The following is a 128,212-nucleotide window of genomic DNA, read 5'->3' on the forward strand; positions in this document are numbered from 1 at the left end:
CATATATATATATATAATTATATGTTTAAAATTTAAAATAAAATTTAGTAATTTAATTGAGATGGCATTACCTAACTAGGTAAAATTTACTTACCCATGAACAATAAATATTACTTCAATTATTTATATCTTACTTTATCTGTATAAAAAGTGTTTTATGTTTATATTCATATATGGATGAATCCATCCCATTCACATTCTGAGATATAATTTGTTACAATCCTAGTGTTAACTCAATGGAATTGATACAATGCTTATTGGTTCACACATTAGAGCAAATCCTTACAAGGTGTTAAGTCACGAGTATTGATAGAAACAATGCTTAAGTTAACACCTTTGAGAGTTTACACATTGGCTCACACATTTGGGAGATTTCATGGTTCAGTATGAGATATCCAAATTCACACCTCCCATAATCCCACTCTCAGAGGAGGAGTCAACCTTTGAGAGAGCATAAAAACAGCTGAGCTCAGTCAGGAGAGTTCAATTGAAAAGATTGAGAGGGGAGCATCAGTTGGAGATTGAGAAGCCACGAGTTGGAGTTGAGCTAGAGGCAGAAGCTGGAAGAGCTAAAAAACAAGCTGCAAGAGCTCTTGGAACCAAGGAGGGAGATAGGCTTCTGAAAACTAACCGGGCTATTTTTTGGAAGAGACAATAAATGACTGTAGTTAAATTCCTGGCTGAGTTTGAGGTGATTATGACTTGGAACTGAAACTAAGGCTGCCTCCAGAAAACCTCTCCAAGAAACCTGCTCCAAGAGAACCATCATATATCATATATATCATACAAAAGAAGAGAACACCACTTGTATATTTTCCTCTTTCCTATTAGTCCTTTCTTTCTTACCCTACTCATATCTCTTCTCATTCATCTGCTTTACTTCTATCTATCCTTTGCCTTCCTATTCCTTAACCTACCCACTATCTTATCCTATTCCCCAACCCTATCCCTACGGTTTCTTATTTCTGAATTTAAAACACTTTTATGCCTGTGTGTGTGTGTGTGTGTGTGTGTGTAGGCTGTTCCCTCTTTTAAGTCATTCCAGATGAGCATAAGTTTTCAGCACTAAACCATTCTCTCCCCACTCATTCCTTGTATATTTATTCCTCCTTTTTTGCCTCATTTGTATGAGATAATTGTTCTGTTTCATCTCACCCTTCAGAGTTTTATGTTTTTTTAGAATCACTCCATCATACACAGCTCAGCTCAAGCCTTTCTTTCAAACTACCCAAATAAAAATGAAAGTTATAAAATAACTGATAATATTTTCATATATAAGTAAATAATTTGACCTTTTGGGTCCCTATACTGCTCTTTAATGTTTATATTTCTCCTAGATAGTATATGTTGAATTTTCCCTTAAGTTCTGTTTTTTGTCACAAATATATGAAAATCTTTCAGTTAATTAAATCTCCTTTTTTTTTCAATTCAGGATTATATTTAACTTTGCTGGGTAAATTATTTTTGGTCATAACCCCAAATCTTTTGTTCTACAAAATACATTCTTAATAAAGACATTAAAAAAAGGGTCAGTCTCTGGGTTCTGTTTTCTGTGTCTATTAAGTTCATAGATCTTACCTATCTATAAGAAAAAAAATAATGCTTTCTAGATAGCCAAACTGTAGCCATGTGGCTCTCAGAGACCAGATAAAGTTCTGAGCAATTCATCTGAAAAATTAAAATAAAATTGTGATTACAAACACCACACAGACAAACACACACTATTCTTCCTCTTTTCAAATCTGTCAAAAAGATCAGTTCTGGGACATATTGTGAAACTGATGAAACCTTTTTCTCTCATCCCTTCACATTTTCATTTATTTCATCTTTTCCCCTAATGGCCTCTAGCATTATCCCAATTCCCTCTATAATATTCCACTATATCCTACTAAATTTATCTTCACAGATAGCATTCCAAGTAATTATAACTTCTTTATTCCCTGTTGTTGACAAGATTAAATACACACAAGATCTTTTAGGGCCAGGCAGATCCCACAGAGAGATTGGAGGCAGCAATACTGCCATTGTGGTAAGCTTTCTTTAATGTGAAATATTGAAATCACAGAGTCCTGAGTAATTAATCTCTTGAAGGCAAAAGAAAAAGGGACAACAGAGGATGTGATAGATAATATGACAGAAACAATAAGCATGGACTTGGAGATAGTGAAGGACAGAAGGGCCAGCTGTGCTATAGGTGATGAAGAATTAGATGTGACTTAGCAACCAAACAACAATATCAAAAAAGGCAGACCCAAGAACAACAAAAACAAAAAAAGCAGACCTAGAGGCAAAACATCTTAGTGTTGGATTGAATCTGTGTCAATAGGGACCTTACAGATGATTTTCTTACCTTGAGGTTTTTAGTCTTTTGTGTATATGCGTGTGTGTATGTGTGTGTGTGTGTGTGTGTGTGTGTGTGATGGAACCTTTTGACAATTTAGTGAAATCTTTCTAGAATAATGCTTTTAAATAATTAGAGGAAATATTTTCAGGTAGAAGTTAGTAAAATAAAGAAAAATTTTCAAACATTCAAGTTCACTTACCTCTTGAAATCTATTTACAAATCTCAGGTTAAGAACCTGGGTCAAGTCTTTTGATCCACTAATGAAAGTCAAACCAATTCAATTCAATTCAGTCTACTGTTTGTAGTCACTCCTTGTAAAGTGGATATGCAAAGAAGAAAAATGAGAGTCCTTAGTCTTAAACAGTGCAGCAGCATGGTCACTAGGATTATGGGATTCTTCATTTTTTTTTCTACTTGGTTTTGGCATTTAATAATCTACTAATCCTCTGAGACAGGTTACCAGGATCCATTATCAATCCCAATTTAATAATCCCTGATCCAACTCCCTTCCTCTACACTTGAGGAAACCAAAGACTACATAAATTGTTTTGTCCAAAGTATTTACATCTGGATTATACAGATTCCACTCCCCCTCCCCCTCAAAAAAGCAGTGATAGAGGGGTCAGAAGTAACAGTCACTTCGAAACAAAAAGGAATGAATACTTGGATTGGAGGTAGTCAGGGAGGGGCATAAAGACGTTCTCTTGAGGCAGCACACATAGTAGGACCAAGCTAAGAAAATATATTGTCAGCAAGACTAATTAACCCAAAATCGGGCTAACCTACACTGATATCCCGAAGGTCATTAAATAAATAATTTAGATTTTTATGTTCTGCAATTCAACAATTCTGTGTCTTTTAAATATACATATTCCCTAATGATCGAGGAGAAATCTATCCTTTTCCACACAAGTAAAGTCAGATCAAAATAACTGGAAAAATATTAAGTGCTTTTGGATAAGTCAAACAAATATAATAAAGATGACAATACTACCTAAACGAATCTATTTATTTAGTGCTATACCAGACTCCCAAGAAACTATTTTACTGACCTAGAAAAAATAACAAAATTCATCTGGAAGAACAAAAGGTCAAGAATTTCAAGGTAACAAATAAAAAAAAAAAAATCAAATGAAGGTGACCTAGCTGTACCAGATCTAAAACTATATTATAAAGTAGTACTCACCAAAACCATTTGGTACTAGCTAAGAAATAAATTAGTTGATCAGTGGAATAGGTTAGGTTCACAGGACAAAATAGTCCTATAAAAATAGGACTATACAAAATAGACTATAGCAATCTACTTTTTGACAAGCCCAAAGACCCCAGCTTTTGGGATAAGAATTCACTATTTCACAAAAATTGCTGGGAAAATTGGAAACTAGTATGGCAGAAACTAGGCATTGACCCACACTTAACCCCATATACCAAGTAAGGTCAAAATAGGTTCATGATATAGACATAAAGAATGAAATTAAAATAAATTAGAACATAGGATAGTTTACCTTTCAGACCTGTGGAGGCGGAAGGAATTTGTGACCAAAGAAGAACTAGAGATCATTATTCTCTAAATTTTGATTATATTAAGTTAAAAAGGTTTTGTACAAACAAAACTAATGCAGACAAGATTAGAAGGGAAGCAATAAACTGGGAAAACATTTTTACAGTCAAAGGTTCTGATAAAGGCCTCATTTCCAAATTATATAGAAAATTGACTCAAATTTATAAGAAATCAAGCCATTCTCCAGTTGATAAATGGTCAAAGGGTATGAACAGACAATTTTCAGATGAAGAAATTGAAACTATTTCTAGTCATGTGAAAAGGTACTCTAAGTCACTATTGATCACAGAAATGCAAATTAAGACAACTCTGAGATACCACTACAGACCTGTCAGATCGGCTAAGATGACAGGAAAAGATACTGATGAATGTTGGAGGGGATGTGGGAAAACTGGGACACTGATACATTGTTGGTGGAACTGTGAAGGAATCCAACCATTCAGGAACTATGCTCAAAAAGTTACCAAACTGTGCATATCCTTTGACTCAGCAGTGTTTCTACTGGGCTTATATCCCAAAGACATCTTAAAGGAGAGAAAGGGACCCACATGTGCAAAAATGTTTGTGGCAGCTCTTTTTGTAGTGGCTAGAAACTGGAAACTGAATAGATGTCCTTCAATTAGAGAACAGTTGAATAAATTATATATGAATGTTATGGATATAATTGTTCTATAATAAATGATTAGCAGGATGATTCCAGAGAGGCCTGGCAAGACTTACAGGAACTGATGCTGAGTGAAATGAGCAGAACCAGGAGATCATTGTAGGCGGCAACAACGAGATTATACGATGATCAATTCTGATGAATGTGTTTCTTTCCAACAATGAGATGATTCAGACCAGTTCCAATGATTTTGTGATGAAAAGAGCCATCTACATGTAGAGAGAACACTGTGGGAACTGAGAGGGGATCACAACACAGAATTTTCACTTTTGTTTCTTTGAATTTTGTTTTCTCATTTTTTTTCTTTTTGATCTAATTTTTCTTGTGCAGCAAGATAATTGTGTAAATACGTATACATATATTGGATTTAACATATTTAACATGTTTTGTATTGGATTTCCTGCCATGTAAAGGAGTAAGGGGAAGGAGGGGAAAATTTGGAACACGAGGTTTTGCAAGGGTCAATGTTAAAAAATAATCCATGCTTTTGAAAATAAAAAGCTTTAATAAAAAGAAATTTTAATTTTAAAAAAAGAACTGGCATGTAGTCCAGAAAATTCCTAAATGCTATCCAAACTGCATTAGAATATAATTGGAAATATTTGACAAAATAAAAGTATGATACAATACAAAAATAAATAGAGGGTAGGAAGCAAAGGAGGTAAATATATATAATTAATGATCATATCTATGAATGTGGATAGCATGAACTGTTTCATAAAATGGAAGAAGATAGAACAAAATATATAGAATCAAATATGTTGTTTTTTTAAGAAGCACAACTGAAACAGAAAAATTTAAGAAGTTGAAAATAAAAAAGCTAGACCAAAATCTATTATGTTTTATCTTAAGTGAAGTAAAAAGGCAGTAATCGCTCATGCCCCCTGACAAAGCAACAACAAAAGCAAGCTGCTGAGCCAACATAACAATGCCATATAAATTGACTAAAATTACATACCAAACTGCCAAAAAAATTACTTTGTAGAAATTCATGTCAAAAATCAAAAGGTCAATAATTTTGAGGAAAATGAAAAAAACAGTGGAAATGAAGTAGGTCTAATAGCACAAGGTCTCATGATTTTTTTTAAATATTAAAATTTAAATGTTTTGTGAGATGGGTAGGGAAATTACAAAGAAATCTGTTGGCATTAATCCTAGCCCTAGAATTGTTGCCTATAAAAATGCTCCCCTCAAACTGGACCCATATGGATCCAAGTGAAGAAAAGAAGGTGGGCAGGAGATGTGGTTGGGAGGCCCATGCTAAGAGATTACATTTCTTCTCAACCCTTTAACACAGCAGCACATCTCAACTGGTTAATCTGCCAGATGGAAGTACATAAATGAGTCAGAATGAAACTGAAATGTTATACTTTATTTTTAACTTTTAAACAAATACACAGATACATAAAAATATGAAAGAATACAAATTGGAGCAGAATATTTACATTAACCAAGCTTATAAAAATTCCTCACTAAGCTACACTTGGATTAAAAGGACTAGCAACCCTAATCACCTAGAACTTCATCTACAACATGCCCTTATATAGTACATGTGGGTCTAATTTAGTCTTGCTACTCAGGCATCCTTTGGCCAACACTCAAGTACGTCAACTTCTGGCACACATTATCATGGCTTTTCTAGTCCTTTACAATGAGATGCTCAGAATATTGTTGGTTACTAATCATGCTTTCATTCTTCACTCTTTTCCATTGAGACCTACTGGGTTCCTTGTGATTCCCCCCCAGGGTAAACACTGAGCATTAGTATCAAAAACTATTTTGTCACCTTTCTGGGTCTGTAGCAAGCTAATTTTGGGAAAGGACAGAAAAAGTAATCTGCCTAACATTACACCCTTCACTATATGGCTTCATTTAATATCATCTAATAAATCAATTAGTACCAAAGGTTCTGTTGTCTTTCTTTAAATTAAATACAATTAAAATAAATTTTAAATAAAATTTTAAAAATTTAAATAATTTGAATAACATTTTAAATAAAATTAAAATTCCTTCTGAAACATTTTTTCTTTTTTATTTTAGAGGCAAGCTTTTACTCTTTGATAATATGCCCCAAAAGTTCAGCAATTTTAACGTGAGAAGTACAAATATTATTTCAGTTCATCAACTTGCTGGGTGCTTATCTGCTTACAATAGGAGTAAGTTGACAAAGCAGCAATCAGTCCATCCCTAGTATAAACTATATGACCCTCCCTTAAGGTTCTCCAGATGTTTCTCCAGGGAAATCTGTAAAATTGAAAAATTTCTTGATGATCCATGAGAAAGGGCAGCAAGCAGTTCACTGAGATCAGCTTCCTCAGCATAGCACACATCAGGAAAATGTCTTTTTTCATTAGTGATCTCATTCCCAGGACAGATAATTACCAATGAGGAAGGTCATCTGCTTTGTTTTGCAATGCAATTATTCCATATTGATTTTATTAGTCATGTTAGATAGTATTTCTGAGGTATTATTCCCTGTTTGGGATCCAAGGCTTATAAAGATGATAATGGTCGGTAAGTGCGTCAAAATAAGATGTCTCCAAATTTCTTCAGTATCTTCTTGGCTTGTTTCCCTTTCCTCTACTGGGTTTTCTTCATTTTCAGGTCTAATTTCACTTGTAATGTTTTCTGTACTCTCCTTTAAGACGTTTTTCAGGAGTTCTGAGATAAGTAATATAATTGGAAGATACTTTCATTTCTTTAGGAATATTCTCTAAGCTGCCTTTTGTCACTTCTGGATAACTGCCTGGTACAGTTAGAAGAGAAGTTGAAGAAAATCTGAATATCTCATTATTATTGTCGAGATTTTCTGATTCCCCATATTCCTTTAATATTTTTAATGACATGAGTGTAAAGAGTTTTCTTAACTTTATGGTCCTTTCTCTTGTAACTTCAGGACTAATATTGATATCACTTCGTAAGGTTTCATAAGCCAATCTACTACTTCAAAAAGCAATCAAACAATTACCATGCCTTTTAAAATGTTGCCAGTGTTTTCTTAGAGGCATTCTCGCTTGAAAACAGGTAGTCATTTCATTCCACAGCCTGATGGCCAGGAAGGGGCCGGAGATCCCCAGCTAGCTCTCCATGTTCCCGGCTGAGCTCAGCTAACGCTGATGGCGTCCTGCCAAGCCGGAGCTCGTATCCCGAGCAACGGAGCCCCATCCCCAAAGCATCACGTCAGTATCCTAGCAACGGAGTTCCCCTCCAAGGCTGCGTCCCGGTATCCAGAGCAACCGAGCCCCAGCGGCTTCAACTACCTGCGCTCGAGCCCCAGCACCAACCAGTCGTCGGACGTTGTGAGAGCGTTAGAGTGGAGATTCTTTGAGGATATTATGAATCACCAGAATTTAAGAAAGGTCAGCGCTTCACGAGAGACTTTCTCAACTTCCCGCATGTATGTCCTAGGGATAGGACTTGACTGTTCATGCCAAATTTTGATTGTTCTCATTAGGCCGACTTACTCCTGCGCAGGAAGCTTCCTCAACGGGGCATCTCACAACCACTGCACGTCCTTCTCCTTCCTTCTCTTCTAATACTCCTCTGACAGCATATTCCACTTCCTGCTCTTCCATCCAGGGTCTGAGGAAGAGGAGACCCTTCTCCCTGCTGTGTCCTAAATCCCATTCCATCCCTTCCCGTCTGATCAAGTATTGTCTCCCGCTATAATTTCCCTCTCCTTCTAATCTTAAAAAAGTTTAAAATGTAGGGCTTCCGTGGTGTTTTCAAATATATCCACTTTGTCTCCTTCCTGAAAGCACTCACACAAATAACTTACTAGCTGTCATACATCTCTGCTTCTCTTATCAGCTAAATTCTCTTTAAAAAAAAAAAAAAATCATCTGCAATAGGGACCTCCAGCTTCCTCTTTTATTCTAAAACTTCTGCAATATGGTTTTCTCCTTTTTTATTCAACAAATTGTAGATTAGCTATTCTCTGATCCAATTGTATGTGGTGAATAGGAAAACAGACAGAAAAGAGCATAAAAAAACAGGGTTCAGGACAGTATTTTTGTAGGAAAAGCAGCCATGAAGTGGCATCGGGAATTAATCTGAGATAATCAAGGAAAAACCAAAATGTTGTACCTTTTTCTCTCCCCTCCCCCTCCCCCCAATATGGAATCTTTGTTAGGGTTACATTAAAGAGAAGACTTTGAGAGGTTGTGATAACTGACTTCAAGAAAGTTATAGGGAAGGATTTAGGCTGGATGTAAGAAAATTTCCTGACCTCCAAATCAATTTAAATATAGAATAGGCTGCCTTGGGTAATAGATAACTGTTAGTACATAGCACCCTGACAGTGGAATCAGGAAATCTCTTTTTCCTCAGTTCAAATCTGGTCTCAGAAGCTTAGTAGCTGTGTGATCCTAAGCAAGTAACTTAAAAATGTTTGCCTCAGGCTCCTCATCTGTAAAATGGAGAAGGAAATGGCAAACTGCTATAAGTAATGTTTAACAAAACTTCAAACAAAGCCTTGAAGAGTCAGACATGACTGAATAACACCTCAGGAAATGAGAGCCCATCTCTTAACTGAAGCCTTTAAAGCTAAAGCAGATGACCAGTTTTTCAGGGCTGCTGTAAAAGTGTAATACCGTCCACATTATAGTGGTATTATCCGATGTTCCTTCCAACTCAGAATCTGTGAAAATGTAATTCTATAAAATTAGCCTATTGGTCTCCAGGACAGAGAATATTACATTACCAAAAAATGATTTATGTCAACCGTTTGTATACATCACCTCAAATCTGTTATGTTTCAGTACTACTATAGGTTTTATTGCATGAAGGAGAAATGTGTTTATTCAGCCTAGACTGTGTTCAGCCTAGTTGAAATGCAAAACCTTGACAAATACTATGGACTGAATAAACAAAATTAGTTTTCATTCTTTGTAAATTTTTGTTGGCTTACATTTTATATGTAATAGGATGTTTGGTACTTGATAGTGATTTTTTTAGCAATGAAATGGATAAACAACAGTCTTGGAGTGAATGGACAGATAGCAGGAAATGATAAATGGCAGTTTGGGTCTTTCATTGATGGTTCAGCTAAACCAGAACTCAAGCTCCATGATGTCTGTGATCTACCTACTCTTTAAAATTTTTCTATTGCTCTAAGGGGGATCACCAAGAGGGAAGGTAGGGGAGGGAATAAACATTTATATACTAGTTGCTATGTGCCAAGCACTATAATAGGCTCTTTATAAATATCTCCCTTGATCAACTACCCTACTAATTAGATGCTATTATCATACCCATTTTATGTTTGAAGAAACCAAGGCAAATTGAAGTCAATAGACTTTCCCACACTCAAACAACTAGTGAGGTCATATTTTAAACTTGTTTTTCTCATTACAGGCCCAATGTTCTATTCAACTGCCTCTTAACAAAATTTTTTTATAGTAGATGCTTAATAAACATTTGTTGAATGCCATAGTACTTGTCTGAAATAATTCATGATTTTTAAACATATCTGTGATTTATAAAACATATATATGTTCACCAAAGTATTATAAAGTGAGTATCTGGAGGTCTCTTGGAACCTGAATTCTGGGTGATAGATCATGAATATAATTGGGTTACCATAGAAACTTCAAATGGCATTAAACGTATCAAATAAGTTAAAAGGTTAAGTGGAGATAGAAAAATAACCCTCATAGAAAAAAAATTCTCAGGAAAATGATCAGAATGACAAGATGAGATACTGAAAATAACGACAGAGTATAATAAATGAATAATATAGAATAAAAGAAAATGATTAGAAATTTCCAGAATATATTTGCAACAAGAAAAACCTGTGGAAGAGGATTCATATATACAGAATGGTTTAGAATCACAAAGATACAGAAGGAAATTCTGACCCTGATTAGGTTGGAAATAAAAGTATTGAAATAAAATAGAAAGCTACAACATTAAATTTTCTCAAAGAGAAAAATCAGTAGTGGAAGAAAAAAAACGAAATAAAGAAAATCATAAAACTGGGGAGGAAAAGACATACACAAATCAAAGCAACAGCATTAAAGGACAAATTTGAGACAGTCTGAAAAATGATCTAAAATGGAAAGTAATGTGGAGTTTGAATGCCTAGAAATTGTAACAAAATTGCTTAGAAGTACTGGAAACAGAGGGTAGAAAACACATTGTTAGAACTGTACCCTAAAAGTATTCATCCTGAAGAATTTAATATAGAATTTAACACTAAGAAAAGTGAAATATAAAATATATTCATTCCTTCTGAGAAATACAGAGCAAGGCAAGTCTTGATCATTCAAGGTCCTTAAAAACTTACCAAGCAACTGAAATATAATGATGTAAACTGAACTTAAATTTAAAATAAAAAGCTGATTCAATGATAAAAGAGCAACAAAGAGATGCGGAGAGGAGGTGGGGGAGCAGGCAGAAAGAACTAAGAATGCATTGAAGAAACAAATAAGACAGTTAGGAAACCGAGTTTAAATACTGTTAGATATTCCATAAGTATGGGACCTTGGCAAATCATTTAATCTCTTTTCAATGCCAGTTTTCTCATCTACAAAATGCAGATACCTTCTTCACAGAGTTGTTGAAAGTCTTGTGTATATATATATATATACATAGCCATAGAGAAATATTTTCTAGTATCACTGTGAATGAGCATTGCCACGGTATATGGAATAAAAGAGCAACCTGGGAAGAGTTCTATGAACTGATGGCAGAATTAAGAGAATAGGTTACATAACAATATTCATGAAAGATAACTAAGACTTTAGAAGACCAAAATAAAACAGCCATAACTCCCCCAAAGGTAAAGATGAAATATTCCACTAATGTCCTGAAAGAGAAGAGATGCATTTAAAATGCAAAGATATCAAAGCCTTCCCTAATCCCTCTTAATTCCCGTGTTTTCCTTTTAATTTATATTTTAATTTCATTTAATTTAAATAGCTTATTTTGTATATATTATCTTGCATGTTGTCTCCCCTTAAGTAAATTCCTCAAAGGAATGGATTAAATTTTAACTCTGTACACTCAGCACTTAGTCCAGTGTTTGACACTTTGATAAATATTGACCAATTGATAAAATTTTTAGACATGGCAAATTTAGGCTTATTTTGCTAAATTATTCATTTATATATTGAAAACATTATTTCAGATTTGTTTTATTTTCAATTACTTAAGGAGGTATTATTGGAAGGGATAAAAGTAATCTATAAAGAGGAAAAAGGAATATGAATATTGCTAGGATACACATTTTTTATGACAGGCTGTGATTTGTCCAAAGGCACAAAGCCAATGTCAAGTTTTTGAGGCCTGATCCTGAGCCTCCTAGCTGCCCCTATTCATTATTAATATATTCAATTACATGGAATATTATTGTTCTATAAAAAATAATGAGCAGGCTGATATCAGAAAACCTTGAAAAGACTTAACACAAGTTGATGCTGAATGAAATGAGCAGTACCAGGAGAATACTAGATAACAGGAATGGAAAGATTTTTCCATTTGAATCATCTAGGACATACTCAGGCTCTCCTCAGCAATACAGTGATCCAAGACAATTACAATAGACTAGGGATGGAAAATGCCATCTGCATCCAGAGATGACTTAATTGAAACTGAATGCAGATCTAAGCATATTTTCACCTCTTTTTTGTTGTTTGATGTTTTTCTTTTTTCTTTCTCATGTTTTTTCTCATTAACTTTTTCTTTCATCATATGACTGATGTGAAAATATATTTAAAATGATTGTACATGAATAATTGCTTGCCATCTTGGGGAGGGAGAAAAAAACTTGAAACTCAAAATCTTAGAAAAATGAATGTTGAAAACTATCTTTCAGTGCAATTGGAAAAATAAAATAGTATTAAGTTATATATACTTATACAAATAAAAATTAATTACATGCAGTGATGGTGCTCTGGTATTAAACAGTGAAGAAACACTACATCCTTGTACTAAAAAAAAAAAAAAAACTAATGGAGAAGGATTATTGATATTATTGTTTTTAGAAGGGAACAGAGTATTTACTGGAAATTGTGTTAAATATGCAGGTTTTCAAGTAAACCCCATTTTGATCTTTAAATAATTGTATTGATAATATACCCTATGTTGTTTAATAATTTTCTTAAAGATCATTGGCTCTGAAGTCAAAAGACCTAGGTTCAAAATTCTACTTCTGATGATGATCTCTATATGACTTTGAGCAAGTCATGAAACTTCTTGAAGGCCTAAGTTGTCTCATCTGTAAAATTGAGAGGGTTGGACTAGATTCTCTCTGAGATACTTTCCAGCTCTTGTTCTATCTTTATCCTATGATTCAAAAAAAAAGGAATAAAGAATTCATAATTCTAAAGAATTAAAAAACCTTTAAAGGTGAGATAAATAGAAACTTTTTAAAATTAAACCTCTAAAGAAAACAAAATGAATTTATAACACAAAACCAAATTATAAAAATGGATCAGTAGAATTCACAAAGGTTAATAAATTAATCATAAAGGTTAATAAAAATTATCTCAAAAATCACAATAACAAATGTCATGGGAATATAAAACAAGTTATATATATATATATATATATATATATATATATATATATATATATATATATATATACTGTGCAAAAAAGTTTTAAAGTACTGGATTTAAAAAAAAAAAAAAGCAAAAATCGACCTTTGCTCTTAAAAAGTTTGGGTTCTAATGGGGGAGATAACATATATCAAATAATTCATATGGGAAAAACACAGAAGGGAAGATTTCACTACAAGGTGTCATAAGGAAAAGCCTCCTCCAAATGTTGGAACTCCTAGCTGAATTTTAAAGGTGCTCAGGGATTCCAAGAGAAAAGAGGTAAAGAGAATCAGGCACTGGGTCCATTAGTGCAAAGACAAGGAAAAGAAAGATAACAGCATTGTAAATGAGGAGCAACTAGTAGTTATAACTGGATTGTAGTACATATAGAAAGGAGAAAAGGGTGTAAAACAACCAAAAAGATTGGAAGGGGGCCACATTGTCAGAAAAATATTTATTTGAACACAGAAATGAGAGCTACTGAAAAAGCTTAAGGACATATATGTGTGTGTATGTGTGTATGTATAGATATAGATATGATACATATATATATATATATATATATATATATTCCCATAATCTTTTGTTCCTATACATACACTGAACCCAAAAAATATCAGTATAGATTTGATTTAATTTTGAGAATCTTACCAAGAATTTCATACAATTTTTCTACCTACAATTAACTTCAAAGTGGTCATTTTGGCAAATAATTAAAAACAATGGAATGTGAGTTAAATATCTTGTGCATTTTTCTAATGTGGAATTTTATTGTAGATTAAAACTAAGTCACTTATTTGTGTCTCTTAAAGAGGACTTGTCACCCATCATTTCATTTTATTGCAATTACCTTCCATCTTCTACTCACAGGGCTGGGAAACATCTGGCCCACACAGGCCAGTGAAATCATTTGCTAAGGCAACCACAGGCAATGATGAACTGCAAGCAAGGTACAACAACTTCCCACTGTCTTGAGTTTTATGTCTGGAGTTCTATTCAAATGACCCTTGGCAGAAAATAGATTCTCCATCCCTGCTTTATAACAAGAATATACACAAAGATTGATAAAATTCAGTTCTTGCACAGTATTTCCACATGTTGGTCTTTGAATAAGGATTTCATATCTAGAGTACCAAAAACTAAGCTAATGTTAATAGATAATAAAAACTGGATATATAAACTAAATATAAAGTCATGGCATTAAACATCTAGAAAACAAGACTTTCTTTCACGAGCTGTGAATTGGTCATGAATTTTTAACAGGTCACAAGACAGAGAATACTATAAAAGACATTAATATCTTAGATTTACAAAATAAACTTTGATATAAAAATAAAATGAAGCTATAATCCAAAAATGTGCATAGATTAATAGTGTCTTGGAATAAAACATCTGTAGTAAAATTATGACATCTAAAATTCATAGGAAAATGACACATCTTAAAGAGTAAGAACATACCCCAATAGATGTCATGAAAATAGAGGTTTATAAAATGAAAAATTATAAAATAAAAAAATCATCTTTAAAAGTAAAGTTGCTACCATTTTACAAGACTAGGCCACTTCCCAAGGAGGCATTTACTCTGCTCCTTTTAACTTGTCTACTTGCTAGACATGTGCCCATCACTGATTTTTTTTCATAACTGAGGGGTTGTATTTAAGATATTATTTAGTTGCTAAAGAATAATTGGAGTTTGAGGAGTGGGGTACCCTGGTCCAACCTGTTCTTTAAGGAAGATCACTTTGACAGTTAAATGGAGAATGTAAAAGAGTAAGAAAGTGACTTGTATATTAGAAAGACAACCAGCTAGCAATTGAAATAGTTCAGGCACAAGGACCTACACTATGGTGGGAGAAGTATCAGGGGAGAGAAAAGACAATAGAGAAGAGATATGATGAAATTAAAATTGATAGGCATTAGAAAAAGCTGTGATATGAAGAATCAAGGATAACACTTAGGTTGTGAGTAAAATCCCATGGATTTTGGGAAGATATATCCTTAATAGTAGTAAATTAAGAAGGGAGAGATGATGGGGGAAAGAAAGAGTTCAGTTTTAGACATGTTAAGAGTTTAAATGTCTACTAAGGATAGCCAATGCCAATGTCGAACATCTAATAGAGATGAGTCTAGAAATCAGCAGAGAGGATCAGGCTAAATAAAAGATATCTGAGAATCATAATAAGCACAGAGATAGTAATAGTATCAGTGGGGCCTGATGAGATCACTAAGTGAAATTATATGGAAGAGGGCTGAGGACAGAATCCTTTAGGGTACTCAAAGATAATGGGAATAACATGAATGAGCATTCAGCAAAGAGCCCAAGAAGGTTCAGACAGAGAGGTCTAGACATTCTTTCCAAAAGTACACAGTACTTGGCCAGTAACAATGAATAAAAAGAGCATCCCACCATAAAACTCTTCTTTCACAGTGAAAGGGGGATATTCAAGACAAAAAAATTAGTAATTACTCCAAAACCTCTGTAAAGAAAGCTTCAAATTAAAGCACAGCTTAGGCACAAATTAAATGACAAATTCAACTATAAGGAGGAAGGATTAAGGCAAATTTGAACACAACACTGTCCAGCTAAGAGGAAAGGGAGGAAAGGAAGGAAAAGGAAAGGAAGGGTGGGGGAGAGGAAGGAAGTATAGGAAAGGAGGAAGGGAGGAAGGAAAGGAAGGGAACTGGGAGGAAAGGGAAGGAAAAGGAGAAAAAGGGAAGGAAGAAATAAAGATAGGTCATAAACTTGTTGAAGAAACATATCACAACAAATAATAAAGCACTGGTATTCAGGTCATTCTTTCTCACCACCTTATTTATAAAAAATGGGTAGGAAACAAAAGAAAAGGAAAAGTATAAGAAATACCATGTAGGTAAATAAACAATGATCATAATAACTTTGAATTTGGATATAATAGAACTTAACCCATAAAATAATGGAAGAAAATAGCAAAATAAAAGAGTATAATCTGTGTTTTCATGTTGAATTTAACATATATTTTAACATGTATGCACACATTTTGGATTGCTTGCCATCTAGGAGGAGATAGTGGGGGGAGGGAGGAGGGAAAGATCTTAAACACAAGGTTATGCAAAGGTCAATGTTGAAAAATTATCCGTGCATATGTTTTGAAAATAAAAAGCTTTAAAGTGTTTTTTAAGAAACACAATTGAAAAAGAAAAATTAAGTTGAAAATAAGGGCTGAATCAAAATCTCACTATGCTTTATCTGAAGAGAAGTTTAAAAAAAAAAGACAATTGTCTCAATCATGCCCTCTGATAAAGCAACAGCAAAAATACTTAATATAGAGAGATAAAACAGGAAAACTACATGCTGCTGAGCCAATATAACAAAATGGCAATACTATACAAATGAATTGAGTGCTTTGTAGATTCAACGATTAAAATTATCCCATCTACAATAAAAGAGACTGAGACAGAGCTCCAAGCCAATGGCATTTTATTAAAGGATTCATAGTCTCCTCTAATGAAGTGGACCTTAGATCTCATGATCTGGGATGCCTCCTCATCTAAGTACCATTTTTGTAGAACTAAATAAATGTCCAGTAATTCATGAATATTAAATGAATATTAAAGAATAGTCCCATTGACTGACATATGATACATAAACTAAAATAAGCAAAATAGTATGTCAGCAGAGTAACAAGTTGGGTGAAGAAAGGAATATCTCTACATAAGATGGACAAAGGCTTCTCAAGTTAGGCAGGAGAAAATGGTACAAGCTATCAGTCTATAACCTATGTGGTCATAAGATAGTCACCTGCTCCTATTAGAAAAGAGTTTGGTCTAGAAGTGCAAAAATTGTGGGGGCATTTTCCATGTAGTTGCCACTTCTGCTGAAATGGGTTTGGGTCCACTATGACAAGGAGGCTCTTTATTTAGTTAACTTCCTCTAATTAAGCAAGTGAACTTAGAATCTACAGCTCACAGCTCTGGGGCCTTATATACAGAACCTTGATATGATTCTATCAAATTGATTAGTACTGCTTGGAATAGAGTAGGGGTCCAAATAATTATTTCTCACATAGAACTAAAATAATAGTAATAATAATAATAATAAAATTCATCAAGAGAAAAAAAAGTCAACGCTTTCAAGGAAAATAATGGGGAAAATAGTGGAAAGGAAGTGGGTCTAGTAGTACAAGTTTGCACAATATTTTTAAAATTTTTAAATTTAAATGTTCTGTAAGGGAGATAGGGAAAGTACTACAGGGATTTTACAAAGAAATCTGTTGGCCCTAATCTTGGCCTGCTCTAGGTTTGTACCTATGAAAAGATGGCTCTCCTCAAACTGGGCCCAAATGGAGAAAAGAATAGGTGGAATCAGTGGAATTGGAGGTCTTTGACCTCCTTGGTTGGGAGGCCCATGCCAAGGGATTACATTTCTTCTCAACCCTTACCCACAGCAGCACATCTTAACTGGTTGAACAACCAGATGGAAATATACAATAAATGTGTCAGAAGATAAATGAAATGTTTATTTTTAGCTATTAAACAAATACACACCTGTGGAAAAAAAAATTAGATATGAGTACAAGATGGAGCAGAATGTCGCCAAATTTACAAAAATTCCTCACCAGGTTATGCTAGAACTAAATGTTCTAACTAGCAACCCATAGCATCTAGAACTTCATTTTACAATGTCCACACAGCACATGTGGGTCCGAGTTAAGTCTTGCTACTCAAGCATTCTTTGGCTAACACTCAAGTACAATAACTTATGGCTTTTTCTAGGCCGTTGCAATGAGATGCTCAGAATACTTTTGGTTACTAATAGTGTTTTCATTCTTCAATTTTTCTCCTGTGAGACCTACTGAGTTCCTGGTGATCCCCCAGAGTAAAACACTGAGCACTAATATCAAAAACTATTTTGGCACCTTTCTATGTCTATAGCAAGCTAATTTTGGGAAAGGACAGGAAAAGCAGACTGCCTAATATTATATTCTTCACTATATATATAATTTCACTTAAAATCATCTGATAATATCTAAGGCTCTGGAACTTTTTCTTAAAATTAAAAAAATTAAAAGCAATTATAAATAAAAATTTGCAATTTAAATTCAATTTAAATTAAACATAATTTAAAATAAAATTAAAATTACTTCTGAAACTACTTGATTTTTTTTTCTTTTATTTTCTTTAAGTGGTAAGCTTTCTTCTTTGGTAATGTGCTCCAAAAGCTCAGCAATTACAACTTGAGGAGTAGAAACTTTTTGTTTATCAAATTCCTGGATGCTTCTCTGCTTACAATAGGAGTAAGTTGATAAAGCAGCAATCAGTCCATCCCTAGGATTTGTAATATGGTCCTTCCTCAGGCAGTCCAGGTACTTTTCCACATGAGATAGCACCTGAAGAATTTCTTGATGATCCATCAGAAAGAAAGAGAATTATGTAGCAAACAGTTCATTGAGATCAGCTTCCTCAGCACAGCACAGCACACATTGGGAAAATGTCTTTTTCATTAGTGATTTTGTTCCCAGAACAAATAGTTACCAGTGAAGGAGGATAGGTGCTTTTTTTTTTTTTTACAATACACCTACTCTGTTTACTTGTATTGGTCATATATCTAGTATATACTGAGATATTCCTTGGGTTGGATCCAAGACCTTTCTAAAGATGGCATACCTAAGTGCCTCAAAATAAGATGTCTCCAAATTTCTTCAGTATCTTCTTGGCTTTTTCCTTTACTCTACTGGGTTTTCTTTATTTTCAGCTCTAATTTCACTTGTAATGTTGCCTGTATTCTCCTGATAAAATATGGCTTTAGGAGTCCTGAGAGAAATAAGTGCCATAATTTGAAGATACTTTCTTCTCTTTAGAAATATTCTCTAAGCTGCTTTTTGTCACTTCTGGATGACTGCATGGTATAGTTGTAAGGGGAGAAGTTGTAGGAAATCTGAATAGCTCATTGTTCTCATCAAGATTTTCTGATCCCCATCTTCTTTAATATCTTCAATGATGAGTCTTGAGGAATTTTCTTAACAACTTTATACAATCTTTTCTCACAACTTCAGGACCAATATTGCTATTACTTCTTAATGCTTCATAAAGCCAATCTACTGCTCAAGTATAGTAAACAATGTTAAGTATTTTAAATTGCTTCCAGTTTTTTCTTAGAGGCATTTCTGCTTGAAAACAGGTGGTCACTTCATTCCATAGCCCGGTGGCCAGGAAGGGGCCGAGATCACCTCTTGGATCTCCATGCTCCCCACTGAACTAGTGTTGCTGGCATCCTCCCAATGGTTCCCCCCCCCCTTCCTACCACCCCTCACTCTTTCCCAACACCCAAGTGCCTGTATCCTGAGCAACTTAACCTCGACCTCCTGCACTCAAGGACTGTACCAACCCTTGTTAGGAAAGCTTTGGAATGGAGACTTTCTGGGGATGTTATTTGTCTACATATTGATCACCAGAAATTAAGATAGATGAATAACTCTCAGGAGGCTTTCTAAAACTTCCTTAATATATGGGCCTAGCAATAGCAATTAATTGTTGGCCATGTCAAGTTTTGAGTGTTCTCATCAGACTTAAGCCAATTCAGGCTTCTTTGTCAGAGTCCCACACCACTACTACATGTCCCTCTCTTCCCTTGTCCTCACCCAATACTCCTCTGACCGCATATTCTACTATCTGCTTCTCCATTCCACACTCTTGATTAGGAAGAGACTCTTCTTCCTGCTATGTGTCCTAGGATCCCATCCCAACCCTTCAGGTCTTCTCAAGCATTGACCCCATTATCATTTCCCTCTCCTTCTAAACTTAAATTTTTAGTAGAGGGGCTTCCCTGATGGTTTCAAATATATCCACTTTTTCCCATTCCTAAAAGCACTCTCAATATTATATTTACTAGCTGTCTTCACATATCTCTGCTCCTCTTAGCAGCTCTTTGAAAAAAGTTAATCTACAATAGTCATCTCCAACTTCTTCCTCTTACTCTCCTAAAACTTTTGCAATCTGATTTTCTCCCTCATTATTCAACATAGATTAGCTCTGTTCTGATCCAACTATATGTGGTGCACTATAATGAATTAGGGTGAGGAAAAACAGAGAAAGAATAAATCAAAGAATATAAAAGACTGAGCTCAGGGAGGTATTTTTGTAGAGAAAGCATCCTACATAAGTATATATATATATATATATATATATATATATATATATATATAATTTTTTTTTTACCATGAAGTGGTGGTATCAAAAGGAGAATTTGAGATAATCAAGGAATAATAAAAGTGTTGTTGTGCCTCATTTTTTCTCTTTTTTTGATAGAATTTCATTAAAGAAAAGACTTTGGAGAGGTCATGATAGCTGACTTCAGGGATAAGGAAGGATTAGCTAGATCCTGCTTAGACCCAGAAGGAAATGGATGGGAATCAAATACTTACTTAGGTTGAATTTTATAAGAAAAAGCTTCCTGACCATGAAAGCTGTTTATATATAAATATAGAGTGAGCTATCTTAGGTAAATGGACAGCTAAATAGTGCAGTGGACAGAGCACTGGCAATGAAAATCAGGAAGATTTTTTTCCTGAATTTAGATCTGGCCTCAGACATTTAACTTGCTATGTGAGCCTGGGCTCATCAGAAACATGGTTTTGTTGCTTAAGTTTTCTCATCTGTAAAATGAGCTGGAGAAAAAATGGCAAACCACACTCCATTATTATCTTCACCAAGGAAACTCCAAATGAGGTCTTGAAGAATCAGACATGACTAAACAACCAATAAGATAACAAAAGGAAATTCTAACAAATAATATTGGAAATAAAACTGTTGAAACAAAAAAGATGCTAGAAAATCTTATCATAATGTTGAATTTTCTCAAAGTATAGAGAAGAGAAATGCAGTAATAGAAGAAAAAAACAAGCAACAGGAATATAGAAAATTACAAAATCAGGGGTGGAAGACAGACAGATCAGTAAGGCAATATGAAAATTGTTATTCTAGCTTCTGTGATAAGAATTCACTATTTAACAGAAATTACTGGAAACACTGGAAAATAGTATGGCAGAAACTACATATGAGACCAACATTCTCATACCTTATATACCAAGATAAAATCAAAATAGGTAGGCACATGATTTAGACAGTGATACTTACTGTAAGCAAATTGGGAGAACAAGGAATGGCTTACTTTATCAGATCTTTGGAGAAGGGAGTAATTTATGGCCAAACAAGAAATAGAGAGCATTATGAAGTACAAAGTGGATAATTTTGATTACATTAAATTAAAAGATTTACACAAACAAAAACAATGCAGCCAACATTAAAAGGGAAGCAGAAAGCTGGGAAAGCATTTTAAAGTCATTGTTTCTAATAAAGGCATTACTTCCAAAACATGGAGAACTGAGTCAAATTTATAAAAATATAATTCATTCCCCAATTGATAAAATGGCCAAAGGACGTAAACAGATGAAGAATAAATTAGTCTAATCCATAGTCATATGAAAAATGTCCTAAATCACTTACTGATTAGAGAAATACAAATTAAAACAGAATTAAGTACTACCTCACACCTTTCAGATTGGCTAAGATGACAAGAAAAGATGATAAATGTTGGAGCAGATAGGGGAAACTGATATTTATGCATTGTTGTTGGAATTGTAAAATAATCTAGCCATCTGGGGAGCAATTTAAAACTGTGCTCAAATGCTGCACATCCTTTGATCTAGCAGTGCCACAACTGGGTCTATATCCCAAAAAGATCATAAAAAAGATATCCCAAAAAGATCATAAAAGAGTGAAAAGAACCCATAAATGTGCAAAGGTGTTTGTAGCAGCTTTTTTGGGGAACAAAAAATTGAAAAATGAGTGGCTAACCATCAATTTGGAAATGGCTGAATAAGTTATGACATATGAATGTAAGGGAATACTATTCTATAAGAAATGATGAACAGGCTGATTTCAGAAAAGCCTGGAAAGACTCAGATGAACTGATGCTTAGTGAAGCAAGCAAAACCAGAAAAACATTGTACAGAATAAACAGGAAGATGGTGTGATGATGATGAGCTATGATAGACTGTTTTTCTCAGCGATTCCAAAATCTTAGGATGAAAAATAAATGTCATCTATATCCAGCAAGAGAACTAGAAACCGAATGTAGATCAAAGAAATATAAAAAATTAAGTGTTCTAAAATGCAAAGCCACTTGATGAAAATTGTACCTAAATGTAAGAGAAAAAGATGACACAATGATGAAAGAGCAACAGAGAAAGAGCAGGAAAAAAAGAACTAATGGATGCATTTGAGGGTTCACTTTCAAGGAGACAGAGTATTATGGTGAGGTAGTTCAGTGTGTCAAGAAGACATACGTTTAACTACTTAGATACCAAATAAGTCACTTAGTCACTTAATCTCTTTTCATTGCCAGTTTTTTTACTACAAAATACAGACAGTAACAGTAACTATTTTATTGGGTTGTTTGAAACTACATATATATATATATATATATATTATATATATCATATAACTCTATAATACTTGCTATTATCACTGTGAAAGAGCATTGCCATGGTATATGGAATATAAAAAGCAACCTGAGAAAACTTCCATGAACTTAAGAAGAGCTAAATAAGCACAACCAAGAGAATAGTTATTAAGCAATATTCATGAAAAATAACTGTGAAAGGATTAGAATGCTGATCAAAAAAAAAAAAATAACCATAACCCCATAATAATGAAGATGAAACACTCCTCTAACCTGATAAAAAAAAAGATGTACTTAAAATGCAGTCATATCAAAGCTTTCCCTAATTTCTTTTAATTCCAGTGTTTTCCTTCAATTATTTTGTTTATCCATATATATTTGCTTTGTATTTATTTGCTTGTCTCCCCTAATATATTATTGTAAAATCCTCAAGGGCATGGAATAGCTTATGATCATTTTATTATTTTTGTATTCCTAGCACTTAGCAGAATCTCTGGCATATAGTACCTTTTGATAAAAATTGACATATTTTTAGACATGGGAAATTAAGGATTAATTTTGCTAAATTGTTCAATTGTTTATTGAAGATATTTTAATTTCACATTTGTTTTGTTTTCATTTGCTGAAGTAAGGAATATTGAGTGGGATAACATAAATTTAAAAAAAAAGAATATTTATACTGTTATACACCTAGATTTATATATTATGAGGCAATGTTATGTGAATTGTCAAGTCACACAGCTAGTAACTGTCAAGTGTCTTAAGGCTGGATTTGAATTCAGGTTCTCCTGACTCCGCAGTCAGTGCTCTGTTGACTGGGCCCACCTATTCATTTTTAATATAATTAATTGCCTGCATAAAATTGTTCTATAAGAAATATGAGCAAGCTGATTTCAGAAAAGTTTGGAAAGACTTACATGAATGATGCTGAGTGAAGTGAGGAGAATGAGGAGAACACCAGATACAGTAACATAGTGATGATCCATTATGAGAGCCTTAACTCTTTTCAGCAAAACAGTGATACAAAAAAATTTCAATGGACTTGGGAAAGAAAATATCATCCTCATCCAGAGATAGGATTATGGAGACGGAAAGAGGGTGGACCTACCTAACCAACCATATTTTCCACTTTTTTTGTTTTTTCTTATGGTTTTTCTCTTTTGCTCCTTATTTTTCTTTTCACAACATGACTAATATGGAAATAAATGTTTGAAATGATTGTACATGTATAATCTATATCAGATTGCTTGCTGTCTGGGGAAAGGAGGAGGGAGGTAAGGAAGAGAGGGAGGGAGGGAGGAAAAAATTTGGAACTCAAAATCTTTAAAAAAAAATGTTGAAAATTATCTTTACATGTAATTGGAAAAATAAAATATGCATGTGTACAAATATACATACATATATATGAGTGTATTATATATTACATTTATATAGTATGTATGTATTATGAAATTCAAGCATTTTACACTGCCAATGAAAAATGAAGAAATATTGCATCAACTTACTGCTAAAAAAAACTTTTTTTTTAGTACATGTCTTAATGAAGTAGTTGTTATTTATAATATTGCTTTTAGAAGTGAGTAGAGAGGATTTATTGGAAATGATTGTTGTAAGTGCACAAGTTTTCAAGAGAATACCCTTATAACCTTTAAATCATTGTATTGATCAAATACTATGTTGCTTAATAATTTTTTAAAGAATGAAAACTTGGGTTCAAATTCCACTTTGATGATTATATGACTTTGGGCAAGTCATGAAACTTCTTGGATTAGTTTGCTCATCAGCAAAATTGAGAGGGTTAGATTAAATTCTCCAACCTTTGCTCCATTATCTTCTAATTCTATGATTTGAAAGAGAATATAAGCAAATGAACAATTCCAAACAAGAATGAAAATGTTTTATCTTAACATTAAAGGTAAAATAATCAATGGAATTTTAAAAATTAAGCCTATAAAGTAAACAATAAATAAAACAGCTAATTTGATCATCAAAACACACACACATACACACATTTAAAAATTGATAAGTAGAATTCACCGATGTGATGACCACACTAGCACCCACAGGATACCTTAGAATCAGCCGGAGTCAGGATAAGCAGAAGTCCTTAGTCTTTATTCTTGGTCTTGAGGAGTAAAAGTGAAGGGGATGGAAGCAGAATCTCTGCAACCACCTCCTTCCTCATCTACCTCCAAAGTGACCTTGGCTCATCTTACTCCACCCCACCCCCTAGTCCCTCCTACAATTCTCTGTATACACCAACTACAATTCTCTGTATACACCAATTATTGAGCCAGCACAGGATAGTGGGAAGGGCCATCCCCCAAGCATATGCCCATAGAAAGTATTGTCCAATTGGTAATTAGCCCTAAGTGCTTGAGTTTCAGCCCTCTACCCAAAGAGAGAGAAAAACTCCCATAAACCATGATTACAAACTTCATGGCAATAAACACAAGTTTAAGCTGACCAATCACTAACATTTATTAAACACCATCTATCAGATAGTGTGCTAAGGGATTTTTTAAAAACAAAAATTGACCTTTGTCCTCAAAGTTTGGGTTCAAATGAGGGAGATTACATATATCAAATATAAAAGAACAACATAGCATAGAAGGGAAGGCTTCATTCACTACATGGGATCATGAGGAAAAACCTTCTCCAGAAGTTAAACTCCTCTGAATTTTAAAGATGCCCAATGATTGTAAGAGTAAGAAGTCAATAAAATCTTAGGTGCTGGGCCCACTAATGCAAAGACATGGAAAAGGAAGATGAAGCATTATGCAGGAGGAACAGCTAATAGACCATTATGATTGGATTGTAGTATATAGAAAAGAGAAAAACGTATAAAACGACTAAAAAGATTGGAAGGAGACCATATTATCAGAAAAAAAAATGTTTATTTGAACACAAATAAGAGGGAGCTACTGAAGTAGCTTAAGACATATATGTGTATATATGTATATTTACATATATATAGATATATCTGTATCCCATTGTCTTTGGTTTATATATATATATATATATATATATATATATATATATAATATGCTGAACTCAAAAAATATCAAAGTATAGATTGATTTATTTTGAGTCTTACCAAGAATTTCATACAATTTTTCTACCTACAATTAACTTCAAAGTGGTCATTTTGGCAAATACTTATTAAATATCTTGTGCATTTTTCTCATGTGGAATTTTATTATAGATTAAAACCAAGTCACTTATTTGTGTGTTTTAAAGAGGATTTGTGATCCATCATTCCATTTTATTGCAATTTCCTTTCATCTTCCACTCACAGGGCTGAGGAACATTTGGCTCGCAGGCTAGTGAAATCTTTTGCTAAGGCAACCACAGGCAATGATGAGCTGTAAGCTAGGTACAGCAACCTTCCCACTGCTTGAGTTCTATAAGTTAATTTTGTATGGCCCATGACTGATGTTATATATTCAAATGATCCTCGACAGAAAATAGTTTTCCTGCCCTGCTGCATAGTAAGAATATACACAAAAGGTTGATAAAATTTAGTTCTTGCACAGTATTTCTACATGTTGGTCTTTGAATAAGTATCTCAATATTTAGGGTACCAAAAATTAAGCTAATGTTTATAGATAACAAAAATTGAATACATAGTCATACTATTAAACACCTAACGGAAGGCTTTCTTTCACAGTTATGAATTGGTCATGAAAATTTTTAACAGGTCACAAGGCAGAGCATAGTATAAACATTACTTATTTTAATTAAAAAAAAAAAACGCTAAGGAGGAATGTAGATTGAGGCCGACTTAAACAGAACTCACTAAGGGTTGGGAAGGGAGGAAGGACAGGGTGGGGAGGGATAGAGAAAAGTACAGACGTGAACCTGTTAGTGTGATTGGGAGAAGGAAAAAAGAAAAGTTTGAAAGGATCAGAAACAGATTACACCAAATAGAAGAGAACAGTGGTGTTGAGCTCATTCTTTCTCACCACCGGTATTTTTTTATATAAAGATTGCATAGGAAACCAATTTTATGCTTTATTTTTAGCTCCTAAGCAAATACAAGCCTATAAAAAATATGGAAAAAGATAATAGGAGTGCAAAATATAGAGGAATATATATATTGCCAGATTCATAAAAATTCCTACCAAGCTTCGCTTGGACTGATGAATAGCTACTGAACAATACTAATTACCTAGAACTTCATCTCACAAAATGTCCACAAAGCACATTTGGGTGTGAGTTGTCTTATTGCTCAGGTATTTAGTAAAAGTACCTCAACTTCTGGCACACACTGTCATAATGGCTTTTCTAGTCTTTTGCAATGAGATGCTCAGAATATTTTTGGTTACTAATTTTGCTTTTTATTCATTTCTTCATTAAGACCTACTGGATTCCTTGTGATCCCCTAGAGTAAATGCTGAGCACTAATGCCACTAACTACTGGCACTTTACTATGTGTATAGCAAGCAATTTGAGAAGGTACAGAAAAGCAAACTTAACATTAATTAATCTTCACTATAAGGCTTCATTTAATATCTAACAAATCAGTACTTAAGGTTGTGGAACTTAGGCTTTCTTAAAATTTAAACATAATATCCATTTTAAATAGAATTTTAAAATTCTAAATAATTAAAATTCAAATAATTTTAACATTAAAATTCCTTCTGAAACTGCTTTGAGAGGATTGGACTAGATTCCCTCTGTGAGCCACTTTCCAGTTCTTGACTCTTATTTTCTGATTCTATGATTCTAAAAAGAATAAGCAATCAACAATTTCAAACAAGAATGAAAAATAACTAAGATTAAAATGGTGAGAAAAACAATGGAAACTTTTTAAAAAAATATTAACAAGAATAGATCATAGGAATTCATTAAGGAAATCAAAAGGAGCCAATGAAATAGTTTTAGACATATATATGTCTGCATGTATCTGCATATATACAAAAATGTATATATATAAAAACTTCTGTTCCTATATATTCACTAAAATTTTAAAAAATGACCCAGGTATAAATTGATTTAATTTTTTTAAGAGTCTTAACCAGGAATTTCATACAATTTATCTGCAATTAATTTCAAAGTGGTAATTTTTGCAAATTGTTATAAAAATTGAAAATTGTATTAATCAAATATCCTATGCATTTTAGTTGTTTTTGATTATAGATCAAAACCAACTATAAATGATTAAAATCATCTTAAAAGTGCTCAAACTTGCTAAGAGTGTGAGAAATATAAACTAAAATAACTGAGGTTTCACACTTTGAATTCCAAAATCAAAAGATAGAATTATAGGGAAAAAGATGGGTTAGTATAATTTTCACTATTTTGGAAAACAATTGGGAAGTATGATGTACTATTTTACAAGACTAGGCCATTTCCCAGGGAGACTGTTTCTGCTTGTCTGTCTCCTTGCTAGACATAGGCCCTTCATTGGTGTTTTGGTTTTCATAATTGCTGAGTTGAATATGAGATGCTGCTCTTCAGTTGCTAGGGTGATATTGGAGTTTGTGGAAGAATAGGAGTACCCTGTGCTTTATAGGAAGATCACTTTGATAGTTAAGTGTATAATATAATAGAGCAGCAAAGAAACTTGAATTAGAAAAACCAACCAACTAGCTATTGCAATAGTCCAGACACAAGGTGATATGGACCTGCTCTACAGAGTATCAGAAAAGAGCAAATTCGAGAGATGTAATTAATGAAAGTAAAATTGACTGGCCTTAGGAAAAGCTCTAATATGAAGAGTGAAGGATGACATTTAGGTTGTGAGCTTGGGTAACTGGGAGAATGGAAGTACTCTTTAAATATATTTATTTTTTTTAAATAACTTTTTATTGCCAGAACCTATGCCAGGGTAATTTTTTACATTATCCCTTGCACTCACTTCTGATCCGATTTTTCCCCTCCCTCCTTCTACCCCTCCCCCAAATGGCAAGCACTCCTATACATGTTAAATATGTCACAGTATATTCTAGATACAATATATGTGTGCAGAACCGAACAGTTCTCTTGTTGCTCAGGGAGAATTGGATTCAGAAGGTAAAAATAACCCGGGAGGAAAAACAAAAATGCAAGCAGTTTACATTCATTTCCTATGGAGATACTCTCAACAGTAATAAAGAAATTAAGAAGGGAGGGCTGATGGGGGAAAGAAAAGAGTTCATTTTTATGAACATGTGGAGTTTAAATGTCTGCTAAGAATACCAATTTGGGGCATTTAATAAGCAGAACTGTGAGTGTAGAAGGATCAGGCTAGATAAAGATACCTGAGAATCATAAGCATAGAGATGATAATACTATCAATCCGAGCTGATAAGATATTAAGTGAAATTATATAGAACAGGATTAAGGACAGAGCCACCCTCCAGGATTACCAAGGAAAATGGGTGTGACATAAATGAATATCCTGCAAAGGTTGTCAGGTCTAAACATTCTTTCCAGAAGTGCACAGTGCCTGGCCAGTAACTTAAGTTGAAACAATGAGTAAACAAAAAAGTTTCCTACCCATAAGCTCTTGTGTGATATGAAAGAAATACTCAAGACACAAAACCAGAAGCAAATGACTCCAAAACAACTATAATAAAGAAATCTTCAAAGAAAAATAGCTTTGAGCATAAATTCAATAATCCCCAACTGTAAGTAGGAAGGAAGATAAAGGCAGACAAACAGAACAAATCTTCTAAGAAAGGTTAAAAAGGAACAATGGAAACAAAAAAGAAAAGGAAGGAGAGGGACGGACATATAAACCTGTTAGTAGATTTGGGAGCAGAGAAAAAAGGAGAGGCAGAGGGGCAGACATTAAATATAAGAGTGCTGGTGTTGAGCTCCTTTCTTCTCACTAACCTCTCTTTTATATAAAGAGTGCGCAGGAAACAGAAGAAAAAGTATAATAGGATTCAAGTTAATATACAATTATCATAGCTATAAATTTGGATAAACTCTTCCATAATATGGAAAAAGATAGAATAAAATAGGGCAGAATCAAATATGTTGTTTAAGAAACACAACTGAGATAGAAAAAAATTAAGACTTGAAAATAGCTGGATCAAAATCTATTATGCTTTATCTGAAGTGAAGTAAAAAAGGCAGGATATCAATCAGGCCCTCTGACAAAGCAACAGCAAAAATGGGTTTAATATAGAGAGGCAAAAAACATGTGGCTAAGCCATTATAACAAAATGATATACTATGTAAATTGACATCCAGTGCCATACCAATCAAACTGCCAAAAAAAAAAAAAAAAAGTAAAAATGATAATTAAAACAATGAAATTTATGTAGAGGAGCAAAAGATGAATAATTTCAAGAGAAATAATGGGGGAAATAGTGGAAAGGAAGTGGGTCTAGTATCACAAGGCCTAAAAATCTCAAGAAAAATTTAAAATTTAAATAAACATTCATCAACACAGTTCTATAAGGGAAGCAGGGCAAATAAATACTACTAGAATTTTACAAAGAAATTCTGTTGGCACTACCTCTGGCCTTAGGGTTTGTGCCTATGAAAGATGTTCCCCTCAAACTGAGCCCAAAATGGGTCCAAGCAGAGAAAAAACTGAGGGGAATTAGATAGAGCCTTGAAGGCCTCTTTGGTTGAGGTCAAGCTTAACATTTATTTCTTCTATATCTTTAACGTAGAACTTTTATCTCAACTGGTTAAACAATCCAAATATAGGAATTGTATCAGAAAACAAGTGAAATGTTATACTTTATTTTTATCATTTAACAAATACACATAAATACATGAAAAATATGGGAAAATATATAGGGATACAAAATGTAGTAAAATATATGTGTTACCTGAGGTACCACTTCATACCTCTCAGCTTGGCTAAAATGACAGAAAAATATGATGTTGGAGGAGATGTGGGAAAACTGGGACACTAATTAATGCATTGTTGGTGGAGTTGTGAAATGACCCAACCATTCTGGAGAGCAATTTGGAATTATGTCCTAAGTGGCATAGAAGTGCCACTACTGGATTTATATCCTAAGAAATCATAAAGGAAGGAAAAGAATCCTCATGTGCAAAAATGTTTGTTGCAGCTCTTTTTGTGATGGCAAAGAATTGAAAAATGAGTAAATGTCCATCAATAGGGATATGGTTAAATAAATTGTTTTGTGAAAGTAATGGATATTGCTCTATTAAAAAAAAAAATGAACAGGCTGATTTTAGAAAGGCCTGGAGAAATTTATAGGAACTGATGCTGAGCCAAAAAAAGCAGAATCAGGAATGCACTGTATACAAACAGTAATAATAGCAAGATTGTGCAATGATCAGCTATGAAAGACTTGCTTCTCAGCTATTCAATGACCCAAGGCAATCTCAAACTTTGGATAGAAAACACCATCTGCAGCCAAAGAAAGAATATGGAGACTGAATATATAAACAATATGTGCATGCTATGTTCATTTTTTTCTTTTAATTTTCTTTTCTCTTGGGGTTTCTTTCCCAACATGATTCATAAAGAAATGTGTGTAATTTTAAAAAATGAATGTACATGTAAAAGAATATATGCTACCAAGTTTATAAAAATTCTGCACTAAGCTATTCTGCATTAAGCTATCACTAGAACTAAAAAAGGCTAGCAATCCTAGTCATCTAGGATATCATTTCCTATATCCACACAGCACACATGAATCTAAATTAGTTCTTGCTGAACTCAAGTACATTAGCTTCTGGCCCCTATTTTCATGGCTTCTCTATCTAGTCTTCTGCAAGGAGATGTTCAGAATACTTTTGGTTACTAATTTTGCTTTTCATTCTTCATTTCTTCTCTGTTGAGACCTACTCCTTGTGATTCCCCAGAGTTAAACACTGAGTACTAGTATCACTAATTATTTTGGCACTTTTCTATGTCTATATATAGCAAGCTAACTTTGGGAAAGGGCAGGAAAAGCAGACTGTTTTAACATTATATCCTTCACTCTAAGGCTTCATTTTTATAATATGATAATTCATAATTAAGGTTATGGAACTTTGGCTTTCTTAAAATTTAATACAATTAAAATCTAAAACTTTTAAAAATTTAAAATTTATTTTTAAATAATTTTAAGTAGAAGTTTGAGTAGAAGTTTGAATAAAATTAAAATTTCTTCTGAAACTGCTTTAATTTTTTCTTTTTTACTTTTAGAGGTAAACTTTTCTCTTTGATAATATTCTCCAAAAGTTCAACAATTGCAAGCTGAGAGGTAGAAATGTCCTGATCATCAAATTTCTGGGTGCTTATCTTCTTGACAAAGCAGCAATCAATCCATTCCCAGGATTATATGTAATAATATTCCTTCTTCAGGTTATCCAGGTGCTGCTCCATAGAGGCCTGCAAGTGGGACAGCATTTGAAAAATTTCTTGATAATCCATCAGAAAGGAAACTAATTCCTCAGTCCTGCACAGCACATCAGGAAAACATCTTTTTCATTAGTGATCTTGTTCCCACAGCAGGTAATACCTAATGAGGAAGATCATCTGCTTTGTTTTGCAGTAATACAACTACTCCATGTTTACTTGTATTGGTCACAGGCCTAGTATATACTGAGATATTCCTTATGTTGGATCCAAGAATTCTTCTAAAGATGGCATACCTAAAATGGTTTGTGTATCAAAATAAGATGTCTCCAAATTTCTTCAGTATCTTCTTGGTTTGTTTCCCTTTTCTCCACTGGGTCTTCTTTATTTTCAGCTCTTAATTTCACTTGATTCTCCTGAAAGACGTCTTTTTCAGGAGTCCTGAGAAATGAGTGCCATAATTTGAAGATACTTTCTTCTCTTTAGAAATATTTTCTAAACTGCTTTTTGTTCTTCCAAACGACTGTATGAGACAGTGGTAAGGGGAGAAGTTGTAGGGAATCTGAATAGCTCATTGTATTCATCCAGATTTTCTGATCCCCATCTTCTTTTAATATCTTTAATGACATGAGTTTGAGGAATTTTCTTAACCTTACAGTCTTTTCTCTTGCAACTTCAGGACCAACACTATTATTTCTTAATGCTTCATGAAGCCAATGTTACTGTTTCACGGACAGTTAAACAATTACCACGTATTTTATAGTGTTGCCAGCATTTTTTCTTAGAGGTGTTTCTGCTTGAAAACAGGTAGTCACTTCATTCCACAACCTGGTTGTCAGTAAGGGGCCGGAGACCTATCTCCTCCTGTTTCTCCATGCTCCGGACCGAGCTCCGCTGGAGCGGCGGGTGTCCTCTCAGAGATGCGCCGGTATCCGGAGCAACGGAAACCACCTCGCTCTCCACCACCAGCATTCTAGCCCCTGCACTAACCCGCCACCGGGGCTCTGGAGAGCGTTGGGACGCAGATTCCTTGGTGGGGGTGATTTGTCCCCAGGAATATTTGGCTGGTGATAAACCAGAAGCTAAAAAAGATCAACCCTTGTCAGGAGGCTTTCTGCAACTTCCTGAATACAGATATGCCCTGGGAATAGGACTTGACTGCTCATACTAAGTTTTAATTGTTGTTCTAGTCTGGCTGACATATGCCTGCTCAGGCTGCCTCAGCAGAAAGTCCGTGTCCCTCTCCTCCTCCCTTCTCCTCCTCTAAATACTCCTCTGACAGTTACCTGCTCCTCCATCCCAGGATCTGAGGCGGGAGGAGAGCCGCCTTCTCCCTGCTGCATAGCCTAGATCGGGATCATCCCATCCCTTCAAGTCTTCTCAGGCATTGTCCCCCCACTATCATTTATCCCTTTCCCGCTAAGCTTAAATCACTGTAGTGTAGGGGCTTCCCTGGTGTTTTTAAAGGTATCCAAGTTTTCCCTTGGTGAAAGCGCTGTCACTAAAATACTTGTCTTCACACATGTCTCCTTTGAAAAAAGTTAGCTACAAAAGGCGCCTCCAATTAATTTCCTCTTACTCTTCTAAAACTTTCGGAGTCTGGTTTTCTCCTTCATTATTCAAAACCATTGAAATTATAGGTTAGCTATTCCCTGATCCAACTGTATATGCAGTGCACTATAATGATGAATAATAGGGTGAGGAAAAATAGGGGAAGAATAAATCAACAAACATAAAAGATTACTGGGCTCAAGAAAGTAGCTTTGTAGAGAAAGCATCCTTTATAATATATATATATACATTTTATATATACATATAATTTTTTTTTTTTTACCATGAAGTGGTATTATCAAAGGGAGAATCTGAAACAATAATCAAAAGTGTTATGCCTCATTTTTCCCCCCACATGTTAAATCTCTTTGATAGGAACACATTAAAGAAGAGAAGAGTTTGACAAGTCATGATGTTGAGGTATCAGGTATGTCATGGTGTTGCCTCTGAAAGAATTCAGGCTCAAAATTCAGTTTACAACCCAAGCACAAAAGCATTTTAATGAGATTTTGCAATAGGTGAACAGGCCCTGAAGAATTCAGCAGCCCAGCAAAGATAGACAAGAATTTTTATAGATAAGAGTAGATGGTGCTGATTACATCACAAGACATGTAGATTTTGAGGTTATAGGAGGAGTTTGCTAACATGGGGAGGTCCTAAAGTCTTGGTGGAACTCTGCATGTGCTTGCCCAGAAAACATACAGAAAAGCCCACTTAGAGGGGTATAATTGATACATGTCTGCAGGCATCATGTAGAGGGAAAGATTTGGATTATCATTGGAGGTGTTGCCACTGTGGTTTGTCAGCCTAATGAGTTCATCATGCCAGACAATGCAATTCCTGGGGATGTGCTCATGTTAACCAAACCACTAGGGACGCAGGTCACTGTCAATGCCCACCAGTGGCTGGATAACCCAGAGAAATGGAGCAAAATAAAGCTGGTGGTGGTCTGCAGGCCAATGTCCTATTCTGTATCCATACAGTGCTACTTTCTTATTGGCTGATTTCTATGAGATGTCTTGTAACTGCCATGTGGGAAACTGGTGATGTGGTTATAGAATATGATAGTCTCGCTTATTGTTCTAGTGACACCCCTGATTGATTATTTCTGTGGGGCTCAGGACTGGGAGCAGATATAGGCTGGGCTGGGGTGGGAACAACAGTTAGAATCCCATCATTCCTCTCTCAAAATTCATTTAGGAGAGGGATGGGCGTGGCTTCTCTGGTGGGAAAAAGAAGCCAAGAATGTCCGAGTAAGAAAAATGCCCACACAGACATTTGAATCTGGTCCTTGGTGCTTGGGTATAGAACAAAGGGAAGAGAAAGGGGAAAAAAACAATTATGGTAGACTCAGCCCTTAGCTGGAATCTTAGGACAGCTGTCTTTCATCTGGTTGTTAGCTGCTGCTGGGTCTGTTCATTCAGGAGCAGGGGCTTGCTTCAAATGATCCAAGTTTAAACAATACAAGAAATGTTTTTTCCTCACAGTTCCTATAATTGCATAGTTAAAGTCAGGTACATATTAAGTGGTTTATAGAGGGCTCACAGTGAACTAATTCTCAGAACAAGGAGATCTATGAGTTCTCTAGGTCCTTAGACATCTTTGACAATATTTGCTTTTTTCACAGGACAACTCTAAATGAAGCACTGTCTCTGGTTCAGAATCTAGAAGTTCTGACCAAATCTAATACAATCATTTTAAGTTTGGTTCCACAATTTTGAAACTTCAGAGAATTTGTTTAAATATAATTTGCTCTCTCTTTCTTTACTTAAAATCTGTACATGAAATAGTGTTTGATAGCATTTACTTGTAAATCTTTCTGGTTGTAATGCACTTTTATAGGAAGCTCATTTATATATAGCATGTTCTTCCCAAGTCTCTAAATCACCAGATAGATGCCTAGAAATGGAGAAGTAATTTAACTTTCTCTATCATTATCAACACAATTTGTGTGTGAAAATCCAATTAATCCTTAATAATTGAAAACAATTAGAACTTATTCCAAAATATACTTAAAGCCTGAGTTTCCATGAGTTCTAAATTTGGAACCCCAATAATATACATCTGTTTATAGTTCTTAGAGAAAACTTCAATCCTGTTGCTGTTTTCAAAATTTACTCTTCCACTTAAGTAGAAAACTTACATCTTTGTCTTGTCTAATCATACTTGTATTCTGTTGTATCACAGGTGTTCCAGTATCTGTTATTTAATAAATTTAACATTGTATTTACAAAACTTGTTAATTATTTGAAACTTGCTATGAAAGGAAAAAAAGGGACATAGTTATATATCATTAGAAAAGAAAAACTCTCTTAGCTGTTTGATTTCAGGCATGAATCATATTTTGATAGCCAGTCATGTAGTCTGATTGTTAGAGACAAGGTTTAAGAATAACCAACTGGAAATTTTCCTTTTTCATTAAGGAAATAATTACAATGGGGAAATGGAATCAGGAGGATCCTACACAGCCCATGCCCTACATTGTCCCCACAACCTTTTTTTAGGCATATTCACTCACCTTCACAGTCCTTGGACTGTCACACATGCCATTTTCTATTACTGGTTTTATGGCAATTTAGATAACTGTCCTGGTAAAAACAAAAGCTCAAACAACAATAAACTTAACAGTCCCTGGAATTTTAACTAAAAGAGCAAAAATTCACTAATCAAAATTTAAAGCTTGGATATCTTCCTGATGTTTGCCTAACATTTTCATTAGTCCTTTTATTTATAAATTAAAACTACCTATATTCTAGGGCTTCAAACTTGCAGTAAATACCTGATGCTTGACTCATATGTTAAAGCTACATCTTTAAGCCACCTTAAACACTTTCATAATGGTCACAAATCTTTTAAAAGCCTAATTTGTGTGTGACAACATTCAGATTATAAATTTTTGTCTCAATAACATTTCTGCTCAAATTTTACAATATAAATTTAGAAATTCAAAACAGTTTAGTTTTTTGTTACACAAAAAAATTTCAGATGACATCAAATTGCTTTTTAAAATGATCACATGGTAAAATCATTGATCTTATTGCCTTTACCATTTAAAAACCACTTAAAATTATCAAATATGGAACAAATTCAATTAAGAGAAAGTAAATAGTGTAACACTTAGCATATACCAATTACTGGGTTGAACACTTTACAATCATATTTAGATCTTACAACAACCATTATTTTTCTCTTTACAAATCAGTAAATTGAAGCTCGACATAAATTACACAGCTAATATTTTTGCAACTGGAACATGGAAGGGTAGGCCTACCAAGGACAATGGCTGGATGGCTCACCTATCTTGTAGGGCCATACTAAGGGGATATCAAAACTCTTCCCAAGCAGCTGCTGGGCAAAACCTGCAGGGCAAGGGACAGGTCTGCTTTGAAGACACTGAGTGGGCTTAGGGGAATGCAGTATTGAGCATAGGGGATAAGGTGGCTGGTGCCAGGATCTCCCCTTGTTGGTAGTTCCAGGTAGCAGGAGTTGGGGAATATTGACTGTGGGGTCTTAACCTCCCCCCAATTCTCCAACAGCTTATAGGTGCTGTGATTGTGGAACTGCAGGGGCAGAGTGTGTGGGGCCCTTTTGCAACTGCTGTTCCCTTTCTACCAGGTAGGGCAGAATTCAAGTAACAGGACAGTTATTCAGCATTCTCTTTAATCTGAGCTGAGATTTAGGGAGTTTAACAGAGGGACATAGGCTGCAACACTTTCTAGCAATCCCCATAACTTTTATACACCCATGTCTCAAGGGAAGGGAATGGGGTATGCTGAGTGACTGGGGTTGTGAAGAGAGGATCGTCCCTTAATATTTTCTGGGGCACTTTTTTTTTTCTTTTGTTCAGCCTCTAACGTTAATTTATTTAAAGGGGATTATAGTTACTTTTCCTAATCGTGCAAAAAAGGGATTTGAGGTCAAAAATGGAAGTCAAGAAAGGGTTAATAAAAGTTTGCTATCTATTTTCTTCACACTCTTCATTTCTGGGTTCTCTGCCAATTTTCCTTCACTGCCCTAGAATTATAAGCCAACAATCTTGTCAATTACTTTTAAAAAACCTTTTTTAAAAACTATAATCGATTTAATCCTTATTTTTCTTCAAAATTCTACAAAAACAGTTGCTAAGATATTCTAGAAGGGGGTGAGTGGAATTACCTCAAAGTTTCATGAGTTTTTTCTTGCAGTCTCAAAGTGAGCAACTGTCAAACTACTTTAATCATTAATCTCAAACCCCCTCCAGAATCTACTAAGTTGTTGTTAGCAGTTCGACAACTTTAATTTACTAACTTTTATTTCTGAGGCCCCAATTTGACCAGTGTTGAGACCACAGTAGAAAAAAAAAAAGTGTCAATTTTCCCCTTTTCTTAAAAAGTTAACCTTTCCCAGTGTACTCTTTTAACTATAGCCCTTAGAAGTTTTTCTGGGTGGCTGCATTCTAAACCTTTCAAGGTAACTTTCTATTAAATTTTCTTAAAATTTTCAAGGCAATATGTTTTACAAAATACAGCATTTCAAAAAACTTTGTACTGAGTATATTTTCTCTTTCTCATTCAACCACCTTGCTGCATGTAGTCAGGGAAGTAGGGAGGAGAGGTAAGGAGGAAGCTTCTTTTAAGCTATATACTAAGACTAAAAAAAAATCCTCGCCACTCACCTCATCACACAGCATCCCACAGAGAGGGAGACAAAAAGTGAAGGGGCTCACTTCAAAATTCCCAAAACAAAGCTGCTTCCATTGAAAGGGAATTTGCCAGGCACAGGGGGCTATATAGGCCTTGAGTCCCAAATTGTCTCACCAAGCTTTCACAGGTGCACTTTCCTAGGTGCTTATGGGACACAGCTAAAATGGAAGGGGGGAGAAGGATCATCTTGGGTTGGAGAAGATCTGTAAAGCACGGGCTTTACCCCATGTTGGAAGCCGAAAATGTTGAGGTGTCAGCTATGTTTCGTGGAGTCGATCCTGAAAAAATTCAGTCTGAGACAATCTCTGACACAAGCAAAGGGATTTTCATGAGATTAACACACTTAGTAGATAGGCCAAGTTCTCTGAAGGAGTCAGCAGCTCAGCAAAGCAAAAGAAAGATTTTTATATAAATGATTACATCACAAGATATATCAAATTTGAAGTTACAGGAGAAGTTTGCTAACATTGGAAGATCCTAAATAGTCTTTAGTGGAATTATGAATGTGGTTCCCTAGAATAAGTAAAACCCACAGGGCTGGGGAAAGAGGGGGAGGAAGAATGGAGAGGGAGGAAGAGAGAGATGGAAATGATCAAAAAGGGAATTGTGCAGGCACCAGGTGGAGGAAAGATTTATTGAGGATTGAAGTCCAGTGTCCTGTCCTGCATCCTGTTGGTGCTACTTTCTTAGTGACTAATTTCCATAAGAAACTTTCATATATGATAACCTAGTGATGTGGTTACAGAATATGCTGTAGTTATTGTTCCAGTGAGACCCATGGGGGCCAGGGCTAAGGAGGAGGGAAAAGGAGGGATAGAAGCAACATTATCCCACAACTGAAAGCTGACTTTAAGGATCTGAAAGGAAGTTATAGGGAAGAATTAGATATATCCTGCTTTGGACCCAGAAGGAAATGGATAGAAATTATACAGATACTGAATTAGGCTGGGCATAAGAAAAAAACTTTCTAACCATGAAAAACTGTTTAAATTTGGTGGGCTATCTTAAGTAATGGACAGGTAGGTGGTACAATGGATAGAGAGCACTGGCAGTGGAATCATGACTCCTTTTCCTGAGTGTAACTCTGGTTTTAGATACTTATTAGCTGTGTGATCCTAGACAAATCACTTAAACCTGTTTGCCTCAGTTTCCTCATCTGCAAAATGAACTGGAAAAGGAAATAGTAAGTAAGCCATTCCCTGATTTCTACCAACAAAACACCAAATGGGCTTTTGAAGTCAGACATAGCTAAACAACCACTACCTTAAAGAAATAGAGGCCTTCTCCTAAATGTACTTTTTCAAACTGAAGCTGATGACCAATTTTCTGGATTGATGTAAAGAGGTAGTCCCATTCACATCCTAGTTGTATTAGTTGAGTCTGATTCTGTAATTCTATAAAATTAACCTTTTGGTTTCCATTAGAGAGAATATTTAATCATCAGAAATGTTTATGGTGACTGTTTGGATACATTAGCCCCAAATTTGTTATGTTTCAATACTGTTCTAGGTTATTAGATCAAAGATTTTTCATTGAAGATAGCAAAAATGGAATTTTCTAGAGTTCATCAATTGGGAAAGTGAAAGATAACAGCTTGCTATCAGCAGTGTATATTAATTAGTAGACTGTATCTAGTAGTTCTCCACACTAGGATTTTTACCTGAATAAACAAAAGATTTGTTTTTCATTCTTATTCTTTGTAAATCTGTGTTGGCTTATATTTTATATTCAATAGATTCATTTGACAATTAAAGGGATAAATAACAGTCTTGGGTTGAAAGGACAAGGAAAAGGAAATGATAAACAACAAAGGGATAAATAACAGTCTTGGGTTGAAAGGACAAGTAACAGGAAATGATAAACAACAGTTTTGATTCAGCTAAACCAGAATTCAAGTTCCAGGATGTCTGTGACCTTATATCCTTTAAAAATGTTCTTTTGCTCTGAGGGAGAACAAGAGTAAGGATAATAAGGTAGGGAAGGGAATAACATTTATATAATAGGCTTGCTATGTGCCAAGCACTATAACTTACTTACTCTTTTGCAAATATAATCTCATTTGATCCTCACAACTACCCTACAAGGTAAGTTTCATTATTGTCCCTATTTTTATAGTTGGGAAAACTAAGGCAAATGGAGGTCAAGAGACTTGCCCAAGACTCAAATCACTAATGTCATATTTCAACTAGTTTTGTTTTTCTTTTTCCCACTCCAGGCCCGGTGTTCTTACCATTGCATCCCTAGCTGTCTCTAACAAAAATGTTTTCACCTCCTCCCCCTCAAAAAAGTGATTCTGACTGGGTCATTGTTTTTTCATATCACTATTGATTAGAGAAATGCAAATTAAGATAACTCTTGAGGTATCACCTCACATCTATTAGATTGACTAAAATGATAGGAAAAAAATAATAAATGTTGGAGCAGATGCGGGAAAACTGGGACACTTAATGCATTATTATTGTTGTGAAATAATCTAGCCATTCTGGAGAGCAATTTGGAAGTATGTCCAAAAGGCTATAAAATTTTGCATACCCTTTGATTCAACAATGTCTATCCAGAGTCTATTTCCTAAAGAGATTAAAGAGAGAGGAAAGAACCCACATGTACAAAAATGGTTTGTAGCAGCTCTTTTGGTGGCAGCAAGGAATTAGAAAGTAAGTGGATTTCCATCATTTGGGGAATGGCTGAACAAGTTATGGTATATGAAGGGAATACTATTCTATCAGAAATGAACAAGCTGATTTCAGAAAAGCCTGGAATGATGACTTACATGAACTGATGTTTAGTGAAGCAAGCAAAACTAGGAAAGCATTGTACATAGCCACAGCAATATTGTGTGATGATCAACTATAATAGACTCAGCTCTGGCCAGAAATGCTGTGATTCAAGGCAATTCCAATAGATTTTGGATGGACAATGCTATCTGCATTCAGAAAGAGAACTATGGAGACTAAATGTATGTTATATGAAGTATATAGTATTTTCATCTTTTTCCCCCTTTTTCATGGTTTTTCCCTTTTGTTCCTATTTTTCTTTCCCAATGTGATTCATAAAAATATGTTAAAATTGAATGTACATGTGTGTATAACATATATTGTTAGTGTGGGAAGAAGGGAGAATTAAAGGGGGGTAGTTGAAAACTAACTTCACTTGTAATTGGAAAATATACTATTAAAAATTTTTAAAATACAAAAAAGATTAATTATAGAATATGAAGATGTCTAAAAATTGTAACAATTGTTCAGGGGGTAGAAAGCAAAGTATTAGAATGGGCACAACAGAGGATAGCCATTAATTTTAAGATATTGCCTGATGGTTACAAATAATATACCAAAAACTTAAAACTTCAAGGTGCACAAAATTAATTCAGTGATGATTATTATTCTCTACTCTAAAATTATGCATCCTGAAAAACTTAAGATGGTATATCATGCAGAATGTTGGAGAAGATGTGGGAAAACAGAGACACTGATACATTGTTGGTGGAATTGTGAATATACCAGCCATTCTGGAGAGCAATTTGTAACTATGCTCAAAAAGTTATCAAACTGTGCATACCCTTTGACCCAGCAATGTTACTACTGGGTTTATATCCCAAAGAGATTTTAAAAAAGGGAAAGGGACCTGTATGTGCATGAATGTTTGTGGCAGCCCTCTTTGTAGTGGCCAGAAACTGGAAACTGAAAACTGAATGGATGCCCATCAATTGGAAAAAGGCTGAATAAATTGTTGTATATGAATGTTATGGAATATTATTGTTCTGTAAGAAATGACCAACAAGATGATTTCAGAAAGGCCTGGAGAGACATGAACTGATGCTGAGTGAAATGAACAGGACCAGAAGATCATTACTTCAACAACAATACTATATGATGATCAATTCTGATGGACATGGCCATCTTCAGCAAAGAGATGAACCAAATCAGTTCCAACAGAGCAGTAATGAACTGAACCAGCTATACCCAGCAAAAGAACTCTGGGAGATGACTATGAACCACTACATAGAATTCCCAATCCCTCTATTTTTGCCTCCCTGCATTTTTGATTTCCTTCACAGGCTAATTGTACAATAAAGTCCGACTCTTTTTATACAGCAAAATTACTGTTTGGACATGTATACATATTGTATTTAATTTATACTTTAACATATTTAACATGTATTGGTCATCCTGCCATCTAGGGGAGGGGATGGGGGGAAGGAGGGGAAAAGTACAAAAGGTCTTGCAATTGTCAATGCTGAAAAATTACCTATGCATATATTTGTAAATAAAAAGCTATAATAAAAAGTATATCAACAGGAAAGATGAAATAAAATGCTGTTTCTGGCTGACAAAATCAGAGCAGGGCAAGGGTCCTGGTCAAGAACCTTCAAAATTTACCAAGCAACCAAAACTTAATGATGTAAATTGAACTTAAATATAAGAGAAAAAGATGACACAATGAGTGAGCAACAGACAGACACAAAGCTAGAGAGACAAATACGGAGAAGAGAGAAGCAGGAAAACAGAACTAATGAATTCATTGATGGTTCACTATAAAGGAAACATGGGTATGTTGAGACAACTCAGTGTATCAAAAAGATGCCAGTTTAACTGCTGTCTTAGATACCCTAATTAGAGTATATAGGCCATATAGATTGCAAGGAACTTGAGGACATTGCTAAGTGCTAGGGATAAACAAGAGTAAACATAGTGCTTGGCATATAGTAGGCTTTTGATAATTGATCCGTTTTCAGACATGCCGAGTTCAGTATTTTTCTTAAATTAGGCATTTAATATTTCAGATTTCTGTTTTTGTTTGCTTAAGGAGGGAATATTGGGAGGGATAAGAGTAATTTTTAAAGAGGAAAAAAAGATTTATGCTGTGATTCAACACTTTTACTTTTTCTGAGGCAAACGGGTTAACTTGAGCAAAGTTACACAGTAAGTGTCAAGTGTCTTGAGGTCTGGATTTGAACTAGGTTCTTCTGACTCCAGGAACAGTACTCTTTATCTACAATGTGCTAGGTATCCCTAATATAATTACCTGGAGTAATTTTATAAGAAATAATAGGTTGATTGCAGAAAAGCCTGGAAATACTTACCATGAACTGAGGCTGAAGTAAGCAGAACTAGAATATTGCATACTAAGATTATGTGATGATCAATTATAAGACTTGGCTCTTCTCAGCAATACAATGATCTAAGGCCAGCTTCAATAAACTTGGGATGGAAAATGCCCTCTGCAACCACAGAGAGGACTGTGGAGACTGGAGGTGGAGGCATATTTTCACCTCTTTTGTTGGTTGATTTTGCTCTTTTTTTTTTTTGCTTTCACAACATGATTGATATGGAAATGTTTAAAAGGATTATACATATATAACCCATATCTAATTGCTGTCTTGGGGAAAGGGGAGACAAGGAAGCAAGGGAAGGAGAAAAAAAATGTAGAAATCAAAATCTTTTAACAAAGTGTTGAAAAGTGTGTGTGTGATTAGAAAAATATTAAGTAATGTTTATGTGTGTGTATGTATAATATAATATAAATAACATATACATACATAGAATAGCATGTGGGTGGGTGTATATACACACCGACCCACATGCTATTCTATTTTGCAAAACAATTAGGAATTATGCCAGGTATAACAGGGATAATTGGAGCTCCTCCTTGCTACCATTTTACAAGACTAGACCATTTCCCAGGGAGATAATCATTTACTCTGCTCTTTTCTAGACAGACCAGCCCTTTACTGGGGCTTTGATTTTCATTACTAAGGGGCTATATTTAAGATGTTTTAGTTGCTGGGGAGGCATTGGGTACTCAGATCCAATCTGTGTTTTAGGAAGATTACTTTTTTTCTTTTTTGCTGAGGCAATTGGGAGTTAAGTGACTTAATCAGGGTCACACAGCCAGGCTGTGTTAAGTGTCTGAGGTCAAATTTGAACTCAGGTCCTCCTGACTTCAGGGCTCTTATCCACTGCACCACCTAGCTGCCCCAGGAAGATTACTTCTGACAGTTAAGTGGAGGATGTAATAGACTGGGAAAAGAGATGTATTAGAAAGACCCACCAGCTGGCAATTGCAATAGTCCAAGCTTGAGGAGATGAGAGTCTGTACAAGAGTGGAAGTAGTGTCATGTAGAGGGCTGGAACTTGGAAAAGGGGTACTTGAATCTAGGTCAGCAGAGTACTTACAATTAAGCACATACTTAGTGTAATGTGCCGTGGTGATGTAATCATACTGAAGTATTTAAGGGCTGGAAGGACTCGGAATGAACCTCTCAGACACAGACACAGACTTCAGACTCCAGATTCCAGATACCATCTTTGACCAGACATATGGCAGCTCTCCTGCCTCCTTCACTCTTCCACTAAGACCAAGGCTGATCCCGAGGTCCTCCAGAGAGCTAGCCCAGACATTAGTGTCAGAGGAAAGAAAACAGGTATATGTACAAGAGATGTGATGAACGTAAAATTGACAGGCACGGGGAAAAGCTGTGATATGAAGAGTCAAAAATGACACTTGGGTCGTGAGCATGGGGGACTGAGTGGATAAGGGTACCCTTAATAGTATAAACAAATCAAGAAGGGAGGGCTGATGGAGGAAATGTGTTTTGGACAAGTGCAGTTTATATGCCGTCTAAGTATATTCAGTTTGGGACGTCTAATAGGCAGAGAGTGAGTCTAGAAGTCAGCAGAGAGGATCAGGCCAGATAAAGATATTTGAGAATCATAAGCACAGAGATGGCAATAGTATCAATGGAGGCTGATGAGATCACTAAGTTAAATTGTATAGAAAAGGGAAAAGGACAGAGCCTTTTAGGGGAATAACATGAATAAAGGTCCAGCAAAGAGCCCAAGGGATTCAGTCCAATAGGCCTAGACATTCTTTCCAGAAGTGCACAGTGCCTGGCCAGTAACTAGGCTGAAGCAATGAATAAATAAAAGAGAATCTCACCATAAAGATCTTTTTAAACAGTGAAAGGGACACTCAAGACACAAAACCTAAAGCAAATGACTCCAAAACCTCTATATAGAAACCTTCAAAGAAAAACATAGTTTCAGCACAAAATCCATGATAAATTCAACTGTAAGAAGGAAGATAAAGGCAAACTTGAACAGAAAACACTAAGAAAGGAATTAAAAATGAAAGGAAGAAGGGAGGAAGGGAGGTAAGAATGGAGGAGAAAAGGGAGGGAAAGAGGGAGGGGGGAGGAAAGGAGGGAGAGAAGAAAAGAGGAAGGCAAAAAAGGACAGGACAAGGAAGGAAACTCATTCTTTCTCACCAACCTCTTCTTTGTAAAGAATGGGTAGGAAACAAAGAGAAGGAAAAGTATAAGAAAATACCATTAAGGTAAATATACACTTAATGATCCTAATTATAAATGTGGATAGGATGAACTCACCTACAAAATGGAAGATAGAGAATAAAATAGTAGAATCAATATGTTTTTTAAGAAACACAATAAAAAAAAATTTAAGGCAGTTGAAAATAAAAGTCCTGGACTGAAATTTATTATGCTTTATCTGAGGAAAAATAAAAAAGGCAGGGTTATCAATCTAACAAAGCAACAGCAAACAATAGGCTTAATATAAAAAAATAATTAAGAAAATTACATGTTACTGAGTCAATATAACAAAATGACAATACTAAATTGAGTTATTCAGTGCTATACCAATCAAACTACCAAAGAATTAATTTGTAGAAATAAAATAATAGTAATGATTATAATGAAAGTCAGATACAAGAACAAAAGGTCAAAAATTTCACAGAAAATAATGGGGAAAACAGTGGAAAGGAATTTGTTCTACAAGGTCTCGATCTAAAAATTTTTTAATATACACGTTTTTCACTATGGTTCTCTAAGGGAGATCATACAAGTATCATTCTGGCTCTACGTTAGTGCCTATGAGAAAGATGATTCCCTCAAATTTGTAAAGGGCTGAAACTCTGAATAGGTGCACTTGAATCAGACAACTGAGCACTTAAGTCTAAGTACTTATTAGACAATAACTCTATTAGCATGTTTGGAATTGCTCTTCTCACAGTTAATGCTAGCTCAATGCTTGGGTTAGGAGAATTGTAGGAGGGATTAGGGGGTGGAGGGAGATAAGCCAGAGTCACTTTGGAAGAGGATGAGAAGAAGGGAGGTTGGTGGAGATCTTATGGCAGTTTTGTCGATTCCTTTCACTTCTCCCCCTAAAGAGCAAGGATTTTTGCTTATCCTGACTCAGGCTGATTCTGAGGCCTCCAGGGTGCTAACCCAGACTTCACACAAACTGAACCCAAAATGGGTCCAAGTGGAGAAAAGAAAACTAGGTGGAATCAGGGCCTTGGCCTCCTTAGTTGGGAGGCCCAGGCCAAGGGCTTACATTTGTTCCGTACCCCTAACACAGCAGCTTATCTCAATTTATCCAGTTGTTCAATTAATGTGTCAAAAAGCAAGTGACACGTTGTACTTTATTTTTAGCTTTTAAACCAATACAAATCCATTTTTTTTTTAAATAGAGAAAAAGACATAGGAGTACAAAATGGGGCATAATATACGTTACCAAATTTACAAAAATTTTCACCAAACAATGCTTGGATTAATGGCTAACTAGCAACTCTAATCATCTAGAACTTCATTTTACAGCATGTCTATACAGCACATATGGGTCTGAGTTACATCTTGCTGCTGATGAATGCCCAGAGTAAACACTGAGCACTTGTATCACTAACCTTTTTATATCTGTAGCAACCTAATTTTGGGAAAGAACAGGAAAAGCAGATTGCTTAACATTATTATAGAATTAACATTATTGCTTAACATTTACAATATGGCTTCATTTAATACCATCTGATAATCAGTACCTAAGGCTATGTAACTTTGTCATTCTTAAAATTAAATTACAATTAAAATTAATTTTAAATAAAATTTTAAAATTCTAAGTTAAATCATATTAAATAATTTTAAATAAAATTAAAACTCTTTCTTGAAACTGCTTTTTTTCTTTTTTTTTCTTTTAGTAGTAAGCTTTTCTCTTTGATAATATACTCCAAAAGTTCAGCCTGAGAGAGAGAAATTTTCTGTTCATTAAAGTCCTAGGTGCTTCTCTGCTTACAATAGGATTAAGTTGACAGAGCAGCAGTCACTCCATTTCCAGGATATGTGGTGTGGCTCTCCTTCAAGTAGTCTAGTTGCTTCTCATTGAAACTGGAGACAGTTTTTTTTAACTGGGACAGCATTTGAAGAATTTTTTATGATATTCCATAAGAAAACTAATCCTGTAGCATATAGTTAATCCAGATCAACTTCCTCAACACAGCACAGAATGCATCCGGAAATCATCTTTTTCATTAGTGATCTTGTTCCCACAGCAGATAATATCCAGTGAGGAGGGTCATCTGTTTTGTTTTGCAATCTGCTCCATGTTTACTTGTATTGATCATGTTATATAGTATATACTGAGATATTCCTTGTGTTGGATTCAAGACTTTTTCTGAAGATGGCATATCTAAAATGGTTTGTATTTACAAACCTTTATAAAAACATTTGCCTTCAAATAAAATGTTTCCAAATCTTTAATATCTTCTTTGAGTATCCCTTTCCTCTATGGGATTGTTCTTTATTTTCAGCTCTAATTGCATTTCTAATGTTTTCTGTATTCTCCTGATAGACATGTTTTTCAGGGGATCTGAGAGATAATTGCTGTAACTTGAAGATACTTTCTCCTCTTTAGAAATATTCTCTAAACTGCTTTTTGTCACTTCTGGATGACTGCATAATACAATTGTAAGGAGAGAAGTTGTACGAAATCTGAATTACTCATCCATATTTTCCAATCCCCATCTTTAATATCTTCAATGACATGAGACTTGAGAAATTTCCTTAATTTTTCTTATAACTTCAGGACCACTATTGCTGTTATTTCTAAAGGCTTCATAAAGCCAACATAGGGCATCATGGACAGAAAACAATTATATCAATTTCTAAGTGCTTCCAGTGTTTTCTTAGACGCGTTCCTGTTTGAAAATATGCAGTCACTTTTAATTGCACAGTCTGGTGGCCAGGAAGCACTGGAATTGATAGGCACTCCGGAAGATTCACAAGTCAGGATTCAGTGGGGGAGATTTACAAGTCAGAAGCCCACAAGCCCACTCTCGGAGGAGGAGTCAAGATTCATTCCATATTCCACCTTTGTGCTGGCTGGAGGCTTTGGATCCGGAAAGAGCTAGAGGCTGAAGCTGGAAGAGACAAAGGACTAGAAGCAAGAGCTCTCAGAACCAAGGAGAGAGATAGGCCTCTAAGAAAGCTAACCAGGCTATTTTGAAGGAGACAATAAAAGATCTGGACTTTTAGCTCCTGGCTGCATTTGGTGTGATTATGATACTGAAATTGAAACTAAGGCTGCCTCCAGAAGCACCCCCAATAAACTTGCTCTCAGAGATCATTATATTTTAGAGAGAAGAACATTACACTCTCCCTCTAATCTTAAATCTCTGTGATGTAGGGGTTTCCATGGTGTTTTCAAACACATCCAACTTTCCTCTTCCTTAAAGCATTCTCACTAAAATGTTAGCTGTCTTCACACATCTCTGCTCCTCTTCTCAGCTAAACTCTTTGAAAAAAGTCATCTATAATAGAACACCCCCAACTTCCTCTCCTCCTACTCCTCTAAAATTTCTGCAATTTGGCTTTCTCCCTCATTATTTAACTGAAATTGTAGGTTAGTTATTCTCTGATCCAACTGTATGTGGTGGACAAGGTGAGGAAAAAGAAGGAAAGAACAAGTTAAAGAGCAAAAAATACTGATTGGACTCGGGGAAGTATTTTCCTGAAGAAAGCAGCCTCTTTCTCTCTCCCTTCCCTCTCTTTCTCTCTTTATTGCCAAATAGTAGTATCAAGGAAGAATCTAGGTAATTAAGAAATCAAAGTATTGTGTCTAAATTTTTTTCCCTCATAGGAAACTCTTGGAATAAAGAAGAGGATGTGGAGGACATGCTGGACACTAATCCTGGGCCCTAGACTAGGTCATGAGAATTACTAGCATAAACACTAACATAAGTATGTTTAGATTTGCTGGGTCTACAGATCCAAAGCAATCAAGTTACTGTTTTGACTGTTTTTGTTTTGTTTTTTGTTTTTTGTTTTTTTTTCACTGTGGGTAGGCTACTGTCTTTAAAAAAAATTCTGTTTTTAGCAGTCTTAATATTCCTAACATGGCTTAGAGCCAAAATTATGGTACATAAGCTTTTTCCCCCTTACCCTAATTGCCAATTAGTTACCCATGCTATCTGGCCTACCCACTTTGGCAAAATAAATCTTAGACTAAAAGAGAATCCAGTGCCAGTGTTCTTACTCAGACCCTGAACCAAACTACTCTCCCACTGCAAAAAGACTTTGAAAGGACACTACAGCTCACTTCAAGGATTTGAAAGGAAATTAGAGGGAAGAAGGATTAAATATATCCTGCTTGGACCCAGAAAGAAATGGTGAAAATACAGATACTGACTTAGACTAAGTATAAGAAAAAGCTTCCCCACCATGAAAGCAGTTTAAACATAGAGAAAGCTACCTTAGGTCATGGGCAGTTAAGTGGTACAATGGATAGAGCATTTGCAGTGAAATCAGGAAGACTCCTTTTCCTGATTTCAAATCTGGTCTCAGACATTAAATAAGCTGTGTGAGCTAGGCTGTTCACTTAATCCTGTTTGCTTCAGTTTTCTCATTTGTAAAAATGAGCTGGAGAGAGAAATGACAAACTACACCAGTATCTTTACCAAGAAAATGCCAAATGGGGTGTTGAAGGGTCAGACATGACTGAATAATCACCACCTCAATAAATAGAGGCCTTCTTCTAACTGGAGTCTTTCAAGCTGAAGCTGATGACCAGTTTTTTGAATTGTTGTAAAATTCACATCCTAGTTGTATTAGTTGAAGTTCCTTCCAACTCAACAGTCTGTGATTCTTTAATTATATGAAATCAGCCTTTTGGTCTCCAGTAAAGAGAATATTTCATCATCAAAAATGTTTATATTGACTGTTTGGATCCATTAACCCTAAATCTTTTGTTTCAATACTTCTCTAGGTTATTAGATCAAAGGTTTTTAACTGAATAGCAAAAATGCAATTTCTTAGAATTCTCTAATTGGAGAAGGGATAGATAACAAGCTTTGCCTATATGAACAATTTATATTAAAATGAAGGGAAAATGTACATTTTCAATTTAGACTGTGTCTAGTAGAAGCACAAAAATGGGATTTTACTGAATAAAAGATTGGTTTTCATTCTTATTCTTTGTAAATCTGTGTTGGCTTATATTTTATATGCAATAGGATGTTTGATACTTGAAAGTGATTTCTGTAATAATTGTATAAATTGCAGCCTTGAATTGAATAGACAAATAATAAATAATATTTGGGAAATAATAAATAGCAGTTTTGGTTTTCCACACTGATGGTTCAGCTAAAACACAACTCATGCTCCATGATATTGTGACCTTATCTTTTTAAAAAAATTTCTATCTCAAATGCCAGCTTTATTCAGAAAGAGAACTTTGGAGACTAAATGTGTATCAGAGTTTTTATTTTAATTTTATTTGCTTTTTCTTGTGGGATTTTTTTTCCCTTTTGGTCTAATTTTTCTTGCATAATATGACAAATATGGAAATATCTTTAAAAGGACTGCATATGCTTGACTTAAAAAAAAAATTCTAACCCTCTAAAGGAGAATTGTAAGAGGCAAGGTAAAGGCAGAAATAAACATTTATATAGTGTTTGCTATGTGCTCAACACTATTATAATTTGCTCTTTTGCAAATATAATCTCATTTGATCCTCTCAACTACCCTACAAGATAGATGCTTATTATTGTCCCTATTTTATGGTTGAGGAGGCAAACATAGGTTAAGAGATTTGTTCAGACTCACAGAACTACTAATGTCATATTTCAACTTGTTTTTTCTCCCTCTGGACCCAATGTTCTTTCCATTGTAATACCAGCTGCCTTTAACAAAAATGTTTTCTCCTGTTCTCTCCCCTCCCCTCCCCTGCAAAAAGTGCCTCTAAGTGATTAGGTTTTGCTTTTTGCACATTGTAGACACTTAATAAGGATTTATTGAATAACTGAATATAGTGCTTATCTGAAAGAAATAATGATTTTTAAGAATATCTGCATTTTACAAATTTTATATGTCCACCAAAATACTTTAAGTGAGTCTCTTGAAGTCTCTGACCCTGAATTCTGGGTGATGGATCATGAATAATCTTGGTTCCCAAATAAACTTTAAATGGCAATAAATAAATAAGATGAAAAGAGAAGGGGGAAAGAGAGAAATCTTCCTAGAAAAACAATCTCTCAGGAAAACTATCACAATAGCAAAATAAGTAAGCAAAACTGAAGACAAAGTACAATGAATAAATATTGTGGGATAAAAGAAAATTGATTAGAAATTTTCAGAAGAGAAGAACATAACAAAAAGTACCTCTGGAAGAGAATTCATACACCACAAGATCTTCCAGAATGGTTTAAAATCATAATCTTAATAAAAGATATAAAAGGAAATTGACACTGATAATATTGGAAATAAAACTGTTGAAACAAAAAAGATGGTAGAATGTCTCAACATAATTGAATTTTCTAGGAAAAAGAAGGGGAAGTACAGCAATAGGAAAAAAAAAAAAACAGGATATCTGTTGTGACAAGCAACTAGAAAGTGAGTGGATACCCATCAGTAGAAGAATGGCTGAATAAGATATGATTTATGAATGTTATGGAATATTAATTTTCTATAAGAAACAACCAACAGGATGATTTCAGAGAGACCTGGAGAGACTTACATGAATTGATACTAAGTGAAATGAGCAGAACCAGGACATTGTTATACACAGCAACAGCAATAATAAACGATAATCAGTTCTGATAGACATGACTCTTTCCAACAATGAGATGATTGAGATCCAATGATCTTGTGATAAAGAGAGCCATCTACACACAGAGAGAGGATTGTGGGAACTGAGTATGGATCACAGCATAACATTCTCACTCTTTTTGCTGTTAGCTTGCATTTGGTTTTCTTACTCATATTCATTTTGATCTGATTTTTCTTGTGCAGCAAGATAATTGTATAAATATACTTACATATATTGGATTTAACATATATTTTAACATGTATAACATATTGGATTGCTTGCTAACTACGGGAGGGGGTGGAGGGAAGGAAGGGAAAATTTAGAACACAAGGCTATGCAAGAATCAATGTTGTCAAATTATCTGTTCATGTTTTGAAAATAAGAAGCTTTAATTAAAAAAAATTTTTTTTTTAAAGTATTTCCTTTTCTAGTTGGTTAACTTTCATTTGAGAATCTTGTTTTTCTTGGATTTTTTTTTTTAAGTTTTCCCTTAATCTCTCTCATTTGATTTTTTTTTATTGAAGCTTTTTATTTTCAAAACATATGCAAACATAATTTTTCACCACTGATCCTTGCAAAACCTTGTGTTCCAATTTCCCTTTCCCTTCCCTCACCACCCCTTCCCCTAAATGGCAAGTAATCCAGTAGATGTTAAACATCTCATTTGACTTTTAAAGTCTTTTTTGAGTTCTATAAATTCTTTCTGGGTAGGGAACCATTTAATGTTACCCTTTGGTGTAGAAAAGGATTTTCCCCCCAGCCTTTTACCTTTATATATGTCTTTCTGTGTCGAATATGTTTCTTGCAAACAACACATTGTAAGATTTTGGTTATTAATCCATTCTGTTATTCATTTCCATTTTATGGTAGAGTTCATTCCATTCACATTCACAGTTATGATTTTTAACTCTGTATTTTATTCCATCTTCTTTTCTGCCCTATATATACTTTTGTTCTCTTTCCATTCTGTTCTTAGTCTTGCTTTTTTTTTATACCCACCCTACCCCCTACCTTATTTCCTATCACCCCTCCTCCTTCTCTTAGTAGTGTTTTTTACCACCCCCCATTACCTTATTGCCTATCACTCCTCCCCCTTCTCTTATATTTTATATGCAATGGGATGCATATAAGAAGGGGGAGGGGGTCTTAACTCTACCCTTCCCCCCCTTCTCGTACTTTGAGTTTCTGCCCTCCCTTCTGTCTTGTCCCTCCCTTTTCTTTTCCTCTTTCTCCTCTTACTTCTATATATGATTAGATAAATTACTTTATGAACTGAATGATTAAGCTATTCCCTCTTAGAGCCAAAACTGATGACATCAAGCTTCAGACAATGCTCATTCTCCTTCCTTCTTTCCCTCCATTGTAATAGGTCTTTTGCACCTCTAGTCTCATTAAACTCTCCCTTTTCTTTTTCCAGTACAGACCTTTTTTTACCCTTTAAGACATTATCATTGGTGTTATCACATCAGAGTCCATTCACAACCACACCCTCAGTCCATGTGATGTCCCCCTCTGTCTGCCTCAGTGACAGATACAGTTCTCAAGAGTTACAGATATTATTTTCCCATCTACAGATGTGAAGAGTTTAACCTTTAAACACACACACACACACACACACACACACACACACATTTATTCCCCTGTTTACCTTTCTATGCTTCTCTTGAGTCCTGTGTTTGTAGGTTAAATTTTCTATCCAGTTCTGATTTTTTCAGTAGAAATGAGTGAAAGTTTCTTACTTCATTGATGCTTCATTGCCTCCCCTGAAAGATGATGCTAAGCCTCATTGTGTGGTTATTCTTGGTTGCAACTCTAAGTCTTTGTCTTCTGGAATATGGCCTTCCAAGCCCTCTGATCCTTTATTGTAGAAGTTGCCAGATCTTGGGTAATTCTGTGTTGCTCCTTGATATTTGAATTGTTTTTGTCTGGAAGCTTAAAGTATTTGTTCCTTGAGATTGTAGTTTTGGAGTTCTCAAAACAATATTCCTTGGGGTTTTCCTTGTGGGAACTCTTTCCAAAGGTGATCATTGGATTCTTTCAATCAGTATTTCGTCCTCTGTTTCTAGTATTCACTGGGGCAGTTTTCCTTAATAATCTCTTGTAGAATGCTATTCAGGCTCTTTTTTTTTTTTTGGTCATGGCCTTCAGGTAGACAAATAATTTTTAAATTGTCTCTTCTGGATCTATTTTCCAGGTCAGCTGTTTTGTCAATGAAACATATCACATTTTCTTCCAATTTCTTATTCTATTTAGTTTGTTTGAGTAAGTCATTAGCTTCCATTTGCCCTGTACTCGTTTTTAATATATGATTTTCTTCAGTTAGCTTTTGTATCTTTTTCAATTTGATTAATTCTACTGTTTAAGGAATTGTTTTCTTCAGCCAATTTTTTTCCTTCCTTTTTCAAGCTGCTGACTCTTTCATGCATACCTCTCATTTCCTTTCTCATTTTTTCTTCTATCTTTTAAAGTCTTTTATGAGCACTTCCAAGAAGCCTCTTTGGCTTTGAGACAAAAGTCATATCATTTTTTGAAATTTTCTCTGTAGAAATTCTTTCCTCATCTGAGTTTGTGTTTTGGGCTGCCCTGTCACCATAGTAGCATTTTATAGTCAAGGTTTTTTTGTGTTTCTTGCTTGTTTTCTTTCCTTTTCTTTTGATATTTCCTTTTTTTTTTTTTTTTATGTTGTGTTCTGCTTTGGGGAGGAAGAAGGTACTGTCCCAGGTTTCCTGTGCACCTCTGAACCTTGGCTTTGAGCACAGGGGGCCCTTGTGTTTACAGGGTATAGCTTTGCCTGTTCTTTTCAGGAAATAGCCTAGTTTCCCAGAGTTTGCCTTCTAAGCTGAAACTGGAAACTGCCCCACACTGAATTGCTCCTCTCCTGAGCCAGGACTAAGGGTCTTAGTTGCTGATTTGCTGTGATTAAATCCCTCTCACCAGCTTTCCCTGAGTCTCTCTGAGATAGGCTGAATGCCCTTTTCATGCCAGTGAGAGTGACCTTCCTTGAAGTTTTTCCAGTCTGCCTTGATCTGGACAGGGGTTTCATTCCTTCAGACTCTGTTCAGAAGCTTGGTTTCATGTGGTTTTTGAGGGAAACTGGGAGAGCTTGAGCAGCTTCCTGGCTTTTTTTTTTTTTTTTTTTTTTGCTTCTCTCTCCTCTAAAAATGAACCTTATTTTTCTTATTCCCATAGTAAGTTTCTGTTTGGGTTCTTCTTTGCCTGTTTTTTTTTTTTTTTTTTTTTGGTTGTTGTTTTTTAATGAAACTCTTAATATAAGCACCTCCTATCTTAGGTTGGGGTATAGTGCCTCTGGCTTCACTTCAGCTCTTGCCTCTGACCTAGAACCTTAAACCAAAAACTCCACCCTCATGCAAGTGCCCACAGCCCACAACCTCCCTGCCCCACTGCTTCTGTACTCACGGAATGTGCTGGCTCCCTCTTGCCAAGGGCTGTCTCGGCCAAGGGTCCCTCAGTCTTCCCTGACTCCGACCCCTGATTCCCCAGGCTGACCAGGAGGTGAAAGTTCCTGTAGTTGTGACAGAACCTCTGCCCAGCTAGCCCCACTGCAGAGCTGGCTTGCAGGTGTTTACACTTCACTCCAGTCAAATACCCCTTACCCAGATCTTTATTTGGATCTTCTTGGGTTGCCCCAGGAGGACCCCTGTTTTACCCCAAGTCTTGTTTTTTCACCAGTCTGTGTCTGCCCTGAGATACAATTTTGTTTTATTTGTGAGGGAAATCTGGAGAACTTGGAACTTTCTGATCTACTCTGCCATTTTCCCAGAAACCTCCCAGAGTAACTTTTAAAAAGGAAAAAAAGAATATTTATACTGTGATATACCACATTATTTTGCTTAGGCAGATAGGGATTAAGTGATTTATCCAAAGTCACAGCTAGTAAATGTCAAGTGTCTAATCCAGATTTGAACTCATATCCTCCTGATTCCAGGGCCAATGCTCTATCCACTGCTGTGCTACCTATTCGTTTTGAATATAATTAATTACAAGGAATATTATTATTCTATAAGAAATAATAAGCAGGCTGATTTCAGAAAAGCCTGAAAAGAATTGATATTGAGTAAAGTGAAGAGAACCAGAAGAACACTGGATATAGTAAAAAGATTATGTGATGATCAGCTATGATAGATTTAGCTTTTCTCAGCAATAGTGATCCAAGATAATTCCAATAGACTTGGGATAGAAAATGCAATCTGCATTCAAAGAAAGAACTAGAACTATGGGTACTGAATGGGAACTGCAGCATACTATTCTCACTTTTTTTTGTTGTTCTTTGCTTTTTTTTCTCTTGGTTTTTCCATTTTATTCTGATTTTTTTTTTCACAACACAACTAATATGGAAATATGTTTAAAATGATTGCACATGTATAATCTATATCAAATTGCTTGCTGTCTTAGGAAGGAAGGAGGTAAGGGAGGGAGGGATAAAAAAAATTAAACTCAAAAATCTTACAAAAATGAATATTGAAACTATCTTTACATTGATTTGGGAAAATAAAATACTATTAAATTATGCATATATACATACATTTAAAATTAATTACATGTAGTGGTGTTGCTCAGGCACTAAACAATACTGACAAAGAACAATACTGAAGAAACACTGCATCATCTCACTGCTAAAAAAAAGTAATTATATAAATATCAAGAGAGTTAGACTAAATTCTCTCTGAGGTACTTTCCAGCCCTTGCTCTATCACCTTCTAATTTGATGATTCTAAAATTAATAATTCCAAAAAGAATTAAAAAAAGCTTTAACTGTAAACATGTTACCATTAAACAATGGTAACCTTTTAAATTAAATCTATTAAAAATAATGAATAACTAAATAAACAAAAAACAAATAAGTAGTTAATTTGGTCATCAAAAGCACAAAACCAAATTATAAATATTTTTAAATGGATTAGTAGAATTCACAAAAAAGGGAAAGATTAAATCAGAAACCACAATGACAAATTTCATAGACAAGCATTCTTTAAACCCTACTTCTATATCAAGTATTGTGCTAAGTACTAGGAATTTTAAAAACAAGCAAAAATAAACCTCTGCCCTCAAGAAGTTTGGGTTCTAATGCGGAAGACAATATATATCAAATAAAGAAAAACACAGAAGAGAAGGCTTCACCACATAAGGACATGAGGAGAAAAGCTTTCTTCAGAAGTTGAACTCCTGAGTTTTAAAGGTGTCCAAGGATTCTAAAAGAAGTAAAAATAGAAAATATCTTGGCCATGACATCACTAGTCCAAAGACATGGAAAAGGAAAATGTAGCATTGCAGATGAGGAGCAGCTAGTAGCCCATGATGACTGGATTGAGGATATAGATAGGAGAAAAATGTGTAAAAATACTAAAAAGATTTGGAAGGGGACTACACTGTAACAAAAATTTTAACCCAGAAATAATATGTATGTATGTGTATGTATATATGTATGTTTTGCATATATATATATATATATATATATAACATACAAATATTTCTATAAAACATACATATATACATATACATACATATATATGTATAGTGCATATAAATATATATATATATATATATATGCACGTATACGTATGTTACCATAATCTTCTGTTTCTACACATTCACTAAAGTCAAGAAATATCAAAGTATATAGGTTGATTTAATTTTGAGCTGACCATAAAATCTTTAGAAAAGGCCCACTTCTATCTCTTTTTTGTGGCCCATAGGAAGTAACTTCCCCTAAGTTCCAGGGGCCACTCAAGGTTTAAGCACATAACAATGATACCCATTGCTTGTCTAGGTCTGTCAGATGCAGAATATCTCACTTCTCTTTCAACTTTGTTACTCCTCTAAATCCTAGTCTCCTCAGCAATATAAGGGTAAAAAATACATTTAGTACATATTTCTCAGGGTTGCTATGAAACTCAAATGCAATTATAATAGTAGTTAAGATCTGTATCATGCTTTGAAACACATGATGTCCTTTACAAATGATTGGTGCAATCAATCACCAAGCATTTATCAAATGGCTACTATGGTCTTGACACTGAGTTATATACAGGAAGTATACAATACTTCAATAAACACAAGGTTTTTTTGCAAGGGTGAATTTAGCACGGTGCTTAATAGTGCCTCCCCCCCATTGTCATTGTTCTTCTTGATCCCTACTTATCAGAATGCCCCCTCTCACCCAGCCAGAACTGGATTGATAGTCCATTCCTGCTCTCGTGCTCTGACTCCGCCTCTGCCTCCATCTAACCCCTGGTAGCTTGGAGACACGTGTGTTATGTGTTTCATGGGAACCTCACATTCCCTGCTGGATGCTGGATTCTTGGAGACTAGTTTCATTCAGTCCTGGGACCAAAACATGGATCCATTTGGTCCCAGTAAATCTCTCCCTCTCAAATAAAGTATTAAAAACTCTTAATCTCTATCTTGTCTCAGTATCTCTGGCATTACAGGAGAAAATCTGAAACACAAGGCTATACAAGGGTCAATATTGTCAAATTATGTGTGCATGTTCTGAAAATAAAAAGCTTCATTAAAAAATAAAATAACGAAGTTTTCACAATGTAGCATTTTCACTTTTTGTTGTTTCTCGCTTGCATTTATTTTCTTACTCATTTTCTTTCCTTTTTGATCGGATTTTTCTTGTGCAGCAAGATAATTGTACAAATATATATATATTGGACTTAACATATATTTTAATGTGTATAAAATATATTGGATTACTTGCCATCTAGGAAAGGGCATGGGGAAAGGAGGGGAAAATTTGGAACATAAGGTTTTGCAAGGGTCAGTGTTGAAAAATTATCCATGCATGTTTTGAAAATAAAAAGGCTTTAATAAAAAAGAAAGAAAAACAACTTTGAAATACTGAAGAACTTGAAAAATGCAATTCTATCTCCAGAGTGCATATTACCAAGAGGTGATGATACAAGTATATCCTATATAGATTGCTTGGCTAAACTGCTTATTTGTAACAAGAATTTTTCCCTTATTTCCTCTCCCTTTTTGCCTAGGGAAGGTTATGGGAAGATAGCAATAATGTAATACAATAGCAATGCATAAAAGAAAAAGACCATCAAAAATTTTTTTTCAATGAACAGAAAAGAACATTAGTTCCTAACAAAGCACCAGTCAAGCTGGTTATATGAAATGGAGATCCACAATTTCCCTTATAATTCTTTTCTTCTGTGCATATGTAAATACTATTACAGGCAGGCCTAAGACTAACTTTTCCTTAGTTCAGGTTCAAGGTTGGGCACAAATGAGTAATTCAGTAATTCATTGATCAGTTAGCAAATTTACTTTGTTCTAATAATGATATGCAACAAGGTAACAGTGACCATTAGAATGGATGACTCACCATGTTTTTAATATAGAAACTACAGCAGAGTAATTCAAGTAATCATCAAATCAGAGGGATCATCTCCATATGAACTGGACTTTTTAAAATGCCCTTAACCAGGAAGCTTTGTCTAATGAGATAGGCCAATTAAGTCCAAAGATAGATAGCTTTGTTGTCTTACAGGAAAAGATAAATCATTTTTGATGAAAATATGCAACTCTAGTCCTACCTCCTTTTTGGTGTTTTAAGTCCAAAATAAATTAAAAAAGAAAAGAACTAGGAGGCAAATTTTCTGAGCCTATGTCAACACACAACAACACAAAGCACAAAACATCCACTAACAAAATCAGTGGCTCAGTCTCTATAATGGGACTTTCTTTTTTATTATTATAGCTTTTTATTTAGTAGTTACATGCATGGGTAATTTTATAGCATTGACAATTACCAAACCTTTTGTTCTAATTTTTCCCCTCCTTCCCTAATCTTGCCTAATCTATCCGGGTATAGACACACAATTAAAAAAATGAATATTTGGTGAAAGTGAAATTAAAATTTATTATAACTATTGATTATTCATGACAAATAATCAAAACAGCAAGATATACTCCGTAGTTACTCCTCAAGACTGAGGTTTAGGTGCCTCTTCAAATTTGGGGTCTGTAAAAAAGGAAAAAAAAAAAATCAAAGTTAAAATCATCACATTTATTAAAAAATAAAAGGGAGGGCAGGGAAAGAAATGGGTACAATTTCTTTGAAAATCTCACCCTGTGCATATACTATCTGGAAGGTAAACATACACCAATTCTTTTAAGTTAATTCAGCAGCAAACCCCAAACTTATGAAACTATTTTGGCTTCATTCTGCAGGGGATGATAACTGGGGATATTTTCAATCAGAATAAGCAGCTGACCAGGCCAAATTACATAAAGAAATCTATGCAGGAATCTATTACAATGTTAAAGAGCTTTTTGTTTGAAATGTATAGAACTGAATCAATTCTCCATTTTGAGAAAAAGCTCAGAAACTTAGAAAAAAATAGCACTCATTCTATATTATCAAAGCTTCCAAGCAGAAAAAACATAGGGCTTAAAGTCAAAAAACACGGCTCTACTATTTACTGAGCAACTTTGAACAAATCATTAAATCTTTTTGTACCTCTCTTTTCTCCTCTGTAAAATGGGGATAACACTACTTGTCAACTCAGAAGGTTATTATGAGGATCAAAAGAGATAATGTACATAAATGAAATGTAAATAAACTTTAAAGCATTGTAATTAAAGTTATCTGTAAGTAAACTGTTAAGTAAACACTTAAAACACCTGGCACCTGCTAGCCAACCAAGAGAAAACTAAACTCAAATTAAGATGTTTCTAAAGCAACAAAAAGAAACTTTTGACCCTGAAAAAAAAAAAATAACACTGGCTTTTTCACACTTCTTATTTCCACCAAAGGTTTCTTTTAAAGAAAAGAATGCTTTTTTCACACAAACAGGAAGAAAATCCTTTCAGCTCTAATCATGTCTTTTAACTACCCCAGAAAATCAATCAATAAGCATCTATTAAGCACCTTTTTCATGTAAGGCAATGTTAAACAATCCCTCTCAAATTTGCAATCCAGCTGGAAAAACAAATATTTATGTATATATAGAATAAGTACAAATAGAAAATAAATACAAGGTAGTTAGAAGGGAAGCCTTTAGCAATTGAAAGAATTACAAAAGAATTCATGAAGAAGGTAGTGTTTGAGCACCATCTTGAAGGAAAAGATTCTATGAGATAGAAGTGAAAAGGGAATGCAGGGATGAGGAGACAATATAAAGTCATCAAAATGAGATCTGAAGAAAGGACTGTTTGGATTTGTTGAAGAGTGTGGGTGAAGGAGTAATATATAAAGAGATTGAATATAAGGCCATCAGCGGGTCTTTAAAAGTAGTATGGAAGACTTTGTATTTGAACCTTGAGGCAACAAGGAAATGCTAGTGTTTAACAAGGTCAGGAATGAATTAATCCAAGCTATACTTAAGAAATATGAATGGGGAGAACTATTAGAACCTTGGGGGAAAAAAAAGGTATGGAAAACAATTTTGGTAGAAAGATGAGTTCTGTCTTGGACATAGGGAGCTTGAGATATCTCTGGGGTGTTCAGTGTGAAATATCTAAAAGGCAGTTAGTTAATGATGACAGATTAAAGATGAGGACACTAACTGGGGCTGGATATATAAATCTGCAACACTAACATGATAATTAACCCTAGACTAGAAGGATCAGGTCAGTCAAATGATATAATTATTATGACATAATAACTAATTATTGTATTTTATAACACTTGTAATATTATTTAAAATGCACTAACACCCATTTAGGAAAATGACAAAAAGCAAAGGAGACTAAAGATATAGTTAAGACAGGAAGAGAACCAGGAGAAAGTAGTATCACAAAAAAAGATGAAGAGAAAAGGAGTAGAAGGCAAGAGTATCCAGGAAGAGGAAGGAATGGTAAATAGTCAAATACCCCACAAAAATAAAGACTCCCTCCCCCAATTTATTTTTCTTTTCTTTCTTTTTTTGTTATAGCTTTTATTTACAAGTTATATGCATGGGTAATTTTACAGCACTGACAATTGCCAAACCTTTTGTTCCAATTTTTCCCCTCCTTCTCCCCTCTCTCCCCCCACCCACCACCATGGCAGGTTGACCCAATACATGTTAAGTATGTTAAAACACATATGTCCTAATAGTTATTTTGCTGTACAAAAAGAATCGGAGTTTGAAATTCCCCCCAATTTAAAAGTTGTGACTATATGATAATTTGCTGCTATAAGTTTCCACAATATAATAATACTCAAAATGCCATAGTACACATAGAATACAAAATGCTTCTGGAGTATAAATCTATTTGATTAAACAACTTGACTTTTAAAAAATGCACCACAAATTTGTCAATAAACAGTCATTTTGAAATCTCAAAATATCACTGTGCTAACTAGTTTGCTCCAAGGGCCACTGGAATGAAATGCTCTTTCAAAATAAGTTTATATCTATAAATCACTAACCCAGAATTTAATTTGAAAATTAAAGCTTACCTTCAAATTTGAATGTTGGGAATGTATTCATGTCTGCTTTACCATACATCTGCTTAAGCTTGAAGAGTTCCCTGTCCAAATCTTGTTGATATTCAGGACCTATATCAACAGGTCCTCCAGCTGCCCTAATGTGCAAAAAAAGTAAATAAAATAAATAAAATTCATTCTATCATTTACATAAAATAATTTTCATTTCATCAAGTAACAAGAGGTCACTAGAGAGTATGTTAACTGGGGATCTGAAAGTATATTTTTTGGGGGAGGAAACCTGGGCTATGATTTTATTAATATAAAGAACTCAATTTTAGAGCTGGTGCACTGAAATATAAACTCTGCCCATGGTCTCACAGCTAGTATGTGCCAAAGGGGAGGACTTAAAATCAGATTTTCCTGACTATAAGACCAACCCTGTAGCCATTATACCAGTTTCTTAATTAATAAATATTGACTAATTTCAAACTGATTTAACTGTTAACAGCTACTATAATACCAAGTCAAGAGCAAAGTATGGCCATTAAGTAAGGAGTACAATACTGGAAAGGTAGTGTGATATGATGAAAGTAGCAAAGTAATGAAAGCCAGAAGACTTGGCTGTAATTTCTACTGCCTAGCACAATACCTGGAATACAGCACCATTTTTAAGTCCACAAAGAATAAATCTTAATGAAAAAATATAAATAGATACAAGTCACTCATGGAACAAAGGAATTAAAGCTTCATAAAGAGAGAGATTCTTCCAGGTTAAGAGTAAAAAAATATATGAGGACCACTTTTAACATAAAATCACTTTTTCTTTCACAGTGGGTAGGGTACTCAGTCAGATACAGGGAGGATGAAAAGATAAATTAGGGAGAAAAAGTTTGTAAAGTTTTTCCTAGCCCTCCCAAAAGCAGGTGTCTTCCCCTTTCAGACTGCCTGGTATCTACTTTGTTTGTATCTTGTACATATGTATATGCATATGTGAACATATAAATCCTCTTTTATTATGGATTTTTGCTTAAAAATGTTTCACTTATAGTAATTCTACAGCAATTTAGTTACTGAATTACTAAAAAAAAAACTTATTTACAGTTGTTATTTGTATAAAGTATTATCTTAAAAGCTTAACAGTTTTACAGGGAGATTCTTGGATATTTCAAAACATTTGACAATTAAAAAGATTTATTATTGCAATCACCAAAGATAAACGATTTTATTTCTACTTACTGTCTCTTGGATTTATATTCTCTAATCTTGTCTACAAAGAGTTTTTGAACAGGATCAAGTTCCTTGTTAAATGCAACAGCTGTAATACCAATGTTCCTCTGAAAATAAATCGAAGTTGCAGACCTTACAAGAGTTGAAAACTTGAGGAGCCTTTTAAGAGCCATAGTGATCCTAAAGTTAAATGAACAGAATCAAACAAATTGTTTTAATGAAAAGAAAAGCAAATTCTGCACACAGCTGTAAAAATACAATGAAATTCTAATTTCACCATCATCCAAAAGGGCTAAGTCACAAACTGATAAAATACCATGTAATGAGCTCCACTGTACTAAGAACTTTCTAGAGGCACACGCAAATCTGAATACAGGGAACATAATCACCATTATTCTCTTATTTCTAAGATCCTTTAATATCTGAAATCTCTTCCTTTCAGTTTCTGAGCATATAAAAGGCTGCATGAAGTTAAGTATTAGGAACCTAAAAACAAATAATTATAAAGAACTAAAACTTGAACATCATTAAGATCGAAAACCAGCTGTTAGTAGTAAGGGAAGTAAGTCAGGGGTTAAATTGGAGGGGGGGGGGAGTAGAAATAAGGTCAAAATATTAAGTGTTAGGACATCTGTATATATAAGAAAATACAAGGATAATTGAGTTTTTTCCCAGTTAGGATGCCAGAAAAGCTAATGTAATAGGCATGTTACCTCTATTACCTTATTCATCAACATCCAATTACACTTCATTCTGCAACTTTTACCTAAATATGTCCACTTTCTTACTGAATCCGTTTCCTCTCAGTTCACATTTTAAAAGTTAAAGGGCTTCTAAACCTCTAACCCCTGCTCTTAAATCCAGGCTAAGCGGTTTTAGAGATCTTGAGAGGCCATCGAAATCCATTCCCCTTCGAAGGGTAAGAGAACTTTGCACTTCGCCCAATCCATTCCTTCTCATGCATTTTACACAAAAACAAATGGGAAGCTGCGGCTCAACCCAGGAACCTGACTAACACGTCCTGGTTGTGACCTTGTACCCCCGACAGGCCACAAGCAGCCTTCCCTTCGCGGAATCAAAACGATTATATCCTCACCCCAACCCAGCAGGCTCAGTTTCGTCAGGCTTTGTGTTTTGTTTTTCTAACCCTAAGGAACGCCACCGCCGCGCCCGTACCCAGCATGCGGCACCAAGGGCAAAGAGCCCTTCTCCCTAACACGTAAGGCCTAAGGAGAAAAGTGGGGCAGGCAACCGCTCAGGCGTCGGGTTTTCCTGGGTGAGGAGGAATGACTTACCCTTGGGACAACAGAGACCTCGGAACGAGCCTGACCTACCCGGCCCCGCCGCTCAGTCCCAGTCACCTTGCAACCCAGTCAAGATTCCCGAACCCTTGAAGCCACTGGACCTACTTCCGGTCCTTGCTCCGCCCCACTAGGCCTCCCCACCCTCCGAATTGCATTATGGTTCGCCGCTACCGACTCAGGCTCTCGCTGCTTACCGGAGAGGGAGGAACGTTGGAAACCCGCAGTGACTTTAGTCGGCCTAGGTGAGATCTACGGCGAGTTTTTCGGGAGGAAACGGAACGGAAAGTGCTTCCGGGTCCTGTGACGAACACCTCGCTACCGCCATCTTTTTTTGTCCCTTCTTCCCCCTACCCTTCCTGCCCTTTCCACCCTTTCCTTCTCACCCCCCTACAACCCGCGCGTGGAAACCATTGATCTGTGCGCATGCGCGTTCGAGCGCAATTTTCCTCCCGGTCGCCTTTCTAGGTTGTTGTTAATACGTTTAAAGCAGAGCGTAGGAAAATGCATGTAGAAGGCTTTGGGATGGGTGGAGGTCTTGTGGTTCCGTGAACCTCCATTTTTACGAAGGGGGAGGACAGGGGGGAAGGGTTTGTTCCCCGCGGTTCCGTCTCTGAGTGTCAAGGGTGGGGGTGGGGGTGGGGGTACGGTTCTGGGAGTTGTAGTTTAGGGCCCGAAAACGCTTGGCGAGCCGGAGGGGGGGGCGGGGGTGTCCTGATCTCTGTTGGGGTGCCGAAGAAAGGCCCCGAGGTCCGAGCCTCCCCGGAGCCGTGGCTTTGCTTGGGGAGTCGGAGGCAGCAGAGCCGGAGACGCCACGGTTGTCAGTTGGCTCCAAGAACCGTGTAGGAGAAAGAGGCTGATTCCCAAAACGGGTGAGTGGCCCAAGACAGGGAGGGGCAAAGGCTGGCAACAAGAGACCGCAGTCCGGGTCCGGGCCCTGTCTCGAGGCTTTCTCTCCCGCACTAACCGGCCACCGTCACTGTTTTGTTTCCGCTGGATCCTGACGCGCTGCCTCCTATTTCCGTTTGTGCAGATTTGAGGGCGAGGGACCAGACCGCTGCCTAGGGAGGGCCCGGGAGGAGGCGCCGGCCTCACTGGGGGGGGGGGGAGGAAGGCGGGGAGTGGAGGGGGTTCGTGCTAGACCCTCTTTCTTCCCCCCATGTAGCCCTGAGTCCCCCCCCCCCCCGGCATCCCCCGGAGGCCAGATCTAGGGACACTTCACCCCGCAGAATTCTTGTCGCTCTGAATTCTTAAAAACTTGTCTCCTCCCCACCCCCACTCCCTCTTAGTAATTCCCGGGATCACTTTTACGGGCTTTGCAGTTGCAGACCTCCGTTGCTGTTTGTGACTCTGCGTGTGAACCGGGGCTTGCCTTTGTCCCTTCTCTTGTATTCTGACAATTAATCTTTTAAATTATTCCTATGCTTCTGCAGATCCGTACTGTCACCAAAACAACTTACTCTGGGATGCCCTCAGTTGCTTTTTTTCATAAAAGGATTGGAGGCAGGTAGTTTTGTAAACTTAATTTTTCCTATATGATCCTACTGAAATGTCTGGAAGGCTCCTTTCAAGTATTATCCAACTTTTAGATTATAAACTCCCCTAGAGCAGTTGAATACTTATTTGTAATTTGCAGTTGGTGTTTATCTAACGATTCATCAGAGATTAAAAACCAAGAAAGTTATCACGCTAACGTTGTACAGTGAAACAAAGGACAATTTGAATCTCATATTTGAAGACTTAGAGCTAAAAAAAAAATACCTTAAATGACATCAGATACTCGTTTTATTATAGCTGAGATGAGAAAACAGGCTAGAAGAAGTTAGGTTTTTTTTGGCTATTCGTCAAGCACGTCTTAAGAATCTGTAAGATAGTTGTTTAAGGTAATGAGAAGTATGACTTAACAAAGTGAAGCAAGATCTTTCAGAAGATATCAGTGGAAGGCAGAAAAGGGTGGTTAGATGAATTTAGAATTGTTTAACCACCTACTGTCTGCCAGGCACTATAGGCATTGGAGTGACAAGTGTAAAAATGAGTCACTTTGTGCCTGCAGAGGGGTTTGAGAGGATGTGGGTAGAACAGAACATATTAATATGACCATGAAAGTTTAGGTTAGTAAAATAATAGGAGTTGTGAAGAGGGAAAGGGAAAGAGAATAAGCATTTCTGTAGTGCCCATTATAGGCCAGACTCCATGCTGTGTGCTTTGCAAATATTCTGTTATTTGATCCTCCTTACAACTCTGTGAGATGTTTTTTTCTTTGATTTACAGTTGAGAAAACAGAATTGGGCAGAGGGTAAGTGACCTGCCCAGGATTTCACAGCTAGTGTCTGAAGCTAGATTTGAACTCAGGTCTTGTGGACTTCAGACTCTTAAGTCTGTCCATTCTGCCTGTGAGGAGTCTTAAGGATATCTAATAGCAATAGTAATGTTGATTTGATTATTATTCTCAGGGCAAAAGGAAGAGAAAGTGCTGATAGTCGCTGCTTCATTTGGAATCAGGGCAGATTGCAAGATGTAGGACCCTATTTTCCTGATGGATGATAGTACATAGTTGGCTGCCCTCTCTGTATAGTCTGTGGTTGGTTAGGTGACTTTTCACCCAGCCAACAATCAGGATATCTCAACTTCCAGATAGAGTCCCATAGTTGAGTAGATTAAAGTAGAGAAGGTTAGTATTCTTCTAGTGAAAAGGGCATCTGCAAAGCACAGACCAAGTGGCTGTTTTGATTAGCTTTAAAATCTTGCAGACTTGTTACCTCTCCCATTAATAATCAGATTTCTAAAAAAAATAGCTAAATTGATTGCTATTCTACTATCTCATCTTCTGTTCCTTAAACCCTTGCATTTTCTTCCATTTCTTATCATTCAACTGAAATAGGTCTAGGAGGTCACTAATGAATTCTCTAGAATGAAAACCAATGACTTTTTTTCCTCAGTCTTCATTCTTCATTGCGTCTCTGCAGGATTTGACACTGGAATATCCCTTTCTTATGGATACTCTGAATTTTTTCATCCTGTCCCCTATATATGAATAAATCACCAAGCAATAGGTACATACTGTGTGCTAGGACCTGTAGTAAGCACAGGGTACAAAATAAAAGCAAAAATAAAATTAAAAAACCCTACAGTCCCTGCCTGAAAGAGGGAAGACAATACAAACTAGAGCTGACAAGGGGGAAGGACTGCATGAGCCCCAGAAAATGAATGGATAATGTGGGCCCTTGCCTCAAAATGGAGTATATATATAAAAGGAGAAAGCAGCTGAATTTGTAGTCTTGAATTATGTCAAGTTTTGAATGCGTCCTCTTTTTAGTATGCATATTGTCTCATCAGTTCTCATGGGCTCAAATACCATTTTAGATAACTCCCAAATTACCCACCCAATTATCCTTTCTTTCCTGGAGTCCAGGCTGATTTATTAGCAAAACAATTATCTGGATATCCTGTAAACATCTCAAATTAAAGGTTCCACAGTCTTGTCAATCACAATCTACCATTAGCAATCTCAGAGGTATCCTGGATTCTTCTTTCTTAAACCCTCCCACATTTTGTTAATTGCCAGTTCTCATTAATTCTCCTCTAATATCTCTACCTGGCTTTTCAATTAGATAGCTACCAACCTAGTTCAGGAGCTCATCTTTTCTTACCTTGATTATTATGTGTCACTTTTACCTTTTTAATCCATCATTCACAATGTCCATCTATGCTATTTTATAGAGAAGGAAAATGGTCCAGAAAGATTAAATGGCTTACACAGTGTCACACAAGTACTAAAAAAGGAGATTTGAAATCAGGTTTTCTGACTCCATATCCAGTATTTTTTCTACTGTATAGTGCTACCTTTTTTGTAAGGCACAGTTTTGGTCATGTTATCACACTACTTAAGTATGTTTAATGGTACTTTTTTTTTTATTATTTCTGAGCTAAATATGATATTTAAAGCCCTTGCCGAAATGATCCAGTAATTGCACAAATTTACATTCTAGATATTGCATCTTTATTTCATTTGTTAAAATTTTTTCCAGACTCTTAAGTACTCTTACAGCACCTGCTTCAGCTGCCTTCATGGCCTTTGGCTTCAAGAAGCCATAGCATGTTTAGCAGCCAACCATAGTGGGAAAAAAAAAAAAAAAACTCAGTAGACTGCTAAACCAAGTAGAGGGTAACCATTGGACTTCAAACACATTGGTGAGTAAGGGTAATGTTTACTCCCAAGTATGGGAAGACTTCCCCCGATGAAAAAAAAATCCTCATTTGACCAGGGAAAGTCTTCACATATTTAGAGTAGACAACCCCTAACTCATCATTATCCTCCATCTGGTATAGCCTATCTGCCAAAACATTTTACTGGGGTATGATCACTGTGCATGCTACAACTTGTTGGAGCCACAGGTAAAAGTAAGGTGCATTAGGTAGACACCAAAGTTGGCAAGCAGCCCTCACAGCAGAGATACTAGTCTTCCCTAAACACACACTCTGCCCTCTTTGAGATGAAAATCTAGTAATGACATCACTGAGTCAAAGGGACACAATTTTGTAACTGTTGGGATATCCCAGAGTGACTGTAATTACCATTTCACTAGCAGAATATCACACTGCCCTTTTCCTCCCAGTCCCTTCAACATTTATCAATTTAATTTGTATTTCTCTAGATATTAGTCATTTGGAGCATTTTTTTTTCCCATATGGCTTAAATTTCTTGCTTTGGCCATTTATCAGTTGACAAATGATTTTTGTTCTTATAAATTCAAATTAGTTCTTTGGAAATGAGACCTTTGTCATTCTAGAAATCAATTGGGAACTGTGTCCAAAAATTATACATGCATGCTCTTGACCCAACAATATCACTACCATTTCTGTACTCCAAATAGATCAAAGGAAAAGGATTCATTGAAAAATATTTGTAGCAATTCTTTTATAACGGTAAAAAATTGGAAACTGGGATATCCATGAGTTGGAGGAATGAGGGAACAAATTATGGTATATGAATGTGATACAATACCATTGTGCTATGGGAAATAATGAAAGGGATGGTTTTAGAGAAATTCTGAAAGATTTACATATAAATGGATGCAGAGTAAAATGAACAGGATCAAAACAATTTTTATACTATAAGAGTTTGTAAATTCAAACAATTTTGAAAGACTTAAAAACTCTAATCAGCAATGACCAATCAGAGTTCCAGAGGACTTGTAATGAAATCTCCTGATAGGTGATGAAGTAAGAATGCAGATTGAAAAATATTTTTTTTGGATGTGCCCACTTCTGAAACTTGCTTTGCTTGACTAAATTTATTTGTGATAGGAATATATCTTGTTTCTTTAGTGAGAACTTGTGAAGTGGGAAGCAAATTTACTTAAATGAAGAAAGTAAACCAACAGATAGAAAGAAAGAAATAAGACATATGAAACACTTGCTGCAAGGATTCCATCCCTCCACTTAACTATTTCCTTTCTAATATTAGCTGAACTGGATTTGTGCACAGAAATTTTCATTTTATTTAAGCAACATTTTCCATTTTATCTTTGATCAAATGCTTTAACAATAAATAAGCACACTAGTAACTTATATCTTTCCATCAGTTTTGACTAGTCTCATAGAATATTATTTTCTAAAGTTTGTTCTCTTTTTATACTTTCAAGTATGGACTTGATTCACATATCAATTATTTTAAGATTTTGTAGAGATGAGAAAGTTAGCTACATGATTTCTTCTACAAGTTTAGGTAATTATCCTTCTTTCAGATACATTGAAAATCAGTTCCTCAGCATCCTCAAAATTCTTTTCTCCAGCAAAAACTCTTATGTGATATAGCTCTGTTCTTCACATCTTAGTTTTACATAAACTTTTGCTATATATCAAGGACTGGTACTATATCTAAGAGTCTAAATGTTATAGCTCCACTGACATTAGAGAACAAAAATTGTAAAAAAATTTATAGTGTCTTCCATTTTTTTATTTTTATTTTTTCCTATTTCCATCCTTAAAAGTTTAAAAAAATCTTCTGTTGGGGATTTTTTGAGATTTCTGGCCAAATTTTTTGTAAATTTGTTTCTCTCACTCTTCTTTTCAATTTTTCCTTTATTGGCTGTCAAACACAAGGAATTTCTCATATGAAATGAGAAAATGATTGTAAATCACTTAGAATAGTATCTGGAACATAGTAATTGCTATATAAATGTTTACAATTATTATTATTATTATCACCAAAGGAAGAGACCTCAATATATTAAAGCAATCAGTAAAGAAATTCTACTACCTGATTAAAACTTTAGAAGGCTACTAGGGTCTCTAAAGAATGGTACCTTGTTAGGATACTACCTGTATCTTCCTTCTGGGTCTCTGTATCTAGGAAATGAGTATGTGCCTTAAATTTCTAATGAAGTTATGTGGGCTACTCAACTTCTTAGGCCCAAGGCCTATGAAAAATGTGACAAGCATTATAATCTTTATTTCTAAATTAATGGGTATGTTAACTCACCTTAAAGAATTCTCTGCTTCATTTTTTTACTACATACGAATAGGGTCAGCTAAATTAAGGTATTTGACTCATAATCAGATACAATAATACTTTATAGATACCATTTGTAAAGTGCTTAACCCAGTGCCTAGCATGTAGTATGTCCTTATTAAATGCTTGTTCCTTTCTTCCCCTCCTCTATATCCTAAAAATAATAGTTTTATATCTTTTCCCTTCCTGCTACTTTCCTGTGATCAGTAATTATATTCTCAGATCCCAATACTTACCATGTTTAGCAGTCCACTGATTAATCTGATAAGGACTTGAGACAAACATGCTATTATCTTCTTCATTAAAAAAAACACTACCTCCATCAAAAAAATCACCAATCAAGCCCTTCACTCAGGCAATAACCTCAGGACTATTAACATTTGATGTTATTAAAACACATCTCATCAACCAACAAACTACTACAAATCCCCAAGTTATTCAGCTTTCAGAACACTACCCTTTATTAGAGATTTTCAAGGCCCAGACATAATTCAAGGTATTATAAAATAAAAAATAATTCTTGAGCAAGGTGGCAGAGTGATTAGAGTACCTGCCCTGAAGTCCAGAGGACCTGAGTTCAAATGTCACCTCAGACACTTAACACTTCCTAGCTGTCTGACCCTGGGCAAGTTACTTAACACCAATTGCCTCAGGCGGGGGGGAGTGGAGGGAGTGGGGTAATAATTCTTTTTATTTGAGGGGAAAAAACCTCCAAAATGAATTGACCTTAGAGGTCATCAATTCTAGTACCTTCCCTCTGTATATGAAGATAAACTGTAGTTCCAAAAGGTTAATGACTACTGCCAGGTCATCCAGGGAGTTAGCAGCAGAACTGAGACTTAATCTCGGTATTCAAATTTAAGATGTTAGGAACATTTAAAAAGTACAGTCGTTTTTATGAGGCTTATGCTAACTAAGTCACTGAACCAGAATATAGTTCGTGTACAGTGAAGTTAAGTCTGATTTGGGAAGAAACATAGAAATTGAGTCACAATATTTGTATCCAGCTGAGTTAATTTTAAACCTCTTAAAGCATCATCTTCTCAAAATCTATACTTACTTTTTCTTTTAAGATTTTTCCTTCAGAGATACTGTTTTTTGCCTCAGAAAATGTTATTTCCCTTGATTTAAGTTCTCTTCATGAATTATAAACCACCCTAGAATCTGGATCTCGTTAATAATAAGATACAGTGCCAGTCAGATGACTTCCCAGAAACATTTTCTATTATCAGTGGACAGAGAAAATAGGATAGGCAAAAATGTAATCATAGCTTACTACCTCTGTAGACTTTGCATATATAGAAAGCACTATTTTTAGAGGCAAGATTTTGATGGCATTTAAATTGTAAGCAAATGGGGCAGCGGGTGGCAAAATCGATAGAGCAACAGCCCTGAAGTCAGAGGAGGACCTGAGTTCAAATGTGGCCTCAGACACTTTAACACTTCCTAGGTGTGTGACTCTGGGCAAATCACATAATCCCATTACCTCAGGGGAAAAAATCTAAATTACAAGCAAATAAAAATTTTGTTTTTTCTTAGATCATTGGAAAGCAAGATATCTGGGGGAAGGGAAAGAGTGAGAAACACATATACACATCGGTTTATAATCCACACAGATAAAATCATACATCTTGGAAGTATTGAATTGAGTTTTATTTGGGGGAGTTATATACATCACTTAGAAATAAATCAACCAAAAAATATGTTCCATATAAATGTTCCTTGTACCTAAGGAAGGTGCTCTGTAGACTATATAAGACAAATATAAAATTAAGTTATTCTAACTTTAAAAAAAAAAGTGTATGTCCAATGTTTGAATGGATGTGAATATTCTTTCCATCACTGCATATCACATCAGCTAGGCTAAGCCTCAGAAACATTATTGTAGGAAACTTCATTTATATTTTCAGTCTGTATCAGCAGTTCTGTTGTGCTTAGATTTAGACTTTAAAATTTTAAATATTGCAGGACTGGTCTCTTTTTTTTTTCCCCAGCCATGACTAAAAGAGAAGCAGAAGAGCTGATAGAAATTGAAATTGATGGAACAGAGAAACAAGAATGCACAGAAGAAAGGTACAAATTGTATTAATGTTCACTAATTTTTTTACATTATTTAATGTTCCTCACTAAATTCAAACCAGTTTTTATCGACTATTGGTTTTTCTCTTGACTCAACAGGTTGTGTGCTATAGTGTAAATAGAATTGATCTTGGAGCAAGGAATACTCATTTTGCCTCTGACTGGTTTAGATTTTGTGACTTTAGTCATATTATTTAACCTCTCAGTTCTCTAGACAATTTTCTCTGAGATTGTAAGTTATAGAGATTTGACTTGCATTTGTAGAAGAAAATTCCTCACCCAGCTTCCTTGTATAAATCAAATCTTTTGTAAAGGGAGGGGGAAAAAATTGATCATAAACTAAAGAAGCAGAAATATAAATAAGAATCTAACATCTTAGTGTTTAAGAATTATTAGTTGTATTAGTTATATATGATCATATGGTGCCTTTCCACTTTTCTCAAAACTGATGACTCCTTTATTCAGAAAGATTTTAATAGATCTGCTTGCAAAATGTATTTATAAAATCTGGCAAGCCTGCTGAGCAGGAGTTACTTCTAGGCTTTCTTGTGAACTATATAACCTAAGGTGGAGTTTCTAAAATGACAAAATCTAGGTTGTGTATTTTAAATTAGTAAGTATTTGATAGTAAAATGTGAACATGCAACATTCAGCTTTAAACTTTGGTCTGCAGCCTCTTTTTTTATACCCTGTTGTCTATTTCTAGGTAAAAACAAGTTGAAATTATATTTGAAAACCTGAAAGATATTTTTTAATGTGACTTATTTTTTCTTGCTCTTAAATTTGGGGCTGAATTCATAGATCCACAACAGATTTTCAAGCTCTGGATTTAGATAAAACAGCATATTAAGATTTTACATCACAATTCACCAAAATCAGAAGTTGAGATTCTCAGTTCAATTTTTCACTTCCTTTCCCAGAGTCACAGAACTACTAGCTTGTTAACTGTCTGACTGACATCTGATTTGAACTCAGGTCCTCCTGATTTCAGGGCCAGTGTTCTATCCACTGAGCCATCAGCTCCATTGCTGATTGACCATTATCAACTTATGGGCCTTGGTTTCTTCCTATGCAGTCATGGGGCTAGATCAAATTAGGGATTTCAAAAACATGTAGCTTACAGACTGCTTGCAACTCATAACAGTGTCTAATGTGGGTTAAATCATATGAAAATGTAATTGGGAAATATTTAATGAAAATGAGCAAAAATGCAATAAAATATCGATAATAATGAATTTTAAAATGTCATATTTGTCCTACAGACATCCTTATATATGATTTATTGGACTCTATTTCTATGTGAGTTGACACTGCTGGATTTGATTTCTAAGGGCCTTTCTGGTTCTGAATTTTCTGTTCCAGAGTAGCTGCCAGGTTAAAACTGGTCCATAAATTTGCAATATAGAAAGACTGAATCATTCAGAAAATAATAATAATAATAATATATTAATTATTAATAATAATAATTATTATTATAATTTTGCTTCGTATTAAGGAAGGAGAGAATTTGGAACTCAAAAGTTTTAAGAAATGAATGTTAAATATTGTTTTTAGATGTAATTGGAGCGAAATATTTTTTTTATTTTTATTTTTTATTTTTTTACTGAATATAGGCAAAGGCTATATACAGGTGCAATTCTCCATATTCTTTCTAAAAGGGATACAATTGGGTCATGGGCATAAGCAGTTTGATCATTCTGATGAATTCTTATCCATTTTAAAATACAAATCTCATCAACATCCCCTGCCCTATAGTACTAGTATATAATACTAGATATTAATAGTGGAAGCTGATTTGAGTAAATCAGTGGCTTGCCAATGATCTTTCAATCAGCAAGCTTTTATTAAGTGCTAATTAGGTGGCAGACAAGCTCTGTGGATAAAGAGAAAGTTAAAGCCTGTCCCTGACCTCATTGGCCTTACATTCTAATGGAGTAGCAATAAATAAATAACTAGCTACATACAGGATATTTACAAAGCAGATGAAATGCAGTGTGAGAGGGAAAGGCATTAACAACTAAGAACATGCTGCAAACATTTGTTATTTATGTTAATTCCAAGAAGGCTTATCTCCACTTTAGTTATCCATGACTACAAATGCACTAAAAATCATTAATGCCTTATAGCTTAATAAACTCCCTCAGAGGACCAGAGCCTAAGCAAGATAACACCTGAGATATCCCACCCAGTTGCTATTAGTCTTATTTTTGTAATCATGCCAGGATCATAGCCATATTACTTACAGATAAAAATCTCAAGGGGAAGAGTGCATATAGACACACTCCCAGCAAAGGAAAAGAAATGATCAAAGCCAAAAAATGCAGTTAGTTACCCTCTCACAGTCAGAGTAATTGTGGCATAACCAAGTCATAATCTTGAGAAAGTCACACTTGAACTGTTGGCCAACAAAAATGGCAACACAGATAGCAACCAGGAACAAAAAAACTAGCCATCAGGACTCAAGATATATCTTTATTCAAACATCTCCAAAATATAAAATCTTTTTTTATTATTATTATAATTTTTAATATTATAAATTCCATTAATTTTATTATTTATTTTTAAATTAAATTACTAATAATTTTATTTGAATACAATGATATTCTTTTTAATTTTTCACTAAACATAATTTAACATGGTATTTTTTTTTTAATTTTTAACAGCTTTTTATTTACAAGTTATATGCATGGGTAATTTTACAGCATTGACAATTGCCAAACCTTTTGTTCCAATTTTTCTTCTCCTTCCCCCCACCATCTCCCCTAGATGGCAGGATGACCAATACATGTTAAATATATTAAAGTATAAATTAAATACAAAATAAGTATACAGTCCATACTGTTATTTTGCTTTACAAAAAGAATCAGACTCTGAAATATTGTACAATTAACCTGTGAAGGAAATCAAAAATGCAGACGGGCAGAATATAAAACTTAAAGCAGAAGCCAAGGGTGCATTATTCTCTTGTTTCTATTTGCCCTATGGCCTAAGATATGCGCTCTCTTCTAACATTGCTATTGGTCTCCTGGCTGTAAATCGGTAAACATTTATTAAGGACCTTCCTTTTTAAGACATTTACCCATTGAATTATGTTCTTTGTCAACTCAGAGTATAATGATCTTGAAATTTCTTGAAGGTCTCAATACCCAGCCCCTTGATGAGGCAGAAAAATTAGCCTCTCCTGAAGTCAGTCTACTATCCTTTCTTCCAATGTTAAGCCCTGATTGCTTGTGGAGGCTTGAAGTTGTCTTTTTGCTTTTTTTAAAAATAGCTCTGAAGGCCCTCTCTTGGTTCTCAGAGAAATGATTTGGCCAAACGTTTCTAGGAGGAAGGTAAACATGAGACTAAAGGGAACAGCATATTAAAAGGTAAAATAGGTGCTTTGATAAAATGATAAAGATAGTCATAAGATAAGAAAATAGTCTGTTTGCTGGATTGTTCTATCCAGCCAAGGAAATAAGTAGTCAATGCCGAATACTAACGGAACTAACAGAATAGGTATCAGCAGAGTTCTTTCAGAAAGTCCTCCTTGGTCTAGTCCTTGTACCTTCGGGCTCCCAACCACTTGATGAAGTCCATACTAACAGCCCACATTTCAAAGAATCACCACAAACAGAGTTAAGCTTGGAGAAACAGCAGAGTCTACAAGTATACAATAAATAGAACCTTCTAAAATGAAGCACTTAGACCTTCTTGTTTAAGTGCTTCATTTTAGATGGTTCTATTTATTATCCCTATTTAGCCTTTTCATATTTGTCTGAGGATACAAATCTCAGCAACATCCTCAGGCATATAGTAATACTAAATATTAATACTGGAATTTTCCAATTGTCTTTCAGTCATTCAACAAGCTTTATTAAATATGTACTATGTGGCAGGCTTTGTGCTTAGCTCTGAAGACAGAAAGAAAAGCAAAAATAGTCCCCAACCTCATGGAACATAATCTGATGGAAGGGACATAATGTAAATAACTATAATTATATATATATATATATATATATATATATATATATATATATATACATACACATACACATACACATATATATATGTCATTAAAAAGTTATTATAATAAAAAATATATATATATGTATATATAAAACATTTACAGAATAGATAGAAAACAGTCAAAGAGGGGAAGACATTAGCAACTGAAAGGAATAGGAAAATCTTACAGAAAATACTAATTAACCTGAGTCTTAAAGAAAATTAAGAGTACCAAGAGACAAAGGTGAGGGGACAGAACCTTTCATACATGGTATATAGCCAGTGTAAAGGCATGGCAATAAGAGAGGATTTTGTATTTGAGGAATTGCAAATAGACTTGTGTAGCTGTATTGGAGAGTACATAGAGAGGAATAAAGTATAAAAAGACTGGAAAGGAAAGTCCAGATTATGAAGAGCCAGATAGAGAAGTTTATTTTGAATCCTAGAAGACATAGGGAATCCCATCATTGAGCAGGACGGGAACATAGAGCTATGCTTTCAAAAAAATTGACTGACAGCTTGAATGAAGGATAGATTGGAATGAGGAGAGATTCAAGACCAAGTAGAAGAATATTATAATAATCCAGGTGAGAGTTAAGCGAGAGGCTTAAAAAAGGTGATGGATGTATCCAAATGAAAGTAAGAGACATATATGAGAAATAATGTAAAGATAGCAAGACAAGATTTAACAATGAATTGAATATGAGGGTTAAGGAGTCAAGAATCAAACTTAGAGGTTTCAAACCTGAGCTACTGGAAGAATGGTGCTGTCTTCATTAATAATAGTTCAGAAAAGAGGAGGGTTGCAATGGGAAGGTGAGGGTATTGAGTTCTGTTTTACTCATGTTAAGTTTCAGATGTCTGTGGAACATTGATTTTGAAATATATAAGAGGCATTTGGTGATATTAAATTTGAGATCAGATGAGAGACTGGGGTAGCTGACAGGCCTATCTACCCTAAGTATTTGAAGACTTCCCTGAGTGAATGAGAACAGTTTGATGCAAGGGCCATGAAAATGGCTGAAGCAGGTGCTATGAAGTGATTAGAATTTGGTCAGGCATTGAAGACACCAAAATTATGCACTGTATCTTAGGCCATCGCCAATCATCTTGATTTTTGTGCTGTCAATGGACTTTGATGTCTCTGGGGAAAAGAGTAAGGCAACTCTGTCTCAATTAAATCCAATTCATATATGGGTCAAGATATCACTGTGGGCTGTCTTGGGTCCTCTTTGAAAATGAAGGACACAACATGGTATATATGTATAGGAATCCTAGAAATTAACAATTAGAGCAAATAACTGAAATGGTATTGAGCAAACAAAAAAGAAACTAGTTAGAAGTCAGCAGGACAGAACTTAGTGGGAACATTAATAAAGCACCAGCAAAGGAGACTGAGAAGGAAGCATTGGACAGATAGGAGGACAACTGGAGGTAATTAGTGTCATGACAACCCAGAGAGGAGAAGAGTATTCAAGAGGAGAAGGTGATTAACAGTGTAAAAGGCTGAAGAAAAGTTGACATTGAGATAGAAAAGACATTTAAATGTGGTATTTTAGAGCTTATTATAACATTAGAGAGAACAGTTTCAGTTGAATGATCAGATTGGAAGTCAGATTGCAGAGTTGGAGAGTAATTGACAGAAGGAGATAATTAGCATAAATTGTGTTCCTTTCTTTCTTTTTTTTTTTTTTAAAGGCAATTGGAACTAAGTGACTTGCCTAGGATCACATAGCTAGTCCAAGTATTAAGTGTTTGAGGCTGAATTTGAACTCAGGTCCTCCTGATTTCAAGGCCAGTGCTCTATTTATTGCACCATCTAACTGCCTCTATGAATGGCTATCTTAAGGAGGTTAGACAGAAAGAGAGCAGCCCCCTTGAGACAATTCCCAAAAGGGGGGGGGAGGGGGGTAATTTTATCATACTCATGAGCCACTACCTTCCCCCTTTTCAGCTTCCTTTTTTTTTTTACATTGTCTTCTCCAGTTGAATTTTAAGTTCCTTGAAGACAGGGACCATTTTTCTTTTTATATTTATATCTCCAGAATATTTGTATTCTCCTGTGTCTAACATACTATCTGGCACTTAGGAAGTACTTAATAAATGTTTATTGATTGGGTGGTACCACATCCTGTACTTTTTCAGATATTCCACAGTATTTAGTTTGGGAGATGTAGGGAGAAAGCAATATTTTTGGTGCAGAATGGAAAGGAGACACATCACCACAGAGATTAAATACTAAAAGAAAATAGCCATATCTCTGCATAGAAAATATGAGCAAAATAAAAAAAATGGCTCTTTTGGCTACTAGAGTTAGGGAACATAGCATATTGATTAATGTTTTATATTAAAAGGTAGCTGCCGTTAAATCATTTTTCAGGTATGTCCCACACTTTTTGACCCCATTTGGAGTTATTGGAATGATTTGCCATTTTCTTCTCTAACTCATTTTACATATGAAGAAGCTGATGTAGAAGGGGTAAGTGATTTGCCAAGGATCTCAGAGCTAGTAAATGTCCAAAGCCAGGTTTGAACTTGGGAAGAAGAGTGTTCTGGACTTCAGGTCAGACACACTATCAACAGTGCCACCCAGTTAACCTGTATCAGAAGCTAAGACTTCTGGAAAAAGAAGATTGAAAACTAAAAAAAAAAAAAAAAAAACCAAAAAAAACTGATTTTGTACAATAAAGATTACTGGTATAATGCTGACACAGATCCTAGGGTCTAGTAGTGTAGTAAGAACAACTACTAACATTTATATTTTGCTACATATCAGAGAGAAACTAGTTAGAAGGTTTCCCTTTATTTTGGGGGATTACGAATCATTTGTAAAATTCCTAGGAAAAGGGGTAGCTAGGTGGCACGGTGGATAGAGCACCAGCTCTGAAGTCAGGAGGACCTGAGTTCAAATCTGGCCTCAAACAATAATACTTCCTAGCTATGTGACCCTCTGATTAAAGTCATTTAACTCCCAATTGCCTCAGGGCAAGAAAAAAAAAAAACTCCTAGGACACCTAGCAGAGTATTCAGTGAAAAACAGGTGCTCAAAAAATAATTTTCCAATGAATAAAAGATGGTGATTTGCAGTGGAGGGTAGGTATGAGTTTGGACATTCACCATGTGAATTTTTAATTATATAAATTAGAAAATTTTAATTTGAGAAATTCAATTAAAGTAGATGTGACCATTAGATTTTTTTTTATCCTTGACTATATTGTGAACCTTTTATGTAGCCATCCAAAAGAAAAACTTATCTAACAAGTCATAAATCTATTGTTACTTTGTCTAACTTAAAATACAATTATAGTTAATGTGTATTGTGATTTTTTTTTCTGAAGCACTATAGGATTTTAAAGTACTTTTTGAATTCACTTATGTTTCTCTTATATTCACTTATATATATTATTGAGTTTTCATATGGAATGTGAAACTGGAACAGGAGAAATCCAAAGTACTTAAAGAACATTTGAATAAAGATCATTTTTTTCTGGGGATGGGATTCTGAAAAAGAGGCTTCATTGGGGTGTAATAAGTATTTATGATGGACCTTGAGTTAATTTAATATCAACAGGGATTTATTTTCCTTGTGATATCTCTTATATTTTTGCTTTATTTAACTTTTCAGTAGTATTTGTAGAAAATAAATGTGGAGTTAGGCATGATCTTGGAAGTAATCTCCTAATCTCTTTATTTTCTAAATGATGAAATTGTGGCCAGTGTAAGGGAGACTACAAGGCAGAATAGGATTGGGAAAAGTGATGAGGTTTGCCAGCTACATAGAAGATGGGAAGGGATATATTATGAAATAGGAAAGTGGTTCAGAGTTTAAAGGCAAATTGTGGAGAATTTTGGTAGTTACAGGAGAAGTCACTAAAAGTTTTCAGGCAGAAAAGTTATAGTAAGAATTGAGAAAAGAAATTGAAGTCAATTAGCAAACTTTTCTATTAATAATAATTGATGATGGGTCAGCTAATTGGTGCAGTGGATAGAGCACCAGCCTTGAAGTCAGGAAGACCTCAGTTCAAATCTGGCCTCGGACATTATAAACACTAATTAGCGGTATGAGCACAGATATTTATATTAGTAATTTGGGAATATTTTAAAATATATCCTATACATTTTTTGAGTTATGTCAGTACGTTAACATTTCTTTAAAAGTTATTTTCTCAACAAAAAATTCAACTGTCAATCTTTATATCTTTTGATATTTAGCATTGTAGAGCAGACCTACACTCCTGCAGAATGTGTGAGTCAGGCCATAGACATCAATGAACCAATAGGGAATCTTAAGAAACTACTAGAACGAAGACTTCAGTGTTCATTGGATGCACATGAAATTTGCCTGCAAGATATTCAGGTAAAGTTAAAAAAAAAAAATATGGAGTTATGTTTGTCAACGATTCAATTTTATCTAGAACTTTGTTCTTTGTTTGTGATGAAAAAAAATGTGGTCTTTTTAGTGATTTTTTTTTTGTCTCTGATATAATCGAATTATTTAGAAATATAGATCTAATACTGTTAAAGATATTATTAGCATCTATTAATACATTTAAAATCTTTCCTTAACAAATGACTTCCAATCTCTCACCAATCTGGTTTTTTTTTTTTTCTTTTTTAATGTAGAGAGACCATATAACTTATATGAAAGACATACTGAAAAAAAATACAAGAACAAAGTGAAATTTAGAAAGGAACACAGATATACTACCATTTAATTTAATGTTTACTTGTGAAAAATGCTATGTCTGTTTGATTCACAGTTTAATAAACAGTCCTCTTTCCGTTCTTTGTTTATGGAAACATAATTATCAAATTCACAATCCAAAAATGCCTCTTTTCTTACAAGTGTATTGGATTAGAAGAAACAAGACTTAGATCTAATCTAGGTACTGCCAATAGGCAGGTAGCTTTGTGACTATGGGCAAATCATTTAATCGCTAAGCACCCCAATTTCCTTATTACTTGGAATTTCTTTTTATAGATTTCACTTGTAATAGAAGTATAACAAATTATCTTTGACATTCTTTCAGTAAGAAAAGTATTAGTATCCTTGGAAAACTACAGTCTATATAGAATTAAAGTTAGCTAAATGATGTTTCTTAAGGTCCTTTAAACATGGTAGCTAGAATTGATCACTGTCATTCTCAGACTAGGTCTCACCATATCACATAGTTTCCCGAATTATTCAGGAGCTTATCTTTTATGAAAAAGATGTGTAATGGAAAGAGAGCTGCCTTGAAAGTTAAAAAGACTTTAATTCAAGTTCTTACTTTGACACATACTTTATAATTCCAAACAAGTCATTTAAACCCTCAATACCCAAAGCCACTCTTGTGACTATAATGTGCATAACATAACCCCCCCCCAAAAAAAAAAAAAAAAAGATGAAAAAATCCTTTTGGTTCATTGTGTTTTGGGGTTTTTTTTCCCCCCTAATGATCCTTTTATTTTTCCCAAATTATTTAACTTTTTCCTTTGATAACTCTCCCATTTCTGTAGATCCTAAGGCAAGAGTAGGGCATTTAAAAAAAAAATTCAATTAAGCCAAACTCTTGGTTTGATAGAAGGGACATTAAACTAGGTCCTTCAGATATATAAATATAATAACTCCTAAATTGTTCTCTTTTTTATTAATAAATGTAGTTATTACATACAAATCTAAAAGATAGTCTTGCTTTTATGTTTAAAAGTTGGGAAATAAGTAATCTTAAAAAGCTTGAAATTTATATTATGAAATTTTAGGTTAAAATACCTTGACTTCTGTTCCTTTCATGGCAATGTGATTTGCCTTGGCATACAGGCTATTCCAATATGCTTTCAAAATCTCCTAAGTTTTTAAAAAAAAATATGACTACATAATTAATCATTATGTAGAATGATTAAAACAAATTAGTCATTATATAGAACTAGAACAAATGAGTTCTTAGGGAAAAATTTTTTTTAATATGTTAAAGTATATGTTAAATACAATATACATATACATATCCATACAATTATTTTGCTGCACAAGAAAAATCAGACTTAGAAATAAGGTAAAAATAACCTGAGAAGGAAATCAAAAATGCAAGCAGACAAAAACAAAGGGAGTGGAAGTGCTATGTTGTGGTTCAACTCATTTCCCATAGTTCTTTCTCTGGGTGTAGTGTGGTTCTTTTCATTATTGAACAAATGGAACTGATTTGGTTCATCTCATTGTTGAAGAGAGCCATGTCCATCAGAATTGATCATAATATAGTATTGTTATTGAAGTATATAATGATCTCCTGGTGCTGCTCATTTCACTCAGTATCTTAGGAAACTTTTTGCCCTACAGCTGTAACTAAGAAATTTAACTCATGAGTTTTAGTTTGTTTTATTTTTAATGAGATTATTTTAGAAGTTACTGATCAAACTGGGAGACTTACAGCAGGAGTCAAATGTTATAAGAAATCCCATTTCATCCTTTTCACTTCAAAAATAGCACTAAATGTGTCAAATGAAGCAAAAGAAAAAAACTCAACAAAATGTTTGTAATAAAAATTGTCTCCCAGAAAATAAAAAAGATGAAAAGAGGAAATGAATGACAAAAAAATCTCTCCAACATAAAAATAAATATTGAAGAAATACAAGGTACCCAGGAGAGGGCACTGGATAAAAACCCAAGACAGAAGTAGAATGGGGTTTGTGGGGATGAAAAAGGGGAAAGTGGGGAATAACATCAGAAATAAAACTGGATCTATCAGAAGCAATTTAGTCTATGTAATGAATTCAAGAAATAATAATAATAATGTTAATAATTTAGCAATATAGGGTTTGCAAAGCTTTGCAAAAGAGATATGTATATATAAATATCTCTTTTGATCCTTAAAACAGCTCTGTATTATTATTATTATTCCTGTGTTGCAGTTGAGGAAACTAAGGCTAAGAATATTTAAATGACTTGTCCAGAATCATATGTTTAATAAGTTTTTACAAGAGGATTTGGATACAGGGCTTTCTGACTTTTAAGACCAGGAATCAAATCATTTAGAAGCAATATAGACTAGTAGATAGAACTTACCTTATAGTCTTGAAGATTTGAGTTAGAATCTTGCCTCTTATATACTTTCTAAGTGAACTTGGGCAAGTCATTTAACTTCTCAATGCCCAAGCCAACTCTCTAATCCTGTAAGTTGAATACCAAGCCCAATCAAAAAAGAAAGAAAGAAGGATATTAAATTCTGTAAACAGAATTTAAATCATTGAAGGAGAAACCACAAAAAAATGGTGGATTGGGACTAAATTTATCCTGGTTGAAAGATTAAAAGTGGCAGAACAAGAAAAAGAAAATCAGAAATCAAAACAACTGGAAGAAAATTTGGAAACTTTGTGAATGGTAACAGAACCAGAGACTTTTTTTAAAAAATTTATTTATTTTATTATAGCTTATTATTTACAAGATATATGCATGGATAATTTTTCAGCACTGACCCTTGCAAAACCCTCTTTTTCAGTTTTTCCCCTCCTTCCCCCCCACCCCCTCCCCTAGATGGCAGGCAGACCCATACATGTTAAATATGTTAAAGTATATATTAAATACAATACATGTATACATATCCATATAGTTATTTTGCTGCACAAGAAAAATCGGACTTAGACATAAGGTAAAAATAACCTGAGAAGGAAATCAAAAATGCAAGCGGACAAAAACAGAGGGAGTGGAAATGCTATGTTCGTATTCATTTCCCATATTTTTTTCACTGGGTATAGCTGGTTCTCTTCGTTGTTGAACACATGGAACTGATTTGGTTCATCTCGCTGAAGAGAGCCAGGTCCATCAGAATTGATCATCATATAGTATTGTTGTTGAAGTTTATAATGATCTCCTGGTCGTGCTCATTTCACTCAACATCAGTTAATGTAAGTCTCTCCAGGCCTTTCTGAAATCATCCTGCTGGTCATTTCTTACAGAACAATAATATTCCATAACATTCATATACCACAACTTATTCAGCCATTCTCCAATTGATGGGTATCCATTCAATTCCCATTTTCTAGCCACTACAAAAAGGGCTGCCACAAACATTTTTGCACATATAGGTCCCTTTCCCTTCTTTAAGATCTCTTTGGGATATAAGCCCAGTAGTAACTCTACTAGATTAAAGAGTATGTACAGTTTGATAAATTTTTGAGCATATAGAACTAAAGACTTAAAATTATTGATCTGTAAGAAAAAAAATTAATAGAGGCAGAACCATAGATTTTGAATTGGAAGAGACCGTAGAGATTATTTGGTCCAGCAGTTTTCATACTTTTGGATCTCTGAATCTTTTTATACTTTTTTTTCTCCATAAAGTTTTTATTCATTTTAAATTTAAATATGAAGTGAGAAAGAACATTTCCACATTTTCCACATAAGCAGCAGAACATAGAGAATTCAATATAAAACAGTAAATTTTCATTTCAAGAAAACCTATGTAATAAATGCTATACATTGTTCTCAAAACTACCCAGCATTTCTTTTCTTGTTGTTTTTTTTTTTTGTTCTCTGCTGAGAGTACTTTTTACTTTGTTTTCCCTCACTCCATTTGCACTTTTATTAATTTTTCCATAACCCCCATGAGCTTTTGTTTATTATCTATTAATATTTATCAAGATATAAATTAAAGCTGATAAAATTCTAAATATTTAATAATTTAAAATAATAAACTCATAGCATGTTAAAATGTATTATTTTTATGAGAAATAACTTTTACAAAATTTAAAAAAAAGTTGTAAGAAAAGTAGAATTGTGTTATATTTTTGCCTTATAGAAAACATCTGGATTCTGATAAGTCTTTTCTGCATTAAATCTGTTTTGATAAATTGTTTAGATTGGGGTATGTTATATGAAGAAAATCCTTACATAGCCGAAATAGTGAGGAATATTTTAATAGCTCTTCCTATATTTTTGGATAGTTGTCAACACAAATACTCAACCACTGATAGTTTCTTAAACTTAGTTGTAATGTGGGAATCCAAAATCAGATTAATGAACTTTTTGTGTTGTTATCTTGCATTTTCAATGTATCTTTTCCCCATTCATGATTTTGTGATCTTTCACATTAGTCATTTGGAAAATACTGGTTTGCTGAGTTAACCAAATCTTCAAAATGTTGTCACATTTCATTGTATAAGATCAAATAATTATATTGAATAGTATTACCATCTATCCCATCCAGAAAAGTTTTTAAATATGGAAAAACTGTCAAGCTTATGATGGTAGCTATACATTCTCCAAAATCTTATTTTTGATTAAAAGATGAAATATTGTCATTGGTAACAAATACCATTAGTTGTTTTCCTTGCAGTAAAAAGCGTAAACTTTGTTCATTTTTGAGAAAATGTCTTCCAGATAGCCAGGTCTGAATAACTATAGTTTGATGTTTTTCCAAGTAAAAATGTGAAAAAAAGTGACTGGTTCAACTCTTAATTCAAATGGTTGCACAAGTGCTTTTCTTCAAGAACACCATTGTTTTTGTACAGAATAAATGTATTATGTGTACTTCCCATTTCATCAAACAAAATATTAAAAAGACATGTTCAAGAGTTGACTTTTAATAAAATTAACTATTTTTATTGCTTCATTAGGGACATTCTTAAGTGAAACTGGCTTCCTCTCTTCTCCCTCCCCCCACCCCCCATTTGCAAGTGCATGGTGAAGAAGAGTACAATGACTTCTAGTACAGCTTGATGCTCCTGCCTTTATTTAGGCAAAAGTGCCAACAGTTTTATTGACTGCTATTTTTCTACCATCAGTATAATAGAAATAAATATAACTGTTCAAGATAAATCATGAGACTCAAAAACTTATTTAGCACCTTAAACATCCCCCTCGTTTCTTCTCCCTTCCTTACCACCTATTTACTGCCAAACATTTACCTAGAAGATCTGTGATGAATTAGTGCTAAGACTGGATAAATACAAGCAAATCAACAAGTCCAGCTATGCCTGTAGTTTAAACCATTTGTAAGTAAAATTTTGCAGATAAAATTATTGGTCTTCGTGTTTTCAGACTGGTCATGTAGCTTGGGAAAATTCCAGTGTATTTTGTGAGAGAATGAGTGTGACTATTAATACAATTTTGGAAATAGTTTTTATTTCATATAACACTGTACTGTACCATATTTTAGGAATTTGAATTATTGCTAACAAGGTCCAGAATGCAAATTGATAAGAATCCACAGGACACTAGTAGAAATTATTCCTAAATTCCTAAATAAAAAATCCTAAATTAATCCAGACATACTGTTGTCAAAGCTAGAAATTTCACTGATAGGGAGAGTAAGGATCAAAACATCTAGGATAAACTATTATATTAAAAAAAAAACAAAAACAAAACCTAACTAGCACTGAAATGCCAAGAGCTGGGATGTGATAGCGATAATCAAGGAGGTCAGGCTTCAGTTCAGAGTTACTTGTCCCACAAAGTTAAGATTATCTTTTCTTTTTAAAAACTTTTAATTGATAACTTTTGGTTTTGCATCACATTAATTCATGAAAATAAAATCTTCTACTACCCTACAAAGTGAGTTATCCTTTTTAAAAGGGATTGTTATCACACATTGTTATCGATTTGGACATTTTCATGGTGGAAAATGAAGATCTAGGCATCTATTATCTAGGTAGCTCATTGTATAGAGTACAGATGCAGGAAAATCTGAGTCCAAATTCTGCCTCCTTAAGCGAGTCATTACTTTCTCATTTTCCATTTCCCTCATATGTAAGTTGGAGATAAAGACTTGGTAGACTTTAAAATGCAAGTTATTTGCTCTTACCAAGTCCAGCTCTCTAGCCTATTACTCCCATTTTATTGTTGAGGAAATTCAGGCCCAGGGAGCTTAACTGACTTTACTACATTGGTGGTTTCTCATATTATCCTGTATTAGTCATACTAGGAAATTCCTGTGGTATAGTAATTCCATTACATTTACAAACTACATTTGATTTGGCCATTCCCCAATTAGCAGGTACTTTGTAAATTTCAATCAGTACTTACTATGTGCCAGTTATAACATGTAATCCCTTGATGTACTTTCTGAAGGAAACTATCTGGATATTTCCAGAATGTTAAGATCAAATTAAAAACCCACCATAAGTGTATTGATGTGCTTCTTCAGGCTCCCCTTCTTTGTCTACTGCAAAATTTGCTGGGAATGTGATTAAAACTGCATTTATTTAATTAGAATTTTGACTATATTTCCTCAAGAAAAAACACTTTTTTGAAAACCAAATAAGATTATTTTAGGCATTCATACAAAATAAACAAAAATATGGCTAGTACTGTTAACAAACCAATCAATCAAAACTGAATCTTAACACACAGTAAGACAATTTTACATGAAAACATTGACCCATTATTTATAGTTTGTTTTCAACAGAAAAGTCATTGTTTCTTTAATATTCAGTGTGATAGATACATTGATTTTTTTAGGAGAATCTTCAAGGACACAATAGGTGTTACTCCTTTAATAAATACATCAGATTCCATTTGAAAGGGAATTGGAAAAAAAAAATATTGAGGTGGGAAGGGATTTACATAAGAGATAGTTATACAGTTCAACCCTAGGTTTCACAGATGAAGATCAAGCAGATAGGGAAAGGAAAGAGAATGAATGACATGAGCACTCTTGGTCTTAGAAGGGAATCTAAGTCAAAAATTATTTGTTCACAAGTGCATTGACAGATGCAATTTGATACCAACAAAAAGATAAAATTTTTCTCTGTGTTGATAAAATGTTATATTATGCAATGCAATGTCTCAGCCAATTCCAACAAATCAAAAGTTACAATCATGATAATGGATTGAGTTGAATCCACAGTCATAAGCTTTATTAGATAGATAAGGACAGTTTATCTTTTAAAAATACTAACAGTTTTAGTATTAAATAGATATTTATCGATTCCATAGTAACTATTTAAAGAAAGAATGATCTGAAGTGTAAAAAGGCCAGTAAGACAATAGTAGAAAGTAACAATTTGACAAATCAAACCAAAAATAGAGAAAGCTAGAAAATACTGAAAAACTGATATTGAGAGCTTTGGATGTGCATACTAGGCTATGTACATGCAAATTATTTGCATTGTTAGGAAAATTTTAAATAGATATTTTTATAGACCTTTACCCAATAAAATTGTCATGAATGAAGAAAACACAAAAAGATGCAGATCTAAAAAGATCCTAAGAGTGATTTGTGCCATAATGGGTCATAGATCAAGATATAAACACAATTTTTCAAAGTAAACAGTAATAATCCACATTTCAATTTATGGGGCACAACTAAAACTATGTCAATATATATATATCCTTATACATATCCTTAACAATATATTACATATATATATCCTTAACAATTATATTAATGAAAAAGACATTGGGTTGAGTATGTCTTTTTTTTAAAAAATTAGAAAAATTATTAATTTGGACTCAGATTTTCCTGCATCTGTACTCTATACAATGAGCTACCTAGATAATAGATGCCTAGGTCTTCATTTTCCACCATGAAATTAACTTAAACCAGGGGGAAAAAGGAATACAAATATTAGCCATAAAACAATCAAACATTGATTTAAAAAATAAAAACTATCAAAGTTCAGGATATTAGCCAACTTTTGGTTTTTTAAATGCAAAATCAAAACTACCAAAATGCAAAAGGTATCAAAATCAATGAAAAGAAAATAAAATAAATTATCAGTTTTATTACATATTTTTACATATTACATACATACACATTAATTTCACTATTACACATATTTACATGTCAACAAAAGGAAAATTTGAATGAAATGCCTCTAGAAATATGTGAAATATTCAAATTGTCAGAACAGAAAAAGATGACCTAAATGAGTCCATTAAAAACATTGGCCTCTAAACCATCATCCATCAAAACAGTAACAAAATACCATAATATCAGATTGATGGGGAATTTAAAAAAGAAAAAGTTTTCATTATATAGAGGTTAATAAATAATGTTAATAAATATTTATGTATATTTTTAAAAATAGAATAAAGGGTTTAAGTGACTTCGTTAGGGTTACATAATTAGTAGTAAGTGTTAAATGTCTGAGAGTAGATTTAAACTCAGAACTGATGTTCTATTCACTGCACCATCTAATTGCTCCTTTTTTGCTTGTTATTTAAAGAAAACAAGGTATAGGAAGGTTTATTTTTTAATTAGTTTATCTGAACCTAAAAAATATTATTTATAATTTTTTTTTTAAAATCAAAAGCTTTTCCCACTAAGAGCAAACAAAAATGTTCACTTGCACTATTATTATTTTATGTACTTCTAATAATACTAGTTATAGCAATAAGACAAGTAAAAGAAAAAAGTAAGAAATGGTAAAAAAGAGGCTTACATATTTTTGTGGACAAAATGATTGTTTTCTACAAAATCCAAAAAAACCTCAACCATGAGAAAATTAGTGACAAATAGTTATCAGAAAAATGAGTCCACAAAAGTAATTGACTTTATCATGTATCATAAAAACCAATGAAATTGCTAGCAGGCAATAGTCATGTATGCCATTTAAAATAATAACATTTATTAAATATTTGGGAACTAGTAAAATGAAACTCACATGGGACTTTTATGAATTAAACAATTTTCGTGGAAAGGAAGAAGTAATTGGTCAGTTATTTTCATGCTTGGGTTATGCTAGTGAAGATGATAATACTATCCTAGTATATCTGTTGATATAATATATTCATAGAAATAAATTAAATATCAGTATTCAAACACAAGAACAAGAGGTAAGAAATATTGGGTGAAACCACATTAGATATGAGTGAATAATAGATTCCCAAATTATGTCATAATTCAGTAATTTACCAAAATTACCTAATTGGACAAGGTAGTAGTGCATTCATAAGAGAATCACATGCGATAGCAATCTAATGTGTATATCCAAGGATACAATCACTGAAATTCTTCCTAAGTCTTTTGAGAAAACAGTGGTAATCTCATAGAAAAATCTGTATGTAGACTTTCATGTTACACCAGATAGCACAATAAATTTTAATTTAATAGTGATTTAAACATAAAATGTCACTGATAACAATTGAACATTTTGGAATTGGGTTGGGAATGCAAAACACACCAATGCAGATTGTAATATAAGAGCAATTCTCAAATAGTTTAGTGTTTTAAGGATAAAAAAAGGCTGTTGTCAAAAGAAGGAAAAAAAAAACCCATCAACAACCACTTGAAAGGGATTTCAGTTTTAGTAATAGACATCCAAATTAAAACAAGCCTGATTTACCTGAATACCTATACAATTATTACTAGAATATGACGGATCCATTTGCAGGTGGAACTATGAAAATATTGGCATGCTTAATAAACTTCTAGTGGAATTTTGAATTGCTTTGCTCTTTTTGAAAAATATTACAGAATATCACTTTTAAAATGAAAAACTAGAAAGGACCTGCCTCATAATTAGGTTAAATTGTGGTGTGTGAATATAATGAAATAGGATTGTGAAATAAATTATTAATAAAAACAGTTGGACATAGTAACCAAATCTCCAAACTAAAAAGGGCCATAGAGATCACTTATTCTAACCCACTTCTAAATGAAAACCTATTTTTTTAATCTACTCACAGCTGGTAGTCAAAATTCAGTGAAGAGGAATTCACTACTTCCTGAGTCAATCTACTTCACTTTGAGGTAACACTAATTGTTGGGAACTTTTTCTTTATTCAGAATATAACTATGTGACAGTGAATAGGGTGTCAGACTTCATCAGGAAGACTAAAATTCAAATCCTCTTTCGGACACTTATTAGCTGTGCAATTCTGATCAAGTAACATCTCTCTGTGCAGCTTTTCTCATCTCTGAAATGGGGATAACTATGGCACTTTCTCCAGGTGATTGTTAAGTTCAAATGAGATAATGTGTAAAGTTCTTTGCAAACCTTAAAATACTATGCATATGTTAACTATCTTGTTATTCAAATATATTTCTAATCTCATTGATCCTATTCTCTCCAGCAAGTCAGTAATTCTTGTAAGATGAAGGACACTTCAACTAATGTAGTGGCATAGTGAACTGAGAGAAGGGAATGGATATAAAAAATGGGGAGGAGGAATCAACAAGACTTGTTAACTGCTTAGATGGGTATAATATTGAGAGCAAATAGTCTGCCTTCAACAGAAATATTTTTGCAGACGGCAAAGGCTTAAAGAAAAATTAGTGGTTGTATGATATGGTTGTGGAGTTTGAGATACTTGTGAGATTTACAGAGTTAACAGGGTCAAATGAAGTTTGTTGTCCTTTTGAATTCTTAATGAGAATTACCTGGGCATATTTATAGTCAGTGGGAAAACTAGCACAAAGAAAAGGGGAAATCACTATGATATGTGATAATTGTTGTGTTGGAAAATATGATTAGACCACAACTACAGCATTACTGTCAGTAATAGTAAGATGATAAATTACTACTTAATGACATAAAAGCAGAATTTTATTTGTGATATCCAAAAATGCTGATCTACATTGTTAACCTGCTGTTGTATTTAAAAATCATTAACAATTTCATAAAAGAAAAAATTGTATTTCCAAAAATTGTACTTTTATAAAATTTAAATTCATTGTTAATTGCTACTGATTTGCAGTTAGATTTCCCTATTTTGTAGAGGCAGTCTTTAACCCTGAAAATTTGTGTGCCGTGTAAATAAATCGAATGTAAATTTACCACCTCAGTGGAAAAATACCTAAAAGCCCATTTTTCACTAATGAGGTATTCATAGCATTGATTAGAGTATAAAGTATAAAGAATGAAGAAGGGTAAGCTTTTAGTATCATTACAGAGTTTGAACTAATCTACAAACTAATTATAGTCTATAGTCTACAAATCAATAGAATTAAAAATAGACTATAATCTGTAGTCTGCAAAAGAGGCTGGCTTTACACTATCCCTGACAAATGGTCATCTGACTTAGAGAAAAAAGGCACTCATTACAGAAGTAGTCCATTCTACTTTTATAGTTCTTTGGAACTATTTAAAGTTTTGGAAGCTTTTTGTTATTTTGAGTTGGAATCTGCATCTTTGCAACTTTTTCCTATAGCTCCTAATTCTACTTTTGGAGGCTAATGATAACAAGTGTAATTCTTTTTCTAATTGAAAATCTTTTTAATGCCTTAAGTCTGTCACCATGTTCCCCTTAAATCTTCTCTTCAAGCTAAATATTCCCAATTTCTTCAACCAGTACTCTTACTGTATGATTCCAAGACCTTAGGATTATTGTTTTCTTCAATTGATATACCATGGTTTTCTTATTATTGCCTAAGGCTTCCTTACATTTTTTTTTTTTAATCAGGCATCTCATTGTTGAGCTTGTACAAACTAATGCCTAAATATTACTTAAAACCTCTACAGTTAACTTTATAAACATAAGTGTAAAGCTTTGCATTTATAGTCAGGAGGCAACATAGTAGAGTAGAGGAGACTTGGTTCAGATCTCACTTATACTACTTACTAGCCATGTGATTGATCAAATCATTCAACATCTCTGGGCCTGACTTTCCTCATCTGTAAAATGAGAGAATTGGATCAGATGAACCCGAGGTCCTTTCTAGTTCCAAATCTTTAAAAGTATGATCTGATTTTAAGTCATCTAACCTGAGTAGAGCACAATAAACTCCACTCGTTAATGTTCTCTTCAGTTCTAAGGGTCCTATTGGAAATGTCTAACCTGACTAGAGGAACACATAAGTGAGGGGGAGAAGGAAAGCTACACAGTAGATATCTTTGGTTGTCTAAAGGCTGCTAGATAGCACAGAGTCAGAAAAATATAAGTTCAAATCTAGCCTCAAACAATTAAATTACTATGTGACCTGGGCAAGACACTTAAACTCTCTTTGCCTCAATTTTCTCAGTAGTAAAATAGTGATAAAAGCACCTATTTTGACTGTGAACAAGTCACTTCTTTCTGCTTCCTTTTTCTCAATTGTAAAATGGGAGGAAATAATATTTTCTACCTCACAGAGTTGTGATGATTGAGGTTATTTATAAAGCATTTAGCATGGTAGTATGGAACATGGTAGGTACTTAATAAATACTTATTTCTTTTTGCCTCCCACTCTTTCAAGTATTTGAAAATTGTCATGTAAAGGAAAAGGAAAACTCTTCATCAAGAGGCAGAACTGATATCAAGGTGTGGAAGTTACAGAGAGGCAAATTTAAGTGTGAGATAAGGGGAAAAAAACTCAGTAAAAATTAGAGCTGCCAATTCATTTATTTAATTGAGAGTAGACAAGTAATCTTAATATTTCTTTACTCATCTTGGATTTCAATTTCCTATTGACCAAAGAGTGCTGGATTTAGTGTCAGACAATCTAGGTTCAAACTCTGCCTTTTCTATTTACTACTGCTGTCCATGGACTCTAGAGAAATTGCCTGGGAACATAAAAGTTAGTGACTGGAATTGGACTAGATTTTAGTCTCTTTGACCCAGTCTAGTACTTTTCCTTTTATATATATAAGACTTAGAGAACTGTAATTCTTTTGAAAAAAATCTCTTTAGTTAATCAAGCATTGACAGACACAGTCAAACTTACTCTGTGTCAAGCACTGTTCAGGGGACAAAATGACAAAAGTGAAATACTTCTTGCTCTCTAGAACCTTATATTCTATTGGAGGAAATAGAATATATTTATATAAGCATGAATAAAAAAAATCAAGGTGATGGGGATATTTATAATAGTAAGCATTTACTAAGTGCTTACCTTGTACCAAAGACTCAACTAAGTGCTGGAGATACAAAGAAAGACAAAAGACAGTCCTTATTTTCACAAAGTTCAGTATAATAGAGGAGACAACATGCAAGCCACTATGTACAAACAAGCCATATACAGAGTAAATTGTTGATTATACACTGGGGAAGTACTTGCATTAAGTCCAATCAGAAAAAGCCCTAGGCATAGGAAGAGCCAATCTGAAAGTAAAGCAGAAATATGTTTGGTAAATGTTAACAACCAGTTCTCTGGTAGGGTAAAAAGTGTGCCTGACATTTTAAAAGTTTGATATGCATAATTAAGATTTTCTCCATAACTGTAAATCTAGATAACAAAACAACAAATCAAGAACTGATTTATAATATTTTCCAATTTCTGGAAATTTTTACATTGTACATTTAATAATTAGCCTGCCAATACAAACTGGCTAGTTCTAGTATGTCACTAAAATGGAGCTTCTTGTGCAAGGAACAGCAAGGAGACCAATATCATTGCATCTTAGTAAGTTAAGAATGGAAAAGTAGGAGAGATTAGGTTGTGACAGAGTTTGAATGCCAAACAGATGATTCAGCTTCAGTTATGAAGTTGAAAAACAGTTACTGGATCTGACTGCATAGAAAGGGGTGCAATGGTTAGACCTGTGCTTTTGAATGATCAGTTTAGCTCCAGGGAGGCCAATCTGAAGTGGCAGTGTCAGAGGAATGAGGGGGGCATATGTGAAAAATGTTAATAAGATAAAATAGATGAACATATCCAACACATTAATGTAGGAGGGTTAGAAAAATGAGTCAGAGATGATAACTAGATCGATAACCATTGTGATGGGAAAGATGATATCCTTAACAAAAATAGGGATGTTCAGAAGTAGAGGGGATTTAGGAAGAAGATAATAAATTTGATTTTGCATTTGTTGAGTTTAGATGTTTATTGGAAATGCAGTTAGAGATATCGGATAGACAGTTAGATATGCAAGACTGGAAGTTAAGGCTGAAAAAGTAGATTTGAGAATCATCAGAATAGATGATCATTAAGTCTATGTTTTTAATGTGAGCTGATGAGATCATTAAATGAAATAGTATAGAAGGAAAGAAGAGGACCCAGGTGAAAACCCAGAGATATCCTCCTCTAGGATACAGCTTTGCTGTATCCTAAAATGAAGACATTTTAAAATGTCTTCTCACAGAAATTAGTCATAAAAGATATCTTAGCTAAAGAACAATAGCAAATGGGGATGAATAGATCAAGTGAGGGGATTTTGAAGATGGGGAAGATATGGGTATATTTGCAGGTAGTAGTAAGGAAACAGCCAGGTAGTCAAGGAGATCGTGGAAATAAGTAAGAATGGGGATGTGAGAGGGAACAGTTTGCTAGAGAAGGCAAGATGGAATGGAAGCACTTGTTCATATGGAAAACTTAGCCTTGGTGAGAAAGGCCACTTCCTTTTATGAGACGGGTAAAAGAGCATATAGTAACAGAGAATACTGGAATGATATAAGTTGAGGAAGAAGATAGAAGGACTTGATAAATGGCCTAGATTTTTTTTTTCCCCCAGTAAAATTTGAAGCAAGGATATCTGTAGAGAGGGAGGGTAATTCCACTGGAAGTTTGAGGAGAGATACAAAGGTTTAGAAGAGCCTCTGTAGTAAAGTAGCACCTAGAAGAACCAGGGAAGACTCCAAATAGAAGGCAGTAGGAGGTAGAAAGGCATGAATGACAGCCAGTGCAAAAGCAAAGAGATGGGTAAGATGGAGTACTATATAGTAAGAAAATCAAAAGTTTGTCAGTTTTGTCTCAGAGGTATTTTCATCCTTAAATGAAATTGCAAATCCTTAAGTTCTGTATAATTGCCAGTTATTATTAACCTATAGTTTTCAAGCCTCTAGTTCAGTGATAACAGACATTTTAAAATGTATGCTTTCATCTATTTTCTTACTCTCTATACTCTAGATTCCAACTTAATTGCCAACTCCAATAGTTTTTTTTTTTTTTTTTCTTTCACCCATCCTTATCCTTCTTGCAGCCTTTTACTGAGGCTTCTCTCTGGGTTTTCATGACAATACTCTCTTAATTCTCCTTCTACCTGTCTGAGCCTTTTACTGCCCAGCTGCTTGTGTACAACCATATACATACAACTATACAACCAAACAGGAGTGTACAAATAAATTTCAGGGGTTGAGGGATGGGGGAATGTATGCACATACTTTTTAAAAGTTTAATCTGCATTATTAGCACATTTTTAAGTGTAGGTAATCAATAAAAACAATGAATTAATACCAGTTTTGTAGTGACTATTCACACTAAAAATTTAACAGTTGTTCACATTCATGCCAGAGCTGGCTTCTAGTACACCTCTAGTTTGGACAGAAGAGGGTAGGAAAGGTAAATAATGTATATTTAAAGCTGCAAGGGCAGTTGGGAGGATAGGTTTGGTATCAGTGCTAAAAAGTTTATGTTTGATCTTAGGGGCAACAGAGAGACATTGGCTTTGTGTAAGAGAGTAATGTGATTAGACCATTTCTTCTAGAAAATCATTTAACAGCTCTATGGAGGATAGATTGAAGTGAGGTAAGACTAGTCAAGGAAATTAATTAAGAGATTAGCAAGAAGTTCAGAAAGAGATAAAAAGAAAAGAAATTTGGTTATTTGGCTAATTATATACTTTTGCATTAACATATACTTGTAAAACTTAATAAAAAGTCAAGTTTCATATGCAGTCTTCTGTTAGTGTATTGAAATACGCATTTTTTTTTGCGCATACCCTTTGATCCAGCAGTGTTTCTACTGGGCTTATATCCTAAAGAGATCTTAAAGGAGGGAAAGAGACCTACATTTGCAAAAATGTGACAGCACTTTTTGTAGTGGTAAGAAATTGGAAACTGAGTGGATGTCCATTAATTAGAGGATGACTGACTAAGTTATGGTGTATTAATATTATGGAATATTATTGTTCTAAAAGAAACGACCAGCAGGATGATTTCAAAGAGGTCTGGAGAGACTTTCATGAACTGATGCTAAGTGAAATGAGCAGAACCAGATCATTGTACATGGCAACAAGGTGATTATATGATGATCACAACTCTGATGGATGTGGTTCTTTTCAACAATGAAATGATGGAGGCCAGTTCCAATGATTTTGTGATGAAAAGAGCCATCTACACCCAGAGAGAGGACTGTGGGAACTGAGTATGGATCACTACATAGTATTTTCACACTTTTTGTTTGCTTGCATTTTATTTTCTTTATCAATTTTTTTTCCTTTTTGATTTCATTTTTCTTGTGCAGCAAGATAATTGTATAAATATGTATATTCATATATTGGATTTAACATAACATTGGATTTTTACCATATTTAACATATATTGGATTACTTGCCATCTAGAGGAGAAGGTAGGGAAAAGGGGGGGGGGGAATTGGTACACAAGATTTTGCAAGGATTAATATTGAAAATTTATACATGCATGTGTTTTTAAAATAAAAGGCTTTAATAAAAAAAATAGTAAATTTTAAAAAAGAAATTTGCATTTTAAAAAATAGTTCATTTCATAATTAGGGGGAAATGAAGATTATTGCCAAAATCCAGAGAAGAGGTAAAAAGGCACTGAATTAATGTGTTTATATGAGTAGAAAAAACAGACATGGTGCAAGATACATGCAATTAGAAATGACAATAAGTAGAAAATGCAAATAAAGAATAAAAAGGCACTGAATTAATGTATTTATGTGAGTAGAAAAAACAGACATGGTGCAAGATACATGCAATTAGAAATGACATTAAGTATAAAATGCAAATAAAGAATAAAGAGTACAAGTGTGAGTGTCTTGGACAAGGATATTTACCTCATCAGAAAAATGGAAATTCAGAAGAGAGAGATGTTTTGGGGGAAAGAGAATAAGTTTTGGACATAATGAGTCTGAGATGCCTTTAGTTCAGAATGTCTTGTAGGCAATTATTGATGTGAGACTGAAGGGAAGGAGAGAGATTAGGATTGAATATATACTTATGTAAGTCATCTACCTAGAGATGATAATTAAACCCATGGGAGCTGATTAGGTCACCAAGGGAGAGAATTATAAAGGGAATAGAAGCGTAAATTATGGAGGCAAGGGAAATTGGCAATTTCAAATGAAAAGAAGAGATAGAATGAGAATTAAGCAAAGGCTATTTAATTTGTCAACTAAGAAGTTAAATTTGGAGAAAGTAATTTTGATTGAGTGTTAAAGTTAGAATCTAGATTGTAAATGGTTGAAGAATGAGAAGAAAGGGAATGGAAGCAATATGTATAGACATCATATTATGGTACATTAGCTATGAGAAAGAAGACAGATAAAGATTAATCAAGATTCTAGTGAGGATTTTTCAAGGTAGAAGAGACTTGGATATTTGTAAGTAGGAGGAAAAGAAACCAGTTAATAAAGAGAGCTTGATCGATCATTGCAGTGTGATACAATAGAGAGAGCATCAGATTTGAAATTGCAGAAATTGAGTTTGAATTTTGGATCTACACTTACAACATTTCTGGCTTCTCTGAGATCCCTTGTAGCTCAAAATATATGTTCCTAACATTTAGGATTCTTTTCTCTTAATATTTACTTCAGCAATTAAAAAGTATTTTTGCATAAAAATTAAATGTTGTAATATTCCTCAATTAAAGTGAAAAAAAAATTATGGTAACATTTTATTATTCTATCCTTATATCAAGTTGGATCCAGACAGAAGTTTATTTGATCAAGGAGTAAAGACTGATGGAACTGTTCAACTTAGTGTACAAGTCATCTCTTATCAAGGTTAGTATTTTTTGTTTTCAACTAAAATGATATATTAAATAATTATTATATGTCGGGCATAGTCCTGATTATTAAATATTATTTTAACTGTATCACTTGGCTATTTAGCAATTGTTTTACAAATTAGAGCTTATTGCTTATTATAGTACTTAATTTTTTCATAGAATATGAACTTATGCTTTAGTTTTAATAATTTATATTTAACTGAATTTTGATTATGTCAGAGAAACTTAAAAAAAACCCAACTCTTTGGTGAATTCATTTTTACACAGTAGATCAATGATGTTTCTAAAGTACAAATCTGACCATGTCATCCCTCTTCTCAATAAAGTCTCCCTTTCATTTCTAAGTTTAACTACAAAATTTTTTTTGGTGTTCAGAGTCCTTCATGACTGCCTGCCTCCCACTTTTCCAAATCTTTTACATCTTACATCTCTCTCTTGTAACACACTCTTCCATCCAGTAACACTGGCCTCCTTAGTGTTCCTCAAACAAAGAACTTCATCTCTCAGTTCTGATAATTTTCACCAAATATCTTCCATACCTAGAATGCTTTTCCTCCTCATTTCTGCTTCCTAATCTCCCTAACTTCCTTCAGGTAGAAGAATCCCTTTCAAAGAAAGCTCTCCTTATCTACCTTGATTCTAATCCCATCTCTTTGTTGATTATTTCCAATTTATCCTATATACCAGACTGTACATGGTTGCTTTCAAGTTATCTGTCATTAGACTGCAGGTTCCTTGAGAGCAGGGACTATTTTTTGTCTTTCTTTGTATCCCCAGTGCCCTAATACATAGTATATACTTAATATTTCTTTATTGACTGACTCTTTATTGACTAGCTAAGTCAATGTTATGTGTGTTTTAATGTGAATTACTTTAGGTAATTTAGTGATTATTTTAGATAATTGGACAAAAATCATATCACTGACTGAGGTTTGATTAATGAATATTAAACAATTGGTCATTATTTCTGTCTTCCTTGACAATTTTCTGAAAAATGAAGATACTCAGTAATTCTATCAGAAGACTAAGAACCATTGAAGGCTTAATTAAATGGGATTTGAATATGTTCTAGGAAGTCATAACTTTAAAATATTGCTATCTCAAATCTCTTTATCTTAGGTATTGCTGAGAAACACACTTGGGGTCTTTATAAATTACGTAAATGAATTTTAAAGAATTAATTGGGCAGCAAAGTTTTAACTACTTTCAAGACTGATTTTCATTATTAATTCAACGTGAGTTTGTTTTTCTTACAAAAAGTTTTGCTATATTATATTTTGGTTGAAAACTGCCAGAAGATACCAGATTAGGAAACAGCTGCTAAATAATGCATTATAATTACAGAGCTTAAGTGACTTACCTAGGGTCATACATCTAATAAGGATTTGAGTACAAGACTTCCTCATTTTAGGCCCAGGACTCTATCTACTGCTCCACTAGCTGCCTTCAGCTGGGGATGGGACTACTGGAGATGGAGAAATTTTCTAGGGTGAAAAGGCTGCTGGGGCATAAAGGATCAGAATACATGAAGATAGTTTTCAGGAGACTGGCAGTTGAGAACATTATGAAAATTTTATCCAAATCATTAAGAATAACAACTGTACAGACAGCATTTAAGTTTTATCCACACACCAATGAAATTGGAAAAGATGGTTAAAAAAAATGGAAGTCTGTTTTAAAGAACCTATAGAAGATGAAAAGTACACTGTTGGTAGAGCTGTGAATTGATCCACCTATTCTGGAAAATAATTATCAAGCTGTTCACATTATTTGATCCAGAAACCTTATTTCTGGGCATATACTTCAAGAGGTCTAGGACAAAGGCGGGCTTCTGATATTATCAAAATATAAATAGTATTTTTTGTGATGCCAAAAAACATACTAGAAGCACAGTATGCATGTGCCTGCACACATATGCTATTTTGTGGAATATCATTTAGTTGCTACTCCTTAACTGTCCAAGCCCCCACTTCCACTTTGGGGGAATGTCTCCCCCATCCTTAAAAACCCTCACTTGCATTGCCTTTCCCTGCCAGTTGTTATCCTATATCTCTTCTCTCTTTCATAGCTAAACTCGTTAAGAATGCCATCTACAATCTGTGCCTTCACTTCTTTTCCTATTTTTGTCAACTTAGCTTTACAATATGACTTCCAACTTCTTCATTCAACTGAAACTCTCTCTAGAGTTACAAATGGTCACTGACTTGCTAGATGTAATAATAAACTTTTTTTAATCCTCATCCTTGACTTCTCTTACTGTATTGGGACTATCACCCTCTATTCTTTGATGCTCTTTCCTCCCTTTCTCTTTCTTCATTCTCTTCCACTCTTCTATTCCTTCTCAGTTTCCTTTGCTTGATCTTCATCTAAATCATATCCAGTCTTCATAGGTGGCCCCTAAAGACTCTCCCTGGTCCTTTTTTTGCCTCTATATTGTTGGTTTTCAAACTTTTTAAGATCAGGACTCCTGTACAATTATCTTAAAAATTAGTCAAGTCAGAGGGATTTTGTTTACATGGATTTGCTTGTTGATTAGAAGTTAAAATATTTCAGTTTTATAGAAATAAATTTTACCTTAAGGGACCCCTGAAAAGGGTCTCAGGGATTTCTTGGCCCTGGGTCATTGCTGTACACTGATTTGCTTAAACTATCTCAACAGCTTCCGTGAATTAAATTATTCTCTCTCTGAAGATGATTCTCAGATCGCCTTTTCCACCCCTAACCTCTCTTGAACTCGTCTTAAATATCAAACTACTGTATAGACATTTCAAACTAAATGTCTTAAAGTCATCATTTCCCAGACTGAATGCATTTTTTTCTTAAAACTCTCCTTTCTTATTTCTGTGGAAGGTACTACCAACCTTCTCCTTACCTGAGCTCCCTTACTAGTTGTCATCCTTGAGTCTTCTCTCTCATTTTCCACACCCAATCTTGTCAATCCTGCTTCTACTTTGGCAACATATCTATGTCCTATCCCTTCTCTCTTCTGACATTACCAACATCCAGGTTGGAGGTCCTCATCAACTGATACCTAGTAGTCTAGGTATATAGGTATGAAATAGTCTTCCAGTTGGTCTCACTTCTTCAAATCTCTTCCCACTCTGATCCATCACCACACAGTTGTCCGGGTGAATTTATTAAAGCACGGGTGTGATCACACCACCTTACAATCAGCTCCAGTGGTTCACTGTTTGTTATACCTAGGATCACATACAAAATCCTCTTTTGCCTGTATATTTTTGTAACCTGACCCCTTCCTACTTTTACAGTCTTCCCCTTCTTCCTCCTTCCCATCCAGTCATACTATGTGCTATCCAGTATTACTAGCTTCCTTGTTTTTCACATAACACTTTTATCACCCAACTCCATGTACATTCTTTAGTTGCCCCACAATGACAATGAAGAAGTATAGAAACCTCCCCTTCTTTATCTCTATTTCCTGGCTTTCATGGCTTCCTTCTTGACCTCACTAAATTCTTACCTGCAAAAAGCCTTTCCCAGTCCATCTAATTCTTAGTGCCTTGTGGTCTGTGATCCACCTCCAATATATCCTGTTAGCACCTGATTTGTATACCTTTATTTGTATCTTCAGCCCCTTTCACACAGTGACTGACACATACAAGGTCTTTAATATATGCTTGTCAGTTTGGATTTGGATGTTCTGATCAAGCCTGCCTTCTTCTTCTTCTTTTTTAATTTTTATTTACAAGATATATGCATGGGTAATTTTTCAGCATTGACAATTGTAAATCCTTTTGTTCCAACTTTTCCCCTCCTTCTCCCACTCCTTCCCCCACATGGTAGGTTGACCAATACATGTTAAATATGTTAAAGTATAAGTTAAATACAATATATGTATACATGTCCATACAGTTATTTTGCTATATAAAAAGAATTGGACTTTGAAATAGTGTACAATTAGCCTGTGAAGAAAATCAAAAATGCAGATGGACAAAAAATAGAGGGATTGGGAATTCTATGTAGTGGCTCATAGTCATCTTCCAGAGTTCTTTTGCTGAGTGTAGCTGGTTCAATTCATTACCACTCTATTGCAACAGATTTGGTTCATCTCCTTGTTGAAGAGGGCTATGTCCATCAGAATTGATCATCATATAGTATTGTTGTTGAAGTAAATAACGATCTTCTGGTCCTGCTCATTTGACTCTGCATCAGTTCGTGTAAAAGTCTCTCCAGGCCTTTCTGAAATCATCCTGCTGGTCATTTCTTACAGAACAATAGTATTCCATAATTTCCATAATATTCATATATCACAATTTATTCAGCCATTCTCCAGTTGATGGGCATCCACTCAGTTTCTAGTTTCTAAGCCTGCCTTCTTTACGCTATCCATTATGTTCCAAATTTTTCTTTCTTTTTCTTTTCCATCACCAAATTTGCCTCAAAATCCTTGTAGGTGACTATTTCCTGAATAGGGATAGCATCCAAAATAATTTCAATAATGAAATTTTTTTTTAAATTACAACTTTTTTTATATACATACATATATACCCTGTGGTCTCAGAAGTGCTTAGATTGTTCATTGATATGAAAATTTAAATGTGTTAGATGATACAGTATGTGAATCACTACCATTTCATATTATAAGGGCAAGAAGCATATATAATAGTGGATGGAGAGTTAGCCTTGAAGGTGAGGGAAACTTGGGCTCTAAACAGTTTTGCTGAAACATATTCATGCTAGTTTTTGAGAGCTGATTTGCTAAATTTTTAGTGTGAGCATTTATATCTTGAAAATTGGCAAAGATTAAAAATCAGGTATTGATTATTGTTTTGTTAATTGCCTAGACTTTAAAAAGTGATGGAGAAAATGTTAATATAATGAAGAATGTGTTAATAATGCAAATTATAAACTTGTTTTAGGTGTTTTTGAAGAATTAAGTTAAATATTTTACTACACCTCTGGTTTTAGCATATACTTACTGGGTGAATATAGACAAGTCACTTAACGTTGCTTTAAGCAGCTCTATGAAAATATAAATTGCAGAGCAGGTACTTTTTTTGACTTGGAAGAAACAATTTAGAACTACCTTTACCCTTGAAATCACAGGTATGGCTTAAAACAAATATCGATTATTGTTAATAACTGTTACATGCCAATTTGGATATATTGCAACAAAACCTTGTAATAGTTTGCAGTATGATGTTTGTAAGAATTTGAAATAAACTGGATATTGTTTTAATAACTTATTCTTTTCTCTCAAGTTAAAAATGTTTTTTCCATGTTTTTAGGGATAGAGCCCAAGTTAAATATCCTTGAAATTGTTAAACCTGCTGAAACTGTTGAAGTTGTTATTGACCCAGATGCCCATCATGCGGAAGCTGAAGCACACCTTGTGGAGGAAGCTCAAGTAATAACCCTTGATGGCACTAAACATATTGCAACAATTTCAGATGAAACCTCAGAACAAGTTACACGATGGGCTGCTGCACTTGAAGGCTATAGAAAAGAACAAGAACGTCTTGGAATACCCTATGGTAAAAACAAATATATATGAGAACATATTGATGACCTATTTTTTAAAATATTATTAATATTTTCTGTTTCTTACATTACCATAGTATCCCATGTATTTCTCCCATTCTTTCTCCTAAAGAGTTCATCCCATATAATAGGTAGTATTTTTTTTAGAGTGCACAACAGCACTGAAAAGTCTGAAAATACCTGTGAACCTCCTCTCTCCATGAAGAAGTAGGTAGGTTGAGATTGTTTTCTCACATCTCTTCATTCGAGTCCTCCTTAATCTTTATAATTTTACTTCATTTATTTTGATTTTTTGGTATTTTTTTTTAAACGTATATTGTTTTAGTTACTGTGTATATTGTTTTTTTAACTGCATCAATTCATATAGAATTTTCTGTGTTTCTCTGTATTCATCACACGTCATTTCTTATAGAACAGTAATATTCCGTTACATTCCTGTACCACAATATGTTTCACTATTTCCTAATCAATGAATTCTGTTCTCAATTCTTAGCTATCACAAAAACTGCTGCTATGAATATTTAGGGAAATATTTTTAATTATTATTTTTTAAATTATTTTAAATTTTTAAAAGTTATTTTAATTTATTTTTTTAATTTTTAAAAAATATTATTATATAATGGCTTTCTTGGAGTATAAACCCAATAATAGAATCTTTGGTTTAAGAATATGGACATTTTAGTCACTTTATTTGGGTAACTCCAAATTATTTTCCAAAATGGTTCCACGAAAAATTTATTAGTGTATCTGTCTTCCTACAAATCCTCTAACTTTGTACCTTTTTTTTTTTTAAATCATTTTTTCCAATTTGTAAGGTTTGAGGTGAAAACTCAGTGTTTTATGAATTTTCATTTCTCTTACTATTTTAATGACTATTGCTTTCTCATTTAGTTTGAGGTCTAGAAATACTTACTATTCTCCCCCTTCATTTTTCTTTTCACCATTTCTCTTCATATTCTAGATCTCTTGGTTTTTTTTTTTTAATAAATATTATATTAACAAGCTCTATAAAGTATTCCCTTGTAGTTTGATTGCTTTAGTATTACAAGTATAAATTAATTTTGATATTTTTATTATATTGATATGGTTTAGCCATGAGCACTAAATATTCCCTCTACTTTTTAAGTTACTCTTTATTTCTTTAAGGAACAAATACCTTAATCTATAAGTTTTTTGGATACTGAGGATTGGATATCCTCAGATATCCTATGCATTTTGGATATATTGTGGATTTCCCTATTGTTTTTTGTTTTGGTACTGTTATATAGAAAACTATTCATTTTTTTAAGGGTTTAATTCTTTTTATTTTTTTTTCTTGGGGGGGGGAGGGATTACATTTTAAGTTCCATACTGTCTCCTCTCCCTCCCTAACTCATACCAGAGAGGATCACAATTTCACAGATATATATTTATATGAAAACATACTATGCATACAATATTGCTGTTAATATATATACAACATTTTCTTGGTTCTGTTCATTTCACTCTAAATTATTGCATGCAAATCCTTCCATGTTTTCCAAAAATCAACCTATTCATCATTTTATAACTCTTTGCTCTCCAAAATAGTTGCATCAGTTCACAGTTCTACATGAAGTTTGGTTGTGTTCCAGTTTTTCAACATTCATTTCTTTCATTGCTTTTTGTGTTTTGAATTATTATATATAAATACTACTCATTTTTGAGGTTACATTTTGTAACCTCCAATTAATTGTTTCAGTGTCTTTGCTGATTCCCTGGAATTTTCCCAATTTTAATCATTATACATCTGCAAAGAGGGATGATTTTATCTCTTTACCTTTCTTTATTCCCTTAATTCATCTCTTGTCTTATTACTATTGCTAGCATTTCCGGGACTGTTTCAAACAATGTAGTGAGAGAGTGGGCATCCTTACTTCAGTTTACTTAGTGCAAAATCCCCACTGCAAAAGGTGCTTGCTTATGATTTTAGATACTCTTTTTATATTTTTTTTCTATTTGCTTATACACTATTTCTAAAATAAGGTTTTTAGAATGAAAGAATGTTGTACATTGCCAAAGGTTTTTCTGCATCTTTTGAAATGAACACATGGTTTTGTTTTTTAATATTGTGATGATTATTTTTCTAAAGTTGAACCATCCTTGCATCCCTATAGTATAATATAGTATAACAGGATAATATAAATCCTATTATGTGAGTATAAGCCATGAGTCATTTAACTCTAGTTTCTACAGAAATTTGTTTGTTTCCCTATATTCCCTTTTGGGTTTTTTTATACTTATCCAAAACTGAGAGAGATTCCTCTTGGGTTTTTTGGTTAATCTTTGTGTCTTCTTGAAGCTTAGATAATGTTTTCTTTATGAATTTGGATGCTAAGGCATTTTGAGGGTATAAGTTTATTATTACTAATAGTTTTTATCATGATTCCATTTGATATAATAATAGTTTACTTGTTTATCACATTTTATTTTTTAAATGTTTATTTTTGATTTGTTTGATAAAGACAACTATTTTTTTTGGATTCAGTTAATGCATAGTAAATTGTCTTCCATCCTTTCAGTTTTATTTTGTGTATGTTTTTTATAAATGTTTCTTGCAAAGCAACAGACTATAGATTTTTTCTTACCCAGTATTTAACTCTTTTCTGCTTTTTTGAATTGTTTAATCAATTCACATTTAAATGGTAAAAGGTAAGTTTAAATTTTTCCTCATGTATCTAAAATTGGTGGCTTTTTTCAAGTAAGATTTTTTTTTCTCCTATCCTGTTGTAAACACAATATTATGTCCTTTCAGTTACTTTACTTAAATTTAGTCTTTTTTTTTTTTTTTTTTTTTTTTTTTTTGTTAAGATGTCTTTGTTCCCAAGGGCTCTATTCTCCTCATTCCTGATGCCTTCCTCTCCTTTGTTACCCTTTTGCTTAATGGTTTTGTATATTAGTTTCTTGCTTCTGCTTTTATCTAGTTATATATTTCTTCCCCTTCTTTTCCCCTCTCAAGCCAATTTCCATTCCTCTTCCCCTTCATCGAGTTCTATTTATTAAGGGGGGGGGGGGGGGGAACTTTCCCTTTTTTTTAAAAAAATTGATTCTTATACCCGTTTCCAAAAAGGATTTTTCTCATTTTCATTATTAGTCTTCACTTTCTGTTTATTTTAGGCTCTCATTCTAATTCATGGCTTCTATAATTATTCAATCTCTCTCATTTCTCTGTATTTTTCATACAATCAAAGCTTCCAAGTTAGCATTCTAGACTCTGCTCTAGGTGTTCTCTGCCACTGATTTGTAGTGCTTAACCCATTTATTTTCCCTTTCCATTGTGCATCATTCTCAGAAGAGTGCTATTTATTGCAGGTGTCAGAAAAGGTATTGGCTCATGATATGGCACTATTGTCATTCCTCACCCCCATCTCATCTAGACCGTCTCTTCTTGACCTTTATATTCTATATTTGCCCGGAAATCTTTTGTCTTTGCTTTCCCATTCTTCCAGGTGCCATTTGATCCCCCAAGGGTTCCAACTTCTCACCTTCCTGGATTAGTAGACTTTATTCACCAAAATCCCCTGGGCCTCATCTCATGTAAGGCCTTCATCTCCCTTCATCTATAGAGCATTCATCAGTGGAACCCCATTTCATCTCTGAAAGTAAGGCTTCCTTTCTTTCCTTTCTTTTTCAGTGTTCTTCTCTTCACCTAAATCTCTGTAGATTCTTCTCTTTCTGAGACCACAGAGATCACCTTTCCTTTATTGCTATTTGATTCCTGCTTACTCACTTCTCCCTAGTCCTCGACTCTATAACCCTCACAAAAGAAGCATTCACTAGTAGTATTCGCAGGTTCTGTTCATAATGCCCTATGCCTGTCTCTTCACCAGATTTCTGCCTTCACTTACACTTCTTACTATATATTTAGAAGGATATCTCTTACTGATACTTCTGTTTTTATACTGCTGCTGTCTGCAGTTATTTATTTCTCCTGTATTTTTGTTGTTTGGGATATGCAAGAAACAAATAATCTCTTCAGTTCTCATTTTCATTCTAAAAATGTTTCAAATTCCTCTTTATTGTGGAATATCCATCTTTCGTCCTTCATAATAGCCCATATTGTCAGGATAGGTCACTATGGGCTCCATACTGAGCCCCAATGTTCTTTAGACCATGTAATTCCATCCCTCCTTTTTCTGGTCTGTGCAAAATAATCTTGTATTATTCTAATATTCTTTCCCCTATCTTTGAAAGTCTTTCTCCTGATGGCTTAAAGAACTTCTTGTTTCTGGTTTGATTTAATCCATTTTGTCTTGGATTTGCAACCTTGGGTATTTTTTCTGGAGGCAATCTGAATTCATTCAGTTGGAATTTCATTTTCTATAATCAGAAGTTCTGGGTAGTTCCATTCTCTTCTGTTATTTCCTTCATTATAGTGTTAGGGTTTTTTGACCATTGAGTTCTTCTGGGAAACCTACATTCCTTAAGTGGTTACAACCTATCTTTGAAATTCATATGTTTTGCTTGCATAGTGAGCACCATTTGAGGTTGAGTAACTAGAATTTGTAATGTACACAGGAAGCACTTTAGTATGACTTCAGTTGAATTTGTCAGCCTGTGAGTAGGAATAAAAGTAGCATATAGTGGGAGTAATAATCCCAGACAGAACTGGGGTTTGACAAAAGAAGTAAGCAGTGATAGAACAAGTGACAGAACAGTGACAAGGTATTCTAAAACACAGAACCAGAGAATTGAAATGATTAATTATTGGATTGAGATTAGAAAGGAGAAAAAAGTTAAAAAAAAAAAAAAAAAAAGCAAAATTTATACTAAGTGAAATCATCAGACATTATAGTTGGGAAGCAGGATAGGTGACAGAGGACAGAATCCAAAACCAGCTGAGGAAAAAAATGTGGCCCCAAAATATAATTGACTTCTAGAAGTACCATCTCATTTATCTCAAATCAGTAACAGTATTTTATAGCACTTTAAATTATTTCATTTAAGCATCAGAACAAGTCTGAGGTAGGTAGCTATTACAGATAGTTCTTCTTTGTATCAGATAAGAAAAGGCTCAGAAATAGTATTCATACCTAGATCTTCCTGATTTCTAAGTGAATAATAAAATAAATCACTTAATTAGTGCTAGAGATATAAATAGAAAAATAAATGCCCCTACTTTAAGTAGCTACATTCTAGTGAATTAGAGATAACACAGAAAGTTTCAGCTACAAATCAGATAGAAATGTCCCATGTTGTTCTTAGTGTGCAGTATCAAAATAAATGTTATTGCCTCTTTTTTGTCATTTTCATCGATAAAAATCACCTATTTCTGATTTTTAAAACACTTGATAGTACCAAGAACTTTTCTAGTTCTTAAGTAGATGTGGCTATTTGCATGAGCAGATCCAAGCTGTGTTTCCACAAGTGTTATATTTTCCAGAATGATGGCTAAACACTACATTTTTATTATCAAGCCTCTTCGGTTCAGATAACTCCTTTGTCTCCCTCAAGGCTTGGGAGAGTATGGAGCAGTTTCTCTCTTAAGTTTTTTCCTGCTTTATCTAACCTTGCTTTCCAAGGACAGCTATAGAGGGAATAGATCTCTGGGCATGGAAACTGGGCAACTCAAGTTCAAATCCAGAATCAGAGATACTTTATAGCTATGTGAACCTGAGCAAATCACTTCTTTTTGTTTCTCAATTATAAAATGAGGATTAATAATTGCACCTACTTCTTAGAGTTATTATGAAGATCAAATGAAATATCTGTAAAAAGCACTTAGAACAGCGCCTGACCCATAGAAGGCCCTGTATAAATGCTTATTCCCTTCTCTTCCCTTTTTCCTCTTTTATGTAAAAATTGATCCATAAGTGGTAGAAATGACTCTACAGGAGTTGTTTCCCTGGATGATGGCTATAGCCAGCATTTTATCTAGTTATTACATGGATTGAGGGTTGGTTTTTTTTTTTTTTTATCTATATTGTCTTTGTTACTGGCTATATTTTATATTGATAAGTTAACTGTAAGAAATAGCATATTGATTTAACATATATTTTAACATGTATAACAATATTGGGTTGTTTGCCATCTAGGGGAGAGAGTTGGGGGAAGAAGGGGAAAATCTGAAACAAGGCTCTGCAAGCGTCAATGTTGAAAAATTATCTGTGCATATGTTTTAAAAATAAAAAGTTTAAAAAAAAAAGAAATAGCATATGCTATCTAATATGAATAAGGCAAAGTAGAAGAGGCTTTAACTAATAAAGATTTATTACCTTGTTTTTAGATCCCATACAGTGGTCAACAGACCAAGTCCTCCATTGGGTAGTTTGGGTAATGAAAGAATTCAGTATGACTGATATAGATCTACCTACACTAAGCATTTCAGGAAGAGAATTATGTAGCCTCAACCAGGAAGATTTTTTCCAAAGAGTCCCACGAGGAGAAATTCTATGGAGTCATCTGGAACTGCTTCGAAAATGTATGTTAAATCTGTTACTTATCATGTAATTTGTTAACTTGGTTTTTATAACTTTTATTTAAAAATCCATCTCAGTTTTTATTTTTATCTCAAGTGCCTTGCAGAATTTTAGAGTTGGATAGATTCTTGGAAACCATCTAACCCAATGCATTTGGCTTAATAGCATTCTCTACAACAGAGTAGGCAACTGTTCATCCAGCTTTTGTTTGAAGATCTCCAGTGACAAGGATTCCACTGCCTTCTAAGGAAACTCATCCCATTTTAGTTCATTCTAGTTGTCAAAAAATATTCTTTAGGTCAAACTTAAATTTATCTCTTGGCATCTTCTATCCTTTGATTGTAATTATGCCCTCTAAGAATAAATAAAATAGATCCAATCTCTCTTCTCCATGACAGCCCTTAAAAGATCTGAAGGCTATTATTATATATCTTCTAATATATTATATTATACACACACACACACACACACACACACACACACACACACACATCACTAAGCCTTGACCTTAAAGCTTTTCACCATCTTGTTACTCTCCACTGAATGTTCTCCAGCTTCTCAAAATCAGTCAATAAACATTAACTGATCTAAGAGAAGGAAATACTTTTAAAAAAAAAAAAAAAGGCATAATTCATCTTGAGTAAAGAACAACGTAGTAGGATTATCAGCTCATGAGTTATGAACACTAGTCTTTAATGTAGCTTGAGATCACATTAGCTTTTTTGAGTACTGTATATCCTATCATTTATTGATAATGAATTCCTACTTTATCTTTGGTTGTACTATAGTTTAACACATATACATTTAGAGAACCATAGTTCTCCAAGTTAACTGCTATTGTTTAGTTATATTTGTTAAAATTATGTTTGTCTAAGAGTAATGGAAATTTTCTTCAATTGCTAGTTTTAATTTATTCTTTGCAAACAAATAAATATTCCCAGTTACTCTTGTTTGTATTATCAGCCAAAATCATTACTAAATTTTAAAATTTTTTTTAAATTAAAAAAAAAATTTCTTTTGGTTCTTCTTATACTGTTTCTCCTGGACCTATTTTTCAGGTCAGTTGTTTTTCCCACAAAGTATTTTTTATATTTTCTTCTATTTTTTCATTCTTTTAAATTTGTTTGATTCTGGGTATCTTGAAAGAGTCATTATCTTTCATTTGCCGAATTCCGAATTTTAAGGAGTTGTTTTTTGTACTTTCTTTTCTATTTGGCCAATTGCAGTTCTTAAGGAGTTTTTTTTTTTCCCCAGTGGATTTTTGTATCTTCTTTTCCATTTGACCAATTCTAGTTTTTAAGCAGTTGTTTTCTTTTTCTAAACTGTTGTCTCTTTTTTCATTATATCACTCTCATTTCTTTTCCTGATTTTTCTTCTACCTCTCTTATGCATTACATTTATGTTATATGCATTTTGTATGTGACATTTGGCTTTGGATTTACTTATTTAATTGGTATCTACAGTTAACAAAATTAAATAATGGTTATTTTTTTTTCTTTATTCTTCAGATGTATTGGCTAGCCAAGAACAACACATGGGTGAAATAGCAACAGTTACTATTGATCAACGTGAGTATGTAGGTCTTTAGTTTATCAATTTAAATTACTCCTTTACTTAAAAGAAAAAACATTTTTATTTCTTAAAAAAAGCAAAATGCAGACCTTTTTGAATCAACTTTATAAATATAATTTGTTTTACTTTAAGCCATGGTTTTCATTTGGTCTCTGACTTGTTAGTGAGTATCTAAATTTAATATTTTTTTAATCATTTATTCATTTGTTATATTAACTAGTTAGAATAGTTGATCAATGGAATTTTCCTATACTTGGAAAATATAAAAAGCACATAGTATCTGTGTAGTTACAATGTAATAAGCCATAGCACAGTTTTGTTTGTTTGGTTTGGTTTGGTTTGATTTTTTTAACCAGATTTCATTGGTGTAGGAACCTGCCAATGAGGAATATCCTCTACAGATCAAGACCTTCTCTGAAACTCGTAACTTTAAAAAATTGGCCTGGGGCAGTGAAAATTTAAGGGATTCACTCAGAGTCATCTAGCTTAGTGTGTGTCAGAGGTCTTAAACCCAGGTCTTCCCGACTCCAAGACCAGCTCTTTAACTTTTATATCATACTGCCTATTATAATACAGATAAAGAGTGTCAAACTCAGATAGAAAGGATTCCTGTGGCTCACATATTGCTTAAGAAAACTACAAATTACAAATCTGTTGTATTTTTTTATTTATATTGTTAAACATTTTCAAATTATAATTTAATCTGGTTGTTTTTGTAGTTAAGAGTTTGTGATACCTCTAATGTCAGTATCAGTCCCATATCATTATGATTGTCAATTTTTCCAAAAGAAAATCTAGTTGAATATTTTCCAAGTTATTTATATAAAATATATTATTTATCATGCTAAAAATTTTGGATCTTTTTTTTTTTTTTGACCAAGTTATCTTGTGACTATGAAAAAATTATGTCTTTGCCTAAAACTAAGTTAAAGGAATTAAGTAAATGTACATACTTTTTTTCCAGAATATTGTACATATCTTTTATTAGGAAATTATAACTACTTTTTCAATGGTTTTCTTATGTTTCAGCTGTTCAGATTATACCAGCATCAGTACAACCCACTACACCAACCACCATTAAAGTTATAAACAGTAGTGCAAAAACAGCAAAAGTACAAAGAGCACCACGAATTTCTGGAGAGGATAGAAGTTCACCTGGAAACAGAACTGGTATTTTTCCACCTCCTTTATTAGCAAATATTTATATTCCTAATGTGGTTTCGGAATTATATGTATGCATTAGAATTGTACCTGGGAATTTTCATTACAGATGGACTGTAGAGTGAAGGTGGAATTTCCCCTCAAGTGGGATTCAAATGGTAACCAAGTATTTGTATTGCTGTTAGTGGATTATAAGTATAATAACTAGTTGTGGCTTCTAATTCTGTCTGAATAGGAAATAATGGACAAATTCAACTATGGCAGTTTTTATTGGAACTTCTTACTGACAAAGATGCTCGAGACTGCATTTCTTGGGTTGGAGACGAAGGAGAGTTTAAGCTAAATCAACCTGAATTGGTGGCACAAAAATGGGGACAACGAAAAAATAAGCCTACTATGAACTATGAGAAACTTAGTCGGGCTTTAAGGTAAATAATTTACTAAATTTTTGAAACTTTTTAATAAAATGGCTGTTGTTCAGATTTGTATTATTATGTTGTAGAAATTTGTGTTGTAGAAAATGTGTAGACATAAAAATAGTGGTGTAAAAAGTATTATAAAAAATATTTGTGTAGTTTCTTTAAAATCCTTTTTTGTCCTTTTTCATTATTTCAATTTTAATATTTAATATCAACCAACTAAAACTGATATTTTATACAAATTGACTTTTAGAATTATATTTAAAATTAATATTTTTAAGGAACACCTTAAAAATTTGCTTATTGTTATCCTTTCTAAATCTGCTGTGATTTCAGGAAACCAAATTTCACTCGGTTGTTTATTATAATTGTTTCTGTGACTCTTATTGTAAATAAAGCCAAAACTTTTAAAGACATAATCTTTGGGGGATCCCAACAAACAAAAGCTAGAATTTTTGTTTTGTTTTATAGCTGTTACAATGAGCAAAGATTTTCTTGTTTGCACAGTTGACTAGAATATGTAGAATAATTTATGGCAATGGAAGGAAAAATGATTGATATAAACTGAATTTGTAGAGTTTAAAAATACTTGGGTGACCAGACATGCTACTTTCTAAGGCACCCCATTGTACTTTGGGATTGCTCTAATTGTAAGGAAAATTTTTTACTGACACCACACTTAATTTTTCCATTAAATTTTCCAAGCCCTTTTAGGGCAGGTCTAATCATCGTTTTAGAAAGAAAAGAATGATTCCAAAAAAATCTATAAGCAACGCTTTAAATAAAAACATGGCCAGAACATAAATTCTACCAGAATTCCTAAGACATAAAACAGTAGTTTAAGAATGTTTTTATAAATGAATTGAGAACACCAGAGAAAAACAGGTTAAAAACAGAGCTATGGATAAAAAGATTTAGAAAAGGAATTAACAGTTTAGCACAAAAGCTGAAAAAAATTGCCAAAGCAACAAACTCCTTGAAAATTAAAATAAAACTAATAGAAATTAATGATTCCAGGAGATAAGAAAAAATATTTGAAACATAGTCAGAAGACTGAAAAAAAGATAAGCTATCTCATAGCAAAACAACTGACTTTGAAAACAGATTGAAGAGAAACAAATCCATCTGGTGATTACTTCCAGTTTGTATTGTATCTGTGAGAACAGGGACTATCTTTTGCCTTTTTTTTTTTTTTTTTTTTTTTTTTTTTTAATCTCCAGCCATTAACTCTGTTTCTGGTACATAGTAGGTGCTTGATAAGTTAGTTGACTGACTAACTGACCTGTAGCAGAATCATCTTTTTATGGGATTAAACTGAATAATGGGAAGTTACATATATAGAAAGGCAGAAAGATAAGGAAGAAAGTCAGTGGGAATGCATGATGTATCCTTATCAAATCAGCGGTAAATAATGAAGAGAAAATAATTCCTTTAATCTTTCAGAAGAAAAGGACCTGTGGAAGAAACAGTAAAGTGACAGGGAGAGAGAGAAATAGGATAAAGAAGTTGAGAAATTTTAATTGACTAGCAGTAGAGTCCCATTAAACAGTCCTTTCATAAAAAGATAAGAGATATTCAATAATGAGACACAAGAACATTACATATCTATAGAAGGTTTTTTGTTCCTTGAATCCCTTTCAATTTATTATTATTTAGTATAATCATCAAATCTTTTTAGTCTACCTACAATTATGAAAATTATAAAATGAATTTTAGTATAATTAGAGATATTCTGTAATTAAAAAAAAAAAATCCAGATCTCATATGCTTATTAATCTGTAAGACTTTATATTAAATTTCTTTATTTTACAAATTAATATAAATAACAATTAAGAAAATTAAGTTCTGATAAGTTACATGGGAAAAAGTTTAACATAATCTCTATAAATTTAATTAGGTAATATAGGATTTGCTTCTGCAGAACCTTAGTGATGGCTTACAATGCACATGCTACAAGAATGCTGATGTTCCTAGCATTTTGATTAAATGATTATACAACTGATAGGATTGTATTGAGATTGATTGAAATAGGATTACAGGGTAGCAGAGTGTAGAGGAACGGAGCTTCTCTGGTGTAGTGTACAGAATGCACATGAGGGTAAAGCACACACATTTGTCTTTTGGGTATGGCAAATATTGAATTCTTAGAGTAGTTTGGAAATAATTTGAAAATGGGTTGAGAAACTGCAGAACATATTGAGCTTTGTCAAAAGTGGTCAGCATTGTGTATAATTGCTGTAGAAACTCCAAAATCAATCTATGTGATCATGATAGTTTCAAATTACTGCAGAAAAAGTTCTATGATGTTTCAAACATCCATATGCTTGTTGGACAGAAAAAATATATTTATCACACTTACTGCATAGGATACTAAAGAATTTTTGCACAAATCCTTTAGATCATTATTACAAACCTCCAGTGATTCCAATGAAAACTCTTGATCTGTAGGGATCTGGTGCTTAGACAGATCACTGCCTCTGAGAAAGAATTATAAGTCCATGGACACAATCCTGCCTTAGGAAAAGGGGAATTAAAGCCACTAGAAGCACCTAACACAACGAAGCATGGGGAGGGCATGCTTTGCTATTTCAGAGCAAAAAGGGAGAAATGACTGTGAGGAAGGCAGGGACTTATAATGAACTATTTAATGAGAAACATGGTAAAGTTTCTACTATAGGGACAATACTTGTATCCTGTTTTGATTGTTACTTCCAAGAATGAAAGGGACAAGATAGGTAAAACAATGACGTCAGACTTAAGAGTTGAAGAAGACTTTAGATGCCATCTAGTTCAACTCTCTCATTTTACAAATGAAAAAACTAAGGAAGAAAAGGATTAAATGAGTTGCCCAGGTTATATGACCAGCAAGTATCTCAGGCAAAATTCAAATTCAGGTCTTCCTGACTCGAAGCCTAGCACTTTATCTATTGTGTTACCAACTCCCTCAAATGTTGAAGAGAGCAAATATGAACTAGGAATTATTGACATGAATCAGTTACTCAATTGACAAGCATCCACTACATGCCAGGTGCTAAGCTAGATGTCCAGGATACAAATTTTAAGAATGAAACAATCCCTGGTCTCAAAGAGCTGCATTCTAATACAGGAGATAACATACATATATATTAGTATATACCAAGTAAATATAAATAAGTTCATGAGCTTTTCTTTTCCAAGTAAGTGATTTGTTGAGTTTTTGTTTGTGTTTTACAAAAGAGGAAGCAGTTTAATAATTCCTAGGAAATATTGTGTCTTTACTTAGATTACTTTTTCATATTGACCAATTTTTTTTTTTAATCTGAATTATTTTTACTGGCAAATATTTGTACCAAGGTCATCTTTGCTATGAAGAAGATTTGAATTGAACATAATTTTTAGCTTTTATATTAATATTTTAGATTAATTCAGTATATCTTACATTTATTTATCAGGTATTGAGCTTTTAATAAAATTTTAATTTATGGTGGTTTGGTAAATAATCAGAGAATCTGCTAAATTTCTGTTTTCTAAAGGTATTAGAATGTATCTATTATTTATCCCTGGCATAGTTCTAATGGGTTTTTTCCTTTTTAAAGGTATTACTATGATGGCGACATGATCTGTAAAGTACAAGGCAAGAGGTTTGTGTACAAATTTGTTTGTGATTTGAAGACTCTTATTGGATACAGTGCAGCAGAGTTGAACCGTTTGGTTACAGAGTGTGAACAAAAGAAACTTGCAAAGATGCAGCTCCATGGCATTGCACAACCAGTCACAGCAGTTGCATTAGCTACTGCTTCTCTGCAAACAGAAAAAGATAATTGAACCCAGGACCTTATAGGAGCATGAGGCCTTTTTGAATAGTTTAAACAAGCATTGCTCTTTGTTACAGAATCTGAAGCTTCTTTTATTCGTAGACAATACAATCTGATGCATGATTTTTTTACAGAGATTTCAGACTATTGTGAATTTGGATCTTTTTACTTTGAGCATATATTTCAGTGTATGCATATGTATGTGTTAAGAGATTAACACAGCGTCTTCAGTGTGAAGGCTGTCCCGCTATGGTTGGTAGTTGGATATCTGTCAGGAAAGCCGAATCTGGTCAGTATTAATTTAAAAATAATTCATAGTAGCATCTAAAGAAGTAAGTGAAAAGCTACAGGAAACAGTCTAGGTCATACTTTAATAATTTTGGAAAATGTGACTGTTTCCCCTCTCTGCTGTCTTAGATGTTACTTTAATTAAAACTACAGAATGGAATTTCTACCACTAGTGCATGTATGCCTGTTAGTTTCATCTAATCAAACAACTGAAATAAGAGATGTTATAAAGAAGTTGAATAAATTACTAAACTTGCGGTATCAAGTCATTATGGCAATTTTTATATTTGCAAGGAAAGTACAAAAAGAAGGTGACTAGCAGAAGATCAGTGCTGAAGAAAGAGATCCAGGTTTAAATCTGGCTTAAGTCAAGCCAATTATATGGATTCATTGTATTATGTGTAGAATAAAATACATACATGAGACCAAGAATTTAAATTATTTTAAGAGATGTAAATTCTAAATAGACCAGCTATTAACAGAAATCTTAATGATCTGTTTTTCCTGTCAGAAGTTTAAAAGCCTGAAAAGGTATACCTCAACCAGAAAATAGTTTTGTGTTTTATTACCCTACGGTGCTGGTTACATTAAGCAGGGCAGCTTATATATTCATTATGTTTTTTTACCTGGATGAAATGAAGACTTCAAAGCAGTCAATAGTTCCTGACCGTACAAGAATAATATTTTACTTGCACATGTACTTATGAAAAGCTGGGAATTTGGCTTCCAGACTTTTGGACAGCCTAATATTTTTAAAAATGAAAATAGGCTTTCATTTATGCTTCCTTTTCAATTATCTTAAAATATTCTCATACCCTTTCTTCCATGTAAATAACCATTTTCCTCCCATAAATTAACTCTGGACAGAAATATCTCATTTTTCTTTTTTATAAGGATATTCCTTGTATCTAGAACCAAGAAACTAATGAATATTTCTTCAGCTCTCCATAATAGGGAGCTGGTATTTAAAACGTGATCCTTGATGCCCTACATCACTCTTAAACCTCCTCCTATCCCTTTTCAAAGCAGTAACTTCATAATGAAAGCTCCGTAAATGTTATTGACTTTTAATTGGGTAGAAGAGATTGAGACTCATAGGGAAGATCATTTTCTTAACAGTTGATCCTGGAAATAGGGAAGAAGTATCTAAAGTATTTTTTCACCCTCTTATCTTCTTCCCTAATAGTTTCCACTACTGGGTTAAGTAATGCTTTACTCTAATAGTCTAGCTTTTTTTTTTTTAAAAAAATTAATATCTTAATATCTTTTTTAATGCCTACAACACTTTATGTAGCTGAAGTAAAACTCTTTAATTTCTATTTTATGTGCAATTTGTCAATGCAAGTGGTATAATGACATTTGCCATTTAAGTTATATAGTTAGAAGGCTTTTCTCTCAAAGATTATAAAAGGAGTAGTATGCAATTATAAGTAACAGCATAGCTTCGATTAACCACTAAAAGTTCAAAGATACTAATAATCCCCCTTTTGTCACAGGAAAAAAAAATGACAAGTTACTTATGATTTTTCTAACTGATAAAGGATTGTCTGGGGAGAGGGAAAAACCTCTGTCTCTCTTTTGGATCCGTCTCTGACTAAAAAACATGTGTTTGTTGGTTTGGGGAAAAGGACTGAATCCAGGTTATCTTTGTCTAAATAAGAACCATATTGATCCACTATTTTTTTTTCTCAAAAAAAAGTATTCCCCACAGCATTTTTTCATCTGTTTCCCCCTCATTGGTAGCCACCTTATTTGCCTTATCCACTAATGATGTCAGGAATATCAGCCAAGAAAATTTCAGGCTAATTTGGGCTTTGTCCTACGTATATATTTTTGAAGCTAATGAATAGTCATTTGGAAAGCTTATTATGCATCTTTGTTTTCAAATGTCCCTTCATATAAAGCAGTTTACATCTGTAGCTAACTTGCCTAAAAATTGACAAAGATCAGGAAAATCATGTGTTAGCATGTTAAATTAGAGGTGGATAATCCAAAAGAAAGATGCTTTCTATAGTTAAACTCCACACTTAAATTAAAAATGTCTTATGAAACCAAGTATATCATCAATAATTCAGATTAATACTTGCATTTTTTGCCTAAGCAATTATCTGAAACCCTTCCATTATTGAACAAGTATATTTCTTTGAAAGTTTGTTTCATTTATTTTTGGTAAGGTCTGCTGTTTTTCTACATTTGTGATTTATGCACTCCTCCCCTTTAAAAAGGGATAGTGCAACTTTCAAATAGCACAAAACTGTTTTCACATTTGTCATATTTGCAAATCTTTGATTAGCTAGGTCATCAGACCTAGAGGGTATACAGATATTAAGATGTCAATGATATGTTATGTTGCTACCAGGAAAAAAAAAATTACCAATCTTTTGTAAAGGGAAGCAGGATTTTTTTGAATATGTTTTTACTCTTTAAATAAAGACACTTATACTGTCATAGTAACAATTATGTATTCGTGTTTTTTTAGTAATTTTAAATAAAACAATTCTTTTCTATTTTTACTCAGATATAAAAATATTTGTGCATAAAATGTCAAAATCATAAAATAAGAATAATAAAACTGTTGAACAATAAATGCCTTTGATGTTTGAGGGTTTTTTTTCCCCCAAATATAATAGTAATCTCAAATTCCTGAAAATGAGTAAGAGGTTGAGAATATCATACTACTATATCATATCTAAGCACTTAATACCTGAAGGTCATACACAAATACAGGAAAGTGTTATTTCACACATAAAAAACCTATAGATTTACCTGCCAGTTTCTGGAAAATTGCCTAAGCTGCATGGAGATGAAGTCCATCATAACTAGTAAGTCTTGAAAGGCAAAATTTTAACCCAGGTCTTTAACCTTCTAATCCTAGCATTTGGTCTGGTCTATCTCACCAAGGATCCTCAAACAGAATTAGTGTCTCAAAACTAATTTTGGGGGAAAAAATAGTTTTTTTTTCTATGAAACCAAATTAAAAGTCTATTCTTTTCTATGACTGCAAAGGCTACAATTTGATGTTTGTTTTTTTAATAATCACAGTGCTTGCTTCTAACATAATGGTGATAATGGCACATAGTAAAAGGGTTTTTTAATCTGAAAATTTAAGCCTTCAAGTTAATGAGGTTAGAATTAGAAACAGCAAAATACTTAAAATCGTACTAACGTTCAGATGAGTGCCTGGTTCAACACTTGGGTAAAGCTTTTATACTTTTAATTAAAAACTAAAATGTGATCTAGTTATATTAGTGAATTTTTTGAATACTTAAAAACAAAATGGCTTTAAACATGCTTACTTGTTATCCAAATGAAGTAGGTAGTGCAATGGAAAGAATATTGTATTTGGAGTCATAGAACTTGGATTTTACTCCTGATTTTGCCACTGCCTATGTGATCTTGGGCTGTCGGTTTCTGGGCCTTTTATTCCCTCATCTGTGAGGGTCTTGGACTAGTTGATCCAAAATTTAGCTCAACAGCTTTCTTGTGAATTGTTGCCTTGTTTTAATTTTGAAATTGTACACAATGTTAACTCTGGAGAAAGTCCAACTCTCTCAGATAAGCAAAAGCGAAGAGGTTAAATAACTTTTCAAACAGCAATAAAACTAAATTGAAAACCCATATCTTCTAATTGCCAATAACTTCTTATTTCTTTGTCCAACAAAAGACTTTATTTTAGCTATTAGCAGCAAGATTAGGGAAGTGATGAGATATTTTCATTTATCACAATTTGAATCTTAAGACTTTTCATTTACTTCTTGATTCTATAAAGGTACTGGTTTGGGCCTCACTGTTCCCATAATATATTTTACTCTGTAGGGCATGTGTTTAAATATGATCATACCTATAGTGAAGCTGGCTAACCAAAGAGCCCTTTAGAATATTTTTAGTATTGATGAGTAAGTAGAATATAAATGGTACTTTCATTTGCTAAGGATATAAAGAAAAGTTAAATTTACATTCCGAAAGAGCTTCCATTTGGAGCATTAGAGACAGATAAAAGTAAATACAAAGTAATTGGAGAAGTAGGGTAAGGACTAGTAGATGGGAGGAATCAGGAAAACTATATAGGAGTTAGCACTTAAGCTGTGCTTTCAAAGGAAATAGAGATAATAGGAGGTGGAAGTGAAGAGTACTTTCTAGGCATCAAGGATAGCATAGACAAAGTCCTGTACACAGGATTTTTGTGTGTATAGCATAGTATGCAGGCTACTTTGAGAAACTGAGTTCATGAAGAGAAGTAATAAGTAATAAACCTGGTAGGATAGGATAGAGGTCAGTCAGTTCCTGAAGGGCTTTAGATAGCAATCAGAAGTATTTTTGTCTTTTAATATAAAACATTAGCAGTCACTTGAGCTTTCTGAGCAGAAAGGGGTATCATTTATATTTGTGCTTGAGGAATATCTCTTAGCAGCCAGAGTTAGCTCAATGTTTGGGAGGCTCTGAACAAAAATGTGGGAGAAGAGAGGTATTAAGCTGACTGTCAATTGAAGGTCTACAGATCCATTGTGCTGACCTCACATTGTTGTATATCTGTGAGACCTAGACTCTATACCAGAGCCATGCCAGGAAACTGAATTGTCTTAGGAAGATTCTGAAAATGACCTGGCAAGATATGATACCAGACACTGAAGTCCTTTCTCAAACTAAACTGTCAAGCTCTCCAACTCTACTGCAAGGGAGAACAACTCCATTGGGCCAGCCACATTGTTTGAGTGTCAAATGTACACTTGCCAAAAAAAAAATATTTTATGGAGAACTCACACAGGACAAGCATTTACAAGATGGTCAGAAAAAGTGATACAAGGACACTCTCAAGGTCTCTCAACTTTAGAATCAATTGTACTATGAGAGACATTGGACCGACCAACATAGCGTGCCTTCAACAGAAAAGGTGTCATGCTGTCTGAGCAAAGCAGAATTGAATTAGCCCAAAAGAAATACAAAACGCACAAAATTAGAGAAATGACCCCAGACGTTAATAGAGAGTATTTGTGCCGACCTCTGGCAGAGCATTGAGCTCATATTGGTCGGATACACTGTAACTCGACTCTTAACACAATGATGTCATTTTCAAGAATGAAGGACAACTGGAAAAAATGGTGACTGACAGAAATAGGAAAGGGAGGAGAAGGTATATTGAAGGAATGATGAGATCTCTTTTAAAATTGCATTTGAGAAAAGTAGAACAAGATACCAAGTAAGTAGCTGAATGTATAGGACTAGAACACAGGATTGGAGGATGAGAGCTGGATATGTAAGTTTGGGAGTCATTATAGATAATGGAACCCATGACATTTGTTAATCCTAAAGAAATATCAAATGTTTAAATCACTATAGAATACATAAAAATGACAACCCGATACTTGTAGATATCCTCACACTAGATGGTATCATATAGAAACATCTATTAAATGTATTAACAGCAATAGCAGCTAGATGGTACAGTGGATAGAACACCAGCCCTGGAGTCAGGAGGACCTCCTTAATTCAGCTTCAGACATTTATTGTGTGACTTTGGGCAAGTCAATTTACCCTTGATTGTGCCTTTCCTGAATCCTTCACATCCCTTACTTATGGGCCAGAACTTGAAACAAGGTGCTAAGTAAGTGGAATTGAGGAAACAGTGGTTAAATCTAGTTTAGCATTGATTTAATCCTACAACAAATAATGGTTATCTAGTGATATAATGATTGGTGTGTATACTCAGTATGGGGCATATAAGGAGGAACTCTCAAAGCCAGGGAGGACAAGTGTACTAGAAGCTCTTGGAGGCTGAGATAAATTCATTCCATCTTCCATCTTTGTTGTGGCTGGAGGCTCAAGCACAGACTTTTGGATTTGGAGACATTTGGAGGAAGCTAGAAGCAGAAGCTGGCAGAGGCAAAAGACTAGCGGCAGGAGCTCTCGGGAACCAAGGAGAGACATAGGCCTCTAAGAAAGTTAATCAGGCCCCAGGAAAGGAGACAAGACTTTGTAGGAGACACTAAAGGATTTGGACTTTAACTCCTGGCTGCATTTGGGGAGATTACTGAACTGAAACAAAGGCTGCCTCCAGAAGCCCCCCAAAGAAACCTGCTCCCAGAGAACATTATATTTTAGAGAAGAATATTACACCTTACATTCTCCCCAAAAAAGTGCTAAAAGCAACCGGTATAGAAAATAAAGAAAAATACAAAAGGAATTACTGTAGATATCCATTATGAAAAGAGACATTATTACTTATGTTTCACAAAAATATAATAGAACTGATAAAGAATATCATCTTCCCATGTATAGAGTGTCAACTTACCACAACAGTATTTATTCAGGGTTCTTTTTTTGTAATGAATACAAGTATCTGACAATAGCCATGCTACTTAAATAAAATCACTGTAAATAAACTAAAGAAACTCTTTCATTGTCATGCAAAAAAGCTACTTTCTAATCTCATTTGTCATAATTTCAATTTTTTACTAACAAGTAAAAAAGAGGAGTTTTGGGAAAGTCTTTTCAGGGATTTTAAATCTTTATGACTCCATTTAAGGTTTCTTGACAAAGATATAGAAATGGATTGCTATTTCTTTCTCCAACTCATTTTATAGGGGAGGAAACTGAGGTAAACCAGGTTAAGCGATTTATTCATAGTCACAGTAAGTGTCTGAGGACAGATTTGAACTCAAGAAGATAAATCATTTTTCCCCCTTTGGCTAAGGCAATTGGGGTTAAGTGATTTGCCCAAGGTCACACAGCCAAGAAGTCTTAAGGGTCTGAGACCAGATTTGAACTCAGGTCCTCCTGACTTCAGGGCTGGTGCTCTATCCACTGTATCACTTAGCTGTCCCCTTTCTAAAAATCTAAAAAAAAAAAAAAATTCCATTACATTCATATAACTTATTCAACCACTCCCCAAATGATAGGTATCATTTTCCAGTTCTTTGCCACCAAAAAAAAAAAAAAAAAGAGCTGCTATAAACATTTTTTCACATGTGGGTTCTTTTCTCTCTTTTAGGATTTCTTTTGAATACAGACCTAGTAGTGGCACTGCTGAATTGAACAGTATGCACAATTTGATAACCCTTTGAACATAGTTCCAAATTGCTCTCCAGAAACAATGCATTAATGTCCCAGTTCTGCATATCCTCTCCAAAATTTATCATTAGCTTTTCTTGTTATCTTAGCTATTCAGAGGTTTTTCTAATCAATAATGATTTAGAGCATTTTTTTCTTAAAACTATAAATGGCTTTAATTTCTTCATCTGAAAATTACATGTTCATATTCTTTGACCATTTACTAATTGGGAAATGACTTGTATTCTTATAAATTTGACTCAGTGCTTTATATATCTTAGAAATAAGACCTTTATCAGAAATACAGGCTGTAAAAATTTTTCCCCAGTTTTCGGTTTCCCTTCTAATCTTGACTGTTAGCTTTTTTTTTTGCAAAAACTTTCAATTTAATGTAATTGCAACCATTCTCCAATTGATAAATGGTCCAAGGATATGAACAGACAATTTTCTGGTGAAGAAATTGAAACTATTTGTAGTCATATGAAAAGGTGCTCCAAATCACTATTGATCAAAAAAATGCAAATTAGGACAACTGAGATACCACTACACACCTCTCTGATTGACTAAGATGACAGGAAAAGATAATGACGAATATTGGAGGGGATATGGGAAAACTGGGACACTGATACATTGTTGGTGGAATTGTGAATGAATCCAAGCATTCTGGAGAGCAATTTGGAACTATGCTCAAAAAGTTATCAAACTGTGCATACCCTTTAACCAAGCAGTGTTACTACTGGGTTTATATCCCAAAGAGATCTTAAAGGAAGGAAAGGGACTTGTATGTGCAAGAATGTTTGTGACTGCCCTTTTTGTAGTGGCCAGAAACTGGAAACTGAGTGGATGCCCATCAATTGGAGAATGGCTGAATAAACTGTGGTTATATGAATGTTATGGAATGTTATTGTTCTGTAAGAAATGACCAGCAGAATGAATACAGAGAGGTTTGGAAAGACTTACATGAACTGATGCTGAGTGAACCGAGCAGAACCCAAAGATCACTATACATGGCAACAACAAGATTATACGATGATCACTTCTGATGGACATGGCTCTCTTCAACAAAGATGATTCAAACCAGTTCCAATTGTTCAGTGATGAAGAGAACTATCTACACCTAGGGAGAGAACCATGGGGACTGAGTGTAGACCACAACATAGCATTTTCACTTTTTTTGTTGTTGTTTGCTTGCATTTTGTTTTCCTTCTCAGGGTTTTTTTTCTTTCTAGATCTTATTTTTTCTTGTGCAACAAGATAACTGTATAAATATGTATGCATATATTGGATTTAAAATAGATTTTAACATACTTAACATATATTGGACTACTTACCATCTAGGGGAAGGGATGGGGGAAAGGAGGAAAAAATTTGGAACCAAAAGTTTTGCAAGGGTTAATGTTGAAAAATTACCCATGCGTATACTTTAAATAAAAAAAACTTTAATTAAAAAAAATTTTTTTAATGTAATTGGAGCTACCTATTTTGCATTTCACAGTGTTTTCACAAGGTAAACTATCCCTTGCTCTCCTAATTTGCTTATAATGTCACTCTTTACATCTAAATCATGGACTCATTTTGACATTTTTTGTATGGGGTGTGAGATGGAGGTATATGCCGAGTTTCTGACATATTATTTTCCAGTTTTCCCAGCAATTTTTGTCAAAAAGTGAGTTCCCATCCCAAAACTGGAGTTTTGGGGTTTATCGAACGTTAGATTAGTCTAATCATTGATTCTATTCTAGTCATTGTGTCATATGTATCTAACCTATTCGACTGACTCACCACTCTATTTCTTAGTACTCTTACATAGTACTTAGTACTATTTCTTAGCACTTAGTAGACCACTACTCTATTTCTTAGTATATGGTTTTGATGGATGCTACTTTATAATAGAGTTTTAGGTCTGGTATTGCTTGAACCCTCTTCCTTTTACTTTTTTTTTCATTAATGTCCTTGATATTCTTGACCTTTTGTTATTTTTTTTTCTAACTCTATCAAATAATTTTTTGGGCAATTTGATTGGTATGGCACTGAACAAATGCCTAAACA

General features: G+C 34.1%; 2 protein-coding genes and 2 pseudogenes across 4 annotated transcripts; 1 reads left to right on the forward strand and 3 right to left on the reverse strand.

Moving 5' to 3' along the window:
* Positions 1 to 18,688: 18,688 nt before the first annotated feature.
* LOC100915754 lies at positions 18,689 to 19,750 on the reverse strand (annotated as a pseudogene).
* Positions 19,751 to 29,878: 10,128 nt separating this feature from the next.
* On the reverse strand, positions 29,879 to 58,205 carry LOC100915493 (annotated as a pseudogene).
* Positions 58,206 to 59,789: 1,584 nt separating this feature from the next.
* Positions 59,790 to 65,280, reverse strand: ATP5PF (ATP synthase peripheral stalk subunit F6). Of its 2 annotated transcripts, none has more exons than XM_012544370.3 (4): positions 65,036 to 65,280; positions 63,547 to 63,717; positions 62,341 to 62,465; positions 59,790 to 59,916 (listed from the first exon to the last, which is right to left on the reverse strand). In XM_012544370.3, the coding sequence occupies exons 2-4, from the start codon at positions 63,708 to 63,710 to the stop codon at positions 59,879 to 59,881; spliced, it is 327 nt and encodes a 108-aa protein (XP_012399824.1). In that variant the 5' UTR covers positions 63,711 to 63,717; positions 65,036 to 65,280; the 3' UTR covers positions 59,790 to 59,878. The 2 variants fall into 2 exon arrangements, with proteins under 2 accessions (XP_012399824.1, XP_012399823.1); XM_012544369.3 differs by lacking the exon at positions 65,036 to 65,280 and adding an exon at positions 64,833 to 64,996.
* On the forward strand, positions 64,982 to 118,856 carry GABPA (GA binding protein transcription factor subunit alpha). 2 transcript variants are annotated; one of them, XM_031959234.1, is made up of 10 exons: positions 64,982 to 65,083; positions 73,347 to 73,425; positions 81,631 to 81,775; positions 99,854 to 99,938; positions 105,193 to 105,438; positions 111,690 to 111,884; positions 113,391 to 113,450; positions 114,484 to 114,624; positions 114,851 to 115,043; positions 118,610 to 118,856. In XM_031959234.1, the coding sequence occupies exons 2-10, from the start codon at positions 73,349 to 73,351 to the stop codon at positions 118,836 to 118,838; spliced, it is 1,371 nt and encodes a 456-aa protein (XP_031815094.1). In that variant the 5' UTR covers positions 64,982 to 65,083; positions 73,347 to 73,348; the 3' UTR covers positions 118,839 to 118,856. The 2 variants fall into 2 exon arrangements, with proteins under 2 accessions (XP_031815094.1, XP_031815093.1); XM_031959233.1 differs by lacking the exon at positions 64,982 to 65,083 and adding an exon at positions 65,492 to 65,710.
* The last annotated feature ends 9,356 nt before the right edge of the window (positions 118,857 to 128,212 follow it).

This window comes from Sarcophilus harrisii, chromosome 3, assembly GCF_902635505.1.
Source record: "Sarcophilus harrisii chromosome 3, mSarHar1.11, whole genome shotgun sequence".
In the NCBI taxonomy this organism is placed as follows: domain Eukaryota; kingdom Metazoa; phylum Chordata; class Mammalia; order Dasyuromorphia; family Dasyuridae; genus Sarcophilus; species Sarcophilus harrisii.

What these genes read in the sequence shown, in the direction of transcription:
- ATP5PF (XM_012544370.3), bottom strand. Translation starts at nt 63,710, where the DNA reads ATGGCTCTTAAAAGGCTCCTCAAGTTTTCAACTCTTGTAAGGTCTGCA. An exon ending in GAATATAAATCCAAGAGACA is followed by an intron (nt 62,466 to 63,546) that starts GTAAGTAGAAAT and finishes TTTGCACATTAG; the next exon opens with GGCAGCTGGAGGACCTGTTG. An exon ending in CCCAACATTCAAATTTGAAG is followed by an intron (nt 59,917 to 62,340) that starts GTAAGCTTTAAT and finishes CCTTTTTTACAG; the next exon opens with ACCCCAAATTTGAAGAGGCA.
- GABPA (XM_031959234.1), top strand. Translation starts at nt 73,349, where the DNA reads ATGACTAAAAGAGAAGCAGAAGAGCTGATAGAAATTGAAATTGATGGA. An exon ending in ACAAGTCATCTCTTATCAAG is followed by an intron (nt 99,939 to 105,192) that starts GTTAGTATTTTT and finishes CCATGTTTTTAG; the next exon opens with GGATAGAGCCCAAGTTAAAT. An exon ending in ACGTCTTGGAATACCCTATG is followed by an intron (nt 105,439 to 111,689) that starts GTAAAAACAAAT and finishes CCTTGTTTTTAG; the next exon opens with ATCCCATACAGTGGTCAACA.